This window comes from Buteo buteo, chromosome 19, assembly GCF_964188355.1.
Source record: "Buteo buteo chromosome 19, bButBut1.hap1.1, whole genome shotgun sequence".
NCBI lineage: Eukaryota > Metazoa > Chordata > Aves > Accipitriformes > Accipitridae > Buteo > Buteo buteo.
The window spans coordinates 24427170-24555261 of record NC_134189.1 but is presented as its reverse complement, the minus strand read 5'-3'; the positions used below and the strand labels follow the sequence as shown (position 1 = coordinate 24555261).

Below are 128092 nucleotides of genomic sequence, written 5' to 3'. Positions count from 1 at the left end.
TTCCAGAGCACGTTCAATGGCGTGCCCCCATTCAGCACCCTGGAGAGTGCAAGGAGATCCCGCCCAGCGGGCCCCCACCTGCCCCCCCAGCCCCTGCACCCTCCGAAAACTACAGATAACCACCAGCAGCCAACCAAGAGGGAACCTTAAACGTGCTAAACTCCCACAGAAACCTACAAAGCGTTTGATGCGCAGAAGAGCTCCCAGATCACGCCCCCCACAAGCGAGCAAGGTGCATGTATAAGATTTTCTTCCCTTAGTCCTGGTAAAAGAAGGGAATTCCTGTTTTCAGAATGGTTCTTCAGATTCGGTTGCTTGGAAAACTGGGCCAGCATCTGGACTAACACTTGTGAGCTGCCGTCCTTATTTCCATTTACTCTCAAATCAGTGGTTTACATCATTAAAGAGCTATGGGCTAGTGTGTCCCTATACAAGGTGAGTGCATCTGTGGGATGCTGAACGTCACTATGGGAAGCATCTCTGATGCAAAGAAAGGTGCGTGTGAACGGGGTACCAAGACAGCATGGGACAGCACAAGTAGCAGCACTGTGAGTAAAGGAGAACAGTGCTCCCAAATGTTGACCCTGTAAAATGCTTAAATGTTTTGTGTGAGTCGTTATTTCTAAATATGCCACCATTTATGAATACTAAAAACTGAAATGGAAATTCTGAGAACTTGTTCTTTAAATTGGTGCTGTCTGATGCTCATCCAGGGCTATGTGTGAAATCATCACTTTGTTAGAGAGGTCAGGCAGAAGATGGACATGAGCCATTCAGATCAGCTGAGACCCCCATGTCTTCAGGCTGTATCAGGCGGTTTGCCACCTGCCCCCCCCAGTCTGCCACAACAGGCAGCTGGCTATTCCACTCAGCTTTCAACCAAGTTTAGGAACAATAAATCTATTCCAAGGCCAGCTGGGGCACCTACGATAGCAGTGTACGATGCCTTACAAGGTCTTTGTCCAGGAAGAAGAGATACAAACAGCTAAGCTTTTCACTCACTGAGATGAAACCCAGGAACAAAATGTCACCTGTCTCCCTTTGGACTAGTAGTATGAAGAGCTTGTCTTTTAAGGGAACATTTCCAAAGCAGACTTAAAAACTTTACAGGTCATTGGTTACAAACAGCAGATAAATCCTTACAATATTAAGACATGGGAAGAGTGAATGCCTCCTAAGTTTATGTATTTTCCCTCTTTATCTTGCCAAATTTGCAATTGCTATATGGTTCAGGATGGGGAGAGACGAGTAACAGAAATAATTATTTTTATTCATTGTTAACTCTTTGCTTTTGTGCAATTTTTCTTGTATGTCACCAGTTAAGCAAAACTTCTAAGTCAATGCTGTCCTTATTTCTCAAAAGACCTTAGTTATTCATTACCTCAAAGACCTTAGACATTAATTACCCTTAGACCAGCATATTATTTCTAGGCAATATTTGATATGCCTTATACTTGAAAGAAGGAACACGATGGTGGGAATGAATCAAACCATCCATTTGTCCTCACACGAAACATCAGAATTTTCACAATCTTTATTTCTGAGGTTTTCTCTCATTTTTATGAGTTCTCTGGGTCAACAGTGGTCCAACACTCAATAAATGCATACATTTTCATTTTTTTTCTACTTCACTTTTAGCCAGGATGTCATGTTCAGCTTATCTTTTTTTATTTTTTGTCCGAAAAATCTCAGATAAGCAAATTACTTGTGTGAGTTAACTGTCATTTCACAATCTTTCAGGATACATTTCACTTTTCCATGAAGAATATACATTCTGTGCCTCAGTCTCTTAGCTTGGTATCCTGTTGCTACTTTACGTTGTCTCCCACTCCAAGGACAGGAGAGAGAAAAGCTGGAGAATCAGGGGGAAGAGTTGACAAAGGAGTATGTTCTCCTCTGCAGGAAGGAACTGTAAAAAGTATTCAACTCCACGACTTTTGCACCATAGTTCAGCTAAGTTTCAAGTGCACTAATTTCTATTAGACAGATGCTGTGCCAATGCCATTGTGGTCTGTATGTGCTATGGAAGTGTAACATCACTCTCATTTGCACAAAGCACTGATCTGTTTGGTTAATAGTTGTATGGTAAAGACAATATTGGGCCCAGGAAAATGAGATCTGATATTCCAGAGTTCAAGAGATCCGTAGCAGAAAGGAAGTAACTCTGGGGTGTCATGGCTTCAGGCATCATTGTTCTTGACCCCATTAAGCACAGCCATAATCATGCACTGTCATGAAACAAATGGGACAACAACCTTGCTAATTACACTGTCAGCTCAGTAGGCTTTTGGAAAGAAGGGAATTGTTAAATTGAAATATTGAGAATAAGGAGAAGTTTATATCATGAGAGTGCATTTTCTAACTTGGCATTATATGCTGATTAAGAAAATTTTGTTTATTGAAAGCCAGCATCATAGGGTCCTGATCCTGTTTGCCATTTTAGGCACTATTGTAAATCAAGCAATAATTACAATGCATTCCATGACAGTTATTTTTTACAATGCTGAAGCCAAATTCTGCTGATCTTATGTTATTCTACCTGGACAATAGGGAACAGCTTGGTGTGCAGTTTATGGTGTGCTTCATCTTTAAGTTTAGTGCTCTTTACCAGGTCAGCAGAATTTTTAAACTAATTATAATCACAGTATACCTTCATAGAAACCCACAGTATTTCTAATACCTGGATAAATAAGAATAAAAACACTAAATAAAATGTATGAACTAAAATAAACTGCTACCACATAGGACAAAGTATCTGTTGATGTGCTTAAGTTGCATAGAAGGAAGACAAAATTACTGCTTGAAATATCGTACCTATTCTAATTGATGAAGAGGTATCAGATACCAGTCATGGAGAACCTTCAAATAATAAGAGACAATATAAATTCTTGTAGGTTGAACCTCAACTGTTACTTGATTCCTATCTTCAATTATATTAAGTGTCCTAGCATTGTTTTATTGGGTTTGTTTAAATCATTAGTGATGCATTGGAGGAGAAGGATACTGTTATTGGTACTGAGGTGGTAACAGAATACCATTAAAATGGTTGCTTATTACAAGTATATTTGAAAAGATTGATCAAAATATAACTATTGCTTCAGGCGAGACTTTTCCCATAGGAGATGTGTGTTATAACTGAAGAGAGAGTTTGGAAATATGACAACGATCCTTTAAGGGTAATTGCAGCTGTACATTTTTACATTTACTTGTATGAGTTTAAAAAGTCAGTTAAGACATTTTGTTAATTTTAGTTAAAGATTTCCATAAAGCTTTTTTCTGTAGGCTGTAGGCTCTTTTATACAACCTCTAATTGATTATCAAGTTCATATTAAAGGGAAGTAAACTAAACTTGAAATTCTTAATGTAACAGGTCCACATTACCTTCTCTTCCTGTACTAATCTGGAGTTTGAGGCAGTAATTCTCCTGAAATGACAGGCCCAAAACAGAGAATATCCTCAGAAAGAAATCTCCTATTTCTTACTTCGATCTTCTGTAATTTTTAAGACAACTGTCTATTACTCTTTCTGGTAGTTCTAAATTCTTTACTGCTTCTAGAGTATGTAGAGTATGTATGTATGTAGAGTGTCTAGAGTATGCAGTGCACATGTGCAACATGACCAGAAAGCCAGGCTTCAGTATTCATAATCTATTCTGCATAGACTTGAAGAGCATGATCACAGAGGGGCTGCTCAAGTGCCCTCCCACTGTGTTCCAAGCAACCAAATTAACCCGGGCTGAACTTAGCTTTAGTACAGGCAGAAAGGTATACAGCTACATGGTAATTACCGTGCCACTGCCCTGTGCACTCAGAATGTTAACCAGGGGTGGGATCGTAGAAGCAAATTCCCTGTTTCACCAGTAAATTTTTGCCTTCTGAATGACCAATGTGAAATTGAATCTGACTGGGAAAATAAAAGAGGAACCATAATCTTTTAGCTACAGTTGACAAAGATGACAGAGCCCTTGTAAATGCTGGCTTTTTCACGAAGAAGATGGGAAAAGAAATCACAAAAATGGAAACAGGGAGGAAAATTGTGGTAACATAATCTATGATTTAACTACATGCAGTGAACATGCACTTACCTGACACCAACTCCAATAGCTTTCTGCTTATCTGAGTTTCTAACATGTCTGTTCTTCTTCCCCATATGCCATTTCTATGCAAAACCATAGTTTTGAATAAAAATGAAGTGGCTTTAGTTGTACTGTAACTGGAAATGCTTTTCCAAATGTGTGTGCATCTCAAAATAAAGGAATAACACTTGTATGCTGAAGAAGTATACAAAGAATGTACACCAAGGTAATTTTATAAGGCCAGTCTATAGATCTGTTGATTTCAAGTTAATGTACTTGTAAGTAAGTGGATCACTATAGCAGTAGGGTTAGGAATATCTGTTTAATCTTAACCAGTTTCTCTGTGATAGAATTAAGCTATTGCTCATGAAACACCATTCAGATGAAATGCTTAATTATAAAAACACAGATTACACTATTTTTTTTAAGATTTCTGGAAAAGCTTGCTAGGATGAAAAAAGATTAAATAAACATCTACCAAAAATAGTTCTAAGTAGCAGCTATAGTAAATAGAAACAAAGTATTTTATCTGTGTAGGAATTTTTAGTAACTAGTGATGGTGCATGAAAAGCTGAAAAATACTGTATCTGTATTGCATTCATGGTTTGTCTCATGGTCACTTATAGGAAAACTGGATCTTTATTCTCTGCATCTATTTCTCCTTTTTTTCTCTCACTCTTCCATTTCTCAAGTATTATGGGGCTAATAATGATGAGGAAAACAGACTTACGCCCTCACAGAGAAATAAGCACATAGAGCAGAGGAAATACTGAAGAACTAAAATATCTTGCCATGCAAACACCAAATAATTCAAATCCAGGAAAGAATAAGAAATAAGTTATTTTAAACAGTTTTCTTTGCACCTGCTAATAATAGTCCTGGCAGAGTTTTGTTTTCTGCTTGTCTTATAAGAAATCAGCTTTGACTGTGTGGACTGAATTTTTTTTTAGGTATACATTTGTTGAAGATAAGATGGAATGGAGAAAGAGTCCTGATGGAAGATTTTGAGAAAACCTTGGTGGCTGCAGAGATCCTGCTCATTCTAGTGCATTTCCCAGCCTATTCATACAATTCTCTATTGCTGTAGCATCAGCAGTTTTCACAGTACCACTAATACAAACAAGTGATAACACATGGTGATGACTCAGCTGAATATGATGAGTTCACCAAAGACACCCTGGATCTGAGGCACTTAAGTCCAGTTTTGGCCACCTTTTGGAAATTGGGGACTGTGTTTATCTTGCCTGAATCAAAGAAATCTAAACAAAGAAATCTGTGATAAGACACAATTTGATCTGTTTAAAAGTAGCTCTAGAAAAGAGGCTGCCTTGACAGTAAGTATTCTGAAGGAGGTTCGGATTCTTGAGAGCTGCTTGTTCTAGCAACTAGAACATCCCATAAATGTTTCTTTAAAAAAACCCCTTCTGAAGTAGACAGCTGGATGTTCACTTTCTTGAGTAAAATCTAACACGAGCAGCAGCATGATGAGCATGGACCATTCCACTGAAAGCAGATGTTTAAACAATAATTATGACTAACTGGATTCTTTTTAGGAAAATCATGAAAAATTTGAAGAGGATTTTAAAATAAATTAATAACTTTTGATACTGCAACCCAACATGTGCAAGTGATCCATGCTGAAGTCATGACACAGGAACTCCTAGCTAACACGTAACGCCTGAGCTTGGATCTTGTTCTGTTACCTGCACTACATGCATTCAACAACAAAAGACCTCTTCTTATGTCACCCTAATGTGGAAAATAAGATAAGATTCAGAGCATCTCCGAAGTAAGAATGTTCTAGTGAGAATATACAAAAAGATTTCAAAAGGTCAGTAAGGCCTAAGTCATTTTTTAGTATTTGTAAAATTCGCTAACTATACTAAGTACTAATGTAAACCAATGACTTATCAAACTTCACATATTAACACCACTCTCCGTTTTGTCTTCATGTGCATAAACTGACCTGCAAGGTTTCTGTCATGAGGACATAGATAGGAGCGTAGCTGTGCATGAACGCAGAGTGTTTCTCTCGACCTTGACAATGACACCTCACTGGAATACCATCCAATCCTTCTTTTTTACTTCATTTATCAATAAATCACACAATTGGTTGTGTCTTTTAATTCTAAGAGCAGGGCCGGGGGGTTCATTCCCCTTCCCCCCGGCGCCTCGGGCAGCTCCGCACCTCCCCTCACCGGCCGCGGCCTTTCCCGCTCCTCCTCCTCCTCCTCGAGGGCGGGGAACGGCTACGCTTCGCCTTTCCAGCTGCCTTGGCCCGAGCCGGCTTCCGTCCTGCCGGCAGGTCGCTGGGGGCGGAGCACTACGCGCGGCAGGTCCCGAAAATGGCGCCCGTCAGCGGGGCGGTGCGGGTCGGTGCGAGTTACTGGGCCGTGTTCTCCCGGTGCTGCGGGAGGGTCGTGGTCGCGTCTCGCTTCGGGAGTGCGGCGTATTCCTCCGTGCTTGCGGTGAACAGCGGGGAAGGCCAGCAGAGGGAAGGTGAGAGCGGCCCGGCCCGCTCTGCCGGGGTGGCTGGGGGGCTCGGGCTGCGCCGGGCTGGGGGGGGCTGAGAGCGGGCGGGAAGCGCAGGCCCGTGGCCCTCCTTCCTAACCGGCTGCAGGCGGCTCTGGAAAAAAATCAAGTTTTTGTTGCAAGTATTTGCCGGAGAGCTTTTGTTTAAAAAAAAAAAATAAAAATGAAAATCTCTATGGTAAAGGTTACAGATGCTGCGAGTAGTCTGAAGAAAGAAATGGGAAAATTGGTGTTTGCGAGACAGATTTTCAGCTCAGGATTGCAGTGGTACAGCGGACCTGCAGTGCCTTGCCTGGTTTTAGGTATTCCAAGTGAGAATTTCATCGTTTGTTAAGGGATTTGTGTTAAGCATTGGATATCGTGCCTGGCCTCAAGCTGAGCTGTTCAGGGTGTTCTGGGTGCAAATGGGAACTGTTGGTCAGGGTTGTACCAATATTATTCCAAAGGCTGGGCAGGCACTTGTCATCTGCAGATTCAGGAGCAGGCTAGGTTGCTGAAAGGGCCTTTAAGTGATGTCTGATGTGAGGGCCTGTGGGCAGGAGTAAAAGGTGTCCTGACCTGAAACTGTAGGTGTTTGTAACAGAAATAATAAAGATTGCTATGAATGAAACCTATTTGTGAAGGCACCACAAAAATGGCAGCTCGGGTAGAAGAACGCTGTGTATTAGTTGTTGCAGAGCCCTGTATGTATTCTTTAGTTTAAGTTTTTATATAGCAAGAAGACAAAAAACAGAATTGGATCCATAAAATACTTAAATAAGGAAGATGAAAGAACTGTGAAATTTACAAGTTTTCCCAAGGCTTATGTGGGGTAGGGTTGTAAGACAAATTATTGAGGCAAAAGGAACCCAAACATCCACTTCTGAATCCCATTTAATGTTTTCTTGCTAAATATGTACCGTATCATAGTGTGGCAACAACTACAAAACAAAAAAAACAACCCCAAGCTCAGACAGGACGCTTGAAAAAAACATATTGTCAGATTCACCTTCATTTGTCAGACTATTATAAAGGCCACGTTGTTTTGGTGCTGTTTTTTGGAGTGGGGGGGTTGAAAGTCATTAAGTTAGAGTTTGAGGAGGGGGAGGAAATGAAGACAAGAAAGTTAAGATTTTCATTTAAATTGAAAATCTAGTGGTATTTGGTATCTTCATTTATCCTTTGGAGTCCCTCACCACAGCTCCAACTGAAGTCAGTTGGTTAAAAAGTTCAGCCATATGGTGGCTCAGGCCTGCTAAAAGGGAGTAAACTCTTTCTGTTGCATCTTCTCTGGGACTGCTCAATAAGGCAGATCAACATGGTAAAATGGCAGGAAACAAACCCATTGGTTTGTTCCCCATCCCCAGCTCAAGAAGAAAAACAGTTTGTGCTAACTGTTTATACAGAGGTTAGATGAGCTTGAGAGTGGCACAGGAGAGGATGTGAAGACGTGCTGTCAGAAGGAAGGGATGGAGCCATGGGATCCTCCTTTTGGTAATAGTGAACTGTTAGGTTTGGCTGTCTTGTACAGTTGGTGGAGAGTGATTTGGGACTTAACAGCTGTGTGGGAAAGTGAAAAGGAAGTACAGTTACGAAGGCAAAAGTGTAATTCTACTCATCACATTTTTCTCTCCTCCTATGTCAAGCTGGAATAAATGATGCTAGCAAAATGCATTTAGGCTTGTAACCGCTAGATTATTGTTAATGTGTTTCTAGGACAGACCCAGACAAAATGGCTTCCAAGCTTTTTTTAATTTTAAGTTTCAAATAATAAGTGAGCAATCTGTAATATGGGTATCTGATCTTCCCCTTCTTCCATGTAAAGGCTGGGAAGTATTAGTGTATATTGTCTTTGTAAAAGAAAAAAAAGCTTACAGGATTATGCTGCATTTTTTTTCCCCACAAAACCATATAGTTTGTATTGAAAATGTTTCTTCTTCTTTCAGCTTCAACAAGGAGAAGAGGCAGGACGCCACAGTTCATAAGACCAGTAAGTACTGAAACTATTTTCAGTTAACTGAGAGGTGTTTGAAAAAGTTTTTTAAGCTATATGTCATAACAGTTTGTACAGGAACCCCTTCTGCAGTCGAAACCTGGTGAAACAATCCACTGTGACTATTCCAGAACCAGCACCTAGCTTCTTTAATCTCCCAGCTGTTTTCCGTCTGTGTTCTCATAAAGGCAAAAACATCAACAATAACAAGCTAACAGTTAACTTGTATTGACACCATGTGCTGCGGGTCTTAAAAGTAACTTAAAGTTGCATTTAAAATAAACCCAGACATTTTAATGTTATTTTCAGTATGAGTTTACAGGATTCATAGTGGTTGCTTTCTGGCATAATTAAAAAGTCTGATATTGTGCATAAGTGAAATTGTTCTTGCACAGCAGAATTATATCTGAAAATCTAATCACAGAGAATTTTCTTAGTGTACACAAATTTCAAAAGTAGTGTATTATATGTTATGATTTTTAAAGGTAAATCGTAAAAGTGGACCTGGCATGTATTAAATTTGTGTTGAACTTCCAAGAGCAGATGTAAGATACACCAAAGCAGTTACACCAGCTGACTGCATATACACGTTTGTCTTTTACCCTTCTAAATTAAAAATTAAGGTTTGGGGGAAAGAAACAGTGATTTGGTTTTGGTTTTTTTTAAAGAGCATTTGACTGGAACCTTGTTCAGCTATTGGAAGATGTAAGCTATTTCTGCAATATAGTAATTCATTGTTCCTATACTGGAATTTCTATAGCAAGTAATTTCAGAGTTATTAATACCTACATCTCTTAATATGAACTTGTTCAGACTTTCAGAATTCCAGAATTTCAATACCCATTTTCTTGCCCCCCACCAAATGCTTAGGCACTTTAGGAAATAGAGTTTGCACTTAAATAGTGGTTTGATTCCCCTTCCCCACTCCTGATGTATCACAACGCAAGAAGATAAGTTCTTTCTAAGCATTTCTGAAAAAAAAATGCAATTGAAGACTGGGAAAGGCCTGCTGTCTAAGCTTTAAGAGGCTATCTTTTAAAAATTCTGTTACAAATGAGCACTATTTATTCCTGAAATAACTTGTTGTGTGTGTTGCTCCTGCTTTGTCTCACAAAACAGGTATATCTCCCATCAAATTTTTATAATTTTCTATGTATTAGCATGCACCTCCCAGAACTGAGAAGATGGCTGTTGATCAGGACTGGAGCAGTGTTTATCCAACAGCAGCTGCATTTAAACCTGCCTCTGTGCCTCTCCCAATTCGAATGGGTTACCCAGTGAAGAGAGGAGTTCCTCCACCAAAAGAAGGCAACTTAGAACTTATAAAGGTGAGACACATGCCATTGATGTGTGGTAACTTTAAAAGTTATTATTCACTAACACTGCCCTGCTTTGATTAAAGTATTTGTATTGGATACTGTTTTATTAAATAGGATAATGGTCTATTTAATTTCTAAATTGAATGGTAACAAATACAAATGTAAGTAACAAATGAACAAAATCAGGAGACTTTTAGGAATATCATGCCTGTGACTTTTGTAACGGGTTAACTCTTCTGCTAAATCAGATTTGAGAAGAGTCATCTTATCTCAATATTTTTAAGCAGCGTATTGTACTACCTTAAATGTTAAAAGTGTAATCAGATTTCAGTAATGCCCCTTTATTTATGAACGGACAAAAAGCTATCTTGGTAACTCTTTAATATGTCTGTTTCAGATTCCCAATTTTTTGCATCTTACTCCTCCTGCAATTAAGAAACACTGTGCAGCTCTTAAAGGTGAGGGGGTTTTTTGGCTTTGTCAGGGGTTTTTTTTTTTCTGTTTTTTTAAAAACCATGTAAAATGTGACTGTGATGAAGTAGAAGGTGAGACATGGTTCACCTCTGAAGCTGGTTATTTGTCAGGTGTTGGCTAGTGTTGTATACTTTCTTGTTGCTGCATTGAGTCATACAGGTGGTAGGCAGATATGTCTTAGGAGGTTTTCAGCACACCAGTAAGACTTATATTTTACCTTTCCATTAGGCCCTGCTTGTACTGGAGAATTTATAGTTCAGTGTCTTAAGGAAGATGAGTGATGAATGTGACTCAGTTCTCAGAAGATTACCTGTGATTAAACTAGGGTTTAATCAGTAGTTGTTCTGGCATGCATTAAAAAAAAAAATGCTATTAATAAATGAAACCCTCTGTGAGAGCAAGGTCTGCTGGGGAGATACAGGATCTAATGAAGACCAAGAGCGTCTCTGCCAGCCAGCAAGGCAATAAGGAGAACCTAACGAGGAGGTTAGCCTAAAGAGAAGTGAAGGCACAAGGGGTCAGGGAGGAGATAGAATCATTTAGATTGGAAAAGACCCTTAAGACCAAGTTCAACTGTGAACCTAACACTACCAAGTCCACCACTAAACCATGTCTCTAAGCACCACGTGTACACATCTTTTAAATACCTCCAGGGATGGTGACTCAACCACTTCCCTGGGTAGCCTGTTCCAATGCTTGACAACCCTTCTGGTGAAGAAATTTTTCCTAATATCCAACCTAAACCTCCCCTGGTGCAACTTGAGGCCATTTCCTTTCATCCTATCACTTGTCACTTGGGAACAGAGATCAACACCCACTTCGTTACAACCTCCTTTCACGTAGCTGTAGAGAGTGATAAGGTCTCCCCTCAGCCTGTATGGTAAGAGGTAAGAGGCCTGTCTTGAGTTGCCTGTGTACAAATGCATGCAGCATAGGAAACAGGAGGAATTAGAAGTCTGAGGCATCACAGAAATGCAGAGCGAAAGCTTGTATGACTGAGATACAGGCAGAGGTGATGTGGAGGAGAAGCTGACCTGTACCCAAAAGAACATGTCAGATGCAGAGCTCTGCAGTGAGATGCATAGCAAACTGGTTAAGAATTTGAGAGTTGGGATCAGAGGAGAAGCTGAAAAGGATGTCTTGGTGGGCATCTGCCACAGACTGCCTGGTTGAGAAGAGGAAGTGGATGAACAGTGAAAAAAAAAAAAAAAGCCTCACAACTGCAAGCTTTGATTTTCATGGGGAACTGCAGCCATCTCAACATCTGCTGGAGGGTTAACAGGATGGGATGGAAGCAATCTAGGAGATTCTGGAGTGTGTTGCCAGTAATTTTTGATGCAGGTGCTGGACAAACTGTCTATGGGAAGGTGCTGTTGCACATGCTTCTCGCAAGTATGGAAGAACTGGTTGGAGGGAGATGTCAAGGTTGCTGGCAGCCTTGGTTGCAAAAAAATCATGGAGTTCAAGATCTTGAGAAGTGAGGAAGGCACGTAGTGTATTGAAGGCAATTTCTCAAAGATGATTGATGAGTTGACTAGGAGACATACTCTATTGGATTTGTTGTTCAGAAACAAGGAAGAATTGGTCAAACATGTGAACGTTAGGGGCATCCTTGGTAACAGTGGTCATGAAACTGTGGTGTTTAAAATCCTGAGAGAAGTGAGCAAGACAGACAGTGGAACTACAGTCTGGACTTCAGGAGAGTGATTTTGGTTTATTCTGGAATCTGTATTGCTTGGCAGATCGCATGGGGGAATCTCCTGGGGAACAAAGTGGCCCATGAGAGCTGGTGGATGTTAAAGTTCGACCTCCTTAAAAAAGCAAGAATGGTCCATTCCAGTGTGCAGAAAGTTGAGCAAGTATGGCAGAAGGACAGCATGGGTGTGCAGGGAACTCCTGGGTGACCTGAGATGCAAAAAGGAGGTATACAGAAAGTGGAAGCAGGTAAAGACTACTCAGGAGGAACAGGAGGTTTTTGCCTGACCATATTCAAGAATGGCAAAAAGGAAGATGCAGGCAACTGCAGGTCAGTCAGCCTCACCACATTCCCTGGAAGATTATGAAGCAAACCTTCCTGGAAGCCATTTCCAAGCATGCAAAAACATGCTTTATAACAAACTGAATAGCAGTAGAGAGCACAACCTCAGCAGGTCTTCAGATAATAAAGAATTGGGGGGGGAACAAAGTGATACACTGCAGAACAAAGTTGCCATTCAGAAGAATGTTAACAGGCAGGAAAAAAATCCTCTGCAAAGACCCTCATGAAGTTGAAGGCAATTGCAACGTCCTGTGTCTAGGTTGGAGTAATGCATGCAGTGGTACAAGTGGAGGTCGGGGGGAGTGGGGGGTGGTGGCAGCAAACAGCTGGAAAGAAACTTTGCAGAAAAGGCCACGTAGAGCCTGGTGGGCATTTGAAAGCTGAATATGAGTCAGCAGTGTGCCAGTGTGGCAAGGAAGGCTAACAGCATACTGGGTTCTAGCCACCACACAGAAAATTAATTCTTTTCCCTCTATTGAGTGTTGCACTTGGTTCTGGTGTCTCCAGTACAAGGAAGACGTAGACTGGTTAGAGGAGGGCCACACAAATGACCAGAGGACTGGAATGCCTCTCCTGTGAAGAAAGGCTCAGAAGGTTGGGGGTGTTCAGCCTGGAGAAGAGAAGGCTCTGGAGGGACCTTATTGACGCCTTTCAATATATAAAAGGGGCTTATAAGAAAGATGGGGAGAGACTTTTTACCAAGGTCTGTAGTGACAGGACAAGGGGCAATAGTTTTAAACTGGAAGAAGGCAGATATTTAGATCGGATATAAGGAAGACATTTTTTCCAATGAGGGTGGTGAGACTGAAGAGCTTGCCCAGAGAAGCTGTGGATGCCCCATCATTGGATGTAGTCAAGGTTGGGTTGGATGGGGCTTTGAGCAGCCTGATCTAGCGAAAGATGTCTGTATTGGTTTTATGTGGCAAGGTTTTGGTAGCGGGGGGGGTTACAGGGGTGGCTTCTGTAAGAAGCTGCTGGAAGCTTCCCCTGTGTTCGAGAGAGAGCGAGCCCATACCAGTCGGCTCTGAGACGGACCCGCCGCCGGCCAAGGCCGAGCCAATCAGTGATAGTGGTAACGCCTCTGTGATAACATTTTTAAGAAGGAAAAAAAGTTGGGAGAGGGAGAAACAGCGGCCGGAGAGAGGAGTGAGAACATGTAAGAGAAACAAGCCTGCGGACACCAAGGTCAGTGAAGAAGGAGGGGGAGGAGATGCTCCAGGCGCCGGAGCGAAGATTCCCCTGCAGCCCGTGGTGAAGACCCTGGTGAGGCAGGCTGTCCCCCTGCAGTCCAGGGAGGTCCACGGTGGAGCAGATCTCCACCTGCAGCCCGTGGAGGACCCCACGCCGGAGCAGGTGGGTTCCTGAAGGAGGCTGTGACCCCGTGGGAACCCTGCGCTGGAGCAGGTTCCTGGCAGGACCTGCGGATCTGCGGAGAGAGGAGCCCGTGGAGCAGGTTTTCTGGCAGGACTTGTGACCCCGTGGGGGACCCGCGCTGGAGCAGTGTGCTCCTGAAGGACTGCACACCGTGGAAAGGACCCATGCTGGAGCAGTTCGTGAAGAGCTGCAGCCCGTGGGAATGGCCCACGTTGGAGAAGTTCGTGGAGGACTGACCCCGTGGGTGGGACCCCACGCTGGAGTGGGGGAAGAGTGTGATCAGCCCTCACCCTGAGGAGGTGAAGCGGCAGAAAATAACGTGTGATGACCGTAAACCCCATCCCTGTTCCCCTTGTGCCGCTGGGGGGGGCTTGGTGGAGAAATCCGGGAGTGAAGTTGTGCCCGGGAAGAAGGGAGGGGTGGTGGGAAGGTGTTCTGAGATTTCGTTTTATTTTCTCATTACCTTACTCTGGCTGATCTGTAATAAATTGAGCTAATTTTCCCTAAGCTGAGTCTGTTTTGCCCGTGACGGTAATTAGTGAATGATCTCTCCTGTCCTTATCTCGACCCGCAAGTTTTTGTTATATTTTTCTCTCCCCTGTCCAGCTGAGGATGGGGGAGTGATAGAACGGCTTTGGTGGGCACTTGGCGTTTAGCCAGGGTCAACCCATCACAATGTCCCTGCCTATGGCAGGGTGGTTGAGACTAGGTGATCTTTGAAGGTCCCTTCTGACCCAACCATTCTATGATTCTGTTTGGCAATTGTGAGACTGCATCTGGAGTACTGTATCCTGGTTTGGGGAATCCAGTACAAAGAGAGACATTGAAATACTAGATCAAGTCTAGCAGAGACCCTGCTGTTATCTAAATGAGTATGGTTTCTATAAATAGTACTTTTAAAAAGATAAGTTGCAATAAATTAAAAAAAAAAACAAACAACAAAACAACAGATACTACATGGAGTGTTTTCTCTTTATTATACAGATTTCTGCACTGAATGGCCAAGTGCTTTGGACAGTGATGAAAAATGTGAACAGCATTTTCCTATTGAAATTGAAACAGTAGATTATGTTTCTGCAGGGACATCTATTCGTAATCCCAAAGCAAGAGTGGTGACTTTAAGAGTAAGTAGTATTTTTGGTAACCAGCCTTTGTTTCAAAAACCCAAATGCTTGGCTTTCTTTTCAAAACATGTGCAGGTATGATATATTGTAAGGAAATGATTTACTGAATGTCTGAATAAAAAGCAGTGGATTTCCTGAAGTATATTGCAGCATGTTAGAACTGAGGTTGTAAGGTTATGGATATGTATTTATAAATTAAGTCTAAGCTCTAATATAAACAAAATAGTGTACCTTCTGAAGAACCTACTTGCAGAAAATGTCTTGCTCAGTGTCTTGCTTGGGCTCTCACTGCAACTTTATAGACCCTGGAAGTGCTCAAGTATTGAAAGATAGGTCATATGAATGCAGCACTATTCATAGTTGGCAGGCCTCTGGGCATCAGTGCGTGTGCGGTAGGAGCAGCAGCCTTCTGATCATAGGATCATGGGGTACCTGAGGTTGGAAGGGAGCTCAGCAGTTTCCCAATCTGACCTTCTGCTCAAAGTAAGGTAGGTATGAGATCAGATCAGATTACTTAGGACTTTATCCCGTTGGGTCTTGAAAACTTTCAGGGCTGGAGATTGTACAACCTTTCTGGGCAACCTGTTCCAGTGCTTGCCTGTCCTCGTGGTAGTAAAGTTAGGACTTGCTGTGGCTTTTGAACATGTGTTTTGAGATGACATTTGAGCCTATCTGAAGAGCAGCAGCAGCAGTGGGGTCAGTGATAGTTGTGCTCTTACTCTTCATTACAGAAGTTAAAATATTGCATGACACCACATGCACATAGAACCTATACAACATCTAATCATGGCAACTTTGGACGGCAGTAGTTAATTTTGTCTGTAGGAGTCTCTACTTTCCCTTTATGTTGTAAAACCTTTTGGTTTTGGCTGTTTAGGCTGAAATTTAATTTGGTCTGTCATTGACTTAAATATGCATTTCACACTGCTGTTAGCAGTAACTTCACCCTGCCCTTGTAGTCATTGCATACTAGAGTTTAGCCTTTTGTCTTCTAATTCAGATCCATGTTCAAGAGCAATTTTTCACAAATTTGTATGCATTAGAAGTAAAAGGAAATGGGGCGTTTCTGTGAGAATAGAAGCCCCTGACTTCATGCTGGATTGTGAATGTGTGCAGAGGCGGCACATTGGACCCCTCCTTGTTCCCATATTCAGTTCTCAGATGGAGTAATACTGACGTTTGCTGGTCAGTGGTGGGCATGATGTCACAGGTAGGGGTAAGAGCTCAGCTGCTTAAACAGCCTTGACTCTCCCATTAAAAACACCAGGTGGTGAGTGTATGTGAATTTCTGGCTTTCTAAATCATGTAAAACATTACTATGTTAGGTAGAAATGTCTTCTGTTAAATGTGGCTGTTGAGAGACAAGATGTTGGACTAGGGGCTGCCTATGCTGCAGTGGAGAGGGTAATTCAAAATGATACACAAATAAGCATGTCTGTATTATCCTGTCTAAATCTGTCCATTAACGTTAACTGGCCTTGGTACTTGTAAGGCATTATGTGGATGTGTATTATACATGTATATTAAAAAAAGGAGGGGTTGGAGTGGGATACAAAAACGGAACAACTATCCATATGCTTTTTCAGTTACTGGTGTTCTGATCCCAGACTTCATTAATACGTTCTTTGCCTGATTAATCCTCTGACAACAAAATCTGCCTAAGGAGGGGGAAGAGCAGGATTTAAAGGTGAAAGCAGATGGCACTGGGTCAGATAGTGGTTGAGTTTCTATCAGTGAGAGAGCATTTACTCTGCTCTGTGTTACAGACTATGATAAACTCTCTGGTGGATCTTCATTATAAGATTTCCTTTTTTAAGTAGTTTAAAAATTAAAACTTTTTAATCTTAATTAAAAAAATTATGCCTTTTTTCTACCAGGTATCATACTGGAGATGCTAATTTTTCATTTCTTGTAGCCTAATGCCAGTATTTCTTGCCATTAAATTTATCCTAGTCTATGCTCAAGTGGAATTGTCTACATTGTGCCAGACAACATAGTACTACAGGATGTAAAATGAGACTTTTTTTAAACCAACTGCTGTTCTTTGTGGAGCTCTAATTCATCTAAAATTAAACATAAAATAATCTGTAGCATTGCAGCTAACAATTATAAGCTGTCTAGTTGCTATCCCATTTTGAAGCAAGTAGCCATATAAATATTTTTCACTTTGAAGTGACTTTGGATTAGTAAGAACAACATATTTTTTGTGATCATGTAATACAGGCAACAGACCAGATAGCTTTTTAGTTTTTATAGGAAAAGCAAGTCATGTGGAATAAAATCATAGCTCTCTTAACAGGAAATTTCAGATGATCACACTGTATGAAGGCAGCATGATACAACTATGATAATGCCATCCTTTTAAGACAGTGCAAAAAGTACTACTCAGTGAAATTGTTTTGCACTGTTGGTTCAAGCAAGCTAATGCTGGACATCTGGGCTGGACTATCGCATTAAGTTTAGTCATGGTCATAAAGGGCTTATATGCACTAGCCAGAAAGTTCTGTCTGAAACCCTTTAGAGTTTGGAACAGTCTTTCTTTCTGTGAGTGTTAGAGAAAGAGACTGTTAAGAAAATGTGTTTTAGAAAAAGGTTTCTCATCAGTTTGGGTGAGCATTGCCAGCTAGCAGTGAGGCTAGTCTGTTCTGTAAGGGAAGGTGATCCAGGGGCAGAAAGGCAGGCAGGGGCAGTGACCTCCCCGAAAAGGGTGCAGCTACTACCCGAGCAAGGTGAGCAGGACAGGTCTGGTAGTAGTAAGCTTGTCCATCCAACAGACCAGTAACCACCTGACAAGTTCATAATGATAAGGCAAATTTGAAGTTGAAGTGGGAGGACAAGTCAGTGGACCAGGATTAGGTCTGGTGACAGTAACTAGGATCAGTCAACAGTCCGGTGACTGTCAAGCCAATCCACAGCGATGCAGTAGGTGAGGTCAAGCTGGGAAGTGAAGGATGTGCATCAGGGGTCGGTCAGCGTGGGCCACGGCTGGGCCCAGACATAGCTGCGCTGTGGCTCTGGCAGAGACTGAGGCTGGCTGCCTATGCTTAGATGCAGCAGGTCCACCTTCTCATAGCTCCTTTTTTTGTCACCACAGATTCAAGGCTACATTGCTGCACTGTAGGGAAAGGCACTGTATGTAAGGTAGCTTTGAGCGCAAGCGGCCAGACCCTGACAAGGGGATGCTGTGCGTAAGGGAACTTGGAAGTATAGTGCCTTCAAAAGTGATTGTTCGTGGTTGTTTTGGGCTTCACTAAGAATTCAGCTCTTTTCTTGCAGCTTGACTATTGCGTTAAAGGCTGGATGCACCTAACAGGTCAGATAGAATTAAACTTGACAAAATGTGAGCTGCGGGGCAAACCGTGGACAAATTAGTAAAAGACTATTATGTCTTCATGTGTTTAATATTCCTCAGCAACTCTCACTTAATAGAAACTTATGTTTCCATCACCATGTATCTTTAGACTATTAAGGTTCACAGCCGCCTTATTTGCTGTTGTGTAAACAGATAGCTAAAACTATCTTGCTTTACTTTTCATACTTGTTATTGCATATAGAAACTAGCTTCAGACTAACTTCTTAGAGGTTTTTTTAAATGAGTACTAGCTATTTGTTGTATACCTTACATTCATGGGTTTTCTGGTATTGAAACAGAAGGCAAGCCATTCATGGTATTGTTTGATCAATTATGTGAGATCAGGAAGTTCTGGTCCATTATATTGTTATCTCTGTGCTTCTTTGCATACTTCTATTAATCTCCCAGTAATGATTTTGAGAATTCTGATTTGATGTCTCTTGAACTGATGTCTTTCCTCCTCTTTTGGATGTTTATCATAAATGTTTTTGATATATCTTAGTATTAACTTTACTTATCTGTATTTGAAAAAAAATATATCTGAAAAAGATTCATTTTTCCATGTGACGTACATGTAAATATGAAATCAGCTACAAACTAAACTGACAGCTCTTTTTTTCCTCTGAAAAATAGTTTGAGGAGAAGTATTCTCCCCCAGCCCCTCTGGTATTTGGATGAAAAGAAGTTTACTGTTTGAATACTCAGATTATATTTGCCTTGTGTTAAGACTTTTAACATGTGATACAATCAGAAGAAATTCTGCAAATGCATACTTAATAGCTCTTCTTTTAATTCTTGATAAAAGATGTGCCTAACTATCTCAAAATATTTGCAGGGTGCAGAGATTATGTTTATCCAAGTAATTAAAGGTGTTTTCTTTTGTACATGAAGGTTAAACTTTCAAACCTGAATTTGGATGACCACGCGAAGAAGAAGCTCATTAAACTTGTAGGAGACCGGTACTGTAAGGATACAGATATGCTCACAATTACAACGGACAGGTATGGTTACAAGAAGAGAAAAAAAAAATGCCTGTAGGAATGGTCACAGTATAGAAAGGGCTTGGTGTCTTCAGTAAAATCAATTATTGTCTTGGTAAATTATTATATTTTTAACGCCAAATTATGACCTAAATATACCAGTACTCCTGTTATTAACTGTTAAAATTGTAATGGACAAATCAGATAAGGTTGAATCTAATATTTGTTAAATATGGTTAGTTATTGAAGCTCTGTGTTTAAGTCTCAAATGTTACTTCAGAGTAGTTGTCATGTTTTCCAACAGAACCCATAGGTTCTGTTAGTTTTAACAATGGTCTGAAGTGTTTCATGCAAGAAAAATGACATCAGTGACCAGACATTTCTTGATGTTTTGTTTTTCTAGACATAAACAAATCACTGTAGTTATTTACAGTTATGCTCAGAAGGCTGCATTGGAGAAATGTGGTTTTTGTGTTGAATTCTGAAGCATTTAAGAGGATACATATGTATTCCTAAATTCACAATACAATTTAATTCACAGCTGCTTTTAGTGGTAGGAAGAACATTATTGGCAGTCTTTTCTGTTTGCATGTTTTGATAGAATTCTTCCCCCCCCCCCTTAAATTTCCTGTCCTTTGGTATGATACAGTTTTATTCTACCTAAAATAAATACAAAATGGATAAAATTGTGCATATATTTTTTGACTAGACTTGGAAATCTGAGTAGTTTCTGGGACCACTTGTGCAACCAACAGTTTCATTTTCCTAGCAAGACTTATTTTGTGGCTAAAACATTAGGATAGCTGAAAGGAGCTTACCCTCTAGAGATCTCTGAATGGTCTCATACTGTGTTCCAGAAGAAACTCTTAATGTGCCTGTTGATATTTCACTTTATTTATAGTAATTTCTAAGGCTCAGGCTCGGAGTGGTACCCCTTTCTTTAATACAGGATTTTCAAGGCTGCTATTTAGATTACTTTTAAACAGAGGCTCTTTCACTATGAAAGAAATACACTTTAAAAGCTTGAGTCCTTTTTAAAGTTTATTTGCTAGAATAATCATAGTCCCTAGTCATTCAGATAAGTGGGTTTTTTTAGAGTGTCTCAAATGTAGTCTTGCATGATTTAATTTGTTCTGCGTCAAAAAGGGGGGTGAAGAAGCCTGTAGGAGGAGCTGAGTGTGAGGAGACAGGAGGTTATGGTTGATCAGCATGAGGAAGAGATTAATGTCATCAAATTCTCAGCAGAAGGTTTTGATGACTAGTTTTAAGAAATAACACTGTTTTTGCAGGACTGTGTCTTATCACAAATAATTTTACTAGTGATCCTATTTTGACTTACAGCTACATTGACTTAAACTTTTCTTCTTAAATTGTTGGCTAGATTTCCAGTTCTGAACCGTATTTCACAGCTGTTTTCACCAGTCATTCCCCTCCCTTCAGATCTGGGGGGAAAAAATAAATCTGGTTTTAAGGGAGTTCAGACTTAAAGTATGTTGGATTCCACTTTGGCACAGAGGGCAAAGAAGTTTTTAATCTTTCCTGAAGATCTGTAAATTCTTGTATTTTGTACATTTTCCTACTGACTTGCAGATGCCCATTCTTCCATGTTCTTAATACTCATGCCTTCATGATGTTACTCTTGATGATGTGTAACTCAAAGGCATGTGAATCAAACACACGTTTTCCCCAAGATTCCCTACATTACAAATCAGAAATGTTGATGGTAAGTTTAATGTTTTGTTCAAAAGTATATTATAGTGGCTTGATTTCAGAAAGATTACCTTTGTTTATGAATTTTCAGGTGTCCACTAAGAAGACAGAACTATGATTATAGCATACATCTCCTCACCGTTTTGTACCATGAATCTTGGGTAAGCAGTCATGAATAACTTGCGCTAACGCACACGTACTCTCTAACGCACTCTTTCGTAGCTTAGAAAAAGTTGCATGACTGTATGCTGCTTAAAGTAAATTATCTTAGATTCTTTTCCACCTCACTTTTCTTCAAATTCAACCGAGATCAGTTACCTCTGAATCTGAATTTCCCAGTCAACTTCTAGTGCATTTTTTTAACTTCACAAGTTCTATTCTGTTGTTTGTGTATGTAGTTTGCCTCTTTTCAGAAGTTCTCTAGTTTTTGACCTTAAGAGATTCTTTCCCAATACTTCGTTTCTGACAACAACAAGCCTAAAACTGACCCTAAGCCTAGCAGAAAACACCTTAATTCTCAGGATTCCTAAAGGTACGTTTTGTTTGGCAGCATGCTGGGCTGCCTGTGCACAGTATTCAGATATTAATTGGGTGCATCCAGAGAAATGGTGTACTCTGTGATTATCACCTTTTACCTATGCATTTTTAACTGTGACCATGTTTAAAGACAAAAACAAAGCTATTCCAAAAAAGCAGAGGGGTATGTTACTGGCTTTAAAGCTATGAAAACTAACATACAGAACAGTATCTACATTTTGCCTGATTCCAAACTCTTAGAATCTGTCTTTTCTTGGGCTCTTCCTAGGCTTCGGTAAACCATTGCTGTAATTTGGAAGTATTCCACTTCTTAAATGCTGTTTCACAAATCTTGCCTCAAGCTGGAAGGAGTGAGGACTTAGGCTGCTTTTTTGAGCTCCCTTTTGCTCAGAAAAGGGACATCCTCCCCACCTTCTGTTAGTTTTAGGATTTCATTGCATCAGAATTAGTGTCCTGAAAAATATATAAAATTATTGTAACTCCTTACACTTGCTTTGGTAAAAACATTCAGATAATGTAAACTTTTCTATCATCATTTGGGATATGGCACATTTGGAATTTTTCCCAGTAGTTTTTGTTAAATGGTTATACATGTGAAATATCCCATATAAATGCATTAAATATACTATTCCAATTTATTGATAATTTACTGTAATTCTCAAGTAGTCCTCTAAGTATAATAAGAGATCTTTAGACCACAGGTCTGTCTTTTATAGTGAATTCTTCAGACTTGTCTCCTGTATTTTTATAGTTAATTTTGTTGGTTATAAGTACTGCCTTAAACAATTTTACAGCCATTTTTTACAGAAAACAAGGTAGCAGTCTGAAATGAAATTGTTGAAAACCCATGCTTATGTTTGGGATAACTTAACTTTGTTTAAATGTAATATGTTATTAGTCATCTTGAGACACAGTGAAAACCTTCATCATTGGTATATTTCCATAGATGTATTCTTTTAACTAAGTTGTAGCTGATTACCTAACAGAATTTATACTTAATGTTTTCAGTTGTTCTATAGTATTTAAATTAAATCTCCATATTTGGCATTTTTATGAATTTGTGTTGATTTTGATCATTGCAGTGATATAAAAAAAACATAAGGAGGATGAGCTCTATTTCCCTTTCACTGGAAGTTGCCTTGAAGGATATGTTTTGTAATTGTATAGTGCATCAAATTAAAATCAGCATATACTAACATCTTGAAATCTAAAGTAAACATATCTTAAGTGCTTTGTACACATGGATATTTTTGTCCCCATCAGCATTACATTGCATTACAAATCTTTAATGACAGATCAGTTTCCAGTATTAAGCAATGACAAGAGAGCTAGATGCTGCTCACTTTATTAATTCTAGATGAACACCACATCTGTCCTTTACTCTAGCATTACTTAGTGATGGAAGACAGGGCTATATGATATTGCTATGTGAGTGTTCAGTGTATATTGAATATGCACAAGTCTCTTGGCCTTTTATTACCTTTCAACTTCCATGTTAATATTTGATGAGTTCCTCAATCAGTTGTAATTGTCTTTGATTTCCATGAAAAATTAATGGTCTCCCGAGACATGGGTTTTTTTTGTGACATGTTTTGTTTTGTGGAGTTTTTTCCGTGATCAGTGGTAATGCCTTTTAATAACTTGCTGAAAGATAGTTTGGATACATTTTGTAAACCACGGGCAGACAATGTATAGTTTAATTTGTATGAGCTGTAATAATGGAGGGGGATGGACAGGGACTGGCCTTCCATGTAGACAGTAACATCAATCCTGTTCACAGAACTAATTGCAATATTTTATGACTTTCCCAGCAGACTAGTGCCACACTTTTCAAGCATGTGGTGATGGAATTCAGTAAGAGGGCAGTGTTCCATTCTTGCAAAGTGAAGGGGAAGATGGCTGCACGTAAATTTTGCCCTCAATCCTGAAAACTTTGCCTACTCTCTCTAAACATGGCATAACTCTATAATTTATGTTAATTACTGGTTTACTGAATTTTGTGAACCAGCAAGCATGTGAATATGTAAAAGGAAAAACTGCATGCAGATATACATCAGGAAATGTAATTGGAAGTGTAATTATGTTTTAATTGCCAATGATGCATAATTCTTTTATTACAGTTATGAACTAGAGCATCCAAGTAGCTTAGGAATCTGAAACCTTTTCAAAAGAATGGTAGTTCTTTGTGGTTTTGTTGGGTATGTAGTGAACTATGTGCTGTGAAGCTCCATTGTGTAGAGATGCATTTCCAGCAGAAAGTTATTCTTAACGTAATGAGTATGAAGAGTTTAATTCTGGCTCATCTGTCTCTGTATGCATGGTTAGAAGACAAAATTTATCACTGTGTCAACAGTAGCCTCTACGTTACAGATTTTCTTGTATGCTTTTCCAGTCTTGGCTTCAATAAAAACCCAGGGCATCCACAACTCACTGATTCTGTTGCTATCGCAATTAGAGGGCTCAGGTGGCGTTAGTTTGCAAGCACCCTTGCTGTTGCATATTTCAACTGTAACTCCATTGCAAGTGCATGCAGACAAAATAGAAGGGAAAGAGAGGAGATTACCAACAATTGGTACAAGTATTGTGCTGCCTCAAGGCTCTGAGTATATTGTTAAGGATGGGTTTTTTTCTTGGATTGTGATGGGGGGAAGAGAGTTTGTTTGCAGTTAAGTGAATAAAAGGTTGTCCAAATCAAATTCGACAAACTGGTTTCTGAGAGGCGCTACAGCCAAAGCGAGGTAAGGATGTCGATAGGTTAATGCACTGACTAGCATTTGTCTCCTCTAATATGCTAGCAGTCAATGGATGGTGCAAGAAGACAGACTATCCAGATTGTGAAAGGCTTTGAAGATGTGTTGGAAGATTGAACCTGCTGTAGGGAAGCTTTCAGAGCCATTCAGGTGTTTTTTATAATGATGTGTTTAAGACCCCTTTTTTGAATGCATGGGGAAATAAGAAAAATGGAAGGAATTGAAAGGAAGGAGCAACTTTACTTGATTTTTGGGCGTTGTTTTTTGGCAGGGAAGGAGTAAATGAATATTTGTTTTGGTTTGGTTTTGTGAGTGTTAGAGGAAGAAGCAGAGTTTTCACACTGTGGGAGGGAGGGACAGCAAAAGAATCATCAGACTGTTCATAGATGGTCAGAATAAAGTTGAAGAAGCTCACAAAGGTGGCTGGAGTGTAAAAAGGTACATTTGTGACTTGGGAATGGAGAGAGTAGCTGAAGCTATTTGATTACTTGTAGGAAAAGTGGGATACTACTGGGTAGCCTTTTGGGCAATATAACCCCTACGAATTGGTAGTTAAAAGTAGTATTGCATTTGAAACTGTACTGTCTTTCCTGTCGTCTTGTGTTCACCCAGAATGCCATCAATGGACTTGACTATGCAGAATTCTGCAAAAGCTGAGGGTGCTCAGGACCTTTCAGGATTGTGTTAGAATTTACCAAAACACAGTGCAGTATTACCAGTTGGTATTTGATCTGTATTTAAACAGGTAAACCCCTTTTATTTTGAAGAAAGAAATGTGATTATTTTCTTTCGTCCTCTAGAATGCATTCCCGTAGTGGATAATGCTACCCTTGCTTTTGGCAAAGGGCATCTGTAGTGCTTGTTATTTTCTGGCAGAAAAATTCTTGCTTGTTTGTTTTAATAGAGGAAGTGAAGGAAGAGGAGGAAGAACATGAATTCATCCTCTGGTTCTTGATTCATCCTCTGTTATCACAGGTTCAAATGAGATACACTGTAAAGCAGAACAATTATGGGAAGCTGTTTGGAATATTGGCAGCATATTGGTGGATTGATAGTAGTTGCTTTGTAAGGCAGCATGCTGTTTCTTGAGATGGATCTGAACAGTGGGAGCAGTATTAGGGGTCTACATACTGTGTTCTTGGTTCAGCCTATTTGAATTATAGGTTGGCTAATGAGGTTGACTAAATCTAACGGAGAGCTCAATTTAGTTGTAGTCTATTACTTACAGAGGTGGATAAGAAGTAAGAAGTGTACCTTAAGATGCCAGACAGATGCATTTAGCACCTTAGTTTTGATAAATGCAGATAGATATCTGGCCCATGAGTTCAATTATCTTTAAAACATTCCGATTTTAAAACTTAAGAATGTTCATTTACTTATTTTGAAATACTTGGAGATCTTTTGCTTCCGGTTCAATAGTTTTAAGTTTATTAATCAAATATTTGTGTTTTATTAGCTTTTAGAATGTATTCAGTAGATATCTGACTTGTACCATCTGGTAAGAATTGAATTTATCTTCTTCAGAATTTTTGTGTGATTACTTTCAAATTATCCCCCAGGATTGTGCCTGGATTGAATTAATCAAAGAAAGGGTGAGATATATTAGGTAGATTGTTAAACAGCAGTTCAATCAGTTGCATTTCTGTTACCTTTAAACGACCGTAGTTCTTGAATGCTGTAACATCTCTCTAAACCTGAATGTATTTTTATGGCAATAAGTGGTTTTTAAAGAGTAAGAGTTTGCTGCCCTCAAGTGGTTAAAAAGATCATAAACTGATTTCTTCACACTTGGCTCGGATTAATAGTTTATCACTAAAAAAAAGTTCTGTTATGAGTTGAAAAACATGAAGGAGAAACAAGGGGAGCAGGAAGCTAATTTTCAAATAAGGAAAAACATTCATGGTCATTGTAAGGGAGAGGAATCTGAAAAAGTGCGAGGAGGAAATAATTTGCTGTTCTTGTAAATCAAGACTACAAAAAGGTGCAGCAATTTTCCTTGCTCCAATTCTACATGATTTTCAACATACCCAAATGCAAGATGATGGAGAGTGGAGGATACCATTCTGCATTACACAGCTGAGATCTTGAAGGTTTAGTGAACAGTTGCCCTTGGATTTTCTATTTTCCAGTATATTGCTTAAAGTAAAAGGTCTAATCTGACATACTAAGAATAACAGTAGAGTAATGCTGTCCACACTTTTGAACTCCCTCTTGCTTTTTCTAGTAGTGTAGTTATGGGAGTCTGATAAAAAATTCAAGACTTAAAAAGAACAGGAAGGGAGAAGGAATCTGGAATTTGAGATAAGTGGAAAGTGGCTACTGAATATGTACAGTAATAGCCAATTGTGTTTGCACTGTAGATGTTGTTAGTACTTGAAAGGACAGGGATGTTGAAGCAGAAAGATGAGGGGAAGGAAAAAAAACCTGAAGAATGGACAGAGTGACACTAGAGGCTTAAGTAAAATTTATCTCTGAACCCCAAAGCTGTGTAGTTTGAATGAATTTGAGGAAAGCGTCCCACATTACTTTTGCATTCTTTTTTAAGTAGTGTATTCAACTGGAAGGCACTGGTGGGGTGGCAAATCTGTGTATGCATGCAGCTGAATGACTATTTTTACATAACCATCGGTGATAATCCTGAAATGCATTGTATAGCTTTTCTCTAGACTTCAGTTAGCTCTTAAATTGTCTTTTTTTCATCTACAGTCATTTTAAGCCATTACAAGTAAACATAATTTTTATCACTTCAGTTGTGCCAGTAGAACTTAGTACAATTTTGCAGTTTTCATAGTAGGAGTTTACCTTAATTCGGTCTAAAATATGTGAAAGGATATGAGCCTACTTTTGAAACTTAAGCGGGTCTCTGGCTACTTAGGTTTCAAAAGTATACTTTAACTTCATGTTCTGAATACTCAGGATGTTGTCACACATGCATTGTAGGGCTAAAATGGGAGGTGGAGGGAGACACTCTTAAGTCTTGCTGAAACTCTCTCCCTGGGCAGAAGAAAATTCAAGGTTCACTGAATGGAAAAGGAGGGCCATAGCCTAGTGATTAGAGCATGTACCCAAGAGAGATTCAGAGCTCTGGGCACCATTTAGTATAACTGAAGACTGCTTAGTGTAGATCTCCTGACTTTGAGATCTTAGAATAATGAAGTGTGATATAATTGTGCTCTTCCTACAATAGTGTTCTTTCTCTGTATGTCATTATATATGGTTTAAGTAATGCAAACTGAGGCTAAAGTAAAGGCGGTGTCTGAATGTTGTAATATATACTTTGTTTTGAAGTATGTATTACATGTCATTGTGCGCTTACCAGTGCTCAAAATCTAACAACTTGAAAGAGTCTTCATCATTAATGTAAGTCAGAAAAGATAAAGCTAAGTAGCATAGTGGATGTTAAATTAAATAAACTTTTTCTGAAGATCTGAGTTCAAACATATAAAATCAAAGAGTTTTGCTGACAGGAAATGTGTATTGTAGTGAAAGAAGGTGAAACTTCTTTGTACCTCTTGCTTGGAACCACGAAGAATTGAATGTTCAAGCAAAAGGCTGAATTAAAAATTGTCTTTGTACTACTTCAGACTGTAGTAGGCTTTTTCGCAATACCTTGTGTTTAAGCCCCATGTTTGTAGTTGCTGGAGAAACAAGGCTCCTTTTTGATGCATAAATATAACTTCTACAGCTGTTTAATTTTTTGGTCTAAAGTTTGGAGTGAAATGAAGTCTTATGGGGCATAGATATTAACAAAATGAACAGAAAATTATTAAAGATTTGGACCCTTAATATCACTGATCTTTCTTGATGAGATCAGAATCTTATCTGATTGGCATTCAGAAAACAAATTTCTGGATTTTCCAGAAAATGCTTGCAGCCACTTCAGCCCAAAGAAAGTAGGTGTCCTAATCTTTGAAAGAGGCTATCTAGATGATGGTGGCTGCTGAGAACTCTGAAGCTAGTGACAAAACCAGAGATTAAGCCTGAGTATCATTAAGTATGAGAGCATCTCTTGCATCCAATATTACTTTTTGAGGCAAAGTTCTGTTCGTTCTTCTCTGCTTGTTCTCCTTTTCTGTTTTACTTTTGTACCTTACTGGAATGTTTAGGCCTAGCAGTCTTCTGATTTTCCTTGACACTCTAGAGGTCTTACCTTCCCTGTGCCATTGCTGTGTCTTAGAAAATAATGTTCTGCTCATTCAGAAGAATGTATTTTAACATATTCTGCATCACCAAGCAATTAAAATTTTTTGTGTCCAGTCTCATCAGATACAAATGTTTTGCCTTTTTACAAATTCATGTTGATATTTCTTTTTAAGTTGCTAACTAAATAGTACAGGTCAAAGTTGTAATATTTCCAAAGAGATAAGTACATAATTGTTTTGGCAACTCCTCTTTGGATTGAAGGTACCTAATAATTTGGAAAATGCTAGCTTAGCTGTCATTTATTACCTGAAAATCTGTGGTTATTGTACCACACAGGGTATCTTTTATTTCAATGCAGTACTAAGAAATAGGTGTATTTATTCCAGGCTATACAGAGATTGAAATTTGACTTGCAATTTAAAGACCTTTCCCTCTCCTCAAAAAAAAAAAAAAAATCCCACTAAAATACTTAGTCTTTGCTAAACAGCATTGAATTTTTAACTGTTCAAACATTGACAAGAAAATTGACTAGCATGAATCATGTTTTTAATTTCCTTGAAGATTTGTGTGCCACTTCCAAATTTTAGTTAAAATATTTTCCCCAAAAGAAACACCAGAGAACTGATAATTCTAATCCTCTTCCATATTGCTGTGACAGCAAAATTACAAAAGTTAAACTGGCAGGAAAAAAGAAGGAAAATGATGGTGAAATGCCTGCTTAAGTGATCAAAATGCTTTTTTTTTCCTCTAAACTTAGAGGTACAATATAAATTGAAGCTTTTTATTAATGACTCTTAAGTAAAAGCAATTTCACTGGCCAGGGTACTCTTTTAGTATGTATATTGTGTCAGCATTTCAAATTAAGCACTGTAAAGGCTTGTAAACCTCCTAAAATGCTGGCTTAAGCAGTAGCATAAGACTTGCTTAGACACAAATCCTTATTCTGTTTATGGCATTGAAAAAATAATTCTCTATATTTGCATTGGAAAGTGTTTAAAAAAAAAAAACAAAATCAATCTTCTGTTCCTCTTCAGTAATAGGCTTAGATCCTTTGACTTTATATGAAAAGTTGTTTTCTGGTGATTTTTTTTTTTTTCTTTGGTTGCAGTTCTTACTGGAAGTTTTGGTAGGAGAAACAGTTGAAATTATTAGCTGAGTGCATCTTCAGCCAGGCTGGTTAATGCTTACTGAGATTGTCTAACGTGATAAATGAAGCAATCATTTTTAGTGAATTCATTGAAGAAATATCCATTCTTGAGTTTTTTAACCTCGTTTGCTAAGTGGGGATTCTAGAAAAATGTTACACAATGCCACACTTGTATTCCAGTTTTTATTCTTTTTTGTAAGACTCTGAGCTACAGTGTTTACTAACATTTTAAATTTGTAGGGGACAAAAATAATCAGTGAACAAAACTTTGAGTGATGAAGACCTCATTTTTGAAGTTTCTTTCACTGTCTCTTTAGTTTTCTTCATAACACTTCAAACTGAGACTACACTTGTAATATTTCCACTATTCAGAGTTTATGGGTGCTTGTCTACCTAGGGTGCTTTTTCAAGTGAAAATATAATTCCAGATTCACTTTTTCTTTTGTAATAAATCTGGTTGGAAAGGTATTTTAAGTTTCACTCCATACAGTCAGTTTGCAAAAATCTGGTTTCTGTTCAGTTTCCTGTTTGTGATGTATGTCTGGACCTGTGTACAGTAGAATAACTTTTCATTTTGAGGCACGGCCACCAACATTGCAGCAATGGATACTGCCTTCTTGTAGCATGGCTAGGAATGGATTTTGAAATCTCCCCCTGCTGTCAAATCCCTTCCTGCCTCCCTCCCCCCCAGAAGTCAGATTTTATTTTAAAATCCATTTTGACACACCATTCGGCTGGGAAGGATTCCAAGAAAGAATACTTAACAGTTTCTTTGGCCTGCTTTAGAATCTTCTTGCTCTGTATTGCTCAAAAGAGATGGGGAAATCTTAATCTGTTTATCAGCGTGCATCTCAAATCCTGTAAGTTAACGTGTGCAGAGAAGGATTTTCCTAAAAAGATAAATGTAATAACTGTAATTAGTTCTTGTTGTCTCTGCTATAACTTAAAGGTGTTTAAAAGCCTCACAGTGGTCTTTTGTTTGAACTTCTAACATGAGTTTGGTCCAGGGAGTGACCAGGAGTGATACCCATATTCCCTTACTCTTGAGAAACCCTATCCCTGTGAGAGAAGCTTTTGCTTTAAAATTCTTTTGGAGTTTAGGGAAAAAATGTCTTGGATGGCCACTATGTAGATAAACAAGGGATACGTAAAACAGGATGATGTCATTAACTTAAAACTGTGTAAATCTCCACATTGAATTGCACTATTTTTCAAACATACAAGGAATACTTTACTATACCCACGTGTTGTGCTACTGTTATAGCAATACAGGCTACAGTATGTCCTTTTTTTTTCCCCCCTCTAGAAATTGAATGAGGTTCTTTACTTCTGTGTTGTATTGTGTCCAGGTTTTAATGTCAGTCACATGAGCCTTTTAGCAGTGTTAATCACTGTTTCTGACTAAACATTTGGACTCAGAGATTTAAAAGACAAGAGATTCCATTTACAAGGTACAGGATGCAGCTTTGTTAAAGTATTGTTAAATTCAGATAGATGGACCCAAGCACACAGGGTTGTAGGAAGAAAAATCTTTAGTCTTAGTTAAAGGTTATTAAGTATTGTGGTTTGACTGCAGCAATGTTGTTGACTAGTGGACAGAATAAAATAAACAAATGAAAACCCAACAGCACCCACTCCCTAGCCCCGTGGAAGAAAAAACAAAACCGATAACAAACAAAAAAGACCCCAGTGGTCCCATGATTGTCAGGTTTATTTGGGTTCTGCATAGCTAAAAATTTACTGAAGAGCTGTTTCTGGCAAGGGATTTAAAAATAAAAAATCCATGTGATGTAAGTACTTTAATGTTTCTTTGAACTCACTTCTAGAGAAATATGAGTTTTATTTAGACATGATTTCTACAACAACTGTAAGAAAAACATAACCACCAAAAATACTTCAAATTGTGATTTTTATAGTTGAAATAATAGGACACTATGTATTGTTTACATCAGTAGAATACTAAATAATTATAAATATGCAAATAAATATACAATCTACAATATATAAAAATACAAATATCTCTATGAAGCATATATATTTACCAAAGTACAATAAAAATAAAATATATAAAAATGGCAGGTTATAACATTTGAAATATCCCTTAAACAGTCTGTGAAGCTAGAGAAAGCCCTGCTGAATTGGAGAATTGTTCAAAGATGAAATTTATAAAGTACTGCACAAGCCAAGTATTCACAGGCCCTGGGATGATGTCTTCTGTCTGTGTTCAACTTTTGATCCTGTTTAATCTTGCAATGCTAATTAGGTAAAAATTAGCACCTTCTGGATAGAGATTCTTTTGAGGAACAATCTGTTTTGCAGAAGAGGAAATAGATTAACTGGTGGTGCTTTTCCTTATGAGTCACAATTAAAACATTTCCCTGATGTTGAAGGATTGCTGTCTCTCATCATAGGTTACTTGGTATGAGCTGTCTCACTGTGTGTCTTATAGCCAATGTAAACATAACAATCATATGCTAGGGACATAATAGCTAGGTGTCTAATTCCAAAGCTTGAGCATTTAGGGTTATTTAAAATTATTACTTTTACAAGGTTTTTTGTTATTCATTATGTATAGTCTGTTCTGACTTGTCTAGTTATATCTGCCAGTTATATAAAGAATGGGAGAAGTGGGAGGAAAGAAACTCATTCTGCACAGAAAATGCATGGCATACAGGCACCCTTTGAACTCTGTTTGAGGCTTGAGTTACAGGCCTTGTACTTTAGAGGAGGGGAAATATCTTCCACAAGGAATGTAATTTTTAAAGTGAATTGGTATGAGAGATAAGTTTCTTCAAATTATTGTAGCTTTGTTTCAGTCTTAAATAGTTTTTAAGACAATGTATATTCTCTTTCAGAAAACTGAGATGTGGGAGAGCGAGAAGACTGAGGAGGACATGGAAGAATATATCTGGGAAAATAGCTGTTCTCAGAAAAATGCCTTGGATACACTACTTCGAATAAAAGCCTCAGAGAATGTCAGTAATGTGACTGAGGAAGAGCTTCTTGCATCTGAAGTGGTTAAGAATTACAGAAACTCTGTAATTGCACTTAAAAATGAAGGTGAAACAGAAAATAACGTGTCTCAGTATAAGGAGTCTGTAAAGAAACTATTGAATATACAAGCATTACCATGAGAGCAGACTCTGCAGGTATACCTGATTATTACAGAAATGTTAAACTACTATGTTAATATTTCTATATTATATGGATACATAATTATTCAGAACCTTAACTGAAAATATGAAACTTGATAATTTCAGTAGTAATCAGATTTTTCTTTACCACTGGATTTTCTTGTAAACATAATTTTCAGGTCCATGAATCTTGTTTTTTGAATAAAGTATGTTTTGAGTCATATTGGTGACTTGAACATTGTTCTGTGCTTTTAGCTTGGGAGATCCTGATTCAGTCCTCTGCTTAATCACTTCTCACACAGTATCTTCTGGCATATAACTCACAGCAACAATGTCAAAAACAATGAAATTACTTAGGCTCCCAGATCCATTAATTAAGAGTCTGAAATTTAAGAGTTCTAAACTTTCTAAATGCTTTTCAAATGTCAGTCAGATTTTTCTCTATCTGTACTCCTGTAAAATAAAGGTAATGTTGCCTAAGTAGTTTAACTTTTGGAGAGGTGTTGAAACTCACTGAGCAGTATGAGGTTCTCTCAGTTGTCATCATGAGGGCTAACAAATACCCTAAGTAAAAATACCTGTCTCTGAAATGGTGGAATAAAATAAGATAGAAAATAGGATGGTAGGAGGCAGGTGAACTAGCAATTATTGACAGGATACCAAAATACCTGGGAAAGGAAGAATGATGAGAGTTGCTGAAAGTGAGAGCTGGTGAGTAGTGAGGTGAGGAATCGACTGAGTCTTGGTACCCTGAGGCCTGCTGAGTTGTCTCTTGAATGTACCCAGGCTGTTCAAGGAAAAAAAACCAAACATTTGTAGCATCCAGCTTACTGCTGTGAAGCACAGAGAAAGAAATTATATGGGTGTTTATCTTGTGTTTGGTAATTTGTATTTGAAAGGAATTGACTTGAAGCACTGGAATCACAGGCAACTTCTGTTGCCCTCTCATGGCTAATATATAAAAAAAAAAAAAGCCCTTAAAAATACCAGCTTGAAAGGACGTAACTCTTCTTGCTTTTATTGTACCTTCCTGGCTTACTAAGATTTCAGCTTAGAGAGGAAGTCTTTGTATTCTAGAAGGGGTAGAGGGAGGTTTTATTCATCAGACTTAAGGATTCTACATACCTACAAAAAGAACCTAGCATGTGGCCCTGCCAGCAACTTGTTGAGAAGCAGCAGCATAAGAATAAGGACACTGACAACTGAAGGGAATTGATTTCTGCAGAGTGTCCTCTGTGGTTTGACTCACTGACTGCTAGGATTTTTCATTGTTTTGTGTTTGCATACAGCCAAAGGGTTTATGTATTCCCATTTCCAAAACATTGTCAGTTTTGGAAGTATTCTTCTTAGGTAGGGACTGTTTTCTTATGGAAGGAGACTGAGTTTAATGCAGCTTTTTACTCCCTATGAGAAGTTGCCAGAGCTGTAGCTAAGATTGAAAATGCTTGGCCTATAATTCCAATTTTGCACTTACCAACTTGGTTATTTAGTGGTCCTTCCTTTTAGATTTGTATTAATATGAAGTTTTAGCAGAAGCTTAATATGGGGTAAGTTTTAGCTGTAATCGGGTTGTTCCTTTAGTCAGGGTTAATGAGGGTAATGTTTAAAATTCTCATTTGAAATAGTATATCTCTAATTCCTAATTTTTTTTGAACAGCTGTGAAACCAAAATTACTGAGGAAGCAACTGCAGTTTGACTCAGAGTGGTATGGATGGTGAAGTTGTGCCTGGCTTTATGCCAAAGGCAATCTGGTTCTAGTATGTACACAAGAAAAATTTGTTTCCTTAATTAGCTTTGTCAGTGCTTGCATACTGACTGGTGTACTAGCAAGCATATGTAACTAACTTCTTTTTGCAGTGGCATGTCTTGTACCAGACTGTCATGAGTAATGCCCTTAAATGTTTTAAAAAATCCAAAACCCCATAAGCTTGCTTTTTTCCATAAAGTTGTCCTTATGTACTCAGGACATATGAGTACCTGATAAAATCCTCTCTGCAACAGAGGACAATTCAGTTTTCCTTTGCTCTTCATAGATTTTAAATGGACCTAAGCAGAACTCTATGAAAGTTGTAGTTAAAATAGCAATTTGACTTAACTAATAATAATGGCTGGTAGAAAGAACAGCACAGCAAGGAAAATTGATTTTTTTCATTTGATTGTGTTAGCGTTTCATTAGCTTCACAGCTAATTAATGGAAAACCTAAAATGCACAGGCTTCTAGCGTTCCCTCTGAAATGTTCAAGCCTAGCTTATATACATTCTATAAATGTTTCAAGAAATACAAGCAGGATCAAAGGTTGCTGTCTCCTGAGTGCCAGGACACTCAGATGTCTCTACCAACACTAGGTTATACCTACTGGCAAAGAACAATGGTGGGACTAATTCATTGTGTTCCTTAACCACATCCAACACTTACCATCAGGAATTAATTGTCAAAGATATCAATTTTCCAGTACTATCTGGATTAATGACCCTATGGCTATAGAACACTTGGCCAGCTGGCCTTAGAAATCTGCAACATTGACCTCCAACCTTGGTTTTTGATGTCATCTTCATGTCCTCTCCTTGCTAAGAAACGTGTGAGCAAAATTAAAAACCTTTCCAATACTGTAAGTGCCAAATCAAGCTGCTAGAATCAAATGCAATATAAAATTAAGAGTTACACTTGTGATTTTTAGTAATGGTTTATATGTTACAGTACAGAACTTGTGTAATGCAGTGGACTGGATCAAAGGTAGCCCGGGTTGTATTTTGAGCTTTTTGTCATCTTGGATGTTTCTCTTTCTGTTTTTCTGTTTCCCGCTCTAAACTGTTTGTGTTTGAGGGTGGGAATATTTCTCTGTGATTATGTAGAATACCTAGAACAGTGGGATGTTAACTCCAGTGGGAGTCTTCCCAACCTTGATGATGTGTAATATAGCACATGTTTTTATGAACTGAGCTACGCATATCTATTTTCCTGTATAATACTCTTGCAGACCATGTCATTGGAAACCTGCACTGAAGTTTAAAAACAGTGAAGAGTTAAAGAATAATAGACTTACAGGTTAAGCAACTGTATGGCAGAGTAATAAGTGTATCTGTAGCAATGGTCACTTATTAATATATCATGCGCATCATAATGTAAATGCATGCCTCTAAGGTGTGTATCCCTCTATAGATACCTGTGTGTATGTACTTTCTTGTTACATGAAAGTGCTCATGTTACTTAGAAATGTAGGTAGATAATACTTAAATCAAGAAGCAGGCTAGGCCTCCCAGTGCATAAATTTGAAAGGAAGGAGGAGCAAAAAACCACACATAATATCTAGAGGCGTTGGCTGTTTCCATAGGTAATTCTTTTACTGGTATTTACTGGCCAAGAAGAACATTGAGCTGGTTCATGACAGCCCTGACCTCAGGCAACCCTGTCCATCACAAATTGAAACTTGAGCAGGAAGACTACTACTGTATGTGCTGCTTTGCGGTCACTGTTCTAACCTCCAAGTAGCAGATGTCTCATTTCAAATCCAAACACTTGCCCCCGCAAACTGGAAAAGTAAGTTCCTTACAGCAAGGAAAAATAAGCCATCATCTCCAATGGGAAAAAACCTCACATGAATTAAATTCTTGGCCATCTGGAATAGCTGCGATGCATAGTTTTGCTGGTGCTGTTGAGGAAACTAACCTTTCTTTTATCTCCCATATAAACATTCCAAAGAAAGGTTGAGATCTAGCGCTTGCTCAAACTGGAAAAGAACTGGCTTTGTCAGCATTTGGGCTAATTTTTTGCATCTAGAAACTACTGTAATCACTGGCATAAGATGTCTTTAGTAAACAGTGTGCTAGGAGTTGTGAAGTGAGATGTTCAAAGTGTTGCTAGTTTCTTGAGGTTGTTTGTCTATGTTCTATCGCACTTTTGCCCTTTAAAAAAGGGCTGTTGGACACTAAGCATGATCTCTTGCTTAGATTAGACAAGAAGGCCTGTACAGAGACATAATTTAGTCTTTGGCAAGGAGAGTAGATTTTACAACTACTTGTAACTTCAGCAAGCCCGAAGCCCTGACTGTGACTGGCTGTGTGTGAAGAGTTGGTAAACCCCTACAGATAATCTCATGGTCTTCAGGGAACTAATTTGTAGTCCTGGCTGGAGTTGACACTTTTTGCCCTATTTTCATGCATAACATTGCTACAAGCACAAGTAAGGGATAAAGGGACAGTGCCTAAAAAGGGATGTGTTGTCTGGAAAAACTATCTTTCTACCCATTTCTTGTTTTCCCTCATACTTAAAATGTATGTATTTATTGTCTTGTGGCTCTCCTAGTCTGTAATAAAATAATCCTGCTGCTGTGCTTTAGATAACCCTTTTCCTGCCTATTTTTTTCTCTATATGCCAACAAACCTAGAAGACTTTTCAGAACATAATCTTGTATGTTTTAGTCATTCCATCCTGCCCCAGAAGCATGTGTGTGTGGGACACACAGAAATTTTCACTTTTGTCTCATTTTCTGTTTCTGGTGAGTATTGAGGTCCTAGCTCCATTATATGATTCTACAGAACATAATATTGAGGGTAAGTATCAAAGGAGCATCAAGGTGCTATTAACTGCATTGTACAGTCACTAATCTGGAGATGAAGAAACCATGGACACCAGGGATGACTGTGACTTGCTGCAGATCACACAACTGATCAATGGTCAGATAGAAGTTATTTTTCTGAGAGTAAAAGGAGGTGAAAAAAACACCTGTTTGAAAGCAAGTAGTATATTACCTATGACCTTTTTCTAGTAAAACTAATGCCACCTTGCAGAGATTTGTGTTTCTGGCGTGTTGGAGTGTATCCTGTCTAGTGAAAGGATTTCTTTGCTAGTCTTTGCATTTGTAGGTATACAACATCCCTGGTGTAAGAATAGCAAGTTTTCACTTTTTCAGGAGTTGATTTCCCATTTAAAAAAAATAAATCTAATAGTAGTACCTATCCCCTATGACTAGCTTTTCTTCTTCTTGAATCAAGCTGCTGTAGAGGATCATTTACAGCAAAGGAAGAGTTAAACAAGCTGGAAGAGGCCAAGCACTATTGAGTTGGCAGCACTGCAGACTGTCAGCAGATGTTTTGTGGGGCATTTAGGTAGCAGCCCAGCCTGAATAGGAAGAAGAGTCAGGATAAGAATGGATACTGAAGACTTGAGGACAATGAAATTAGTGCAAGTTGACTTGGAGCATGTGGTTAATCAGTTTGTTTATTTAATGTATTTGATCAAGTTGTCATGATGTATGAAGCATCTGACCGTTATCTGTGTAGACATCAAAACATGAACTTTGAAAAATCTCATTTTCTGGTTAAGAATTTATAAATGCTTGTGTCTTTAACAGAAAGGTGGTTCACTGAGCCATGAACATTTCCTTCAGAATTTGACAGAGAATGGTTGGTAGAGCACTGTACAAAGAGAATCCTGAACCACATGGTCTGCAGCTTCTAGTCTGAAAAAGAGCGTACTGACAGTCTTGGTGCACATCACCATTTCCAGTGTAAGTTGTGGAGAAAGGATATAAAGCACATTGCAGTAATCTACAGGATGAGGAACTGAGTTTCTCCTCTGATATACGTGTGCCTTTGTTTCCTAATGAAATGAGTCAGACCTGAGACTTTTCCATTTCAGGGTCAGATCCATGAAGATTACCCTAAGATGATGAGACATACGTTCTTTATTTACAATGTCGCTGTATTCATCCTTTGATACAATATAAAGTATGTTGGTTCCTTTCTCCTAGTTCTTTTCCTTTCAATGTTAAAAACCTGGAAAAGAACAACTGTCAGCTTCCTCTAACTCAGAAGAGCCCTTGGGGTCTCATCACTCTTAGTTGAAATTTTTAGTGATAGTTAAACTATGTGCTAGATTGAGCCCCATGATGAATTAAGAAAGTACAATTTGATGATAAAAGTTAGCTTGTTCAAATTTACAAGTGCATCACGCAGTGGGCACATCTCCAGAGTTTGTATCACTTTACATATAAGCATAGAACTGCCTTTAAAAACAATTCATACCTGATTTTTCTAGCTAAAATAGAAGGAATTTTTGTGTTATTTCAACTGATTAAATAACCTCACTCCTTTAAATTGTTCTCATCCTGTGTCAGTCCCTCTTCTATTACATATAAATTAGCATACAAGTTCAATCAAATAATATAAACGAGGGGATTTTTAACTTCAGTTTTCTAAGCTACAGTGCTGATCAGTGTGGGCTGAAATATAATTTTAGGTCTTTTCCTCTGAAAGCAACCTGCTCAACTGTAATGAGGTATTCATGTGGCCTTACAACCTCATCACTGCAGTCTTTGAATATTGCATGAATCTTACTAGTTTTAAAATAATTTACTGCCACATAGACGTGAAAATCAGTTCTATTTTTTATTGTTTCCTTTTATAACATTTACACTTGTCTGGGAAATAGAAACTTCTTACAGCAAGTGAAGAAAGTGAGAAACTCTGAGATGTCGACAACTTTAAAAGAGGAAGAACAATCCTGGTTACTGTTGAAAATGTTTGCTTTGCTAAGCAAACTTCCTAAGTAAGGTAAGGCAAGGAAATACCTTGCTACTTGTTGATCTAGTTGCTTGACTTATATTCAGGAGGAGCAATTTTACGAATAGAGCGTACAGGATGAGGAAACAAAAAAGGGGGTTTTATTATAAAGGTAATTTACAGAGATTTCAAAACATTTTGTGTATTCCTGTGCAACATACATTAAATGACTGTCCCTATTTTAAAAAGCTAATGATGTAAATGATAAATACAAGTAGGCAAGGAAAAGCAAGTCAAGGTGGACAACACAGACTGATGCTAATTGCAAGGCATGAGCAAATGTTAGCTACATTTGTGTTTTCCTTAGCCAATAACAGAATGGATTTGTCAATGCACTGCAGAGCAAGTAATGTTACAAAAGCAGTTGAAGTCTGAGGGTGCTTCTTGTTACCAGAAGTGAGAAGTGGGGTAAAAGTAAAGCATAAAGATTGAATGATCAATTGTTTGGGTATGAGTTTATGGAATTCAGTAGTTTTGGGGATTTGGGTTCTTTTTGGCGTTTTTCTTTGAAGGAGTAAAGAGTGCTGGCTAAAATTGTTTTGTCTCAGTATTAGGGATAAATGAGGAAAAAAGGTAAATCTAGAACTTGGAGAAAAAAAATGATAGTTTTTATAGAAACAATGAGATCTGAGGCAACTAAAGGATGATTAGGGTTAAATGGTTTTATGATACTATAAAACTTTGGTCAGTTTTACTGATTACACTTAATTTTCTCAGGTTAGTTCAAAGTCAGGGGAGAGGGTACGTACAGCTGCAGTGAATCTGCTCTCTTAAGTTAGGGAAAGTGTATACTGTTTGTTAGGCATTAGTCTGGGTCGGATTTTGAACCAAAATGTGCTCGAACACCTCTGAGCATGCAGTGGGAGCTATGAGTGTGTACTTCTTACCTAAAGAGACAGGGGAATTGTGTTTCATCTGTCAAGAATTAAATTACAACTGAAAGATTCTGAAACCATCAGTGAAAAAATTATCTTTGGTTTTGTAAAAGAAATAAGTTGGCATATATGATTAATTTGGAAAAAGCTGTTTGTTCCAAAACAAGGATGGTGACAGTATTTTACAGATCACCTTTGACAGCAGTATATTTTATGAATTGTCTCGACATTGCTCTTCTTCTCCTTATCGGCTTATACTGACCTCTCCTATTGCTGCAACGCCCTGCTGTGAAAGCAACAGTACAACAGCAAAGGAAGATGAGAGAAGAGCAAAAAACAACAGGAATCAACCAGACACCCAAAGCTGCAGCTTCCCAGGCAGGTGCCTCATTATCCGAAGTATAATTCCTACCACTGTAGCCTTTGGTTTCATTTAAGTGTTGCTTACTGCTGTTCAGACGAGGAGGAGTGGGCATGTGGGATAATACCTCGGCAGACTTTGATATCAAAGTTGAGTGTGCAGCCTTCTTGTCTGAGCTGGTGGTTGACATAGTGCTTACTGAAGTTGTGCATGTCCTCTTAGCAAAATGATCATCTGGTGGAAAAGTTTCTGCCCTGGAATAAGTAGTAACCTCAGGTTTTTGGACTGTCAGGCTTGTGCTGGAGGTGTAAGTGTTTGCTGTTAAGCTGTGGCTGGTGGTAGAAGAGGGAGCTTGGAGCAGAAGAGAGCTCGACGTGGCATTATGATGCTGGCATCTTTCCCACTCGGTGGACTTTGTGCTGTTTTGACTTTCATATTTACTCGGTGTGGAGTGAGTATTTGGCTCTTTGGATGTCAGTTTTTCAAAAATAAGAAGATCTGGATCAATCCCTATTAAATCATAAACAATGTTAGTTTATGCGATAAAAGCTCATCTGCACACCCACGAAAGGAGCACATGGAGACAACGGCAGGTCAGGGAGCCCAAATAATACCCATCAACACCTTTTGGACTGGGGGTGTCACTGCCTAGGGTTATGGGACACTTCATGGGATGCAAGGGAAGTGCATTTAGGGATTGCACAGGACTTACTATGGGATGCTTAGGGAAGGAACCAAAGGTGAGGAAAGGGAGGGATCTAGGCTACTGGGGAGTAGGGGAGTCCTGACAAACGGGGGCTGTGTGTGTGACAGTCTGCACCAGCAACTGGAGGGGGGCTGCACCCTCAGGGGCTCGGACATCTGGGTGACAGCAACTGGGGAGACTGGGGTCCAGGCTGGGCAGACTGAGTATCTGAGCCCAGCTGGGGGGATTCACATTGTACAGAGGTGTGTATATATATTTTCACTAGCAGATCTCTGTTGTGTACAGCCAGAAAAAGCAGGATGAGGCTCTTGGTGCTACCTGTGTTCGTGTGTCTGCTTTATGCATTTGTCTGGGTTACCTGTGTGGCTGGCTGTGTATATATGCATACTTGTGGTAGGTATGTGTGCTCTTTGTGCATGTACCTAATGGGAATACACTTTCAGCCTTGCTACTGGTTGGATCTGGGGACATGGAGCAGTGGCAGCTTCGCCTCTCAGTCTGTCAGATCTGGTATGGTGTTTTCCCCAAGCATAGTATCGATTAGGTACTCGGAGCATGACTCTTGAGAGCAGGATGTATCTTCAAGGTCCTTTCTCAGGTATTGAATGGAAGAAAGGGGGGAAGTATTCTCAGAAGTAGGTACATTAATGAATAAGGAAAGAAGTCTTATGCTTTTTTAGCATTGCATGTTACTTCAGAAGATCTTCCAGCACAGCAACTGACCTAGTATATTTTTAATGTTTCCTATAGTTGCTATGTTTTCAGCCTTTATAAGTGAAATGTTTAATTACCTGTTGTGATGTTGTACAAAATGACATTGATTCTAGCCTTTAATATGCAGCTTTCCAATGCTGGGCAAGACACGTGCAGGCAATTCATATTCTCATGAATGGCTCCATGGTAGAACACTGCTAGATTGCAGGAAACTGCAAGACAAAAAGAATAAAGTTGAGCTTATCAGCATAATGACCATTGCATTTTGCGTGTTGTTATATTATTTAACATCAGAAGATCATTAATACTGGGCAGCTCCATAGTACTTTAAATCTGTGGTTCTCTGATTATCATGTAAACTAATTAAGTATCCAGTCAGAAAAGCAGAACTACTTATAATTATGTTCTTATTTTACATCTGGAGAAAAGGAACTGAATAGCCATCTAAATTCTAAATGTATCTGATTAAATAAAATCATATGCTTTATCTTGTAGTCCCCCTACCAGTTGCCTGCCTTCATGTCTCTAATGCAGTGAGTGGACCATTTCTAAAAGTAAAGCTATCAAGGAAGGCACCTTTAAAGTGTTTCCTTTTGTGTAATATACCTGTCTGCTTGAAACTGGACTGCAACCACTCATTTCACCCAGACTATTAAAAAACATCCTGAACTCCAATAAGCAAGTGACATCCTGCCCTGCTGCCAGTTCCCATTCGTTTTCTCTGTTTGCCTTTGGACTATTGTATTTCTGTGAATAGAGCAGTTTAGACAATTCTTCATCTACGTTTGGAGGTTCAGTTTTATCTTCCCACATCAGAAATCAGGGCTAAAGTAATAATGAAAAAATGCCTGAACAACTTGTCGCTGAAACCCCATTTTCAAAAGTATATGATGTGCAAATCCTAATGTTTTAAGATTTAGATTGAAAATGTATGCTAAAATACTTATTAGAGTCACACTATATAAAAAGCAGGAAAGATTCTTCTTTCAGAGTCTTATAGTACATCAAAATCTTAAGTCAAAATATCAAGTCAAAAGTTAATTTTATTTTATTACATCAATGTGCTTGGAACAGGATCAATGTTAGTTTTTGGTTTAGTTGTACAAAGTTTTGGGGTTTTTATTTATTTCATTTTACCTGCCTTGAATGTAGCCTCCATACCTGAACTAATACGGCTACCTGCAATTAAAAATGTATTGGCAGGACAGGGCTTTATAAATGTGTTCTATTTATTTAGGTATTTATTCTGAACATTTTTCTCACATGTGTAAGTAATGAAAATAATTTGTAATGCTTCTGCAATGTATAACAGAAAAAGTCATGCAACTTTTTCCATTTTATGTGTACCTTAAAAAAAAAAAAATCCCTAACCTATGTACAAATGAGAAAAGAAAGAAAATATTCTAAACCTGAGCTTACTATCTTTTCTGTATTATTTGTATTTTTTCATCTAGTAGCCTCAATACTGCATCATAGATTTAACACAGTAAACACACACCTTGAAAATGTTTTTTTTCTGTCATAATGCACTTACCTGCCCTAAAAGCGAAGTATTTTCAAAAAATGTATACAATTAATCAAAGATAATAATCAGCAATTTTTCTTTCACTGATGTAATTTTCATGTACTATATCTACCTCTAGTTAGGCTTCATCAGTTTCCAGTTCTATGTCATAGGAACTTGAGCTTAGAGTAGATATTTATGAAAGTGAGACCAGTACAAAGAAGGTTATGTGATTATCAAAACAATAGTAGAACATAACTTGTGGAAGACAGAATGATAATCTTATAGGGATTATAGAAAGCTCTGGCTTTATTATATACCAATTGGTTTACATTGTTCTTTAAAAGATTAGAAACATTTTGTAGTGCTAGAGAAGATATTTAGCCAGTACATAACTATTTTGATATATTTCCTGAGAAATACAGGCATTTCAACAGGTGAGATATAAAAAACATTGGCTTCTACAGATAAAGGAATTTAAAATCCAGTGACTGTTTTTAAGAAAATAATTCTGAGTATAGAAATATTTCTAGGCATCAGTAAACATTTTGCATCATTTTTAGCATAAGTTAACAGTCTAAAAGACAAAGCCCTTCAAATATTTCTGTGAAATATCTATGTAGTACTTGCTTTTCTGTGATATCTTTTGTTCAAGGGTTCTTAAAGAGTCTGCAAACACTAACAATGTGGTATTATTGAAGTCATTGTTTGAAATATCACAATTTTCAGATATTTCTTCACATTGACGATTTTTCTTCCAACAGAAAACTGTTCTTCACTTGCATCACATGTAGCAGTATGTACCCTTGCCTTCAGACCCAGGTATACAATGTTCTGGATTTTGTCAAAATTGTTCTTTCCTCATAGAATTTAAGACATAAGTTGACTCTCCCCAGGAATGCAGCTGGCAGTTACATCAGTTATGTGAATGTCAAGTTGTCAAGGTCATATTTTTGCTCATAATTCAAAATGTCATCAAAATTTATATTGACTGCTTTTAGTAACTGGTACCTCACTTTCATCCTCCATATCCAAAAACCTTTCAAGTCTTTTGAGTTTTGTGGTCAAATTTAGGCACCACAGACACACATTTCATGCACACTCCTAAAATATACTCCTACAGTGTACCAATGCAGTGTGATATAGAGAAAGTATGGTCTTGGGCTTAAGAAAAGCAATGATTTTTCTTATTTTTATTCTGAGTCTGAGTTTACAAGGCTAGGGAAAAGGGCTTGCCAGCTGAATAACTGCTATTACTTATTGCCCTAATTTTATTGTTCATATTAACGTTATACCTGGGTTGCACCAGAAACATGGCGTAAACACAGAACAAGACAGTGCTCTCTCCAAGAAACTGAATATTCTTGTGTTTCAGAGAAGGACAAATTATGTGTTCCCTCCCCTTTCCCCTCACCATGTCCTAGTCTAGTACCATACTCCATGAAGAAGAGTCCTGTTGGAATCAGTGTCACTGTTTTTTCTCTACAGGAGTAGATGGTGATGGATCCTGAAGAGTTATTGTTTTAATGTTGGCATTGCCCTCAAGCTTTGTAACAGAAATCTAAAATTTCAAAGCAGACTTTCAGATTTTCATGTGTTTCTAGTGTAGTCTTCTAAAAAATTCAGATTATCAGATTTCTTTCTATGGGACTGATGGTGGGGGAACAGTTACAATGTGCCTCTGCTTTCCTGCCTCAAAAAAATACATGCATCCTTGGTTTTGGTTTTTTTTTTTTTTTTTTGCATTATTTCTTCTTCAAGTAAAGGAATGTTTAGATAAAAATTACCCAAAATATTTTTCCTCAAATGTTGTGATATAAAATTTAATGTATGCCACGATCTTGGTAATAAACACTTACCATTCCTCAGAAGGCAGCAGGTTCTGCTGCACTGTTGGGGTGAGACTTCTGCATAAATCTTCAGCACCTGGGCTCCCCTCTTCTGTGATTCCCGCAGGTCAATCAGAAGACCTGGGAAGCGTCGGATCCAGCAGTTCTTGTAAAAGGTAGTGGGTGAGCAGAGAGAGTCCGACTCCACAGCCAAACGCAGAACCAACAGCACTTCGGCTACTGCCACCAGCAGAACCATTTCTTCGATGTAATGGGCTTAATCAGCACGCTTTCTCCTCCATGGATGGATGCATTAAAGTTTGGACCAGCATTTTAAGAGACAATCTCTTGAGTGGTGAGGATACTGCCAATTCTGCCAGGGACATGGGCCAGGGGATATTTTTTCCAAACAATTCCCATGATGCTCGTTGGGCAGCTGCTGGAAGGAAGCAGCTGGTTTAGGAGCTACATACAATTATAATAGTTATTGCTGCTGTTCCCTAACTTGATCATTTGAAGACAGTTTTTGAAGGACAAAAGGCACAGGTAGGTTTTAGTCATTCAGAGAACTTGTTTCTTTGGTCCCCAGTTTGTGTCTCTTGTCCTTCTAAGACCAAACTAGGCAGACAGCCTTGACCTGTGGTGAATAATGGTAAACTCAGCATATTGTTTCACCTCAGCTCTGAAAGTATGCAGTACAGTCACTTGAGAGCGGGTAGGTCTGCCACTTTGTTCAGGCACGCTATTACACTCAACACAGTAGAAACAGCTCAGTTTAGTTTCTTAACACTTTTTTAATTATCTGGCGGCTGCAAATATAGTTTCCTTCTTTACTAACAAACTGAATTATCTAATTCTGTCTGCTAGCCAGAGGTGGAAATTTGTTCCCCTTCCCTACTCTGTTTTGGTTGCAGGAATAATACAATTTTATTTGCAAAGATCTAGAAATAGATTAATATGACTGGAGAAGGCTGTAACCTGCATTCATCTCTGGACCAGACAGGTAATCAGAGTCCTGCCCCTAATAAGTTTAAGAATATTGACCAGTCTGTATGGGTTTTTCTGCTTATGTTTAAGCATTGGAAAAGGCCTGTGAGACTTAAAGAAAGAAAACAGAGTTGGCATATAGGGAGGCAAGTTTTCAAGCACCTGGTCTGAAACCTGGAACTCCCAAGTGTTTTGTTTCTTAAAAGGACCCAGTTTCATCCCCGATTCCCACTTCTGTATGCAAGATTCCCACTTCTGTATGCCTTTCATACAGAAAGGCTTTAAAATATTACAATACATGAGTTGATTTAAACTCAATGGACTACATAGTGATGTTGAGAGAGCTAGGTAGAAATATGGTTGTCTGCTATAAAAATTGTGTGTTGAATATATAAAAATATTTTAGACTGCATTTTTTTCCTTCAAGATTAGAATCAAGGAATTTCCCCAGTTCTATATAAAGTACAGATCGGTTACATGTCGCGAGGGTTGGGGGGGGAAAGCCTCAAACTCATTTGAATTCTTTAGTCATTGTAGCCGGTGTTTATTTTGCAAAACAAGGCCCCCAAGTTTGGAAATGAGCCAACATGTATACAATTTTGTTCCACACAGAGCTCCTTAGAAAGTAGTAGATCTTAGAGTAGGTTAAGTCCTGTTGATCCAATAGCAAGACCAAGGCATTTATTTATTCAGTGGAACTACTGTCTATAATAAGGAGGATTCCAAATAAATGTCTATTTTATGCAGACTGCATGTCTGTTGGGGGGGTTACGTGAATTAAATTGTAAGGAAGAGCGTAAGTGGGTAATTCTTTAAGCCTCTGTCCTGAAAACCAGCTCTTGGTACTTGTGTTGTTTTATTTAGTTTTGGTGGTTTGATGTGCTTTATTTTTATTTTAATGTCTGTGAAAATCACTTCTTAAAACCTTAAATATGTTTCTGTACACCTGTTAGTTTGCATTCAGTGGACTGGGATGTTTTTTAGGCATTTATCTACTATTGCCACAAGTACTATTGACAGTGTATTTTTCTAAAATTTTTGTTTCAGATTTCCAAATTTCCAAATTCAGCTTTCTGTAAGACTTGCATGCAAAAATGTTGATTCCTGATTACTTTCCTCACTCCTACTCTTCCCACATCTCCAAGAAGAGAAATCTAGAATATTCTGAATAACTCGGGGAAGCATTTAACAAGGAGATGAAACTGATACAAACCAAGTATTTATACTGGGTAAAGCTGAATGTGTCTTTAGTCCATTTAAATAAACAGAACTATTTGCATGAGCAAAAAATTAGATGTAATAGGTAGCTTTGATTGTATATGTATTTGTAGTTACATAAAGATTATGTCTGTAGATAAAGAAACTGTCTCAGTTCCTCTGGTTTTGTATGTTTGATGCCTTGCAAGGTATGTGTGTAGATAACATGTATGTTTACTTCTTCCTTTCAGGAAAAAAAAGTAATAATAAAGGACTAGCCCTGTGACCTATTTCAGTTAGATGGACCTGAAATGCCATATGATTTCTTTGATTTCAGTGGAGCTCTGTCCAGACATTAAGATAAAGTGCGAGACTGGATGTGAACGTGACTGAGCATCTAAACATCTTTCAGACCATTCAGTAAATCTTCCTCTGGCATCATGTTTTGAATAAAGTAACAAAATCTCAAGTACCTGTTACTTCCATTGAGGCAGTCTCCAAACACAGTAAGTGACAGTACTCACTGTGCCTAATATTTAATTATGTATTTGCAAAAATAGGCTTGGGTAACCAGCCCTGTTGTGTACAGATCTATGTGTTTTCAATGTATATTTAATGTATATTCAATGTATATTTTGCCAATAGACACGTTGCTACTCTGAGTACCTTCATGTTTTTATTCTGTTCTGCTGCGTGCTTCAAACAAGCAGCGTTTTTTTCCTTTTCGTTACTTGTCATTCTTTCTCCCTTCTCTGTTTCTGAATAAATTATAAGACCTGGAATAGCTGCAGGGAAACTTTTTTATTTAATGAAATATAAAAAGATTGAAATAAATAAGGAAATGGCTGCTTTAGGCAATTTCCTTTAAAAACTGAAAAGTTCTGTCTATTAAATTTCAGAGTCTTCTGCCAGCCTCCCCATAATTTCACTTTGACTTTTCTATGGGAAATGCATATATAAAATTTAATGCTGAGGTTTTAAATCACAAACATTTTGCAAGAAGGAAATACCCGACTCTTACCTGCAAACCAGTGACCGACTGTTCCATGTGCTCTGCAAGGAGGGATCAAGAGACTTTCACTGTTAGTAAGGAGTCTCTGGCCAGTATCAGACCAGCACTTCATGTTACTCAGTAATTCTGTTCATCGGTCTTCTCAAATTTCTTCCTGGAAAACAAAAAGGCAGTTGCCTGTTTTCTGTGAGAACATGGATGTCTTTGCAGTCCTTTCAGTAAAAGAGACATAAATGTATCTGCCACAAAGGAAGAGAATGATCTTTTTAACGATTTTTCTTATAAACAGAAACAGTACCTGAAGTTTTCCACCTGGGCTGGCAGTGGTAATGGCACAATCCAAGAGCTTCCTAGCACAAAGGATTCATCATCAGGCATTAACTCTTTTTTTGCCAAATACAAACAAAAGCAGACACTTTTTCCCTATAAAGTAACAGATATATATTGATATTTGGAATTATATTTAGCTTATATGGAATATATGGTTCTAGTACTCAGAATACGGAAAGACCAGAAAGAGGAGCTATATAGTACAGGAAAGCATTCCCGAAAAGGACTAAAAGTGCCAAGGCTTTGATTCTGTAGTCAAATCAGAACATCTAAAACCACACTGCACATTGGCTTTGTTCATGGGTCATCTGTTGCCCACACCGTTATTGTCCCGTCCTTCTCTGCTGAATGAATGTCTTGAAGTCCCCTCTCAGCCCTAATGGGGAAGGACAGTCGATGCCCTGGCTCCAGCTGAAGCTTAGGCATTTGTGCTGTATTAACAGCTACGGGAGACAGTGGCGTTAGTTGCTATGTCCCAGCCAAGGCTAGTGCCTGTCTTTGATAGTTTCTCCTTTCTTCTGCTCCATCAGTGGTGGTGAAGCCAGTATGATCAGAGGGACACAAGCCTCATGTAAATGCAGACTAGACAAGAGAGGACACTTGGGCCTCCTGTCTGCATCTTCCCTCTCCCAGGTAGGTTGTAGGAGAGAAGTGAGAGATACCCCCTGGGGCTCCAATGCAGCAATGCAACGCTCCTCGATGCTGCCGTGATGATGCAGGAGCACGCAGCAAACGATTGCTGCTAGCACAGACCCAGCCTGTCTCAGGCGTGGGAAGAGACCAGTGCTAACTGTGCAAAGCACTTCTCTGCTACAGTTAAAGTCAAACATGTTAGCTTAAATCGTCTCTGTTTTAGGTTGTCTGTGACAGAGCAGTTGAAAGATGACAACTACCGGCTGAGAACCAAGACCAAAGCCTGCAGTTTCCCAGGTGAGGTATGAACCTGCCTATGTCCTCCTTTGAACATCAGTATGTTTATTTAATCAAATGTGCAGCATAATCCCCTGCAATGTCAGCCCTAATAATCTCTGCTGAAGTCACTGGAGCTCTGTGCCTCTGTTGCGCTCCATGTGAATAAATTGAATTGCCGGCCTGTCTTGAAATCGTCTTTATCTCAGTTTTCTTAGATATGTACCTGTGTTTTCCTTTTATTACAGTAGTTTCAAGGTCAAAATTTTACCTAAGCTAAGTATTTTGATAATGCCAGAATATGTCACTGTTACTCTGTAACAGTATAAAAATTACAAAAGGCTAATGTAATGAATCATGAAATAATGAAATGTAAGTACTTTGAAAAAAATATCAAAGCAAATCTTTCTGATGTTATTGAAATACTGTGCTCACTTTTCTTCTCCTTTAAAATTTCCTTGAAATCAAAACTTTTTTGTAAAATGTCTTAAGTCCAACAAAACAGCATTTTTTGAGAGAACTGTTTTGTCAAAAACAGCTATTAGTGGTCAGATTTTGGTTTGAAGCAATATATCAAATTTTTAATGAATCTGACCTTCTGCAAGGTTTGTGCCAGTTGGGTCCAAGATTCTGGTTTCAGCCCCATCCCAGCAACATGGTAAAAAGAGGTGAAATATTACAGTTTCTGTTCCTGGGACTTTATGCAAACCATTTTTTAAATCTTTGTTTCAAAGGGGCTGCCAGGCCCTGAGATTCTCTCAGAGCTTGGCTTCAGTCTAATTCTGGTAAAACCTCTGCACGAAGGCTGGAATCTGTGTGTTCAAACAAAGAGCAACAGAAGTCTTAGGCAGATTAGATTTATACAAATATAAATCTACTGGCATACATATAAACTTGAGCCAAGGTTTATGACAAAAGGCACAATGTTTAGCAAACACTAATGAATGAATGCTGATTTATGACAGACTTGAAACTAGGCAAAGGGGATGGAGTTTCAATATTGTTATGTATTTTATACAGCTGGATACTTAGTGAAAGTCTTCCATGTGGATTACCATTCATCTTACCTAGTTATTATGTACTAAAATTCAGCTCTGCCTGTCTGCACCAGGATTTAAAAATACATGCTGTTTTAAAAGCACCCAGTTTACTCTCATCTAGACAGAGCTACACAAGAAAATTCTGGCTGGGGATGCACAATGTGTTTGTGCAAAGAAACATCCCTTGCAGGAGGTTCAGCAACCCACAGAGCACTCCAGCAGCCTGACCCCGATTCAGGTTTTGTCGGGGAACACTTATTTCACCTGAGAGAGTTTCAAGGCAATTCCTTACTGGGTCTTTGGCATAAAAAATGGAACAGATTGAATGCCATTGTATCGATTTACACGCTCGTGCCTCCATTCTGCTGTCTGGTGACCAAACTTTTTCATGATCCACAGAGAACGCCCGCTAGCACGCAGACTATTGGAACAGCCTTTTTGCTGCCCAGAGAGAGCTCAGTAGCACACACGTTAGTATCAATCACTCATTAAATTTGACTAAAGCAGGGATAAGTTAAGTACTGGATAATAAATAATAAGTATTCCAGAAAAATACCACTACAAGTATTTTTTCAGTAGTGTTACAACATACAGTTGTTGCAAGGAATAAATATTAAATAGTACATCAAAAGCAGAGAAGTTAAATGGAAAATAATACAGAATAAAGTCTAAACAAATGCTATTAGAAATAGGAGCGCTTTTTTTTTTTTTGGAATAGCATTGCTAATGGCATTGGGTAAGAAGTGCTTTGTTTGGCTGCAAATCTGAAAAAAGAAATTACCTTTATTTAGCAGCTCATCCTTCACAAATGATAGAGATTTCAGCTGAAATAAAATTATGCTCCAGTCAGTTCCTCTCAGAAATGCCAAGATCCTTTAGAACACTGATATTTTTAATGCTGAAATACTGCAGGATATTTCCTATGTTCCACAGAGGCTTACTCTGTATCCTGTGACAAGGAAAATACTAAACAATGGCAGCAGTTGGTGAATCCTTTCCAAAAGACTAATTCCTCTCTTGAGTAATTCCACTATTACTCAATACACAGTTCCCTGGCAGTACAGTACAATTCCCTGGCGTCTCAGAGGGAAGAATGTGGCACTTTATATTTTATATTAGATAGCATGTATATTTTAAATATCCCCTGATTCGGTTCCAGTTCACATTTTAGACTAATAAGGCTGAAAGGTATTCAATTTTTCCTTTGTTTTTTTCCCTCTGTGTGGTCCTTAGAGCAATCAGGTTGGTGTTACTGTCTGGTTCTCATGTATTATCCAGTGTCTCTGTGTTGAATCAAGAGAAGGTTTGCCTAAAACAAACACAAAACCACTGCAGTCTTCCTTTAGGCACTGTACTGGTGCTTAAGGGTTTTTTTCCTCCTCTGCTGCAGATTTTTTGTGTGATCTGGGGTTAGACCCACAAAGAAATTCAGGCTATATTTCACGTATATGTCAACCAGGTTTCCTGCCAAGAAAAGCATTTGTCAATCTGATTCCTAGCCACTGGTACTTCTGTTACCCCCACTTTGCTGTGTCTTGTGACCTTACCAGTCTGGAGACCCATCCAGTCTACCACACGAAGCCATTGAGTGGTTCACGGAGGAAAAACAAGTGGCCGTGGTTTTCTAAGTAAATCTAAGCAGCGTTAAATAGTTGAAGTGAATCTAAAGTGTAAGCAGGCTTCAGGCTTAGCACACAGAGCAGGCTTGCACCAGCCCTGTACACATCCCTTGCCAGTCAGGAAGCATGAGCCGAGTTCCACGCAAAACGAAAAGAGAGCTACTTCTGTCTAGTTATCTCTGGCTTTGCTTTTCCCCATCTTTGTAGCAATAGCTGCTCCTGACTCCCTGTGTTTCCTTGCTTTTGCTATGCTGGAAAAGTCAGAGGGCTATAGAAACGTATGCCCAGGCAGAGAAAGGGTCAGAAGCTTAGGTTTTCCATATCATGGTTGAATGGTCTATTACAATGTGGCTGCTGTATAAACGAGCTTCTTCCATTTCCAAGTCTTTCTAAAAGAAAAGAGTGATCTCTCTTCAGCCTTGGAAATAATTCAGGCATTAACTACAAGAAAATAATTCAGGCACCCAGCACAGGAAAAAGTGTCTAGACTGAATCCCAAGCAGAAATGGCCATCTCAACTCTAGAGTGAGAGACAGCCCTTATTGACGCTCTCTGGTGCCTTCCCGCTCCATTTGTTGGCACTTGAGAATCCTTTTCCTTGAGATAAATTTGCCTCTCAGGCACTGTAAAGAGAGACCTAAACTATCTAAAACAGCTTGAAGATTTTGCTCCAGAAGCCAAACTCTAAAAGCCAGGTATTGAAAAGCTGAGCATAGTTACCCTTGCCTTTCTCTCTGTGTAAACATCTTGTTCTTCAGGGTATGTTCTTTTATCACACACTCGTTTAATATCTACCACGATGCAAACTTGTTTTTGTCTTGTTTCACGCTTCAGCGTGTTCTTAAATAGTGATAGATGGCATTTCATATTTGTTTCAAAGATCATGCAAGTCTTTTATGGCTCTTAACTACAGATTTTGACTTTGTAGCTCTAGCACTAGAGTTCCATTTTTAACTCTGGAAAATACATTTCTTACTCTCTTAAGATCAACAAAGATGATTGCTGGTAAAACAGCAAGGCCTTTTCTTTGATTCCAGTATAATAATATGTGTTCTTGATCTTAGCATAGAACAGTATAGCTGTGCACTGGGAGACAGATGAAATTACCTCTACAAACACGGAACAAAAAGGTAGTCCTCGCCTTGGTGCATTTGCAGTGTAAGTACTATATAAGCACACCATACAGACTGACCGATTAGCATAGTAAAAAAACAAGGGAACTGCCCTGTCAGCATGCTCTGACTTAACGCAATTGCCCAGTCCTAAGCCTGGATAAAGCACAGATAGCTGACAATCAGCCTAGTAAAAACAATTGGTTAAGGAAACAGATTTAGGCCTTTTGCAAAAGTGGCCATTCAACAAAGAGTACTGCTGACCCCTTGTGCGTGTGACAGCTCCTAATGAAAGCTACAGAAGTCGGTGCTCTCGAAAGTTTGCTGGCAGGAAGAAAATACTTATTAGTACATGACAGAACTGCTCCAGTCTATTAAAAACCTCACGGACTGTGAGGAAGATGGACTTGAAATCCTTGGCAGAGTGGCAGGTGCAGGCACATAGGCAGCAGGAAGGCACATAAGGCAACAGAAGAAATATTCCATCTATCCAGGCTGCTGTGTCAACACTCTGAGGGAACAGAACTTATTGTAACTGACTACATGCAAAAAATCACTCCCCAATTAGGAGCTAACTTACAGATACATCAAGCATGCAAGACTCCAAAACAGATGTCTAAAGATGGCAATCATACCACCGTGTTGGCAGTCATACTGTATTCCAACAGGGGAGCTTAATGGCCACGACAAACACGAGCTCTCTGTTTACCTCTGGAGTGTGAAAGATTACAGTTTCTTGAAATGTCTGCCTATGGGAATTAAAGTACAAGAAGGAAATGTGGGTTGGACTCCTCCCAAAGTGGTAAGACACTTGTTGTACGTGATGATCCTTTCAAAGCTGAACCTGAGGCAGAGAAAAAAACAGCCAGTGCTCAAACTCAAGCTTCGGCTACATGTGACAAACTTGAAAAGCCAAATGATGCAGTGGTTCATCAAGAACAGAAGGAAGGAAAGTGGAATTTGAAAATTAGTTTAATCTTGAGGGAGTATGAAAGAGGAACATAAAACCAACAAACAGTGGAACTCATTAGTAGGAAAGAGAAAACAAGAGGTGATAGTGACCTAGCTAGGGACTGAGGCTGCTGAAGAGAACTCTTTGGAACTGGTTGAAATCCTATATAAAAGGGTTTCAGAATAGGAAATGGGCCTTTCAGAAGCAAGATGATGACAATGTTTTGACGTGAGGTGGAAAACAAAAATGCACATAAATCTACCTCACCTCAACAAATGCTTTTATAAAAGTCAGTAGAAGAGAACACCTGTAACTCTGAGATTGACATTCATGTCATCTGTATGGGCTAGAGTTAAGAAGCTGAAGATCAAAACAGTGAGAGAGGATCATTTCACAGAGGAAATGCTAAAAAGCAAACAACTCTGTCTTCCTTAAAAAAAAAAAAAAAAAAAGAGAGAGAAAAGAAACAGTCTAGTACCACTCTGAAGAGTTTTAATAGTTGGGGGAAATGATCCCTTCTGAGTAGTGGAAATAGGGAGTTGCCTGAAAACTAAGCAATCTGCAGTAACTGGAGATGAGTCACATTACTGCTAAAGGGAAAGATTTTCTATGGTCTGCAGTACACGAGGTGAAGGAAATATCTTTACAAACATAAAAAAATATATTTTTAAAGTCTATTAAGCATCATCATACAGGAATACACAGGATGGCAAACTTCCTCGTCTGTTTCAGCAGGTGTTTGTTTTTTTTAAAGAGAGTGTCATTACATTTCAAGAATATAAGGAGGCAAGCAGCAGAACAGTCACTTTATCCACGCCCAGTTGTTAATTTGCTCCTTCCTTGTTTATGTTGCACGAACTCAGGGCCCTGGTACGTAGATCGCTCTTATGAATAACATAGACGTCCTATTCCAGGAACTTTGCTGAAATAGAAAAGAGGAGCAGAACAGGTTATGTAGTGTCTTTATATGCCAAACGAGGGGCTGAGACACCAAAAGGAAGGTCGCAGCAGAACCATACTTGCCGTTCCTCAACCCCACTGCGGCACTAGACGTACACCGTGATCCTTTTTTGTTGGTTTTGTTGGCGAACGCCAGCCTGTCAGGACGCCGCAGCACCGGGCCCAGCGCAGCGCTCCCCCCTCCTCTCCGGCCACGCACCCATACACGTACGCGCACCATATTTGTGTTGGATTTTTTCCCTGCGTGTGCCGTTCGAGAACATTCCCCCTCTCCATGAGGAGAACAGTTACGGCAAGAGCTTAGAGCCATCCCGGCCCAGCTCCGAGCTGGGGACCGCGGGGGGGGGGATCGCATCGCTGCAGCCCGGAGCGGGACACTCGCCCTTCGGATCGCCTCCCTCACAGGCACAGGAGCTTAAAAATGAGCTTAAAGATGTCCCCCCGCCCCTCGCGCCGATATCCCCCCCCTCCCTGCAGGGGGGGAGGCCCGGCCGTCGCCTGAGCGCTCAACATTGCCTTTTTAGGGCTTTTTTTTTTGTTCTTTCCTCTCTGTGGGTTTGGTTTGGGGGGGGGGGGTTATTTATTTCTTTCTTTTCCCCTTCTTCTCTCCTTGCAGCGACAGAGCCCCGGCAGCGCCTTCCTCCCTCCCTCCCTCCCTCCCGGCCCGGCAGCGGCCTCCGGGGCGGAGGACGAGGAAGAGGAGGAGGAGGAGGAGGAGGAGGAGGAGCCCGCGGCCGGGCTGAAGCGCGGCCAGGGGAGGGGGTGAGCCATGTCCCTGGCGGAGCAGCGGCGGCGGCGGGAGGAAGAGGAGGAGGAGGAGGAGGGGGAAGAGGAAGAAGGGGCCGCGGGGAAGGAGGAGGTGGTGCAGATCCGGCTGGGGGACAAGCGGTACGCGGTGTGTAAGAGGAAGCTGATCGAGCAGAGCGACTATTTCCGAGCCCTTTACCGCTCGGGCATGCGGGAGGCAGAGCAGGGCCGGGAGGAGCAGCTGCTGCGCGGGGGGCTGAGCGCTCCGGGGCTGGAGCTGGTGCTGGACTTCATCAACACCTCCCGCCTGGCCAGGCTGGAGGAGGAGGAGGAGGAGGAGGGCGACGATGAGGAGCAGCCCCCCTTGCTGGAGGAGCTGGTGGAGGCCGCTTCCTACCTGCAGGTCACCCCCTTGCTCCGCCTGCTGCTCTCCCGGGTGAGGCTGGGCAACTGCTTCGAGCTGCACCGCCTGGCCCAGGTCTACGGTCTGCAGGACCTGCACGACGCCTGCCTGGACTTCATGGCCGCCCGGTACCATCAGGTGCTGCGGAGGCCCGACGCCCGGCCGCATCTCCTCCTGCCCCACGCTCTGCGGCAGCACCTGAAGGAGAGGCGGATGAGGGGCACGGCCGCCCTCGTCGCCATCGGGGACTTCGTGGGCGCCTCCTCCTCCTCCTCCTCCTCCTCCCTGGGCCTGCCGCCGACCCGTCACCCTCAGGGGGAAGCCCCCTGGTCGATGCTGAGGTACGACGAGGAAGCGCAGAGGTGGCTGCCCCTGGCCAACAACCTGCCCCCCGACCTGGTGAACGTCCGAGGCTACGGGTCGGCGATGCTGGACAACTACCTCTTCATCGTCGGGGGCTACAGGATCACCAGCCAGGAGATTTCGGCCGCCCACTGTTACAACCCTTGCCTAAACGAATGGAGTCAGCTGGCTTCGATGAACCAGAAGAGGTAACCCTCACTCCCCACAATACACGCGTGTCCGTCTGTGTTGTCCACATAGACCCCGTCGAGTCCCATGGCGGTGACCGGACTCGGCGTTACGAGGAGTGATTCAGACCCGCCTCCGTGCCGTCAGTCGCCCGCGTCTCTCGCATCGTGCGCCGGGAAGGATGGCAGTGCTTGGCGATGGCTTGGCAGCACGCCGCCGGACGGGCCTGGCAAACCTGCTCTTTACCGGCGAGAGTCGTCCCGCCGCGGCGCGACGCTGCTGCCTCTCTCTCCGGTGCGGGGCGCCCTCTGCGTGGCGCAGGGAGCTGCCGTGGGAAGGGAAGGGTGAGGGGGACCGGACTTTGTTGCGTAAACGCCGGTGGTTAAGGGCTCAGCTGTGGGAGGACGCAAGCTCGGCGTCGGCAGAGGAGGACCGTGCTATGGCCCTCCGCCACGTGTGGTCTCTCACCTCGGTGTGAAGTGGCGGCGGGATCCCGCTTTTCCTTTAAATCGTGGTATGCAAGGAACCGGCCTCTCCAAACAGCTGTCTCGCTGGTAGCAGAAATTCTCTTTGAAATAACAGAGATTTAAAAAAAAAAAAAAAAAAAGATAAAATTTTTCACCTACTTTCTTTGTGGTGCGCTTTAACTCCAGTACTGTAAGCAACAAGTTTTTCTGCTCTTAGTGGGGATGTACGCTCTATCAGAGCTGGAGATGGCTGAAAAAAATTAGTGATTTGGTTGGAGCAGTTTTTCATTGGTTTGTCCTTTCATAAAAATCCGAATGTTTTGTATGCCTGCATTTCAGTGAAATATTCAGCAGAAAAATGTCAGGAAGATTGTGAGAAATTTCTCACTTTGAGAATATTGGGTCTGGGAATCATTCATCATCTTGACCATTTTGCTTTTTTCCTTTATCCTTTTGAATTGTTTGTTTGACATTGATGTTTAAGTTAGTATTCAGAAACACTTGCATAATTTACATTTGAAAGAATAATTGAGAGCTAGCCTTGAGGGGGACCGAAGAAGAGAGGCCATCTCCCTGGCTAAGGTTGTGGCTGCTCTACCTTAATCATGCTGCAGAGTTATCAAAACAAAGCCTTTCACTTCACTGAAACAAAATGTTTCTGTTATCCAACATGAACTTCCTCATTGTTTCCATTTTAGAAAAAGCTTTAAATTTTTACCTTCTCTGTCTGAAGAAGAACAAGTAGGAAGACCAAAATTCACTGTAGAATGGAAATTCTCTTATCCATCTGGTAAACTCAAAGAGCTTGCAGAGACCCAAACCATTGGCATAAATGCTTTGTATCTGGGTAGTAAAACTGCAGTCTCTATTCCAGTCTCTATTTAGCTCTTGCCCCCTAAAGCCCCTCAAAACAGGGTTTTGACCTACAATTAGTTCTTCCCCATTTCACTTTTTTTTCCACTTCTTGTATTGTTGTGAGAATTTCACTGAAATTATTACGTCCATAATCAGTCATCGGAATTGATCAGGAACAATTTTTTTCAGTATTTTTGACTTCTTGGAACGGTGATGTGCTAAATTTCATCTGTAAAATGAGTGTTTAGCTTTTAAACACTGCAAACACCTTTTCCTACAGATATATTTCTTAGAGACCGAGGCTATAAGCAGTCTTCACCGAGCACCTGTGAGAACTGAGATGTTTTAGCCAGCCTCTCTTCGCAGTCTTGACTACGTGAGCACAACTGAGAGCACGTTGACCTTGGTGGAAAAAGATGATAGGGTCAGCCCACACAGCATCTCCTATGGAAATTAACTTAAACATAGAAGTCCCATGTTGATCAAGTTACGAGGTTTTGGCCTAGGTTTGTGGATGTGTATGGCAAGTGAGATGTTACTGTGTGTGATGATTCTGCAGCATGGCGAATAAGGGCTTTTTAAAAAATGTTTTTTTAAGGCCTTTTTTTCACCTTATGACCTGGCTGTTCAAACTCTAGATCAGCCTTCCCCAGTCCCCTACCCCCCTTTCCCTTTTTTCTAGGATATATAATCATTGTATCTGAAATAAACACATGGATATTTTATGCTTATATTGCTATTTTCATCTGCACTGCCATACCAACTTAATCTTGAGGCCCATCACAGGTGACAGCAAGGTATTCCTTAGCATAGAGTTTTACATTGGCCATTTATTGCAGAAAAGCATCATGCGAATGGATATTTTTGGAATAGTCTCTATTCTTACATTTCATGGTAGTTATTGCAGGCCAAAAAGAACCCAGAATTAACATCTTCCCCTAGACTGCAAGGTAGCAGCAAGTGAGTATGTTGCTCTCTGAATGATAATCAGGGGAAGTTTTCTTCATGGAAACTCTGCTGACCCCTTCACAAAACATGTTTTTGACTAACATCTTCATGGACTCTCAACTCTGAAGTTATTAATTATTACTTTTTCTATCTGACATAACATTTCAGCTCTCTGATACCTGCTTGACATTTTGTGGCGAGAACACAGGAAGGGGTGGCCTGTGCCGTAGGAACCAAGGGCAGGGAGATTTTCAGGATCAGGATTTTGCATTCAACACGAACAGCACTGATGCCTGTCTGCCGCACAGATGTGCTGCAGTTAGATCTGCAGTTTGCTCAGCATTGTATTTTTAGTTTGTTATGCTCTACTAAAATAAGCAGGGCAGTTGCCCAGCGTGCTGCTCAGGAATTACAGTCATGTGACTGTCTGCCAAATTAATTTATGTCAGCTGATATAATTACATCCCATGGGTGAATTTTTTACATACTTTGAGGGAGGGTTCTAGCTCCCGTTGAAGTTGGTTTGACTTCAGACAACAGAGTATCTGGATTTGGCCCATATGAATGGATGCATATGTTGGCCTCAAGGGAAGGCTGAGAAGTTACGGAAATAATTGTGCTGATTTGCTGTTAATACAAGAATTTCTTTGCCCTCTAACAAACCTTGTAAATTCTATTATATTTTTATCTTTAATTATTTCCATCATTGTAATATAGAATCCCAGGATGCTGGGATTCTCTACACATGCATAGATGAAATAGTCTTAACTTACTTCTAAGTAGAAGACAAAAGCCATCAGATGTATATTGAATACTTAGCAGTCATTCTGGTTTAGGTTATAGCTGTGAGCTTTCTTTCTAGACGTAGAGGTCTTATTACTGTAGTTTCAAATTTATTCACAATAGGTAACTCCTGTATATTATTCTTGTGTTGCCCACATAAGCTTGATAAAGTGTTATTCCCTATTTATGCATACACAAGGGAGGTAAAATAATTTGCTCGGGCTCATATAGGAAGCCTGTGACTGAGCCTGGAGTTTCTCATCATCTGAGGCTTAAGTCTAGTGCTGGTCACAAATAGTCCAAAATAGATCACAGTTTCTAGATCTTTTCATTCTAGATATATTGCTGTACTTGGAATGGTGTCTTCAGAGAATGACCTGGACTTTTTCGTGGCAGAAACTTCATGTAAAGGTTGCCCAAGACCACTTGAGGTCTTTGGGGACAAGAAGGTAACAAAGTGCATTGGGAACTGTTCAAGTAATGCCCTTGAATACTTTGCCATACTTTTCTTTAAATTGATGCTGTCAGTTGAAATTTGCTATTTAAAAGTAATATACTCACAGGATTTCTACTGCATGTGCCAGTTACAGCTGTATATTCCACTTTTATTTTCCTTCAGAACCTCCTACTCATGGCAGGTAAATCTTCCAGGCTTGGAAGACCCTTGTAAGCCCCTGGCTGGGATTATACACATGCACGTGGAACATGGGTTTTGTGAGCAATCTGTGCTTGAATTGCTGCCACTCTGAGGACTCTTACAGGAATATAGGAGAGGATGCTCCTGGGGAATGGTAGTAGTTTATGAGACCTTCTCTCCACATTTTTAAATATTTTTTTTCACTCAAAATTCCTCTGTGTTGAGGGAAAATAGACTTTTCAAAAATGTTTAAGTTAGAAATATTCATGTCATATTTATCACAAATGTATCTCACCCTTCCAAAGCTGAATGTTGGATGCAGTATGCTCTGCAGACTCGTATAAGGAATATAAAAATGTGGTTCATGCAAAAAATGTAAAATGCTTTGGAATTGCCTTCGTAACTGTGCTTTCATGATTCTTCATCTCTGTTGTAAATGCTTTAACTCTAGAATAAAAAAGTAATCTGATTTGTGAGAAATTTTAAGGTTAAAGTTGATCATTTGGCAGGAAGGAACCACAGGTTAGTTAGTCCAGGCCTCCTGTTCTACACCAGGACCAAGCTTACCTTGCGAATACTTGATCTTAAAACTTGATCTTAAAACGTCTAACTTGATCTTAAAACCCTCCAGCAATGTAGATTCCAACCTCCTTCCTCCCAGGTAACTCGTTCCTGCGTTTAGCCACCCCTCTGATCAGGAAGTCCTCTCTAAGATCTACGCTAACTTTTTCTTGTTGTGTACTGAATGAATGATATCTGTCAGTGAACAAGAAGAATGCTTGCTGTCCTCTTCATAGCCTCCTTCATAGTTAGTGGTCTCCTACAGATATATGTATGGCTGTTGGTGCAATCCAGAACGATGTAGGGTTTTTTGCAAGTTGTTGAAAGTTGTCTTGTATTCAGAAAGCTATGCACTCTGACCCCTAGATCCTTTGCATTTGTGCATTATATTTTTCTTCCTTTGTGCATGTAGTGCTTTGCACTTGTCTTTATTGAATGAAAATTGTATTTTGAACTGTGGTAAAACTCCACAGCTCGCTCTTGCTTGTGTTCCTGGGGTTCCTTTCAGAGGAAACAAGGGACATCAGAAGACAGCTCATACCCGGTCCTGTCCCAACAAGAAGGGTATGCACTAGGCCTGGCATTTGGAAAGTACTTTTGATCCCCCAAGTTTAGGTAACTCACGGGTGTGAGTGGACTTTTGTTGCAGTTGAATCTGATGGACTGTTCAGCTCTGTTGTTTCCAAGCTGTAGTCCATGGAACAGTTGTTAGTTGTGGAGAGCTGGCTGGTTGCTCAGTGTTTGCTTTCCTTGTTTCCAGCTGCTCCAACACATTAAAAGAGTGTAAAAATACACTAAATATTTCCTAATGTTCACTCTCCATAAAAACACCTGCTGTTATTGGCATGGAAAGGTGAATGGGAGAAGTTTTTCATAACATATTGAGCCGTTGTCCAAACTTTCATATAAAGTATGCTGATGGATACAGCTGCTTTTGAGTAAAATGAATCTTATAGTTAATGTGTTCCATGAATCTGAGATACTTCCACAGAATGTCATCCATTTTAACAAGTGTTGGAAGTGGGTAAATGACTGACACAAACATACATGGCCACCATCTAGAATAACTGAAGTTGAAAGATGTGCTGTACATCTTTCACCGGATAGTTTTCCCTGTGCTGCAAGAAACAGTTCAATGATATGAAGGCCATCAAGCAAAAACTGGATAAATTACCTCCATTTAGATAAAATAGTAAGAGGCTACAATTACAGGGTAACTAGAGAAGCACGTGTGAATTAGGAAACCTGAATCCTTTAATGTTCAGACACTATACAGTTGTTTAGTTAATTCATGTGCTCTCTGGCAGAACTTTTAGCATGTTTAAAAAGTGGCTAGAAGACCTTAGAATAGGGAAACGCTATCTATGTGTGTGTGAACTCATTTTATAAGCCAAAAATCCTGTGCTACTTCCATCATGGGCACAGAGTTACAGACTTTCTAACATACTTCAAATTTTAAAGGATTGCTTGGAAGATGCATTTACGTTTTGGGGTTTTCTCTCTGTTAATTTGTGGATTTTTTTTTTTCCACCATAGCCTTTAGAACAGGTACATTGCTTTGAAAATCATAATGTTTTGCAAGTAATTATCCTCATTTCATACCCACTATTGATGGCCATGTTATTCTGGATTCTCTAAGATGGAAAACATAATTGCTGTAGAGAGGAGATGAACAGAGTGACCTAATCGTAAATGTCAGCAAAAAAATGAATAAAAAGCAATTAATTCCTTCAAAGGAGCATTTTAGTTTCCAGAGCTATATCAGGATGACAAGAACAAAATGATTCCATCTGGAAACAAATTCTTTTTCCAAATATATTTAATAAAAAGAAATTGCAGGGCAGTCTGCTGCTAAGCAGGGTTCATTTTGTCCAGACAAAACCCTGCAAAACTACTTAGCGGTAAGTTTTGAATCTTGGATTCATGCAGAGTGAAATTCACTTTACTGCTCTGCAGGCCAACGCAAGTCTAAAGCATCAGTTCAGTTTTACAGACATAACGCAGTTCCCCGTTTGGCTTTGTGCTGAGCTGGTGCGCTCCAGTGACGTTCACACATCTAGTTAATTGGGATATTGCATGGTAAAATCTCAATTTGGCTTAGTAGTAGAGAAGGAACAACCTTTCTAGGCAATGAGACTGTTTCTGAGGAGAGGAAGAGCTCATCTTTTATTAGACCAGCTTCCATAGCTGGAAGGAATAGCTGAGCATGCAAGCCCTCTATCTTCAAGTCCTCCAATTTCTTCCTACAGACTTGTACCTTTAAAATCCATAGACCATATGTTTCTGCCTGTATTATCTTAAAAGTGTAAGATAGAACGTTTCTTGCACTTCATTAATTATAAAGTTGCCCTTTGCCATGCGTGAAATACAGCAAGCAGCATAATGGAATAGAATAAAAAATAATAAAACAGGGCATTGCCTGTGGAGTGTGATGGATTTTGTTCAGCTATGGGTGGAGCATTAATTTACAGATATATCTTGCTTCAATGGGATGGAGGATGTATTTAGTAGTTTAATGTTGAATAAGGTACAGGAGATTCTCTCTTCCTTCTTTTGCAGAACATGATTCAATGTGTACCGCTTTAAATTTCTATTTATTAGGGTCATTGAAGAGTTCCTATATTACAGACTAAGACAAGTATAGATTCTTAGGCATTCATCAAGTCTTGTTTGAAATTTCTGCAATTTTAACTAAAATAATATCCTTGACTCTGTATATATAAAATACGTTTTTCTCTACTAAAGGTACCTTACTAAAAGCCTAGTAAGAATAAGATGTCTACTGAACACATTAGTTAACTAAACACTTAAAGCTCAAACTGTGACAGATTGAAATCCAAAATAAAATATTCATCAGTCTCAGCATCAACATCATTAACATCCAGAATGTCACTGGTTACTGTCCTAAGTAATTACAGTATAATTACGGAATTTTGGCCTTGCACAGAAGAGTTCAGATGCTGTAATACATGAAGTGATGGTACAAGTTGTAAGTGATGATGAGTTTGTTGGAGCCTGGATAGGAAGAACTAACTTTCCTATATTTTTCTGTACATCTATGCAACCCATTTCAATGCTGCAATCTTTTCTTTCAGGTCCAATTTTAAGCTTTTGGCTGTAAATGGAAAGCTTTATGCCGTTGGTGGTCAATCCCTTTCCAACGTGGAGTGCTATAACCCAGAAAACGACTGGTGGAATTTTGTGGCATCCATGCCAAACCCTCTTGCAGAATTCTCAGCTTGCGAATGCAAGGGCAAGATCTACGTTATTGGAGGATACACTACACGAGGTAGAAACCTTGCTTTTACTTTTTTCTTTTAACCTGATTGCTTCTAAGGCCCAGATAATTTTGTCTCTTTTTTCAGGAAATCTTTTGAACTGATGTAGGAAGCTGCATAATACTCATTAAAACATGTGGAAATAAATCACTGGTAGAAAATAATTGACAAATGAAACAAAAAAATTAGCTCTGTCATAGAGGAATCGGATATTTTTTTTTTTTCAGGGCCTGCACGGACCTGAGGCTCTATTATTCAGAGGGGACAGACTGATGGGTATTTCAGCACCCAGCTTAGCCCTCCTTTTTTTAGATTTTTATCACACAGTAGAAAGAGAGGTCTCAACAGATACACTTTGTTTACTTTTTAAATACCTGTTTTAGACTGTCAGAATGAGAAATATGAAGAAAGTATCTGCCTGCATTAGTACTTCTCATGTATTAATAGATGTCATGGTCCTTTCACTATAGCATTTCAGTGTTTCACAGGCAAGTTCAAGCTATAGGTATGATTTTCAGTGCTGAAATAACTTAATTGGATAATTAATCAAAAGCTTAAGCAGGAACCAACATTTTTACTTCCTTTCTATACCCTGTTTTTTGATGATACTGTATAGAGGGAAGGATTTGAAGTTGCATTCTCTCCTGACAATTACTTTATCCCATGGAAAAGCAAGCCACTTACATAGAGCTCCCATTTGTTCCTTAAGCACATAGTGCCATTCTCTGGGAGGAATATCATTTTCTCAGAGTTTTAAAAGTCAATTTTTTTTCATGGCAGATGTTCAGTATTTACCAGGATTTCCTAAATTTAAATTCCTATCTCTAAGGCCTTTGCCCACTTCATTTGACCACAGTAGTTTTAAACAGAGAATAAAATTAGAAGAGGGATCAGCTTTTAGAGAGTACTGCAAGCAAAGCTAAACTGACATTAGAACAAGCTGTCTCTTCTAGAATCTGAGCAGATTTTAGCTCTGAATCATTAGAAGGTTTATAAAAGACACACTTCCACCCCTCATGGTCCTTGTGGTAACGATAACCTTCAAAAGCATTTTGTCCAGTCCATTCTGACCACCCAGAACCTGGTGGCTTCACCGCAGAAGACAAGATATCGGCATGCCTGTGTCCGTATGGAGGGCCACACTGTGGGGTGCTCCGTAGTCCCAGTCCTCTGGTCATCCCCACTAAAGGACCTGTTGGGGTGCACTGTGCTCCCTGATGTCCGGCACTGGGACTGAAGGATGTCTGGCACGCGACACTTGCCGTGCTGAAAAGTCAGACCCGAGGGGAAATGTCATTTGAGGCAAGAGAGCAGAAAACAAAGAGAAGGGACTGAAACCGACTGATGGGAAGACTTGTCTCTAGAGACCGGAGTTAGGTTTTGTCATTTTTATCTAGCAAAAAAGAAAGAAGAGGTAAGAAGAAAAACTTCTGGTTTGGTTAATAGCGCTACAAAATTACAGGAGTACCAGCTTTTCTCTGACATCCCCTGCACTTTGTAAGTTCCTTTTCTGGCGCTTGTGCTGTTCTTTCTTCAGGCTGCCTGCTCCTGGTGTCATGGATAGGAAGAGCTGCAGGTTGCTGATGCAGATCCTATTCCCTTAAAATTCATTAACAAAGCGTGTGTGGTCAGGATTGCTGCCCTGTGTCGAGCTCCTTATTCAGTACTTATTACCTCTGGTTTCAGCTGAAGGAGGATAGTCAGTGTGTTACCTCTTGCTTCTTCTTCACCTCGGCGGATTGCCACTGACCTTCAGGCCTCTGTCTGTTCCTAGATCTTTTCCTAAAAGCTGTTTTTAATGGAAACAGGATAGTCAAACAGTAGAAAGTTGTGAGTAGTGGATAAGTAGCACATTTAGGCTTATGTTTAAATCCGAGACTGTTCAGGTCAGCAAATGCCTGTGCTTACTGTAATTAAAGATCCTTTCCTGAACAAGGGTCTAGAATCAGGTTTTCTGTGACCCCTTGGCTTAGGACAGCTACCCGACTTAGAAACCAGAATTGCTGCAATTACACTGGTGATTCACCTTCCAAGTTATGCGGATGTCGGAGAGTGTCAAGGCCTAAATATCTGAGAGACACTGAGGTTCATTTGCTATTTCACTACATTCACTACATAAAACACATGCAGCAATTAATATGTAAATTTTTACTTTATTTTACTTTATTTTACTTTATTTTATTCTGTTCTATTTTAGTTTTAGTTTTTCTGCATATACCTCAGTTTTGGTAGATTTTGTGGGCTATTTTTTTGATCTGCGTAGAGCTTTCTACTGAGACTGCACTTTCCAAAAGGTGGTAGGATCTGGAATTTTCCACTGTAAATTATAGTGACACTTCTTGAATAAAGACCCTCCTTCCAGTTCTCAACTCTCACTTGTGAACTTAGATCCTAATAGAAACTCCATGTCAGGCACTATAATGTTCATGTTTTGTATTTTCTTTTGTTTGTTTCAGTGGATATAAAAGACCCAGGCTCTGGACTGAGCGAATGAGGGCCATATCATGATAGACTTCCATTTCATATGCCCCCTCTCAAACCATAGCACTTTTCACCTGGGAAGATTACTGCTATAAATAGACATAGAAACTTAATTGGGATTTTTCCCTCCCACAGTGAGTCAGAGAATGATACCTTGCTTGTAGACAAAGATCATCTCTATGTAGAGCTTTGATCAGCAATTTCATAGAGTATTGCCATGATATTTTCCCTCTTTTTTTCCTTTATTTAAAGTGGATCAAGGTGTTCAAGAAGGCAATGTAAAGTAATAAACAGTGACTGAAAATCATCAGAGTGCAGGCAGATGCTATAGCAGCACCTCCTTAATCATGCTGCTAATGCACTTCATTCATGACAATCCCGTTATATTTATGGCTATTTATACCTGTGCCTTAAATAATTTATCAGTATGTCACCGTGTGCTGCTCCACTTGGGAGCTTATCTGGAGATCGTCATGCAAGATAGACTTGTAATACGGAGCAGATTTTATTAAACGACCAGGCTGGAGTCTGCAACTTGTTGCCACTTGTCACTTGAGTTCAGATTTAAGCTCAGGTCTCCAGAGACTGAAACTGAATTTACTAGCTAATGAGTTTTGTGCATTCTGTGTTAATTTAGTGAAGCCTTGGACACAGCCAGGGTCTTCACTGCACCATAAATCAGGGTGGTATTGTAACAATTTCGTAGAATAACAGTACTGCAAACACATGCCTCCACTGAGTTGTAACCGAAGTATAGATACGGCTTTAGCTTTTTTCCGTGCCTTTGTCTGATGCTGGAACACCGAGTTCCTGGTTCTTAAATGATCTTGACAATGAGAGTTTCTCTCTTTATAAAGTACTGAACATGTGCCCTTAGGTCATCCATGCCACTTGCCAAAATGTAACTAGCTTTATGAATTTTATTCCATTGATTTATAGAATAAAATGCAAAGTATCGAAGTTAAGCTTGGATGATAAATCATCACCTGACAGCCATTAATGAAGCGTACTGTCTTCATGATAATTTGATTCATCTGTGATCAGTGGAGAGCAGAATATTGCTTCATTTCCCTTTTCATAAAAAATTCTTACATATCAATCAGAGACAAAATTAAAAGCAGAAGTTAAAAGGTAGGGATTATTCTGCTAAAATCTGCATCCCCACACCATTTACATCATGTAATGTGCCAGAAGTAGCTTAATTTTTCCCTCTGCAAAGGAACAGAACGTTCAAACTTTATTGTCAAGGGCAAAGAGTTGCAGTTCTCAATAATCAGTATTTCTTCCCTGGTCTGCTATGCTTTTGCACTGTAATACATTAGCAATCTGTAATAATGGTTGATACAGTTTGTCGGGAGGAAGAATCCTCCTCCATGAGTACCTTCTAATATATTTATTTATTTGTAAATATCTCTCCTCTGTTTCAGATAGGAATATGAACATTTTGCAGTACTGTCCCACTTCTGATTCCTGGACCAACTTTGAACTTTGTGATGTCCATGTTCGCAAACAACAGATGCTATCTGTTGAAGAAACTATATATCTGGTAGGGGGTTGTATTCATGAACTTGGACCAAACCAAAAATCCAGCCAAAGTGAGGATGTGTTAACTGTGCAGTCTTACAACATTGCTACCAAAGAATGGCTCTACCTCAAAGAGAACACATCAAAATCGGGTCTTAACTTGACTTGCACTCTCCACAATGATGGAGTCTATATATTGAGTAGGGATATTACTCTATCTACAAGCTTGGAGCACCGTGTTTTTCTTAAGTATAATATATTTACGGACAGTTGGGAGTCACTAAGACGCTTTCCAGCCTTTGGACAAAACATGCTGATCTGTTCTATGTATTTGCCTGATGTGCCACAAGTGTAACAGCATCAGGTTTTTCTTTTCAGCTCATTAATCATTCTTAGAAGAAATATTGCTCCCTCTAATAATTCCGTTTTCAGAATGTAATGTGTTTGCATAACATAGACATAAAATACTGATTCTGTTCTTTAAAAAAGTTGCAAAATCCAATATTAAGATAAATGCTTCCAGAAACATTTTTAAGATTTCAGTTTAAAAATTTTATTGTTTTGGATTAAAATTTCACCAGGTATTGTTTGCAATTGAAACATAAAATTATTGTGTTGGTAACTGATAAAGGAATTCCAAAGGCAAAACTGATCAGTGTAGTTTTATTCTCCATCTTAATAGACAGTGTAGAAGATGAGCAAGACGTATACATGGTAAAAGGAGAAATAATTCAATAAAGTAAATAATAAGTATGATAAAAATTACAAAGGGAATTATTTCTTTTAAAATACAGTTTTTACTCAAACTACGTCCTGTCAAATGCACAATGTTTAAAATTGTTTATACTATCACATCTTTATATCTTCTACAGTAAAAAGTGAGATTCTCAAAGGTGCTGGTAATTGGGGTACCATCAAGAAATAAGAACTTCCCCTGAATTATTTGTAATGAAATGCTTTGCCAGGGACTGGGAGGAATTGCCTAGAGGCTTACGGTTGCTGATTGGATACTAGATGCTCCTTTAGTGGAAGTTGGCAGCATTTATTGCTACCGTTAAGATAGAGGTAAAAAGGCTCTAAATTCAAATTGAGAAGTTTGCTTATCTTCAGAAAGATAAGTTTTAGTTACCTTTTTGTATTCTGTAGTACTGAGTGTTAAAGATTAAATTATAGTTGGCAACAATCTGCATATTAGGAAAATGTGCATGAGCACATGCAATGGTGATTCTGCACCAGGCACATCCTGCTTGATAACAGTCATCCAGCACATCCATCATTTGGAATGGAACGGTCGATTTGTGTAAATGACTTCCTGCCAACACCACCCAAAGCAGCTGCGCATGGATGCTGGCTCTTTCTTGTGTTACCAGGATCTTGATGGAGATTACCTCAAATTTGCCACCCACAGTTGTTAGGCTCTACCAAGAGCACTGTAAGATGGTCACCATGAATACTTCTTTGTATTCCAAGGATCTTCTCCCTAGTTCCTGCCTATTGCCTGAGAGAATTATAGTCATGATTGGCCCCTTTTCTTTTTGTAGAGGACAAGTTCATAAGTGTCTTCTCAAGGCACCTGCCTGGGTATGGAATGTGTGTCCTTGCGACAAGAAACAGAGAAGGTCTTGGTCACCATGGGCAGGTTTCACTGTGTCTGCCTTTAGGGGAGAGATAATCAGATTAGACATGTGCTGAATACATTGCAGGGATGCTGGTTCTGCACCAGCTGTTTCTCCACATGAGAAGACAAGAGATTTAATTCACCTAAACAGGTTCCTAATATGTGGAGATGATTTCTTTTTTTCTTCATTGGAACTCAGGAATCTGAATCTTCTTTTGAAGATAGGTACCTGTTGTAGAGAGGAGGAGGAGGCAGCAATGATTCCCTCAAGGTCCTTTTAACTCCCTGCTTTTCCATGGTTTGAATGAAGTCAGTGCTGACTAAAAGAGCTCTCAGACTTGAAGTGCCTTGCCAATTACCACTCATGCATTCAGTGCTTAGGTGCATAATTTGGTGCTTCCGATCATGCGTAGCAACCCAAACAGAAAATCCCAGGAAACCTGTCCAGAATGAGGGCATTTGGGTTTGAACACTTTTAGGATACAGGTGGACATGAAGCGAGGTATTTTGGATGTCCAAGATTTACCTTTTGGGTGGAATTTTTGCAGCCTGGAAGAGTATGTTATGCTTCAGCCCAAACTAGTGTCTACCATTCAGCTGTATGCATGAATTTAATTAGTTAAGTCCATGTCTATGTGTGTTTATTCCTTTGAAAACACCACGCGTTGAGCAGCTGCTGTGTTTTGACAGCAGTATCAGACCAAACAATGGCTCTTCTGCGTTGAAGAAATAAGGTGATTTTCATAAGATTCTTCTTTCAAAAGTGTTTTAGAATAAATGTAAGCAGTCTGTTATTGCCTGGTGATAAATTATCTCAGTCACATTATGTTACTTGCTTTCCTTCATTTCTTTTCAGCTCCAGATTCAGTAACCTACAGTCATCCATAAGTCAACTCAGATCATTACTGGTGGAGGGAGTCCCATCTGAGTAGCAGTATTCTCTTGCCTAGCAAATTAACTGTGAAAACCCATCACTCCCAGATTTGCAGTGTGGTATATCTAATCAAGTCCTTTCAAACCCACTCATTTCTTAGTGCAGTCATAATTCCAAAAGCTATGACATCATCTTTTAGGTGTGATTACTCTTTTTCACAAGAGGCCTTTCCACCCTGGATTTATCTACATGTTGGTTTCAGCTTCCAGAGATCAAGTGACCACCTTGAAAATCTGGAGAACCTGCTCAAATGTAGGAGAGAAAGATGGCTCAGACTGTAAATACAGTCAGACACTTTTGTTAATCCATGGTGCAAATTCCTCATATACTGACCTCTAACAGTACCACGATCACAAATCAAAACTGGTGTTGAATTTAGTGGTAGCACCAGACTGTAATAATCTAAATGGACTGTATTACTACAGGCTGACATAAATATATATTTTTTTAAACAAAATTCATTACAGAAAAGTATGAAATATGGGTGGCCCCCATACCTCAGGAAGAAACCCAAACACTATAATGACTGTCTCATGCCCTTTTCATTTTTTTTCTATCACTTTAATATTTCATATAAGGCACTGTTGGGCAGCTTCTGCCCTTTGCGGCAAGGAAAACTGGTTGAGAGTCGCTAACAGAGAATAATTAAAAAGCTGCTGTTTAGCCAATGGAACTGTTGTTCAGTGATTCAGTGTGCTCTCTTTTCTTTGGTGGTGGGAGGAAAATAGGTCATTAAGGTCAAATAAGCATCTTTTGAATGACAATGACACAAGTGTAGACCAAGGGGCCTTGCAGTCTGATCAACTGGAAATTCCTGTGTTATCCTGAGTGCGCTTCTAACTTACCACGTGGACTTGGAGAGATCACTCCACCTTCTTGCATCTTCATCCACAAATGTAACACGTGAGTAGGAATGTTCGTCTTGTGGGAACACAAATGGTTTGTCTGGTGTAGTAGTGTAGTATTTGTAAGGCATGTTGAGCATATGAAGAAGCACATATATTCTCGTTGTAACTTTACTTGGTTATTCAGACTGCTTCATGACAAGTGGCAGGATAGAAGGCAGCTAGTAATCTCATTGTGGTCTCTGCTAATTACCTTTATTTTGAACTGATGGCTGTTTCCAGTCTGTTATATTCTTTCTTTTATTATTTTTTTTTTTGGTCACCTAATAGCCTGTAGTTCATCTAAGTTTCTTAGTCTTGGTGTTCTTAAGTCTGTATCCAAATTCAAAACTGCTGCTTTCCTGCTGTGTCTGGTTTATCCAGTGCTTACATACCCACTATTCATCTTCTCTGTCTTGTGGACCGATTCCACTTGATACTGACCAGCAAAAGCTGACTATGGTAGAGGATGATCCCAAATCAAAAGAAAGAAAAACAGCCTCCAAAGTCCTGAGGGAGGAGTAAATGGAAAACTCTGGGAACTTAGTCCCTTCTCATAAAACAGAGAAGTGTTTGAAGGTTGCTCATATCAATGCTAAGAAAGAGCATAAGAGTTTCTTCCTTTCCGGGAATGGTTTGTGGTTTGCAATGTGAAATAAGAGTTGTGTGGGGCTTAACTTTAATCTCCCTGGCCGGTTTCTATAGGTTTCCCTTTCTGCCCTGTCGGTTGACCTTTCTTGGGCTTAATATCTGTGGTTTCCATTCTTTGAGGATTTGCCTTTCTACATCAATGTCCAGCCTGTTCTGCTGAAATTATATGTAGCAGTTTGTTGGTCTTTTCTATTTGTTAGTCTGCTTCTCACACTGATCTGTGACTGTCAATCACCACGATGAAAAAGTGAAGTAATTTGTAATTCAGGTTGAATTTTCATTTATTCAGTTTTGGACTCTTGGAAGAGAAGTCTACGAAGCTACAAATGCTTTGTTTCATTTAATCCTCATTTTAGTGAGAAATGATGCTACAGACACTCAGTTTGTGGAAGTTGATCTGCGTCAGTAATGTGATAGAGAACAGAAGGCACAGAGTGTAATGACAACATTTAGCACGTAAAATGCTCAAAGCCCTACACAAGCAAAGATTACTTATCCCTATTGTCCCTGTAAGGTAAGATACATACTGTAAATGGTGTTAAACCAGAGACGATCCTTGGAGTATCTGTCAGTATGACCAATAAATTTATCGATGGTTACCAAGATCCCTCAGAGGGCAGAAACCGTCAGCATCTGTGGTAGGTTATATTGATTTTGCATTTACAATAATGACCAAAGGGTGGCTCCCCATCCCCACAGTAAGTCTTAGGAACCAGAACAAATGCTGGAAGATAGAGAAAGTTTAAACGTCTTTCTCTACAATATTAACACTGCCATTCTCGGAGTATGTCTTCTGTCTAATCAACTTAGAGCCTATTTTAGTGTAATCTCTGTCTTTTCTTCTCCAAAAGGAGAGTGGAATTTGGAAAAGGAGTCTGGATTTTGTGAACTGGTAGGGGTCGTGCATTCACAGCTTTAAAATTGCTATCCCAGTTATATGTGGTATGTGGATTTTTTTCTAAAAACATTGACATTACCAGTAAACATATGTTGTTACGTCCTATGAATATCAGTATTTTCTAAAGTAAGTTGCAGTTTCTGTATTGTATTTAGAAGGGTGAAACATGTTTTGTTTTTGAAATACAAACTGTCTCTTACAAAAGAAAAGGAATCACTGCAATTACTGTATTTTTGTAGTGGAAGGCAGATTAGATGGTGTCCAGTGTTACAGTATCCAGTTACGTGATGCGCTGCGCATCTTCAACTCATATATGCTTCAGTAGGAGAGAAAGATGTTCAGCACCTGAGCAAAGTTACCTCCTGTTTGTTGGTACTTATACCACTATTTAAGATTCAGCAGTCAATGCAAACTTTCTGAATCCTCCTTCCCTCACTCCATTTTTGGAGCTGAAATTTATGATTATTTGATCTGTTCTTGATTTTCCACTCTCTGATATTTTCCAGATGTTTTTAAGGGTGTGCCTTGTGATAAGACACCCTTTCTAAATAATTTTCAGAAATTAAAGTAGTTTACTCTGACTCACCGTCTTTTGCCTATGAAGATTTTACCCAGCCACAGCTCTGTCATTCTTCTGCCAACAGGCTGCTATAATGCTGCCCCACATTTGCCCTGATAGTGATATTATCCTCCATGAGCACCCCAAACTGGTAGCACATTTGGATGAGGCTAAGCTGATTGTATAATAGCTTATGTTGTACTGCAAGTCCTAAATTCCTTTCCCAGGACAAACCTTTAACGCACTGCTTCTACTGTACAGTAACTCAGCTTTGACTTATGAGACACTGTTGGTCCACAAATCACTGCAGAAATCAGTTGTCTGATACAAATGTCAACCTCCTCTATGCTGGAAGCTGCCTGTCTCTTTTGGAGTTATACCCAACCCTTCTTGTTCAAGATTCCTGTAAACAAGTGCAAGTCAAGTGATAAAGAACCCCTACTGTAGGGAATTTCTGGGAATATTACACTTCAAAAGTAAAATTAACTGCTATGTAGGCTTTGATCTTCCCATTCCTCCCCTTTGTGATACCCCATTGACTTATGCAAGGATACACAGATCCATCCATGTCTTCTGTGTGCTGTTTTTTCCTCAGATGTTTTCCAAGGAAAGATATCATTTTTCTCCATTCACCTTCTATAATTAGAAAAACCTAAAATCCTCATTCCAAGAATCTTCCTAATTTTAATTTATTACATCTTCAAAATGACTTAGCCTATAAACTTTCTGGTTTGCTTTTATTGGTCATGCTTTGAAAAATGATTCTGTAGAATTTTGCGTACTTTCTTGTACTTAGTAAGTATTCACAATATAAGGGATTTATGCAGTGTAAGGGTAGGGAAATCTTATCTGTAGCTCTTCAAGGACACAACTTCAGCTATGCAAGGTCTGAAATGTAAAAAGTGTGGCATTACTTAATCTCTTTTGGAACTTAGACTAATTTCAAGATTTACACTATTCACAGAGGTTAAAAAACTTGTAATGGAACAGTGGTTTGGGAGATGGTGTTAGAAGGGCTCTGTTTTCATATTTGACTATTTTTATTACAATTTTCATTTTCTACTAGGGATATTATACATTCCTTGGATCACATTGTATTGCCTTTTTAGTTGGTTGTAAGGGAAATTTTGCCCTTTTACAGGTAGGGCCTTGATTTACTGTGAAGACCAGAGCTGTGTCATTTGAGAATGTGTATTTTGCAGTTGTAAATTATCGATTGATGACAACTGCTCTGAAGCCCGTAAAAACATGATTTTGGGTGGTAGGGGTGGAGATAAAGTCAGAAAACAGATGCTTAGGAACAGCCATTCTCTAACCTCCAGGCATAAGCAATTTTCAAATGCAGAAGCAGGCAGAAGAAGTTTTAAATGGTTTTAAAACAACAGCTCCTTTTTCCTTCTTCCCACCTCTCCCCCTGCAACTCAGACCCTTTCAACCACAATAATTTGTGGCAAGGCATCTGTGTATTTGGAAGAAAATGTTAGTGGCGAGGTAGGAATGCACTGCTTGGGCAGGTGATCCCTTATCAGAACTACTACTTGGCAGACCTAGAAACCTTCCTTCAGCTTTTCTGGATGACTCTCTGACTGACATTTATGCCTCTTTAATGACATGTTATCTGCTAACGTATGTATAATGATAGGTGAGGCAGGGAGAGGGATCACAGAAGCTCTATTGTGTACCTAATAGTAAATGCACAATAGGCTTGTAGAAAGACTTTTCTTTAACAGGGCCCGATCCAAAGCCTTTTGATGTTAATAAAAAGAACCAGCTTTGAATTAGGCACATGTTTCAGTGAATTAGATAATTCTGAAAGAGTCTGAAAGATGTTAACTGTACAATTGGCTGGTGAAAGAAGAGGCATAGACTGAAGACTTGGAGAATCTTGTTACAGTGTGATCTCTGATATGCCCCATCTGTGTTTTTTGCACTGACTTTCAATGTGAAGTTGTCCATCTCTGTTAACACAAGTCTTCAAAATATACTGGCTCTGAAGTAGTCAGGAGAGTGATGTTTTCCTAAGAATATCTGGGGAGAAGGTGAACATCTCTCCAATTATGCTGTTGGGGAGGCACTGAGAAAGCGTTGCTGATATGTCATGACTTTGAATAGCAAAGCACTGTCGTGTGTCCTAGTCTACATTTTCTTGTACCAAGAAATGTGGTATGGGAGGTTGAAATGTTTTACTTTAGATCATGGTGCTATGAGTTTTTTGTTTGTTTGTTTCCACAATGTCCCCTAAAAAAAAACAACAAACCACAACCAAAACTTGTATGTAGGCATTTGGATCCTTCTCTCACATGCCATAATAATGCCAAACCCAATAAAATGCAGAGTATGGTCATGTGGAACAGACAGGCATCATTCCTGTTTTACATTGTCAATATATACAAATACAAAAGATTTATTTCCACAAGGATTGGAACTTTGGCTAATATTCCATGCAAGGTGAAACAGCTCCAGGAACTGTTTGACAGCAAACCACCTCAGGGCTACATCTTTATAGGAAAGATAAGGGTGTGTCCCAAGTAGTGAGTTGAAATCTTTGAGGAAGAGGATGGACTTGAACTCAAATCTCTTATGCCTTGGCAAATTTCCCGGTAAACATAGTCCCTTCCCTCTTCAGTTTGTATGTGTAACTAGTTTTTGTTATTTGCTTAAGCCAAAATTTTTTTGTCAGGCTTTATTTGGTATAATCAAACTATGTTTTTTCAGAAAATAAAATATTTACCCCAAGCTGTCTACTTATAACACCCCCAAATTGGCGTGTTCAAGCTTGCATTTCCTATGTATTAATTTCCTTGGTTTTTTCTCTAAATCTGTTTCAGCTACTAGAGAGTTCAAATGAATCTTGTTAATGCTGTGTTCTCTGCGTATTTGCAAAACAGCTTATGAAACAAGAGCGTCTCTCTGTCCATCAACCTGGTATAATTGTACCCACCTGTGGGGAACTGGGCATGGGCTTTACTGGCACTGTAGTTTCATTAGGCAGTTGGTCAGAGTGGGTTGAACCAGCTGTTCAAGACTATTTGTAAAGGCTGTCTGTGATTCTGAGGAGTGATTGTTGTTGACCAACGTGGCCATAATGCCCCTAGAACATCCCCTTTCCAAGCAGCATAATGCAATAGTAACTCTGACATTGTTTCCTTCTGGATTTTTGGGTGATCCATCTACCCTCCAACACCTTCAAATCAGAGAGATCTTCTTCTGCCAGCTGCGTTGCATAAAAAGTTCCACTCTCTATGTGGCCCCTGAAGTCCAAAATAAACATAGAAGAACATAAACTCTTTCACCCCTTCTGGGCCCAGCACTCAGCGGACTTCTTACCCCTCCAATGGTCAATAGAAGTTAAAAAAAAAAAAAAAAAAGGCAAATACTTCATCCCACCTGGGATCAGGAACCCCTAAGTCACCGTCAGCCAGAAAAATCACTCATTTTCTGCCAGGCCTTCTTCACCAAAGGGAAGCTTTAATTGGGAACAGTCTCCCTTGGCTTCAGGCCTCTCAGTTAGTCACCATTAATAGCTGGATACTCAACCTGTCAAGCTCTTCCCTGCCAGTATAACACCTACTTCCTTCAGGTGCCGTAGGGTGGGACATATTAGGAACTCAGCAGCCCATTAATTCTTTCCTGATTTCTGTGGGAGGTCTTAACAGATTTTCTTCAGAGGCAGCAAGTTTGGGATTTGAGTTCCACCCTCTGTAGCAAGCATGGACCATGCATAGTAATACTAAAGTCTAGCTGTCTTTTTTATCAAAATTAGAATGCACTTGTGCTTTAAAAGTTAATGAAGGCAAAGGTAAAGAAAATGTTCTGGTGCAATGAAAATGTGAATTGGGGTACAGAGTGCACTGGTAATTGCAGCGTTCGCAGGTATGTACAGCAATGGCAACTCCGTAGACACAGACATAGACTTAGGAAAAAAGGGGCAAAGGTTTTTCAGCATGGTCTATGATGCCTTAAGCATTGCGGCATTAAATTTCAGGCACTTCAGAATGGACTCTGATGTTTCGTAAGTTCAGCGCTTAAGTGCTTTCTGAAAGTGTTTCTATTTAGGCATCTAGAAGTTATAGTCAATTGCTCTGAGCCGTTTCTGTAAATTTTACTAAGCAGCGTTCTGTATCTTTCTCTTTTGAATGCTTTGCAACTTTGAAAGCACAATTTGCTCAATGGAACAAATTAAACTGAGTTTCCCTCAAGCCATGTTATCTGGACAGAAATAGTGAGGCACTTGCATCACTTCCAGTGTGGAAGTGCAGGTCTTCCAGTTCAAATCTCCACAGTTTTTGTGCAATGTATTCTAGATAAGAGATGGCAAAATACATTGTATTTGTACTGTCCATTAAGAGCTATTGAACAGTGATCAGTAAACAAGAATAGCATGACGCAGGAAAACCACTCGGCGTTGATTTAGTTAAGCATTAAGCTAAGCAACAGAGAGGGAGTGCATAGTCAAAGGAAGAGACGGACAGAGAAACAGAAATACCTGGAAATAAAGGGTCTATATCTGTACAACAAAGTGATAAACAGACTTTTGGGTTTGGATGCACACTGCTTTTGTGTGTGCACCCATTTTTGTCCTTCCTTTAAGCCAGAGTTTGTTTTATGAAATGCGTTTTCTGTGGCAGGGAAATTCCTTGAATGTTATAGGTGATTTTGGGAAGAGGGGGCAGCCTTGCGCTTCTCTCTCTCCATTATTTTCTGACAGCAGTAGCTGTTAGGGAATATTGCAGACCCAAAGTTCTTTACTGCACTTTTTAGCATTATTCACTTAAAACTGCCATTCTGTTAGAAGGAATAATCTATTAGTTTGTGACTCAAATCTGCAGAACAAATACCAGTTTTGATGTCGTGTTATGACGCTGATGGAATCCCAGAACTGCCAACAACTGTGAAAATTATTTAGCTGATAGTTTGCTATGAAGACCTGACAGGGTTGTAGAATATTGCAGGGTATTTTTTTGATGACCTCAGAAAAGCCATTTCCCAGGCTTTGCCATCACAGGTCTCCATGGTTTGCAGATGAGCTGTATGAATAAGGAGCCAGGACGGAGTACCCACAGCAGAAGTCTCAGGCTGAATCATATTGATTTCTACCACAGAGTGTTTTTTTTAAAGCAGCAAGAGGTGGCTGGATGGAGGAGGCGAAGATGTATTTCCTTTCCTATAACCCTGTAAGTGTTTAGCACTGGACTTGTTCCAGGTAGTTGATAGTTTAATCTGTGCTGGGTCAAATGGGTTGCGTAGCATTCAGGGGGTTTTTTTGTATGAAGAACTGTTACTCAGCAGGCTCAGATAGGAATTAATCTGCTTTGGGGGAAGCAGCCCGGTGAAGTTAGGAGTCAAAGCTCCCTTCTTTGCATGCGTTTCAACCAGCTGTGCTCAGCCGTGGCACCAGGGTACCTTTTGTGTCAAAGTCCGAGACACCTTCAGCTGTCCAGCTGGTGAGAGTCTGGAGGAAGATTGTGGCTTCATTGCATTTGGTCTCTGTGTATGTGTATAAATGAGTCTGCATACACATTCATCCAGGCCCTTGCTCCAAAAATCTTTCTTACACTGTTACCAATGCAAAGTTTTCCCTTCAACTTCATGGGAAGTTTAATCTAAAAGAGATCCGTTTCCACATAGTACCTCTCACTCGAGCTGATTTTGAATGCCTAATTACAAACTTAACACTTCCAGCACATAAAAACACAGAGAAGCTAAAATAATCTTATAATTTGAAATATAACTTGCAAATTCTCAAATTTTAGATGGATCTACACCCTAGGTAAGATGGATGTAATGACTTCTTAATGATGCATGTACTCGGCCGCACACAAACTTACAATTCCAAATGTGGTTTTGACACAAACTCCCATTTGTCAAATGCTACAAAAATGTCATACTATGCATTGTTTAAAAACATTTCAAAAAGTAAAACTTACACACCTAGGATAAACCCGACACACTTATTCCACAGTTTTAGTGTACTGCTTTTGAGAAGCATACCATGCATTCTATAAACATATATAATACATTTCCTTTAGTAAATATTTAAGTAGCTATCTAACCTATTCCAACACAGATGTAGACTTCCCCATGGTTGGGGGGAGAAGATGTTGCTAGGTGTTGCTATACTAAGTGCTACACCAAGTGCAGAATCTGCTTTTGCAATAGCAGGGCATCTCTTATCTAGAATAAATACACGGTTTTGACTCTGTTAAAAGATTATTTGTATGAAATAAAAAGCTTCAGTGAGCGGAGGCTTATTTTAATTGTATGTTTATGCAGCTCTTGATCATGATGGAAATATCTTTTCTTAGGCTTTTCAGTAATAGTAGTAATTTATCTCAAATCCCACGTTCCCAGGGCAATACGTTATTGGCATTTTTGGCGCTTGTGTTAGCAGTGTTGTGACTGTATCTTGGCTTTAACTGTGTCTGTTCTCTCTGCCCTACGCTTCCATTTCACTTCTTATATTTAAAGGTAGGACTCTGATTTTCCTCAACTAAAGATACATGTATTGCATGAAACATGTTTATTACTAGACTGTACAGTCTTGAAAGAAAATTCAGAGAAGGTCATTTCTTGTTAGCTGTGGAAGATGGGAGATCAACTTTGCTTTCCCCTCTAGTCAAAATATTCCAGACACTAGAGATCACTTACAAAAATATGATGCGTTTGCCTGCGGTTTTATCATGATGTCATTATAGGCTTGCGATAACAGCACTCCAGTAAGACACAATAATAACACACATACGCATGGTCACACTCTGTTTAACTTTTAAGTTTATTCTGCTTTTGCCTCCAGCACTTCTTCTGTCTGATGCTGTATGATTTGAAAACATTCCCAATGGGCCAAGAGCAAAGCCCCAGGCTCTGGTGTCCCTGGCGCTCTCTGTTCCCTTACTGGCTTGCTGGTGGAGTCTCTTTAATGTGAAGCTAATCATGTTCTTTTGAACTGTTTATGACAACAAATTGGATGTGAAATAATAAACATTGGCAGCTCTTTTCAACAGCAAAGGTATCCCAGAACTGACACGAGGTCCTATCAGTTTCTTGAAGAAAGGACTTTCATGTGTAACCTTTTAAAGAAATTTGTCTGTGAGTGAGCATGTTAAGAAATTCTCCTTGCATCTTCCGGGGCTCTCAGACTCTTTTATGCATTAAAGGGCTTGAGAAGCTTTGCTTTATTTTTTCAAATTTAGAAAAACTTTCAAGAAAGATAAAAATACCACCACTTTGACTAATTATTTAGTGTCTAGTAACAGTGTGTGGTTAACTGGGGCAGCACAGGAAAACTATCTTCACTTTCTTGCTTCAATTGTGAAAGAGATTATTTCTTTCCATCTCCTTCCCCAATGGTTACAGAAATTTACTCTTCACTTACCCACTGACAAAAACACTCAGATACAGTTCGAAGAGCACTATCATTGCCTAATGAATATAAATGAAACAAGATTGATGTTATTTTTTAAAGTAGGAATTTGGGCTCGTAAACAGCTCAAAGTGCTTACCTACCATAGAGAACTCTGTGGTGCTTAAACAGCTGGAGAATGCAGTTAATTCCAGGCTATTTCTTCCTTTTGTCTCCTAACTCATGTTTTCACAGTTTCCTCATGAAGACAATAATTAAAGTAAGTTGCTGCAAACAACATCTCCTGCCACCACTACATTATAGTAAAGCTGTGATGTTGCTTGGCAGAATTTAACTTTTTGGTGCGTAAGCAAACATTTTAAAGCAGGCAAATATTGTCTCACGGGGGATTTGAGTTGGTTGAAGATTATGTTAAATATCAATTTGGAAACATGCCCTAAATTCTGATCTTCTCCTTATTGCTTAGGGGATTTTTTTTTTTTTCCTTCACTAGCATTTTTAACACAATTCAAATTATTCCCAAGTCCAGTTAATACGAGAGCATTTATGAAAACTGTACAAACAGTACATCCTGCAATAACCTATTTAAGATTTTAATCTTGAGATGTAAAGTGTTTTAGAGAGATTCTGTTAAGATATGGATGTAAGGATGGACTTTATTTTAATGGAAGCATAGGCTTCTCTGTTTTGCTGCTTCTGCATCATTGGGACAGTAACACATGCAAATAAAGATTGATGAGTGGATGCAAATATTGAAGAACAGTGCAGAACAAAATGAAAGGTATCCCAAGCATCATCATGATAGTAGATTCTCAGCAGATACATAGCTCTAGCACATACAGTGGAAGCCAGCACATTGAGAAGGTAGCAGCAGCTTCGTTAGAGAGGCTCTTTGGGTGTTTCTGTGACTCAGCAAGGACATCACGGGACTTTTGTGCAGGAGAAGAGCTAGCCACATGTAGCTGAAAGTAATCACCATGACTGCGATCAAATAGAGAATAAGCTGCATAAGAAGAATCTGATGGTGTTGCTGACAGAGCGCTGACTGGCAGGATGTTCTGTTTTGACTGTGGCATGGATTTGCAATGATAAGCTGATGACCAAGCTATGCCCAAACCGCAGTCAGCATAGAGACAGTGGTACTGTCATAAATGGCACTTACGGGAGCCCTGTAAGGTTTCACAATGATTCTGGATGTCCCATATAGCAAGAGGAGTCAAATACAGCAAGAGGAGTAACATGAAGAGGCAAAATTATCAATTCCTGGATCTCTGAAGATTTGCAATGATAACTAGGTTTGTGAGAAGAGAGAGGACTTAGGATATATGATCCTGCTATAGGGCAGGATGACCAGTGAAGGAGAGCAGAAGGATGCAAAAGGAGATTCATGGAGATATATGCTGAGCTTACTCTTTCTGTATTGTGGACAGTGATAGCTACAAACATGCTTCTGCAGTAAGGATTGCACGGTTGCTTCAAAGTCATCCCTGACTGCCACCATTCCCACGGTGTTATGAGTCAGTTCAGACTTGGAAAGTGCCGGGCTGCCAGCACAAGAAACGATGTGATGCTGGGGCATGACTGGGTGCTCGAGAGTGTGGTCTGCAGAAGCCAGGGTTGCTGCCAAAATCATGTGTGTGCAAACACAGGCTGTGGTCTGACAGTATCAAGATTTTGGTGGCCGTCTTCACCGCGTGTTCCTGCCTCTGTATCACAGCACACTACCCACTCGGTTGTGCCGATAATCACTTACATAGCCACGCTATAAACCCGGTCAGAGAATCTTAAAAAGAGACTGCCAAGAAAAAGGGGCATGTGAAGGGGCTGACGGTTTGAAAGATGGCTAGCTAGTTTCGTCGTAGCTCTCTGAGATAAAGTCTAGCAGCAAAAGCGGCTTGAAGTTTTTCACCTCTCCACTTTTCCCACCTTACAACTCTTCTGTACTCATTCTGTGGTGCCCTGTCCCCTCGGCTGTGTCAGCACAGCCATTCATGCAGCCAAGCCTGCCAGCCAGAGTGCGGGCTTTCTTAATGGTCTGGATGTACAGAAACCCAATAACGACATAAGAGAGTTAGCATTTGCTAATGGCTCCCCATTGGAGCCGAAGGCATTGGTCTGCCCTGTCAAACCACATGGCAATTGGAAATCTTTGTCCTGTCGGTTCGGACTGGGCAGAAAAGCCCTACCTTGCGTCTGCTCCTGACCCAAGTCTCGGGATCCTGCCAGTCTGCCGGCAAACCTCCACCTCCCGTTTCTCATCCCTGCGCAGCAGAAGCAGCACAGCTTGTGGCTGTCGTGGTACCGAGGGCTGGCATCCAGATTCCTCATCTGCAGCGGGGGCTTCAGCCACGGCAGAGTCAGTGCGATGGGTGAGGAGCGCGCTTAGTTTGTGTTTGTGAGTCAGATTTTGAGTATACCATAGACTTACCCAGTTAAAACTTGGGTATTTAGTTGGCGAGGCTCTTACTTTGCTTCCATTGACTTGAGCGGGGCAGCTCTCGTGGGCAGTGCTGGTACAGGTGAGGGTCCTACCCTGCGTGCCACCCACTGCTCGATTCAATCGCCTGGTTCACAGCGTCTTGTTTTTCTCGCTCCAGCTTTCCGCCTCCCGTTCTATGCTTTCTCTGAAGGCAGTGCCGCAGTCTGCCCCACACATTTCCAGGTTTATTCCTGGTTGCAGTTGGTCTCACCAAGTAGGAAAGTATGAATTTGCAACCTTGTGGTTATTTTTATATAAGAATGTCTTAATACATGGTGGATGTTTGAGTCTAGCTTTCGATGTTTTTCAAACGGTGTCTGTATTTTGATTTTTAATTTGCCTCTGAGCAAGACTGTCTACAAACACTGGCCAAATCTGCCTATCTGGGACCTGGAAGGGGTCCCTGGAGAAAGCACTTCAAGTCATTTATTCAGCACTGGCTGCTTTTACATTTGGCTTGAAGTCTGACAACTTTCCACCAGACCTGCAGCATAGTAAAGCACATCCTCTCTATGACAGCAGTAGAGCCAAGGAACTAGCAGGTTGCAGGAGTGAATGCTATAAAACAGATGTTATTAGTGGGCTTCACCAAGGGTGGGAGGCTGAGTACAGTAGCCCTATTACAGCCTCCAAGGTGGGCCACAAGATTGCTGTCTTATGAGCAAGCTGTGCCTGCAGTATTTGGCTCAGCATCGCATCCTGAAAATTCCAGTGCTGAGAAGCACTTTTGCGCTGTGAGTAAACTGTAAGCTAGATTTGAAAGGAAAGATTTTGATTAAAATCAGCATTTCAGAGCCTTCAGCTGGCAGCTGGTGTGGTGTTAAGGATGGACATCGTTGGAGACTCCTGCGGTAAAGAGGCCCCATGTCTGAGTGTTTAAAACCAGGTTCCATCCAGTTGTGATGGTGGTTTTTAACAGTCAGAGGAAAAAAAATATTGCTGCATATTTACACATAGGGACAGATTCTGCTCCCATTAAAACCAATGGCAGAGTTCCCGTTGATTTCCATGGGTGCCTGCCTCAAAATGTTTGAACAGTAAATATATTCTTCTGGGTGGGAAACCAGGATAGAAATCCCTCTCACAGCCTGCTCCCAGCACTGCAAATGTCAGGGTTTTTCAGCGCTAGGCTCAGAAACGCTACTTCTAATTTTAAAATCCTTTTAAACTTCAACCACCATATGTGGCCTTACTTCACAGCTGTCAATCAGAATCAACAGCCGGTATTATATTAGCCTATATTTACCTCTATTCTCCCTGTATATAGAATTATTTCATTTTTATAAATATCAAATATATCAGAGCAATTGAGAAATGTAATGTTAGATACAAGCATTTGCTCCCCAAGTGCTTTTAATCAAATAATAAATCTTGATGTGCTTTAGTTTCATTGACACTACATGAGCTGATCTGGTATGGATTTTTCAGTGCTACAGCTTATGCTCTATATGCATTTCCCAAAGTGTGTGTGTGGCTGTGGGCATGTATTTTTTGTCCGTCTCCCCACCTATGTCATGATTGAAAACTTTAGAAGTTCATGGTCATTTGGGATTTTTAGGGATATAGCATGCAGAATTTATAGAAAACAACTTATATATATTAAAAAAAATCCCTAGTTTCTCCCTAGAAATTTGAGACAAAAGCCTTTCTTTAACATCTCTGAAAGCTCCTTAATGCAGAGCATTCCCTGATAAACTGTTGGCTTTGTTTTAAACCTGTAATGTATATATAGATTTCTGTTTCCAATAGTTTTCAGAGTTGTGTACAGTCAACTCAAATTATACAGAGCCAAAACTTATGGCAAATTACTGTCAACCTGTATCAACATTTGCATCAATAACATTTGGTGTCGCTTGATGGATGGTCTACATCCAAGCTTTGGAAATGGGTATGGCTCTGTGTGTTCAATGTGCTGGTAACTGTGCTGCCTACTGAAGGCTGCTCCTCTTTGGCAGTCAGTGCTTCCTATGGATACGATTGCATGATGGACAACCTGCATATCCCAAAATTCTTGGTCTGAGTCAACTAGAGATTTTTTTTCTGTGTTCTGAAATATGCAGTAAGAGGGCACAATGACTGTCCAGAAAGGAGGGAGAAATAGATGAGCAATGGTCTTGGATCACCAAGGTAATCAGAGAAAAAAAAGAAAGAGAAAAACTAAAAGAGCGAGAAAGAGGAATAAAAAAGAGGTTAAAAGAGGGGAAGAATCAGGAATAAGAGGGAAGTACAAAAAGTAAGTAACTGGTTCAGTTGAGGTACCTATGCTTCTAATACCACTCAGGTATCAACCCGTTCTTAAGCCACACAAAGCTGAGAGTAAATTGGACCACCTTGGAGATGTTAATCTTGGAAATAGTTTTGAAAATGCTCCTCGCTTATTTTTTGGTGCTAATGGAATATTAAACAAAGTTTTGAGCCTGTGCAGGCATTCTTAAGTAGCCTATGCCCATTACTTGTAGAGTAAAATCAAACACCTACATAAAGCCAAGAGTTCGCAAGCCTTCCCTTGTTCACTGCAATGAATTTGGCTGCTAGATCTTATGTCTGGTGGAGCCACTCTGTTAAAGTAACGGGATTGTTGGGGGTGTACCTATGTTTACCTGTTGCTCTTCTCTCGTGAGAGAGGAGTGTCACTTATGCTGAAAGATAACAGATCCTATGGAAACGTCCCAAAAGGAAAGAGTGAAGAAGAGAAGAAGTCTTAGCAGAGGAGCAGACGCTTTCATTGCCCACGGTGTCTTCTAGGTCAGCTTTTACTCATGTTGGGATAACTAGGTTGTGCATGAGGATGATAGCAGCCAAAGTGGAGACAGAGAAACCTCCGTTTCTCCCAGCTTTTGGTGTCCCAAAGGGGAGAGAGTTCCCCCCGTGGGTGCTCACACGCTCCTGCCCTGTTCATTCACAAGAGAGAGACCAGTGACGTGCCCCCGCTTGCTTTCTCAGCACAGACACAAAGGAAAACTTATCATAAGTTTCTCTGCAGCTCTAGTGCTTTTACAATGAAATGGTGAAGTAAAGAAAGAACTCACCTAATTTGCAATGCATAAACAATGATCTACTGAATATACCCTTTGGGTTAGAGGTGGCGCCTTTTACAATTCAGCTCATGAGAGCGGTGTCTTCAAACATTTTTCAATATTTTGCAGAGTCACATTCAGTTTTTCTTCCATCAGTAACTGTGCATGCTGTCAGTAAAAATAACAAGATAACCTAGAAGGAAGAAAAGCTCACATTTATTTCCTTACTTTGGCACAAATTACTCACTAGTCAGAATTTTTGAATCTCTTCACCTTTCTGAGGTAAATAAATTGAGTGCCATGCGTCTTAATATGTATGGGTCTTTCATATAAGATGTTAAAAACTGCATTGTGTAGATAATAGGTCCATTGATGAGGGACCAGACTGGGAATTGGCTAAGCTGGGTTCTCGTGTAGGTTCTCTCTCTGAGTGGCTGTGTGGGGTTAAGAAAGCTGCTGAGCCTTGGAGCACCCATTTGTGACAGCCCCTCTCCCAGTAAAGCACTTGAGGGTGTAGAGGTAAAAGTCACCACATACGGAGGGTGTCAATGACTGAGTGACCTCTCCTCCTATATCAGTGTACAAGAAAACAGGACAGGACTTGGGTTTTCCTTCTGGTTTCTACTTTTCTTGGGGTTTTTTTGTGTTTTTTTGTTTTTTTGTTTTTAATTCCTGACCCTCCTTTCCTCTGCTGTGCAGTTTCTGCTGGTGTTGAACATAGAGTGTTTTTCACTGATGCCTCATCAGTGTATTGGTTTCTGAGTGTACTGTACTGATTTCCTAGTGTCTGTATTACTGTGGGTGGTGGCAACTTGGTGTGAGATTCACTGAGATGGCAATCAGTATGTCAGTATGAAGCAGTCTGTTGCAGTTTTGTTACGGTTGACAATTTGATAGCTGAAAAAAAAGGTATGTGTTAAGCTATACAAGTAATGGGGTGTTTGGTTTGTTGTGATACTAAAAATGTGATCCAGTTTTAGATCTGCCTGAAATGTTTTACTTTTAACTTTTTTTTATCAGATTCTGCTTTTTTAAAAGTGAAAAAGATTGTTTCAAAATAAAACTTTGAAATGTTTCAATGAGCGTCAGTGCAAAACTTCACAGCTTTCCTACATTTTAATCTTTTTTAGTCAAAAGTATTTGTGAAATTCAGCACAACTTCATGAATGGTTTCAGCCTCCCCAGAACTACATGGTTCTGTGAATAATATATTTGCCAAAAAGCGAAGTAATCAATCTACTCGGTTCTATTTATAAACAAGAACTTTAAGAATTCATCATTGTTTTACAAAGCTTATTTTGCAAACCTGTTTCTTACTGAATAAATTAGATTAATTTTCAGTCTTGTAGTGTGTCCGTTCAAAATACCAAAACCAAAAAATCCTGAATGTTTCTCATAGTTTTGAATTTGTTTTCAGCTGTGGTAATGACACGTCATGCTATTTGTTCTCTGTGTTGATGTGGACATTTTCTATGCTTCCGTACAGCCCTTCATAAGTGAGAGGGCTTTAGACTTACATAACATAGGTTCAGATTTTGCGTCCCTGTTTTCTCCTTCTCAAGTGTTTAACTTTCCTGGCTGTGCCCACAAAATGGCGACAATGCTGCAAGGTCCCCAGGGAACACTAAAAAATCTCCCAGGGAAAGGCAATTGGATTAATACTATGGATTAGAATATATTTGTGCTTGACTGATTTTCCAATATCTTCATTAACACTGGTGTTGATAACATGGCTTTTAATAGCTTTTATAACCACAAATGCAGCATGGAATGAAGCAAATAGGTCATTAATCCCTTAAAAGTACAATTTAATGCAATGCTTCATGACAGGAAGTGAACAGGATAATAAAACCTTTACTGTTTTAAGCCACACTTAATATTTTTACGGCACAGTTGGCTTGACAAAATACTCTTTGTGAGTCATCACTTCAAAGCAAGGTCCTGGGGACCAATTAAAGTTGTGTCTGCAACCCTCATGCATAACTGCATGTAAGCATGAGGTATTTCAAAAAATCTCTTTCAAGTAATAAGAGTTGTACCAAGATGAAGTAAAAGGGACCTTTTGCTTCAAGCCTTTTAATTTAGTATGCCCATGTGTGGAGACACCCTTGGGGAATGAGAAATTGATTTTCATTCTTTGCATGGATCCTGCAGTAATGTGCAATGCCAAAATAGTCCGTGGAATTTGTCTTCCAAAAATTGTATCCTTGACAGACAGACAATAGCAAGAGAGATTGTCCTTGATTTCAAGCTTATCTTGAAAGAGAACAAAATGCCCCTGTTATGGCTGATTAAAAAGTGAGAAACATAAAAGTAATTGCCTTGCATCCAGTTTGCAATTTCTGGGCCAACAGAACTGGATGGATTAAAGATAAATATGAGTATTGGAGAATTTTCTATTCTAATTTAATCTATGCCAATAACCTGCTGTGTGACCAGGCAAGGTGTTTAACTGCCCTTTGGTTAATTTCCATGTTGAATGAATTGGAAATATGTCTATGTCGTTCTGGTGTTGCTGATATTACTATATACCTAATGTTGATTTCTCATCTGAATGGTGTAGTGAGCATTTTTGCATGAATTTTATAGGTTTCTGGAGAATCGGCTTGGGTGGAAACTCTTTGTAAGTTACATGATGGCTTTCATACTGGAACAAGTTACATCCACATTTTTTTGTTGCTTGAGGATCATCTGGGTAGAATCCCATTCATTACTCTGCAAACAGCAGGCATAAAATGATAATTCTTTGTTGCAGGAATGAGAAAGCAAATCTACCATTTTCATGTAAGTAGAGAATAAACATTAGATGAGCTGTGTTTTCTGATGGAGACCATGTGTTTATGGAAAAATCACTCTCTGCTATAGTTGGATTCAGTGTTTTCATTGTGCTTGTTCTGCAAACAACATAGCAAGAGGTAGTCTGTGCTTCGACAAACTTATAATAAAATATTGATTGTTATTACAACAAATATTGCTGACAGACAAAAATATGGGAGCAACAGGCAGAAAGCAACAGAATGAATCAGAAGAGAGAACTAAATCTGTAGTTCCTGGGTTCTAGTCTAGAGCTGTGTTTGCGGGACTGTAGTATATCAAGTACTATGGTTTCTTTTTAAAAAATTCTACACTACCAGAAAAAAAAACACAAACAACAAAACATTAAATTGTTTCAAGATCCATCAACTTCTCCCCACCAGATAATAATTTCTCAGTCACTGACATATCTTCCTTTTTATTTCAGAATTTCCTTAGATTTTGATTGTGCAGTTTGATTGTGAGTTGGGTTGGTTGAACCAGGACTGAAGAACTGACTTACTACTGTAACAGATCAGAGGATTTTTATGTGTTAGTGTCCTGACAAGTTCATGTGTGAAATGCGCTGTGGAAACGGAATAGAGGTGCAAAGGAAAGGTACTTGCATGAGTGGTAGAAATTTGAGATGCAGATGCAAATGACAGAGTTCACATGAGACTTTAGATTTCTGTTTTCTATCTAGGAAGCATTTTTGCAAGAGTGTTTCTATGAACAACCAACTTTTTTTTTCTCACCTTTCTCCTCCTCACACTTCCTAATTATCTGTCCCTTCCATCTCTTTATCCTGTATCTCATTTAATGTCCTAGGACCATCTTGGAAGCTTGAAAGTAGACAGCTTTGGTAAATGTTTAGCGATGGCTCATGTGCAGATTTCTGAATCCAAGGAGGTTCAACCCGTGGGAAACTTTCAAGTCCCATCTTAGGACTAAGCTCCAAGTATTGTTAAATGGCTGAGGTTAGAAATAGTGGGAAAAGAGTAAATATATACAGAGCTGCAAGGCAAATCTTTACACCCTTTCTTTTCCCTCTCCCCACAACCTTGCCTCATGCACTGTTGTTATATGAGTCAGTCTGTTTCTCCCTCTGCAACCCCCCTCTAAGTGGGAAAGTGGATCTATAAAAACTAATAGAAACGAGAGGGGAAAAAAAAAAACCCCAACCAACTCTTGATCTTCAGACTCAGAGACTTTGACTGAGAGCCAAATATTTCAAACAGCAGCCCTTTCATAACCGGGAGAGCTAGCGCTAGATCTGTTGGGTATGCAGTGTGACCACATAACGCTCAGCACATGTCAACATAACTGATAACCAAATTGTACCTCTCAACCTCCCATACAGCCTAACTTTGGCAGGCTGCCAGTCTCTCAGTCCTAATTAACACGCTGCCATGCTATGACTGGGAGGTTAAAGCCACAGCTTTATTTACTGCACAATTAACGGGTAAACATGACTTAATCATAACTTAAACATTCAGCATTTATGAGACAAAATCCTTTTAGGAGCCCTTTTGACCTCAAGTCTCCAAGCAGACCTCTTGTAATGTGGAATTAACCGCCTGTTCCACTAAGGGACATCAGGGCTCTCTGTGACACTATAGATTTCCATCCCTGAACAAACTAAAACCAACGTCGACTTAATAGACATTCTTGTGGGGGTGGTCTTATCCCAGTGTCAGGGTTCTTCTGGGCTAAATCTGCATCTGGTGGCATCGGAGCACTGACTTCAGTGAGGATCCCCAAGTGACAGAAGATCTCCTTATTGTTCTTGGATCTCAGTAACTCTGCTGTGGCCCACGGTGACCCCTCAGCTTTGATCGAAATGCAGCAGCTTAGTCCTGGTCCTGCAGAGACCTAGGCGTGTGCTGAACTTCACATCTTGTGAACAAGCAAGTTAACTTTAATAAACCAACCGCTCATAAAGTTTGGCATCCATGTACTGTTTGTTTATCATGTTTGGAGCTTTAGATGATAGCTGGCTTACTCAGTTTTAGTTAAGTACTGTAGAAACCCACCAATAAAAAGTGACTTCAGCAGCAAATTTCTTTTTGCTTAAGTGAACTGGTGCCTCAGTACCCAATTTATGCTTTGTCTCACACTCGAACAGACATGTAATCCTTTCAGGTAGACTAGATATTATAGCAGGGCTGGGGACCAATCTTTATCGCTGTGGAACTACCACAGTACGAAGGGAATTCTGTTGTAGCACGGTGGCCCACCAGCAGCACCTGCTCCATGTGGGACCATTCACATGCTCCGAGTTAGGCAGCCGTTCCCCACCTCCAGAATGAAGTAATTTACATATCACTAGGTGTACAGGCACCACATTTTGATAACACACCACCACTGCCACCGCTAGATGTACAGCCCCCTCACTGGTACATGCATAGAAATATATCCCTAAAAAGGATGGGAGAGGAAAAAAGCTTTCCTCTTCTGAAAGCAGAATGGCTTGTTGCAAATAAGTACTGTGTACTGAAATTTATTACTTTTCAATATGGCACAAGAAACACAAGGCAATTGTCCACCATGAAAAATACTAACCCTCTTCCACCTGAGCTCCTGATCTTCTAATATCGTCTTTGCTACCAGCACACTGTTTCTGTCATTGCAGAAAACGCTGAGCTGGCAGTTTTACCTCTCACGCCCCTGATTCAGGCTGCAATGCGGAGAATCTTTGGCAGGAAAGGAGGTGAAGTAAAGAAGGACTTGCTGATATCAACTGGAGCGGGTCAATAAAGAATTTTAAACACCCATTTAGATATATGACTGTATTTTACGACCTGTAAATAGTGATACAGAATAGAACTGATCAAGAGAGAAAGAAAATTGTTCATGTTTCGTGGCTGGGAAATGCTATTTTTTAAAAGTCTTGATGCTGTTGCTAATGCCTGATTTTTTCATAGTCATACGTATTTCTCCTAGGTACTAAAAATGCCACATCTTCTACCATGGAAGACTTAATAAGGACATGTGAGAAGAAAAGTGGATGAACAGAAGCTGGTGCTTCCAGTGCAGTGTGAGGGGAGAGAGCCGAGCACAGTTGCTGGGAGCTGTCAGGAAGCCGTGCAGTTCAGATGGGCAGAGCTGAACAAAGTGGTCCCTCCATGTAGCGTGCATTCCTTTCCCGTCCCCCTCCCTGATCCTTTGAGCTTCTCCCAACCCTTTAAGAGCGGTTTCCTCTTCCAATTCAGCCCGTGCTAGAAGCTGATATAGAGTGGGAGGAATTGCAGAATAAAGGAAGCTTTGTGGATGCAGGACTGGCCAATTCATTGGCAAAATTCCTGTGCCGTCCTACTCACTACTGCTGCCACTGCCCGTGCTGTTTACCACCTGCCTGGGGATGCTCTGGGACGTAGCAGGTAACCCTTGTGCATCACACCACTTCAGATCTGCGTACAGCTAGTCATGTGAGACTGTCTTGTAGGGATGAGTGTGAATGAAGAATTCGGAGTGTAATCTTTTCTTTCCAGCCCTGCCGTTGCCTTGCTTGCGCTGAGAGGGAAACCAGTTACTCTGACTTCCATGCTCCTCGGCTTTCCTGTCTGTACAATGGGGCTAGCGGTGCTTATCAAGAAACCATGAGCGATTTCAAGTGTTCGTTGTGTTTGGAGAAAGCTTTAGTTTCTTGGATTCGAGGTCCCGTTGGAAGTGTCAAGTAGTATTAATGTAAAGAGAATATGGTGGTTTTTTGCTTCTTTTTAATGTGTTATTCACTTCTTGGCTTCAGGAATAATGTGCACATCCTCATGTGTGTCTGTGCCAACACTCAATATCGAGTGTGCCAAGATATGTTATAGTGTCTGTATTTACTATGCACAGCCTACATACCGCCTTTGTGAGTAAGTATGGCAGCAATGTAGTAGGGGAAGGGGGGGAGTATCTGTATGTCTGTATATAAGATCATATATTTGTACAAAGTGTGCGTCTGTGGGCTTCAGAGACTGAGGGGAGTCTGTGGTTCAGACAGTCTGCCTGTTTTTTTCTTTTTTTCTCTGAAGGCAGCAAAATATGTTGATATGGATTTTTTTACAGGAGCTTTTTGTGTTTTGAGTTAATACATTTCCCTCACATCAGATCTTGCCAAACATCATTTACTTACTAGTACTGTGAAAGCAGGTTACCCAAAGGCAGCACCATTCCCCATTGTTTTCTCTTCTTCCAAACTGCTCAGAGACATACTGTAATAAGACTCCTAGTTAAAAACAACAGAATATCAGCACAGGCAGAAAAGTTGAGCAAAAATGCCTATGCTTATGCTGCATGTGTGCTTAAGTATTTAGCTGAACTAGTGCCAAGGTTGTGAGTTTATACAGCAGAAATAGTGCCACTGATGTGCTCTATCTAACTGTGACCCAGTAACTTCATTTGTGAATTGTGTCCAGTGTGATATTTCTGTTCAATATTCCCACTGGTAAAATGAGGCTTTAATCACAGTGCATATGAGAGAAAGAGAGAAGCTTCATACAGACTAGTCTACAATGAAGTACAGAATTTTCATTCATGAGAATAATGTTTGTGATTTTTTTCTCCCAGGAATGAAATGCCTGCACTAAGAAAGTACAATAGAAAGGAAGTGAATTCTTCCTGACTGCTGAAGGTTACAAATAATGACCTCTTCTTTTTTTTTTTTTTACCCTTCTTTTTTCTTTTTTTTCCCCCTGTTGTTACCAACTAGCAAGATTTCTCAGTGGAAATAAGCTATTTAGGCTATGTATAGATCGTTCATCAGAGGGATTGAAATACATTCTTCACAAGCATGCTGAGCATACCCAGCCATTAATAACAAAATTTTTAGTGGTGAATAAAACAAAGGATATTACACATTGCCAGTAGGGAAATTGATTTATCTTGCTTTGGTTGGTTGTCTACATTAAGAAATGTCACACATATTCGAAGTGTTTTGCATAGCTAGTGTCTTGTGTTTTGCCATACCAAAATCTCTGCTAGACGATGTTTTGGCATCTTTTTCTTGACCTCATGTCAGCAAGGAAACAACTACTTTCAATGAAGTATGTTTAGCCAATTAACATATATACTTTATATAAATATGTATGCATGCATATAAATATGTATATATAGTTATGCACGTGTTTAGATATTTTGAGGAATTAGACCGAGAAACTTACTTGCTTCTCCAAAAAGGACCACACTGAAGTGTGTATACACTGACTTTGTACACAATCTTCACGGATGAATTATTGACACATGGGGAGACTTGCTGCTTCTGAGTAGGACTTCAGAGAACTTGTACTACTGGACCTTATCTTTTCCCATTGAAATCAGTGGCGTTAAGCTAATTTAGATTTATGGACTTACAAAACAGCTTGCAGACTGGTGCAGCCAAAGCACAGCCCCTACAAGTGGAATTCAGCTTGCCTAGGTCCACAAGGCAGGTTAGCACACTCTCAGATAAGTTTAACTCAATGGGTTGAAAAAAATATGAAGTCCATGATATACCCATAGAAGCAGGATATAAGGCATATTATGCTAATAGACACTTCTAAAACTTCCTTTCAGAGCTGTGTGAACATATCCAATGAGCATCGTTAGGCTAATGGTGATGATGCCACTCTTAAGTATTTATAAATTTTCCCACTACATCTTGAAAGACAGAAAATACTTAAGTTACATCCTGAAAATGAAAATTTGGAAGACTTATAACACTAAATTTGTTAATGTCCAGATTTGGCTTGAGGATTTTGTGTTTGTTTGGTATTGGGTTTTTTTTCCTAAACTTATTGAGATCAATGATACATACAAGCAAAATTTGGAAATTCCTTACTGTAGCTGATTTTGAGTTCATTGAGCAGAAAATATCTGATCAGAACATACACGGAAAATTTTTTTGTGTGGCTTTTTTTGTTTTCAGTACTAACATAAATAAACTGTTCAACTGATTTTGTATAAACTTTCCAAAAAAAATCTCAAGCATGGAAAATTTCAGCCCAAAATGGAGTTTATTTGAGAAAATTACAAGCAACAGAAAAAGAGGGTTAGAATGGAAATCTGAACTCCTCATTAACTAGAGTTAAGTGCCAACTTAAATGCCAGGGTTTTTTTCTGTTAATATTTGGTTTAAAGTTACATGCAGGTTTGGAAGAGCTTAGCTCTTTTTAACCCCTTTTTTATTGCTGTCACTGACTTAGTTTTGTTTCAAAGTGATGGCACGAGTTCAGGACTCAACAGCTATCTTCACCGCAGCGGGAGACATACTTTTTAACTTTTTCTTTCAGATCATCACTTGCGACCATGTTCACACAGCCTTAAATTGCCTAGTATCCCTCTCCCTAATCCCTCTATTACCTAAATCCCTCTCCCTAGTATTTACTATTGGCTGGCTCTAAAGATTTAGTGGCGCAAGCCACTGGAGATCGTTAGGCTAAGGCGGGCCATAGGCTGTCAGATTATGGCTTCTGCTTTCCATTACAGATCTGTGGCAGCGCGAGGAGAAGACAGGAGGTGTACCTAGTGCAGCAAAAAGGTGCACATAAAACTCAGTAAAATACAATGCAGCCGAAACAATGGCGTACTGTGTTTAATCCTTAGCTGGGGCAGAAACCGGCACAGCTTCATCTCTGAAAACAATGGCAAGTAATGTTTTGAGCACATGTTATATTTTTCATCTGGAAATCTCAGCGCCTTTAGGAAAGTGAGGAGATGGATGTTATTTGACTGCTTTTACTCTTGGTCTAACTAAATATGGAGATTGCTGTGGTCTAATGGATAGGACCTGCATCGAACTCCTTAGCAAGCAGCTAACTCCGCTCCTGGCTCTGCTGCAAATTCCCTATGTAACCTCTGGCAAACTTTCTCTTCCTCTGCTCCTTCCTTTGGAAAAATTCCTCTGAATTCAGGGGGGCATTTTGTTGGGGGAATGCAGGATGAGGAGTCACTTTACCAGATTTGGAGTCTCTTTTCCTTCTTGAAGGTTAGCCAATTGAGTTCTGAGACCAACAATGAATGTCTCCATTGCAGTTCTTAAGAGAATTGTCTCTTTTTTCCAGTGATGTAAATTTTGTTTACATTTTATGCTTTCTACTTTTAAAAACCTCCCTCGTCTGTCTTTGTTCCCAATTTTTTAGTCCAAAAGATCTTTTTTTAGATATACAGAAGAAGGGATCCAAGTATGTATTAAAAGCAATTATAAGAACTCTTAATTTAAAAAGTGTGTATTGCAAATATTCAGAAAACATTCAAGTGGTCAGTGACATTGCACTGAGTGTGGGAGTGCGCGCTTGTCTTGTTTTTAAGTTAGGAAAATGCTTAACTTTTCTATAACTGTGAGGAAGCAAGTGACAACGCAGGCACCTGGAAGAGCAGGGCTACAACTCCGGTACTGCAGCTCCGAAACAGGTCCCTGACCCTTAAAAGAAGACAAATAAAAGAAGACTTCTGTCAAGAAGTAATGGCCTGCAGAAACATGCATGCAAACTAAATGGCAAGGTGCCTACACACTAAGGGCATAATCAGGCAGCCTAAATCCCATGAATGCCTGTGCCTAGTTTTCCCTCTCGGCTGTTTTTCGACGTCTCCATCCTTAGCTGACTTCAGTCCTCTGAACCATACTTCAGAGGCCTTCCTTCAGAGCTGCTCCGCTTTCTCCACTGAGTCAGCATGGGGACTTACGTGGGTTATAGACCACCTCAATGTGGTCCTCAGGGACCAGTCATGTTCTCACTAAATGACATCAAATCCTTCACTGTCGTCACTGAAAGCTGAAGTGGACTCTGGTCTGCCCATAGCAACAGTTATTATTAGTTAAAATTTACAAAACGATAAGCTAATGATTGACATTTCTGATAAATTCAGATTCTTTAGACAAACAGCTCCACCACTGGTTAAACATATTTCCAGATTTCTGAAAATTTCACCATTTCTTCACTAGCATACCTCTCTTCAAGGAGATCTAATTATGCAGAAAGCTTGGAAGTGTTGCAACAAGCTGCATTTTGCTGTTTCCATTTTTCAGTAACATGAACAAAAATACAACCTAATGAGCAAAACATTTATTTTGGTACAGGATTCTTCCTGCTGCTTAATGCTCTTTCCTTCTGCTTTTTTCTAGAGTACACGATTTTTCACATTGGCAGGATGTGTGTGGACATGAGCTGAATATATATTTAATCTTAAATTCAGTAGCAAGCACCAAGTTATTGAACAACAATACCTGCATGAAGACAAAATTATGTCAGTCCAATAGGGACTTATGATAAGGTCGCTACTGACTTTCTTGAGTAGACTGGGGCATGCTTTCAAATAAATAGGGTCCAGCATTTTCTGAAGTAGCAATAATTCTGATATGAATGCTTAGTTTGTACAGAATCTAAAACTCAGACTACAACCTTTCTTGTGAAATAGATGCAAAAACCCCATAATTAAAATACATTTTGATGTATTTTTTTTCCAAGTAATAGTAACTGCTTGAGCATTCTCAGTGCTGTCATGGCATGTCATGATGGTTAAAGTAACCTGTATTAGGAAATGAAGTGGCAATTCAGTGCTGCGAGACTTGTGCTGATTATGGTGGACCTGGAATAAAAATAAAGATACAACCTCAGTCTAACCATTTAATGCTTAGACACTTATATGGACAACAGCATCTCCCTTCCTGATGCTAATACAAACCATATGTTCCTTTTTTCCCTGTGGGAAGCCCTCAGGCTAACGTCTGTTAGCAGGGAGCTGTTTGCAACTGCGAGAAATGTTTGTGTGTGGCTACTCTCAGAAACGCTCACAAATTCCAGCTAGCACAATATCATTCTGTGACTGGCACTATGTAACATCTACATTTGAGATATTTCCATGCTCTGAGCAGAAAAATCCCAACTGAATCCAACTCTTGATCTTCATGGAAGGGTCCCTCACAAAGGTACTCCATCCACTTCGAGGTCCACCTGGACACACAGCTTCTTTGGTGCTGATTTATGCAACCTGATATGTTTACTTCACTGCGGATATTTCCTTCTGGTGATAAAAATAGCTCAGAGTGGCAGAGAGCTTCTTTTCTTTCTGACAGTTTCTTCCTTTTTGCGCTCTAGGAGATGCTGATGTTGTCTGTCAGCTTGGAGCTTCATCCTCCCATCAGTTAGGTACCAGTCCTGCTGCTACTTCAGCCTTGCGTGGATGGTGAGCCCTTGTGTGACAGTGACTGAAAGGCAGAAAGGAAAGAGGTAACCTTGCAGGAGCTCAAAAATGAGGTGGGATCTGGCAATGAAAGTCTATGGATAGTTTCAAGTTTGTAAGCTGGGGCTGGGCTCTGTGCTGTAGGTCAAGGAGCAGGGAATGGCTCAATGTCTCTTCTTTTTCTCCCTGTCATTCCTAGCCCTCTACTCCAAAGCTATGCTGGTCTGAGAGGCCGAGAAGTTGAGTCTACTGCTTTTGCAAATAGTGTTGTCCTCCCGCACCAATACTCTAGAGTTTTGGCTTGGGAGGGTGGAAAGCTGTGGTGAAAGTGCTTTGACCTTCACAAGCTTTTGGCAACAGAGTTTTTGCTCATTCCTTCATTGCCCTCAAGCTTTCCCAGATAAGTGGACATGCCCCGAGGCACAATTACAGATGGTCTGCAGAGAAGGAACATAGTCAAACAGAAAGAATATTCACGTAAAGTAACCAGGCTCTGAGGTTTATTTAGTGATATCTTCCATTTCTTAAAGGGAACTAGATTTTTAAAAGCTTTTAGATGATTAAAAATCTAGTCACTTAAAAATCCTGGTAGGTGTCTGCCTGCTTGTTCAGGTGCTTAATTACTTTTTAAAATCTGGTCATCAGAGCTTTCTTTCCATACAGATTTTGGGGCAATTCTTCCTGTGTTGGAACTGTCAACAGCCATTGTTTTGCTGTCACCTGTAAGAGAAGGATATGTCTGCTGCTCATAATTGCCAGATAACCTTTCAGAAAGCATAAGTAAAGATGAAGAAAAATAATGATATATGGTTAAAGCATGGCTACAATATTGCTGTTAATGTGGGTGACCAAATGCCTGAAACCAAAATATAAGATGCCTGTTTTCCCTAGTGAGGGTCTGAAGCTGATACTCCATCGGCATAGGAATGAAGCCAAGTACTATGACAAGTGAAATGTTGTGGTTCTGGGAATTTCTAGCAGGCTTATGGCTCACATGTGTATTTCATGTGAAAGCATGTCATGTGCCTGTCCTGGCTGATCTTGTATACAGCTGTTGAACAAAAGTATGTGGAAAAAAGCTTGCATGCAAATCTCTCTTCTATGTGTGCCAAATAGAGGTGTTTTCTTTTCAGTCCAGGAGATGTTAATTATTGGGGCTGGGTGAGGAAGTACTTTCAGCAAAGGACCTTTGCTCTGAGGAATGGCAGGTTTTCCCACTCAGAAAAATCAATTTTTTTAATATGTCCTTTGTTTCTGGAGTTTATAGGGCAATTTGTAGTGTATATGATTACTAACTAGTATAGAGCTCCTATCAGAAAGCCAGGTGTGAATGAAAAAAACAGCATCCTTTTCGAAGAGAAAGAGAGGCTAAAAGTTTTGTAAGGTATATTGGAGTTTTGCTTGCATGTATCAGTTTGGTAGGGTAGAAAGAGGGTAATGACAGGATCGTCAGCAGAAGAAAAACAATAGAGCCTTTAGTTCATGTACACTCTTTTTAACTGTTACAATGCACTTTCATTACCTGAAATTTAGCATGCCAGTCATGATAATTGATATTCTACTCTCTACCTGTAAACTTCTTCTTTTCTCCATCATTAACATTTCTCAGAAGTGAGTCACTGAAAACTGCAAGGACATATTCAGACACTGCAGTTTATTGCTTACTTTGCTTATAAGGAATCTCTGATCCTTGATGTGATATAGATTATATATAGAATTGCAAATGTAGTATTCAAGAGACTGCCAGAGTTTCTGTGTCTGCGCAGCTTCAGACCGTCGGTGTGGCCTGAACCCTTGAACCCTTAATAGTGAAAGCATGAATCCTGTCAGATGGAAATAAAGAGCTAGACTGGTAATGAGGTAGTTTATATTTCAAGCTTTTTTTGCTGATCATGCAAAAATGGTCAAAAAAAAAGATGGGAATAAGACACGCTCAAAATGGGGATCAGGCTTTTTCTTTGAGCTTCTGCAGAAGTCAGCAAGTACATGGAGACTGTAACTATTGCTGGTCCATGACTGGTTGATTTTAGGGAGAGCAGGTGATGTTTTGAAACCTCTTCATAAACATCTGTGCTTACACTGGCTTCAAATGGTGACAAAAGTGTTGAGAAGCTGTTTTTAAGGGAAGTTTGAGGAGGGAAGTTAGAAATAATGGATAGGGAAGAACATACCAGTGGATTTGATAGTTTGGTGACCTTCCTTAAACAATAAATAATCCATTCTAATAATATTGAGCTGTTATCCTAGTTAAAAACCAAAAGGATTCTTCCTTGATCAGTTGAACATTGAGAAGCTTTGGTTTCTTATGTTAAATTCTTCCATGACTTCTCACCTGCTACGTTTTCCTGGTTTTTGAAGTCAAGAGATAAACATCATTCAAGAGTGGCTCAGCTGTGCTGATCAGGGAGACAGATTAAGATGATGTTTCTCTCAGACAACAAATGTGACAGTCTGTTTTTATATGGAGTCAATTTTAAGAAGTCTTACTTAAGAAAACAGAAAGAAGAACTGAAGAGAAGTTTAGTCCGTGACATTTCCTTCCTTCTCCCCCTAAATTTGTACTGTATAAATACTCCCTGAAATCATTGCTTGGAGTGACCTTGAATGGTTTCTCAACCTTTGATGAATTACTTTCAGGTTTTATTTCTGAAGAGTTTGTACAATTAAAGAAAAAAGATATTCCTAGGGGATTCCCTAGGAAGATCTGTCTGTCTTGTTACGGGATACGTTTCTTGTACTGTCACAAGATGAAATGAGGGGCTCCCCTGACAAATATAAAAGTTATGTGACAACCCATCTATTTTTAGATGATTTAAATCAGTGAAGAGGGAAAAACATTTGTTTCCAAGACTGTAATTTTCCAGATGACACCATTTTATTGCATGGTGCCATACCATGAGAAAGAGCATTCTTGTGGCTTTTGAACTGGAAATCCTGTAGGAATGCTATTTCTGGCATTTATTTGCTGTGAAGCCAGGCACACATGGAGAGCAGACAGACTGACCAGATACAGTTTGTGGTATTAAGGCATTCAGAAAAGTCCCTGCTGCACAGCCCTTTTCCAGTATGCAAAGTGTTGAGTGAAGTTGAAAAATTATCAATGAAGATCAAATCTGAAAGCTATGATCTGATCAGACAGCCAGACTTTCACGCTATTAATGTGTTCCTTCCTCTTACAAAAATGTTATTTTGAAAATTCAGCTTTTCTGTCTTCATACATTGATGATTGTAAAATAATTCTTGGTAAAGTACAAGATTTTGATACAAAGTGGGAGTGAAGGTTGAATGCACACTTTAATGAAAAACCAAATGCGGTCACTCCAGTTTAACTGGGAAGATATTTTTTTTATTTACTTGAGTACCACGTGTGAGCATGCAAAAAAAATGTTGATTGAAGAACGAACACAAGAGTAGACAGCTTAGGCCCATTCTTTGGTAACCTTCCGAAGTGGGCAGTCACAGTGAATTCAGTATGGCTACCCATGCAAGAAGAGTTCTTGCATGGGTAAGTGGTTATGGGAGGTAGCCCCCTATAGCTTAAGAATTTGTATCTTCAGATACTTTCTGTATTCAGTTAAACAGTCGGCTGGATTTTTCCTTTTTCAAAAAAAAAAAAGAAGTACGCTCTGAAATTTTTCTTGAATATAGTTGTGTCTCTCCACAGCCTCTCTCATAGGAACAGCTCTAAAATGATAGTCTGCCTGAACGGAGCAAAAACCCTAATAAATATGGTGCATTCCTCTTTAAAAAGTATATTTATTTAGTAAGTTTAGAAACCACTCTGAGGTTAGGTTACAGCTATTGGGATTAGAGGGCGTCTCGTGGGCAGTTCAGACATCAAGCTATAGGTCCGTGGAGCGAAGCTGAGCTGTTTCTAGCCTGATGTCTGAATTATGAATTAGGTTCATTCTAATTCCAATGGGGTAAACCTCAGAGCAGTTTATATACTTATGGCTAAGTGCTCCTAAAATACAGGCTATTTATTTAAAACATACATGTAAAAAGTAATATCTAAAAAAGATGTCCGGCCTAGCGATGCTGGAGCACAGCAACCCAGCCAAATAAAATCTGGATTCCAACTCTGGAGCACTACGGAAGGGGATGGCACAGCTGGCTTTATGCCACATGCTGATACTCCCAGCTAGGCCAGATCCCCGCTTGGCTCAGGGTGAACTGGAGCAGCCACGAGACTAGATTAATTTGCATCAGCCCAAGGCACTTGCCTCTTCCTCACCATGCCCGTCATGCCCAGACTGGGAGAGCCGTGGGGCGCGATGCCCTCCCTCGGCCGTTCGGGAAAGCTCCTTGGGCCAAGAATACTCTGCGGGGTTGGCTCCTCTCGCTTTCTGTCGCTGGAGTTGTGCAAAGAAGCCCGAATCTACTTTTTAGTCTAGTTGGATATTTGGGGAGTAGAATGGAGCTGGAGGGTTGGGCAGAAAGCACAGGGTTTATTAATAGCATCAGCAACGACTTCCATCTGGAGCCACCCTGGTCTCTGAGCTCATGCTAGCAGCGGTGCCAGCTGGTGAACCTCTCACCTTACTCATACGGCTTTGACCCCTGCTGCTAGCAGTCAGGTAGCCGTGCCAAGCTGCAGCCTGCAGCTGGCTGCTTCACAGGACGCTGCTGACTGGCTGCCTTGTGGGGAAGAGCAGTCAGTGCGGGTTTCTGCAGGAGGCTAAGCCATCCCTTCCTCTATTCATTTTGCTCAGGCGACCAAGGGATCTGAAGGAGAGACAGCATCCGATGTTATTTTCCTGGGACGGGAGTGGAACAGAAACTACCCGCTATTTTAGGACAGCTGAGCTGGGTCCATCACTATACAGAAAAATGAGTCAGTTTACACTGTGGTTCTCTCTTCCCTCCTCACCATCCTCCTTTAATTTCCATTCCAGGAAATAAATGGGACAAAATACCTCTCAAGTAGTTACTTCTGCCTTAGCATTGAGTGTGATGTAGAGAAATCTTCTGGAAACTACCCTTCCCAGGTTTGGTCAGAAGGTGAAGATCTGTTGCAGATGCAGAAGCAACAGATGTGTAGTGGACACGAAGGGCAGATTTCTTTGGGCACTGAAGAATTGTCATGGGGCTGAAGGAGCGCATAATTAATTCATGTGGGGATCCTGGGGCCAAAGATCACTTTATACAAATTTGCAGGAGTTGGCAAAACAAAATGTCACAAGGGAGCCAGTGGGAGTTAAAAACCGTACATGGACAAACCCCGCTGTTATTGTTTTCTGTTTTCAGAGAAACTAAATCTCGCCATTTTGTGTGGCAGCAGAGTGCTTACTCATAGTTTTTGGATGCCTGAGGCTGACCATGCAGAACTAAGTATGCGTGAGTGTAATGAGAATATTGGAATAATACCTCACCCTCAACTGCCTAAATCCATTCAGAGATGCTTGGCATAACTGAATTTTGGGCTGGGCTCCGCTCAGTACAGGAGCAAGGAGTGGAGTGCTTTCAGTGGACTGTCGGGATATCGGCAAACTTCCCACGTCACTGATCAGCATGATGGTAACTCTAATGAAGGGGTTTGGAGAGTGACATGAAAGCAGTGAAAGCTCTGAATAGTGGATCCCATCTAGCCCTGCTGCTGTCCTTTGGTCCATGATTCTAACTGTCATCCCTCTCTGGGCATTGTCAAATGTGTCTATTATCAACAACCTTTCCCTGGGCTGTAGCATTCAACTAGTAGTTGTACGTAACGGCAGGTGATACTAAAGCCTTTTATTCAGATGTGCTCCAGGTACAGGAGAAAGATCACATCTAGAATTGCTTGACTTTCTGCATGCTCTCTACCAAAAGTCTTTAGGCAATAAGATTTGGTCAGATGAATGTGTCTTTTTGTTTCGCTTCGTTTTGATAGGCTACTCATCTGTCCTTTGAGCTGTCTGGATTAGCATCTGCCTTACTTCGGACCAGGTCCTTGAGGTATGATGGCACTACAGAACAGACATGATGGCTTGGTGAGGGCTCAGATGTGCCTGCAATGTGTTAGAACCAGCTGCATGCCTGGAATGTTGCTTTCTTTGCTGATGACCAATACATATGGCCAGAGGAAAAATTCTCCAGGAAATTGTCATAGGAGAATATGCATCAGTCAGTAAAAGCAGAATTACAGAAAAAAAAAAAAGATCCTGTTGTAACAGATTAAGTACCTATCAAGTGACAACAGCAGTTTATTTTCCTTGAGCAAACGTAATGGATATACTTAGACATAATCCTACCCTCAAGTGTTTTAATTCTGATGGCACTTCTTATTAAGGAGAGTCGCCAAAATGGAAAAGTGCACACTCTAATGGAAACAATGTCATAAAGCTGACAGCATTTCTACAAGGTAGGTTGACACCTAAATTAGCTAAGAAGGCTTGAAACAAGATGGAAAAAAATTAAAATGAAAAGGAAAGAAAAAGATTTGCTGTGAGTCAGTGTTTTTAATATTTGATGAGTGTTTTTCAGTCTGTATTTTCACAGCCAATTAAGATACAAAGGGTAAGAGGATTAGGTCTTGTTTGTTTTATTCTACCTTCCCAGTCTGTTGACTGGCTAACGAAGAAAGTTCCAGGCCCAGGTGGGAGTTCATACCCGCTTGTGATTTCTCTTTGCCTCCATGTTTTACTTGAAAATGTACTTTGTTAAACTTGCAACTCATCCTATAGCCTTGAAACAAAAAAGGCAAATACAATGGATTCAAGCTTCCATGTCTCTTGGCCTCTTGGTGTTGACACTGTAGGCATTGCTTATCCGTACAGCATAGACAATATGCCCATACACTTATTTATTCCATGCAGATGACCAAAATCACATCTGTATGCTGATGTATGGAATGCCAATATGACCTGACTTGCTTGTATATCTCCTTAACTTCATTTGTAAGGAGATAATTTTTTCCTAATCAAGGGTTTGCAGGTTATTAAATCACCCAGCAGGCTAATGAGGCCTACAGTGTGTTTCTATGTGATTCCTAGTATATTGTCTCAACCTAAGCAAAACCAAAGTTGTGTAAGTCCAGGAGCACCTGAAGGAAAAAAATGCATGGTTTAAGGAGATACGATTCCTTTTGTGCTGTCTTCTTGCTCCTGCTGGAAAAAGTATTACTTTTGTACTAGCCCACACTGTCAGCAGATTACTTTGCAACCCTCAGTGCAGAATGTGGCATGCCGTAAAGAAAGCTGCTTATGCGCAAGCTGAATTTTTGGCTCATCATAAGTCAGTTAGGCTATGTTATATTTCAGGTCTATGGATTTAATAAAACAAGAGACTTCAAGGTTGGAGATCATTCTGGAGAGCTCAGCTTCTGTTCCAGAAATGTCATTTTCCTTCTCTACTCATATGAGTTTCTTTGTCTGTATTATATGGTGCAAGGAGTAGGATTTGATTCTCTGTCTTCAAGGAAGGGGGAGGAAGTCATATGGAAGAACTAGAGAAAGACATTCACACACAAAAAAAAAAAAAAACCAAACAAAAAACCCAAAAAAGGCATAACCATGAGCATGTTGGTTGGAATGAAGTTCTTTCAGGTTCTCTCATGACATTCAGACTTTCAGTCTCCTCCATTCAAAAACTTAACTTGACAGGTAGACCAAGAGATATAGTTTTGGGGTGATGAATCTAAAATTGAAACCACCTCTATAAGAAGTAACAGAAAACCTCTCTGGTATCTCTGTCAGCATGTCTAACGTTTTGAGACAGTCCGGAAGACATTTCAGAAAACAAGCTTCCATGGCTCATTGCTCTAAGTTGATTACTCATCTTTTCCTTTTGTAGTAATGTTTTTCTAAATGCATTTCATTCAACACAGTGTTTCTTTGGCAACAAATGGCAGCTCATTGTTGAATAGCTAGCATTGCTTTGATGATTTTATTACTTCAGTGCCCATTTGCATAGCAGAATCCCCTACAGAACTGACACAGCCAGTTCCTTGTGTCAAAATTTTCAGAAGGTTGAGCTTCAAAAGTGCACAGCTTTCAGCAGCAGAAAGATGAGTGCTTCATCCCATGAAATTGTTTGAGGTTAAAGGTTCTTTACTTGTATAGTGGTGAGGCCAAGGAAAACTAAAAGACCTTGTAAAATATTTTCACACACATGTGCAAAGACACCTTGGGACAGCTAAGAGTGGTCTACTTAGGGCACTTGTGTGCGTTGGCAGAGAATGACTTAGCAGAGGTTTAAATCCAGTTTTTTATATCCCAGCTGACAGCCCCAATCAGTAGGCTATCATCTACACTGAAGTTATTTGGGCAGCCTCTCTTTGTGTGTCTCTCTCCTGTCTCGTATCAGTGTGGTCCTCAGTTTTCTTCCTTCCCAAGCAGTCTGATCTCTGACACATGGTGAGAGGATTTCTATGTTTTTTTGGGTTTTTTTTTGCACAAAGGAAAAAAGAGGTTCTACCAAGCTTTAAAATGGTGTAATTCTAATCTGTTTCAGGCTCCCCGCAGGTCCTGACTGCACAGTGGCTGTCCAGGCCTAACACTCCACTGGAGTTCTTTGTTCTGCTTTATTGAGGCTTAGATACCTACAGTTTATCTTGGATGATTGCTGGCTGTGAGTCTATTGGAAGATCTGTAGTTTAGTCTTTCTGTCATCTCAGAGCAGCCCCACTTATTTAAATAAATAAGTATTTTTTCAATGAAACAAGGTTTTGATCTATATTCCAGGTGAGTGCCAAATTACTGGAACTAAACATTGCAGAAAATGCCATTCAAAATTTAGAAGTGATTTCATGAGACAAGTTTATTCTAAATTAACATGTTCCCATTAAGAATTCTGGTTTTGTGGAACTGATATTTTTGGCATTAAAATGTATGTTAAAAAGCATACTAATGGATGTTTGTGTTTTTCTGCAGACTCGTGCGAGGTGAACATCCTGACCTGAGCAAAGTAGGAGCAGGAGTTGTTGTACTGAAGAACTTGATATACTGATTCTAAGTTTTTAAACCACCACTGCAATGCTCCTTCTTAGACAAATAGGTCCAGCTGTACTGGTTATTGTGAGACCTGATTTGCCTCTGACAGAAAAATACATTTATGATAGTATCCTAACTTGTTTTTGATAGAGGGACTAATTTTCTGGATTTCAGGTGCTAATTAAAGTGAGGATTCTTCCAATACATCACTGTGCTCCCACTAAACTGAGTTATAAAATTTCTCTGGGAACAAGGATAGGCTACTTCACAAAACCTGGCCTCACATTCCTTGTCATTTCTCACATCCATCTAAGGTGGTTGGAACCTCAACCCTTACCTCCTCAGTTTAAGAACATCCTTGCCACTAGGAGCTCTTGGTTACCTGGCCAGCTCTCATTCTACTAGGATGATTGCTGACTGGGTTGTAATTAACTGGACACTTCCATTTATCTCTTCACGTTGGATCAACAGAGTAAAATGAAGACTACATGTTTAAAGCACTTGAAAGGCAGTAAACTTTCAAGTGGCATCTAATCAACCTGTGGAATTTGTTGCTGTGGGACATGGAGGCAAACAGTTTGAGAGTCAGGGTAGGATTAAGCACTTGAATAGGAATAATACCTGCAGTTAACTTTGTGAGGTTAAAGTATTATGAGGTTTATCAGTTCTTTTGCTTCTGGGCATAAACTGCCATCTCAGCTTGTGAAAGAACTGGTTTCTGCTCTGGCTTATTGCTCCAAGCCATCTGTGGGATGCTTTCACAGGGTGTGGGGCACATAAGTAAGTTGGTGCCAGAGGGGAGGACAGCAAATGGGAACGGTCACTAGCCCTGCTGTGGAGCAGGGGCTGCCGTGCTGGTTTTGACACTCCCTGCTTCTGAGGGATTCTACAGCCCGTGTGGGAGGCAAGCGGCACAGCCAGTGGCCTGCCTTACATTAAATCTTGTTCGCAGAAAATTGTCAGGGCTGGGAAGTGATTTATCGTCCAGTCACTGCATGGCCATTTTTCCATACAAAATAGAAGCCCTCCATTATGTATGTGTGTCATCTGACACACAAATATATTAAAAGGAATTAAATCCTCTCACCATTTTGTCTGAGATCACACTTATCTGCACATGCTTTTTCTGTCTTTTTGGTAAAGAAAATCTAGAAGGAGGTGGCTTGAACATTCCTGCCTTTTTCAAACTTTTCCTGTAATGTCTCTTCACAGACAGAGATTATACGTATGCATGTTATGGCTAGAAGTAAATGCACAGGCATTAACTACAGCAGCAGGTGTTTGGGGGATTGTTCACCTCTAGAATATTTGCACAACACCATTTGAACAATTAGCTGTTTGCCCTCAAGGACTGGGGTTTATAAAATGGAACACTTCACAGCAAGGGTGGTTCTGACTGGAAATGGCAGGTTTTGTTCTCAGACGTGAAGATTAAGATTAAAACTTTAAATGCCTGGTTGTACCGAAGTGGAACTTTGGATTTAGACTGCAAAACTATGTTTAGGCTGCAGGAGAGCAGAGAGACAGTACTGTTGGTAAAGATGTTATATTAGAAAACAGGGTTAAGAGTGGCTCTCCTCAGGCAGAGATACGGTGTCTTCAGATAGGCTTGCAGGAGCATCTGATGGTCTTATCTCACAGAGTTTTTAAAAAAGGAGAACACTCTCACTTCTTTGAATGATTAATGTAACCACAAATGTTACTAAGAGGTCTAGCTGAACCCAAACAAAAGCAAGTGATGCTTTTCCTCCAGTTGGCTCCAAGGAGCCAGCCAGTCAAGGTGTTAAATATGCTGATCTCGAAGACCAGGATAAAGGGTTGAGGAACCAAATTTAAATGCTTCTTTTATTCCCAGACTTCCGCAAATTTCTGTACTCCATTCACAGCTTTATTGTTAAAGAGGGCAAGGTGTTGGAGACGCCATGAAATATGCTGTACCTCCCTATTGATCTGGGTGTCTACGTAGGGATGCTAGGTTCTCTCATGTGCGCTACTGGATTCTGGGGTGGAGGTAGCTGGACAAGAACTACCTCTCTGCATGACAACTACTATCTGGAAATTTAATGTATGGATCTACTGACCTTACCAATCCCTTGAGGGACCATCCCTTTAAGACTCTGTGTGCTGAGGTGAGTTGAGCGATGGGACAGAGCACTACTAGATTACTAAAGGACGGTAATTCCCTCGTGTTACAGGCTCTGTTGCCAAATTACAGTGGTCAGGGCCTCGAGTGCACCAAAAGCCCTTAGTTGCCCTGACCAGCCTTACCCAGGGCCTCCATCCATGCAGCCCCTGCCCATCGGTCCATGAGCTCCATTAAGTTCAGTCCTGGGGCCCCCGAGTGCCTGAGAGATGTTGCAGATGTGCCTGTATCTTGCTGTCCTGAGTTGCTGACTGGATTTCCAGGAGGGACACCAGGCCTGTGTTGTCGCTCTGGTTCTGATCCTGTCTCTGGGTGGAGCTACAGTGTTGGTAGTCTTTGCTTCTGTCTCCTATCTTGACTAGATGACTTGACTTCCAGAATGGACCTCGGCGGTGTAGGTAGCCTTGTCTCCAGCTCTGTTCCAGCTCTGCCTCTAGAGACCATTGTGTTATGCAGTAAACATGGAATAATCCAAAGTACATTTGGCATTGCGCTGTAGCTGTGAGAATATTACCTGGCGTAGTCAAAGTCCGAGAGGAAGGGAGAGAGAATAGCAGCTGTGGTGATGTGCTCGTTAATGTACTGTAGACTAACTGACTCGTTGTGAACCACCCAATGGCATCCAGCTTCCTTGTGCCTATTCCTCTACTTCAAACATGCAGCTAAACAATGTCCTGATTCTAGTTCTGTGCCAGAAGGGCAGCTTATAAACCCTTCTCAGACAACGTACAACCTCCTCCTTCCTTCCTGTGAAACCTCCCGGGGCTTAGCATCTGCGGGGGTGGTGGAAAAAGGGAGGGAGAAGAGGAGGAAGGGTGAGAGGAGCAAATATCCGTTGCCAGCCGTTCCCGATGGAGAAAAAGGCTATGATAGTAAATGATGCATTTTATGGCGGAGAGGAAATGCCTTCATCTCATGAGCTGTGGCCGCTTACGAGCACCCTGGCCAGGGTTCTGGCTACCTGAGGAGGAGGGGGTAGGTCCCCGACTGTACTCGGCCAGATGAGAAGTCTGCGAGTTGGGAGGTGTCGTCCCGGGTGGATGTAAAATACTTACAGGTGCTTCCTGCCGCCTGGCTCCAGCTCCAGCTCTATGTCGGGAGAGCTGTGAGCAGATGATGTAGTTGTGTCTGGAAGTTCTCAGGTGGCAGATCACCCCTCAGAGACTGTCGCAGCAAGCGTGGGTCAGCACAGTGAGCTGAGTTTGGAGCTGTGGAAGATTGGGAACTGTAACAGGCTGTACTTTTCTGACCTGGAAAAAAGGGCACAGGCAAGGAATGGTTGCGGGTTTTTGTTTGTGGAATTTCTTGCCTTTCTCGTTTCATGTTATCCGAAACGCACTTTGAGCCTTGTCTTGAAATGAAACTTTTTGACGCTCATTTGGAGTCATGCCCAAGGGGTGATCTAGAAGCTCGACAGGAAAGATCTGTGTCATGATGGCTCTTACAAAGTCCGAATAAAAATGGGCTTATACCACGTCTAGCAAACTCTGTAAGCAGAGCTTTAACCCTTTTGCAAGGAAGAACGTTTTCCCTCAGCCATCAGGCTTTTTTTTCTGTTTTCCTCTTCATTCTATTTATAGCCTGCTCTAGTCTAATTTTTCTTGGCCATTAGACAAGTAAGCAAGTCTTTTCTCTGCTGATCTTAAGGTGGAGTTTGTTTATACGTATACAAGATCTGTAATTACATAGCAGTGTGATTCCCCACAAAACACCCCCTAGCCTCCACTCCCCAAATTCATATAGGACTTCTTTTCTGCAAGGCCAAACACACTTTCAGAGTTTCTAGACAAAGCTATTTTGTGTACATACGATTTTCCCTCCCGTCTCAACACTTCCCTCACAAAACAGAAAAAGGAGTGGGAAAAAAAAAAAGAAGACAAGGCAGCTGGGAAATCTTAGACTAAAGGGCAGATCACATTTCAAAACATTGTGATCTAAAAATAGCAATTCTGATTTCCCCTTCCCTCTCTTTCTCTCCCTTTTCCCCTTCTTCTCAATGTAATTCATTTTCTCTAAAGAAAATTCCCATCCTGGGAGTATATGAACCATGTAACACTTCAGTGAGATTGATTTGATTTGCAAGATGCAGTTATGATTTAAAAAACTGGGAACTGGGATAAAAGCAAGCATGAGACTATTGTAACTTGTGCAACTTTATGTAACGCTACACTGCATGCACACACTTGCATGTGTGGTAACAGGAGTAATAAGGCTAGAATTCATGTTCCTTTCAGTTTATGTCAGGAATTAGATATTTTTATGGATTTCACATTAATTATTAAATATTTTGGCTTTGTGGACTTACTTCTATCTCTCAAAGGATACTCCTACTGAAGTTTGTGGGTCTACCCTTCTTGTATGAAGATCAGTGGTTTTCAGTTGCGTGAATTAGATTGGAGGGTTTGGGTTGTTGGTTTGTTTTTGTTGTTTTTTTTTAACTTTCATTGGTGTTTTCAAAAGCAAAGAAGAATTTTGCACCTTTTTGAGTGCCACTCTGCTGCAGGTAAAGAATGTAACAGCTTGTGAGAGTGCAGCTAGAGCCAATAATAATTTGACTGACATGTCTTGGCACTGAAATGCCTACTAAAACTCACTCTGTCCTTTCAAGATGGAGATTTTAATGCTGGACACTTGTTTGAGATGAAAATTCACTCTCTTTATAGATCCAAAGAGCCTACATCCATGAAAGATTCTCAGAAGGATCTAATATTTCTATTGATGATAGAATAAATCCTTCAGTGTCATGAAGTTTCCAAGCCATGGAAGTTTCCAAGCCCAGTACGTACTGCAAACATGTTTCCATATGTAACACACCGTACTTTTCCATACAGGATCCCAAAGATTCCTTGGAAAACCGCAGAGGGCAGTCGACTATGATAACCTGGTAACAGTTTTAGGAAAAAATATATTTACTTTTAAGAATTTATAGGAAATATAGCAATTCTCAGTAGGGGTTAACTGTGGATTCTGGGGATAACAAAGTTCGTCACGGGAACAAAAGTCTTCAGATATTTGATGGGCATGATTTCAATGAAAAATAAGGAGCCCTATTCAGAAAATTTTGACAATATATATACTCTTGTTTCACAGAAAGGCAACTTCTTTGATTTTATGTAAGATATGCACGCTTTTAAAACCAGTTCCAGAGTAAAATCCTGATATTCTTTCCATGGATTTGAGAGAGTTCCAGTAGGTGGGAGGTTAGCTCTCCTACCTACACTGCCAGTAACCAGAAGAGGTTTTTTAAAGAGCTGTTTATTACATGGTATGGTAGAACAAAATTTTTCAATACAACCCCCTGTCTCCTGCAGCTTGCAGTGCTAACACAGGTTTGTGGTGCCTGCTGGAATCTGCCTGGATTTTAAGGCAGAATTTTAAATATGCTATCTGTTTGTTTCCCTCTTTACACACAATGCAGTAAAAGCTTGCATTAGTATTTAGAAATGTCTGCATGTGTGAGACCATGACATTTGTTTGACACAGACTCCCGTGTTGACTTTCTGCAGGATTAAAGAAACTTTGTCACAGAAGGTACTGCACATGTGTAGGCGAATTTCTGTGTGTAGACACAGGTATTATAAAGAGATTGATAGCCCAAGTACTCTTACTGCTTACATTAGCTGCTCTGTGGCTGTAGCTTTTTACCTGTAATTGAACATCACCATCATCTTAATGGTGAACTTTAAGGTTTCTACAAGTGCTTTCCAATCCAATATCAGCAAGGATGAATAAATCCATTTAATCCTGGTATCTGCACCACCACTGTGCTTTTCTTCAGAATCCAGAGACGTGTAGAATTTGGGGTGAGATCTTGCCCTCCTGGATCATTTTCTGCTACAAACCTCTTGAAACAGAGATGAAATGTCACTATGGTGAACAGTCAGATCCTTGTAGATCACCAGAAAATTGGTGTGCAACAGCTTTTATTCCTCTCCTTGCTGAGAAGTCACATGAAATTATTTAGGAGAGTCCAGTTTTAGCATCCAGTTTTAGGAACTGAGCCAAGCTGGCTGAGTTAGCTGTGTCCCTGGACTCCTTGTATAGACAAGGGTGACAAGGATTCTCCTGAGGCTGATGCAAGGGGGACAAAACTATCTCCAGCAGCAGCTGTCAAAGCACCCCAGGGGAACTAGGTGCCTGGAATCAGGTAGTACAATGGCTGCTACTGGTATCAAAATCCCAGGTATGTGAGGGCTTCTCATCGATCCTCTGTGGCGCCTACTGAGGACTTTGCTTCTCACAGTGGGAGATGCTGTTGGGATGGCTGTAACTCTGAATCGTGAACGGTCAGGCATGAATGACAGCACAGACAAACCTCTCTGAATAGGGAACCTGGATTTTCTACAGTCCCCCAATTTGTCGAAACCCACGTTTATGGAGCAGAGAAGAACAATTGTTCTCCCGCGGCAGCCCACGGGAGCAGCAGTAGCCAAATACAAGCTACCTCACTGCTCTGCAATTTGCAGTGCTGTAGAATATCTGCATAAAGAACAGTGAAACAGTCTTTGTGATGTCCATGAATTTGATTAATCTTTCACGTAGTTTTAGTTCTAGTTGCACTCTGGCATTTCTGTATGTTTGTGCCACAAGCAAAAATCATTTTTTCCCTAAAGCAATAATAATAACTTTTGAAATTCATTGTGCCTAAACAAGCCTCCCATAAGGAAAATATTATCTTACTTTTCCTTTCCAACACACAATTTAACAAAAATTTACAAACAAATATGTATACTGTATATTGTACAGATTTATTTGGATTAGAAATCTAGCTTGTTAGGTGTGTAGTTTTTGAAATACTTCTTTGAATGAGCAAAAAGTGAATTTATATAAGGAAAGGAGGAAAATGTAATATAATGAAAGCTAGGCAGAATTAAGAAAAGAAGTTTTAAGATGCCACAGATAAGGTCAAGCTTAGGATTTCTTTCAAAGAAGTCAGGCCAGATTGCTCCTAAAACAACCTGAGCTTCAGGCTCTTTTGTCCTTGTGGAGGTCTGTGGGGTCTCAGATGTTCCAGCTCAGTCACCCCACAGTGTGGTTGTAACTGTCCTACTCATACTCCTTTGACAGTTTCACAGGGTAGGTGAGAATATATCCTGACGTATGTTTTCAGGAAAGGTGCTAGAAACCTGCTAGCATAATGTTGTCCCACTACATTTCCACTGCATGACAACTTTTTCCCATTGGTGATTGTTCCGTGGGGAACATCTCTGAGGTTTGATTGGTGTGAATCAGGGCAAAACTTGGCCTTCATCATGCGTGAAACTCCAGTTACCTCTCATTTAGTTTTTACCACAAAGTTAGTAGAAGTAGTGCGAGTCTGCAGCCAGCAGCACCGTGAGAACTACATCTCCCTTGCTTCAAGTATGAAAGGGCGAGCTCATCCGGGTGTACCTGGCTGCAGTATCGAAGACCATATCTGAACAGATTACACTGGGCTCCATTTGCAGTCAGGATCAAATCAGTACAATCCATGACGCCTAGAGCATAATCTATCCCATCTGAAGGTAGACACCCAAAACGGGGCTCTAAAGGTGCCACTTTCTTTTCACTATTTATCAAGGGGGCTCGGCGGGACTCTTTTGGCTACAGAATGAAATCTGCTGCGTCAAGGTTGAAAGTGAGAGGAGATGAGCCCCACCTAAATTCTGCTGCCTTTGATAGGCATAGTGAATGTGAATTCCAAAATTCAGCTTCTATGTCGCTCCCTAATACAGAGCACATGCTAGCAAAACCAGAGTTGATAGCATTCATTGTGACAGCTGATGTTGATGATTTGACTTTTTCCATTAAATAGATGACTCATCTGCAATTTGGTTTTAGATTGTCCAGGTTATGTGTACTTAAAGTCCTTTGGGGATTTTAATTCTGCATGTCATCTGTGACAAGGAAAAGGGCAGGCATGCTGAGCATATGAAGATGCAAAAAGGAAACCTGAAGGTTCCCCAGGCTCTGTGAAACAGAGAGTCAGATGCCCTAAGAAACCAGGCAACACAGATATATAAACTCTTCTTCAGTGTCAGAGATCTGTCTTCTAAAGCAGCAGTAGGAATATGCAGGTGGCATTTCTAGCACTGCTACTGAGATAGAAGCAGCTACAGAGTGAGCCTGTTGGGATCACTCTGCCTTCCTGAGAAGAGAGGGGGGAAAGACCTTGTATGCTTTCTGATAGGGTCAGGTGGCAGAGGAAGACTTCCTCAAGACACTCCAATTTTAGGATCAGAAACCCATAATGAAACTCACCAGATGACAACCAGCATGCAAACTTGTATCTTTGCTTAAACACCTGTTGGTTATTCAGACATGAACTATATCCTGGGTGCTGAGTTCTCCTCAGTATTATTTCTGTGGTTTCACAAATTTCACCTTTCCTGCAGCAGTGTGTGCTAGAGACCGGAGCACATCTCTCCACTGTCTCTCCAGAGACGTACCTCTCTTTAGGAAAAAAAAAAAAAAAAAGAAGAAAAACACTGAACCTTCTTTCTTCCACACTAAAAGACCTTTGTCCCAAACCACACATGTAGATTTTAAACAGAAAATAATATGAAAGCACAGTGCTTCCTTTATAGCAGACCTTATGTGCCTTATGCAGCTTTCTGAGTTCCTGTGTCCATGGATTTATGATGTGCTCTACACTTTCCACATTCTCAGTGTTGTTTTCCCACATTTGAAGGAGAAATGATCAAGAGATTTGTGCTGGAGTGAAATTTATTCTGTCTTAAGCTGTGTAAAGGTTCCAAATTCACCACAGCATGGAAAATAGAAATGCTGTAAGCATCTTGGGCCCTTCCCAGACATGCAGACACCGTGCCTTCTGTAGAAATGAACATTACATTCTTGTAATTACTGTTCTTGTCAGAACTGCTTTTGCCTCTAATAGATCAGGTAAATATGAACTGAGCATATGTTATAATGCCCAGGGGGTCGTTTCTGCATGGGAAAATAGCCCCCGACCCAATGCAGAGTTGCACTCCTCTGCAGAGGAGGGAGCCTGAGTTGCCTTTCTGGTCATTTAGAGTGAATTGCAGGGGTGGACCATCTTCACTCCAAGGGGATCCTTTGTTTTGGGGTAGGACCCTGTAATTTCTGTAAATGCTTTAAAAAACAGTTTAGGACTGTGGTAAAAAGCATCATGCTGTCCAGTTTCCTCTGTGTGTGCTAGAAAACTCCGAGTGACCATCAAGCCTCAGGTGCTGAAGCTGCTGTCCCGCTGCGTGGGCAGCCTGGTAAAGCCCCCACTTCCACAGCAATTCTTAAGAGCAGCACTGCCAGACTTGCCTCCATACTGCTTAGCGAGGAACCACCTCAGTACTTCGAGTATTCCTTGGAAATGTATTTCATTATGGCCATGGTCCTGTCCCCCCTGTTGAGGAATACTCTAATTCTGCTGAAATTCCTCAGTGGTTTGCCGACTGCCCTTTCCATGGAACAAACAAAAAAACCCAAGCGAAAGTAAAGAATGGATTTCTTCTTACTCCAAGATTAACAAAACAGACACCAGAAATAAAGTAAAACCACACTTACAATTACCCTTTCCTTAGATCACCTATTAACCAGCTAACCAGCCCTCGAGACACTTACGTAGCTGGGATCAATCCATACTCAAGATTCCTGGGCATTACTTATATAGAAAGGAATTGACTCAATGAGGAACTTCTCCTTATATATCTATTTAGTCCTTGAACAAGTAGCTCCAGCTTGAAAAGCGTTTTGTAATTCATAACTTAATTAGGATGCCAATTTTTAGCAGTGCTATTAAAAGATTACTGACCTCCCCTACCTAATTTTAGAAATATCGATGTCTTTTTGGCATAGCTAGGTAGATGTATTTTCTGATCAGGGAATAAACATAACTTGTTAATGACTGTGCCGGTGCTTAACAGGCTACAGATCTATTTATAGTAATGAAGGCAATCTTCCTGCCTGGAATTGTCAAACGTATACTAATGTTCAAACATTTGTATATGACCAGTGTACACAAAAGCCTATAATTTAAAGAAACATATAAATAGATAAGGATACTTCATTCTCTTTTCCGTGTTTGCATAATATGCGTAATTCATTATTATCTCTCAAATCTGGTCAGAATGTGACAGTAATCAATCAAATCTGAGGTGAGAACTGGTCTGGGGAATAAACATGCCTTACTTTGGCTTGGAGGGATATTGTGATTTGCAGCCTAATATTTTCTCCATTCCATTCCATTCCATTCCATTCCATTCCATTCCATTCCATTCCTTTTCCTTTTTTGTTATTCTACAGGGGTTTTAAACTACAGTTACTGGTAGCTGCAGTGAAGAGCATTCAGTTTAATACAATCTAGCCAGACTCTAGGCAAGGGCTAGGTAAGTGCCTCTCTGGCTACATACTCCATGGTCAAAGATGAAGCCCCCTCGATCTACCCATCAGCAGAACTACGCAGGATAGAATGATTGCCTGCGTGTAGTAGAGTCTGATGGCATCAAATATTCATTTTTTAATATTATTTTTATTCTAACACATATTAAAGCTAATAAACTGTTGCGATACTGAAGAAACCTTTGTTCCAAATATGGGTTTACGTTGTCAGCTGGTGATCGTGTTAAATGATAAACATTCCTTACTGTGTCTCACTGCGCCCTAAAGTTTCCCTAAGCCAAAACCAAAGCCAGAAAATCAGACCATCACAGAGTGTTAACCCAAGGCCTCTACAGCCCACTTATATCCCACTTAAGCGTTGGGCTTCCAAATTTTACCTTAATGGAACGACTCACAGCGTCAAAGGAAAAAGCATCACTCTTGTGAACCTTAGTTGCTTTGATCCTTGCTAAGCAATGAGCTGTGCCAGGCCATGCTCGAATTGTCAGTCAACACAGGCTCTGCTCTATTGCTCTCAAACTGAGCAACAGTGTATTTTTCTCTCCTGATCTCTTCCTTCCAAGGGCAGCAGAAGCTGCAGAGACAGCACATTTGGCTCCCTCCGGAAGGATGTTAGTGCTTTGTTTGGTTTGAATCTCTCACCTCGTCCTCTAGCCAGTGAACAATCATCATGGGCAGACTCTGAAGGGAATTTTCTCGAGGTCTTCTTGAAGGAAAGATGATGCCAGTGATCTGGCAAGGGGGGATAGTCATGCCTCAGAAACCAACGTGGCTCTACCACACCTACCCACAAAAAAAATAATAATGTGAATGGTAAAATTAGGGTTGGAAATAAGTAGTGCAATGCTATGACCACAAGTACAGCACAAAAGAAAGCCAGGAAACTGGCATGGTAACAAAATGTGCTGGGATCTGTGCAGAAGGAAAAGAGAGCTCAGAACAAGTTAGGAAGGTAAGATACTGGGAAAAAAGTGCTGCATTATCAGTTATTCTAGTACCTTGCAGTAGATGGCACTGTGGAATTCCCATGGGCCACTACGGTTTATGAGACTGAAGCAGGAGTCATTGAAAAATCTTTCCTCTCCTCTTCAAGGGATGTGATCAAGGACATTCGAAGTAAAAATTAACCTAATAAGAATTGATAGAAAATGAGATAGAAAATGTGGACTTTTAAAAAAAACACCCCACACAAACCCAGAAAACATTAAAGGGAAGTAGCCTTAAAAGCAGAAACTAAATGGGAAGCAGGGGGGTTTTGTCTATCATATAGGCACTAAAGACACTATATGGGTCTCAGGCATTTGTATATGGAACAGAAAACTAATGTATTGTAATTCAGATCAAAAGATAAATAATAGATTCAGAAAGCAGCATAAAAAAAAAAGAAGATCCTGTCTTTATTTTAACTAATGATTTTTGAAAGGCAGAGGCAGGCAAAGCTGGACAAAACTACTCCATGATGGGTTTCCAGCTGGACCACAACGCTTCAGTCTCAGGCCCGTGGGGTACTGGAGCCCAAGGAAACATCGTCTGCAAGACAGTAGGGCTTTCCAAAGCCTAGTATGAAAAGTGCAGTTTAGATATGCAGAGCTGGCAGCACTACCTGTTGGTGTAAGACCCCAATTTTAGTGGACTTCGAATTTATTGAATTGCAATAATTTCAGTTGACATCTTCCACACCACAGGTCTGGCTCAATGCACATGATTACTTCTGAGTTTTGTTGTATCCACAGTGACTAATAGATACAGGGAATAAGGAAGCTGTGTGAGGTTGGCTTTTTCATAATACCCAGTGCCCGACGCTTTATTTTGGTATGTCATTATAATAATTCCCCTTACAAATATTCCTTTGTATGCATGAATGCTATAATTGTGCATGCAAATCAAGGGCATGTAATTGCCCTGGCATTTTCAAAAACTAAGTTTCAATGCAGAATTTTAATTTGCTCAGTGTAATCAGTCTGGTTTTAAAGGCCTATACAATAGATTTCCTCCAATGCCCATAAGAATCTTTTCTGCAGCTTTTTGTTTTGATTGCCATGATTTTTTCCTTACCTGTGTTTATGAAGATGAAATGTTGCCTTAAAAAAAAAAAAAATTAATCTTATTTTGTTTCTAACTGGTTTGACATCAGAGTTGAGATGTTTGCTAGGGGAGCACATAATCTCTACCGCAGGGAACTTGGCATGTCAGAGCAGAAAACAAGACACTTTTATGTACAGATGCATATGCACAGGACTCCACTTCTGACAAAATGGGAGAGCTTTATGAGGAAGATACAGGGCCTTTTTTATCAGTCTTATGATAAATTACTGATTTATTGTGGTAAGGCCTTTCAGAGTTGGAGTTCTCAAAAGTGTACGCTTGATCAAGCATACCCCAGCTCCTGCTATTTTGTTTATAGCACAGAAGGCAAAGGAGAAACAACAGGTCCTAAGACTTTTGGCTGAATCAATGAAGCCTTGGGTGTCCTGGCTGAATTAAAAAAAAATAAAAAAAATGCAGGGATGAAAACTCGGTGACCTTTTGCAAAACTCATCCTCTACTTGAACAAGTGCAGTTGGAAAAGGATGAATAGACTGATCATTGCTTTTTAAGGAAAGCATCATCTGTCTGTCTGAAATCTCTCACCATGCTGTAATAGCTATTATCAGCATCTCTTACTGTAAACACTCTTTTTCCATCTTTATTTCTCATTCATATATTTTGTATATATAGAAGTTCTGGTGTATAAATAGGTCTAGAGTATCCTGAGATACTCGACCACCTTTTCATACTGGTTGTGTGACCAGGCAACTGATGGAGCAATAGAAAGATTTCTTTCTCCCCATTCCTTTTTTTTTTAAGGAATGTTCACCACAGGACCAAGGGCGACTCCTTTGGCAAGTTTGCCTGTGCTTTTTGAGTATTTACTTAGTATCATTGTTTAGTACTGAATTGTCTGATTAATCTTCAGTGACAGTAACTTCAAGAAAAAATTACACAGCTTCAAAAAGTGTGTGGGCAAATTCATGGCAGAAAAATCTACTAAGACTATTAAATACAAAACCAGAAAGTCCCTAAACTGCAAATTGCTGGAAGTTGGAAGAGTGTTCCAAGGAAGTATCACTGTATCTTTTGCTTATAATTTTCCCTGGGCATCTGCTTTTGGCCAGCATTGGAGACAGGGTACTGAGCCAGACAGATCTTTGGTCTGACTCAGTACGGTTACAATTTTACGGAAGTGTCATGAGAGAGACGTGACAGATGCAGGGAGGCAGGTGAAGAACTGCTTTTTTTGTTATCGGTAACGTGTCTTTTTTTTCCTTTCTTTTCTCTTTTCTTTCTCCCCCCTCCAGTAATTAATATGCTATGTTTTGCTGCAAGAAGCCATTTAGCTTCAGTCCTTGTTTTGCTAGAGCTGGCCTTTGCAAATTCAACCTAACTGCAAATGTTGTGGGGAAAGAGAAATCTCTCTATCCCTGGAGGAATTAAAGCTCTCAGTGAGAATTCACTGGTCTGATCCTTTGTGTAACCACAGTGTTGTTGCTGAGCTCCTGCTCTCTATTAGCCTCCCGTGCAGTCTAGGGTTTAACTTGGCAGAACTCAAGGTTTTCAGAGAAATTGGTTCAGCTCTTTAACCATCACGTTTACCAGCCCACATGCAAAATCCCTAAATATCAAAAGTCACGGATACTTTGAAAGCACATGAAAATCCATGACTCATATGACAGCTGTGACAAAAATGCAGTCTTTCTTATTGCCCTTTTGTTTATGGTCTTTCGGCGAATTTCCAGTCTGACAGTATAGAAGTTCAAGTCAATTTTCAAATAAATCAGTAAAGTTCAATAGCAATACCTTGAAAACTTTGCTGAAACTCAGATACAGTTTTCACTGTGTTTGCTTCATCCGTAACTCTTTTAAAGTACAGAATATATATATATAAAGATATTGTTTGCCTGAAAAGACTTTATTTTTATATTTATTGTATTTATTTGTGTTTTAAAGAGCTCTTTTTGCACGTCTGGTACTCAGGCATTTATACATATATATTTTAACACTCTTTCTTTTAAATACATTAATAGGAATGTCAGCCACTGCTAAAATGGGGAAGTCTTCAATCAATTGTGTGATGGTGGATTAAAAGAAAATCGCAAGGGCTGTCATCATTTGTGAAAAGCTTGAAAGTATGTCAGTTCATGAACAAATTCAACAATCACAGGTTTTGAGATCTCACACAGTTATCGAACGGTCACTTTAATTTGGCACAAATCTATGCAGCCAAAAGAGGTATCTCGGCCATCCTCGCTTCCATCACACTCTTGGCGACCGCTTTTTTCTGCCTCTCCTGTACTGGCACTAGCGTTATTCTTCGGCCTGACCTTTCTGCCGCATGGCTGCATCAGGTCTAGCAGTGGAACAAGGATGAGCGTGGGCAGGACCGTTCCTCTGACGCGGCACAAACCGGCGTCTCATTAAAGCGGGCACGTAACCGCGGCCCTGCTCCTCGGCTCTTCCATCAAGTGTTGGGTGCTGAGCGGTTTATCTGGGTCGTTTCTGTTTCAGCTGGGGAAGGTTACACAGGGGAGGAGGCAGACTTTGAAATAGGAATGGGAACCAGCCTCACAGTACCTGCCCTAAGCCGAGGTTAAGCTGAAGTCTCCCGTTGCCCCCCCAGACAGCAGGTAGCTATGGAGTACCTGCAGCACAAGCATGCCGCGCGTCTGTACTAATGCCACCACCAAAACAAGCAATTTGCTGATCTCTGCAGTCAATTAAATGCTTAAGTGGCTGCCAAGGAACATTATTTGGACAATAATCTGAGCCTGACAAGGCCAGTTGCGGCTGTTAGCTGGAAAGGGGACAAGGGCAGAAAGCGAAGTCCTCCTAGTACCTCTGTACTGGTGTTATAGCCGTGTGCTGTTGCCTTCCCTCTTCTCTTCTCCTCGCTTTGCTTCACTTCTCTTCTCTCTCTGCTAACTGTTACTAAATGCTCACCAGGGAAGAGAAGGGAGTGGCGACTTCTCAGCAGGTTTATCGGCCACAGGAAAGCAAGGGCTGTGAGGAGGAGGAGGCCCATCCAGACACCGGTGCTAGTTCAGGACCCGGCAGGAGAAGAGCAGGACTTCTGCCACTCTCTGCTCCTCGAACCGAATAGAAATGCAGTCTTGCAAAGGAAGGATGAAACACGGCTGCTGGTGGTAACTCCGAACCTTTCCACCTGTGTCATCTCCAGCTTGGTCTAATGGCTTTTGTTTTGAACTCCTCATCTGGAAGCAGTGACACGACTAGATCTTACCCAGAAACAACGGTTGGATGTGCTGGGCATTCAAACGCAGCCCAAAAGCATTGTAGAAGCCTCCCTAAGCTCACACAAACACATACATTAAAAAAAATTACAAGACAGGTGGTCAGATGAAAGCCTACATGCTCCTGTGAAATAGATCTGCTGGGGGTTGTGTGGAATCATCCAAGTTCATGGGGGATTAAATTACTCTGTTGAGCTCAGTCTTAACAATAATAGCAATAGTCATGATCATCCCCTGCCTCTGAACATGGGCCAGTTAATAGTATCTCACGAGCAGGGGCATAAAAGGCAGTTATGACCGTGGAGGCATGAACATGGTCTACAACAAGCTTTCAGCAAAGCAAGTGACAGAATCTGTCTGGATGAATGGACTGATTAAAATGTGATGGTCTAGAAAGTACAAAACCTGCTTTCCCCTTAAAGGGATAGACTTGACATCAGAAGATCCTTAGCCAAAAGCAAACTAGGAGCCGTACTTCTTACTCCTGACTCATCTACCAGCTTCTAAATGCTGAGGATGCTTTTCTGAGCATTTGCAGTTTTGTTCTAATTACAGGCTGAAATTGTATTTCCTGGCTGTTAATTGGTGACATTCTTCCTTCCTTCCTCTCTGTTCAAATAGCACTATTGATTTTATACTTTTTTCCATTACCTCTCCTAATTACTTCAAATATAGATATTAGCAATTCACTCTGTTCACTACCTAACTTGCTTCTACAACCAATAACGGCTGCTGTGCGGTGCCTTCGAGGAGCAGGTGATGGGTATGTTTTCTTGTCATTTCTATATTTACACTTGCTTTTTGCCATGGTTTCCAACTTTACCATCTACTTGTCATATTCTTATTAAAGGAGGGGTTTGAAATGTCATTTTTGACATTTCACCTCCAATAGTAATGCTTCTTCTGGTTTTTAAATTTATTTACTTCCTTTTTGGGGTTGCTGTAGTTTTCTTCCTCTCTGGACTTTTTTCCCCCTCCTTTTGTGTCATGGTGAAATGTTCTTATCTGCAAAAGGAACGAAGACAGAATGCAGTTTTCCTGTTTCCATTACAATGTATTTTAGAATCACATCTCTGAGCAATCCCTCCTGAAGACCTGTTGGCTGGTTTCTGGTTTTGACTTCTTTTTTGGAGAAATTGTAACCTGTTGGGCCTTAATTATAATGACTCCAAGATTCTCCAGCTGCCTTGGATTTTACTATTTCCTCTTGCTATATTTCTTCCACTACTCCACCTCTTCTTTGCCTCCAACTCTTCTGCTCTTCTTCTGATGAACTGAATTAAAACTTTCACTAGCAGAAATTATGGTGTGCAGCTGTGCACACCATTTGCTGATTCCAGATTCTTTCCCTCTGTTTATGCTTTCCACACAGATTGTTGCTGCCACTGGAAAAACAAATTAAATAAAACTGGCACCCGGCTCACTGGTGAGACTAGCAGTAAACAAGCTGGGGAATGTTGGAGCTGTGTGATAGCCTTAAGAAAATGAAATTAAATAAAAAGTCCAGCTGCAATGAACCGTTTAGCACAAATGCCTAGAAAGTATCATGAAGGTGAGGCGTCCCAAAGGGGGATGACTGTGGGTTGATTTTTATTGAGCCTAATAAGCTTTGGTGTCTTTCTCCAGGTTAGGGAGCTAACAGGTTGACTTGGAGGCCCTGGGAACAATAATTTGCTCTTTCTAAAAAGCCAGGATTTCTAGTAAAGGATTTTTTTCCATTCTGCTATTCTCAGCAAACCATTTTGCTTGGTTATTAGTTAATGAGTATGGAGAATAAGGGGAAACATTCCCTACTCGGTGTTAAGATACACATATGGGTCTGCTGAGATATTTCAAGTCTGGAACCTAACTGGCAAAACGTTGGGTATCTTCCAATGTGTGTCGCCAGCTGCATGTGAATATGCATCCCTGAAATGCTAGCATTTGGCAGCCATCAAGATCTGCAAATATTAAAGTATTCGTTCTTGGATCTACCTATATGTTTATAACTTGCCTCCCCCAACTGTGTGTGAGAGTCCAAAACCAAAGAATCCCCAAATACCCTTTATATGCTCTCTGGCTCTCACTCCCACACACACTCGTACGTGCATGTGCATGTATGCATAGTTATTAGTCAAAAATACATGCAGACATACACAAAAAACAAGGCAGAAAGGAAAGCTGCTCTTGAAGGGACATCATTTGCAAGCTGTAGCGTTTGCAGCTTCATTTTTGTTCTTTTATTTGATAGCAGAGATTTCACTTTTCTTCTGCTTTTATAAAGTGTTCTGTGCTGAACATGAAGTTACCAGAAACTTGTGGAGGGCAACAGGGTGGATTAAGGGCACAGCAGAAACTGGTCTGAGAGAGAGACTATGGGGACAAAAGGAAGCTGCAGGCTAAAGTGAGGGCCTCTACAGGGCCAAAAAAAAAGCCTGTAGATAGCTTTTGGGATTCTTATTCCAAATGAACTTGCAAACCTCTTCTCCTGTGGGTCCGGCCAAGTGATTTCAGCCATTGCAAGTGATGATTGCTGTGCATACCTCCGTCGCAGAGGCAGCAGGCATCGCTGGAGAAACGGGGGATTTAACAGCTGGCGGGGGGAAGGGTGGAAAAAGCAGAAAATGACCCCCTACATTTGAAGGGCGTGATGTTTCTTGCCCTGTTCCCCTCGCCCCCACCGCGCTTCCTTCCCCCCCTCCTACACGCGCATTAATAAAGCGAATAAGGATTTCAAGCTATGCAGTTCTTGGAAATAGGTTGGAGAGCCGGTGGTGCTGTAACCGATGTGTGATTCTCCTTTTAGGAATGAGTCCCATGCGCTGTGTACAGGGCTGGGGCGCAAAAGCCTCGCTGCCAGCCAGGGCAGAGGCGAAGCATCTGCAGCCTTTTGGTTAAAGTTCCCTCGGTGCTCGGAAAAACAGCCTTTCTGAAAGCAAAATGGTATTATATATGTAAGATATAACGTAACTTTGTTTTTTACAAAAGTTCCTATTCAGCGCGGCGCAGAGCTGGGAGGCTCTGAGCAGGGCAGGACACTTCACAGTCAGATTGAAGACGGTAAACACATACAGGAGATAAAAGTTTGAGATTCTTTGGAGGTAAACCTGGTCAGAATTCAAGCTTTTGATGTGGACATGAGCCTCGTCTCCTGCCTTGCTTCTGCAGCCAGTGCCTCCAAGTTCCAGTAAAGTCAGACTGGAGATGCAGTCTCTTCTCTCGCCCTTTCAGCCCCCGCCGCCACCACCACCACCTCAAACGGGTGGCTGGTGCACTGGAGGTCCTGCTTTCATCTGACTCCTTCTCCTTTTCTGTCACAGTGACCTCCAGTGGTTCTCTTCATTTACGTTCTGCGTGCTGTGTCCTTCTGAAGAAATTGGGCTAATTTTTTTCCTTTTTTTCCTTTTCTTTCAAACATCCACAGAGCAAAACCCGTTGAAGGAAAGAAGTCAGAATGCGTCAGGTTTTTCATCAGATTATTATTGTTGCTAGTGTGGGCACTGGATTCCTCCTTGCTGAACGTGCAGCAAAGGCATGCATCTGTGAGGCTGGTGAAATAATTAGCTGGTGAAACAGAACCATTATTTGTGACTATTAAATGAATGAGTAAAACCGTTCTGAGATCTGCCAAAATGTTCACATAGAAAAAATCAGACTGCTCAAGGGGAGGGAGGGGGGTGAGAGGCTTGGAAAAACTGATTTGCTCAAGTTTGAAGCAGGTCAGGGAAGACTGGGGGAGGGGAAGGGACTAACTTCATCTCTGAGGTGGTCCCACTTTCAAGAACTTTGTGAGCCCTCTTTCTGGAAGTGGTTCTCTTTATACATTCAGACTTGGCTGGCAGCAGTCACCTTGCTTGGCCTTCCCTTATTTAAAGAAACAGCTGCATATGTCAGTGTTTTTGTTGCTATTACTTTGTACCTTGTGCCAGAAGCTCTGAAGCTATAAGCCTGCTCACCTTATATGTACAGCATATAAATCTGTACTTTAAAGAGGGCTGATGGGACAGTCCCGGAGGCCGGGAATGAAAGGGAAGGGCATCAGAGGCTAGGACTGAGACACCTCTGTACGCAAAGAAGGCACAGATCATTACAGACTGGAAGAGGAACTGTGTTGAAAACGAGTCAAATACTGTCAAATTCTGAGGGGCCCTTGGGAATGTTTTTTATGCAGGCAAAACTACCAATGAACTCAATGGAAGGTTTGCCTGGTTAAAGGCGCTTGAATAGAGCCCTAGAGCATCCCTCCCCCCGCCTGTCCTAGCCCAACAAAAAAAAAGCAGAAGTCTGGGTGTTGAAGAAAATGACCACCAATGAATTTGTAGTCTGTCATTGAAAACAGTATCACACATATATATTTTTTACACAGTATACACACGAATTTTGTTGCTTGGAAGTGCCTACGGTGTTCACTTGCGTTCTGAGATAGTTATGCGTCTCATCTGCTGTGAGATCTTCCTCATTCTTGCTAGCCCTGTCTAGTGGCAGAAGAGAAAATATTGATGAAATGCAGGATGACTCCCAAGAATCCAGTGTGAG

At 40.2% G+C, this 128092-nt stretch overlaps 3 protein-coding genes across 3 annotated transcripts; 2 read left to right on the top strand and 1 right to left on the bottom strand.

Annotated features, from left to right (window-relative positions):
- The first annotated feature begins 6408 nt into the window (after nt 1-6408).
- Nucleotides 6409-32884, top strand: MRPS35 (mitochondrial ribosomal protein S35). The gene is made up of 8 exons (XM_075051697.1): nt 6409-6574; nt 8533-8576; nt 9740-9907; nt 10296-10356; nt 14769-14908; nt 19152-19261; nt 21042-21111; nt 32383-32884. The coding sequence occupies exons 1-8, from the start codon at nt 6421-6423 to the stop codon at nt 32659-32661; spliced, it is 1026 nt and encodes a 341-aa protein (XP_074907798.1). The 5' UTR covers nt 6409-6420; the 3' UTR covers nt 32662-32884.
- Nucleotides 32885-39706: 6822 nt separating this feature from the next.
- On the bottom strand, nt 39707-45471 carry MANSC4 (MANSC domain containing 4). Its single transcript, XM_075051204.1, has 3 exons — nt 45243-45471; nt 41957-42091; nt 39707-40969 (listed from the first exon to the last, which is right to left on the bottom strand). The coding sequence occupies exons 1-3, from the start codon at nt 45469-45471 to the stop codon at nt 40281-40283; spliced, it is 1053 nt and encodes a 350-aa protein (XP_074907305.1). The 3' UTR covers nt 39707-40280.
- A 10615-nt stretch (nt 45472-56086) lies between these two features.
- KLHL42 (kelch like family member 42) lies at nt 56087-71717 on the top strand. Its single transcript, XM_075051696.1, has 3 exons — nt 56087-57031; nt 64358-64551; nt 68449-71717. Exons 1-3 carry the CDS (start codon nt 56100-56102, stop codon nt 68898-68900), a joined length of 1578 nt encoding a protein of 525 aa, XP_074907797.1. The 5' UTR covers nt 56087-56099; the 3' UTR covers nt 68901-71717.
- The last annotated feature ends 56375 nt before the right edge of the window (nt 71718-128092 follow it).

Coding starts and splice junctions, on each gene's coding strand:
- MRPS35 (XM_075051697.1), top strand. CDS start 6,421: ATGGCGCCCGTCAGCGGGGCGGTGCGGGTCGGTGCGAGTTACTGGGCC. Junction 9,908..10,295: donor GCAACTTAGAACTTATAAAG/GTGAGACACATG, acceptor TGTCTGTTTCAG/ATTCCCAATTTTTTGCATCT. Junction 10,357..14,768: donor ACACTGTGCAGCTCTTAAAG/GTGAGGGGGTTT, acceptor TTTATTATACAG/ATTTCTGCACTGAATGGCCA.
- MANSC4 (XM_075051204.1), bottom strand. CDS start 45,471: ATGGTTCTGCTGGTGGCAGTAGCCGAAGTGCTGTTGGTTCTGCGTTTG. Junction 42,092..45,242: donor CTGCTGCCTTCTGAGGAATG/GTAAGTGTTTAT, acceptor TTTGTCTTGCAG/TTTCCTGCAATCTAGCAGTG. Junction 40,970..41,956: donor TTTGTACAACATCACAACAG/GTAATTAAACAT, acceptor ATGATTTAATAG/GGATTGATCCAGATCTTCTT.
- KLHL42 (XM_075051696.1), top strand. CDS start 56,100: ATGTCCCTGGCGGAGCAGCGGCGGCGGCGGGAGGAAGAGGAGGAGGAG. Junction 57,032..64,357: donor GCTTCGATGAACCAGAAGAG/GTAACCCTCACT, acceptor CTTTTCTTTCAG/GTCCAATTTTAAGCTTTTGG. Junction 64,552..68,448: donor TGGAGGATACACTACACGAG/GTAGAAACCTTG, acceptor CCTCTGTTTCAG/ATAGGAATATGAACATTTTG.